The following is a 142,936-nucleotide window of genomic DNA, read 5'->3' on the forward strand; positions in this document are numbered from 1 at the left end:
AATTTTATCCCTTCTCTTCCTACCAGTCCAGGGCGTGTGTCAGCACTATATGTGACTTTTAGAAGGTTCTTCTTGTTGACTTTTCATTTCTGTTAATTGCTGAGGAATTTGAAGAGAGCATGCTTTAGAGGGCTGAGAACAAACACATGGAAGGATATAGCTGACAAACTGTTAATAGAACCAAACCTGGCATTTATGACAGCTCTAGAGACAACTGCTATTTGAATAATCAAAAGGTGCATATTTTTATCAACCAAGAAAAATTACTACAGATTTATCTTATCTTTTTTTTTTTTTTTTTAAGAAAGAAAACCCTCTAGCCTGTATTCTGGTTGTGGATGGTAATTTAGGATGCCACATTGAAAAATCTTAGCTTTTGGCCTTCTGATCAATTTCTCTGCCTATGGAATAGGATTGGTTATCCAGTATAGGGATGTTAAGAGATAGGAAACCATTCATTTAATAAAGTTTCCTTCTTTGGGCCTCAGACTTCTTGCCTGCAGAATGAAGAGGGTGAATTAATTGCGATTCTTTCTAGAGTTGATATTCTAATCCCTGCTTTTTGTATTTGCAGGGATAGCGTGTTAGATGAAAACCTGAATGTCTTTACTCGTCTTTGGGTAATTATTCTTCTCTTACTTCCTGAGGAACCAGGAAACCCAGACAAATGAGCAGTGCTTCTGGAATGCGGTGGTGACTCCACCCTGACACCTGGGAAAGGCCGGGTGTTTCCACTGAAAAGGAGAGTCCTTAGTTGGCAGAACTTCATCTCTTTTTCTTTAAACACAGGGTCTTATGTAGCCCAAGCCAGCTTTGAGTTCCTCACGCAGCTCAGCCTGGCCTCGAATTCCTGCTCCCCTTGTATCTGTCTCTTCAGTGCTAAGGTTACAGGTGTACATGACTGTGCCTGGCTCGGCTTCAATTGTAACATTCGAGTATGTGCCCTTAAAATTACTAATGCTCACCCTTTTGATATTTGAGTAGGCCTGGCTTCTTACTTGGCAGCTGAGTACAGCCTGTGGTTCACAGGCTGAAGTCAGGATAACTGTGAGTGTGGCCCAACACAAAACTGTAAACTTACTTAAGACACCATATATATATATATATATATATATATATATATATATATATATATATATATATATATATATATATATATATATTTGTAGTTATTTTTAAAAGCTTAATTGTGAGTCCTTGAAAGTTTTTTTTTTTTTTTTTGGACTGCAGATAATCAATGTTAGTTGTTTTTTCATTACTATGGCAAAATTCTTGGCATAAACCAATAAAAGGGAGCAATCATTTTGTTTAGATTATTAGTACATAGATGTTGGCCAATAGTTCTTTTTTTTTAAATAATTTTTTTTAAAGATTTATTTATTTTATTTGTATGAGTACACTGTAGCTGTCTTCAGACACACCAGAAGAGGAAATCGGACCCTATTACAGATGGTTGTGAGCCACCATGTGGTTGCTGGGAATTGAACTCAGGACCTCTCAAAGAGCAGTCAGTGCTCTTACCCACTGAGCCATCTCTCCAGCCCGGCCAACAGTTCTTGATTCTGTTGAATTGGTACATGTGGTGAGACAAAATATCATGTATTATTTTACAGAAACATCCAAATATATTTTAGAGTCAGCTATTTGTAGATACATAAAGCTATATACATTTTTTTTTGTTCTAAAATTCAGTCCTATCCTTACACTTTCCTTGCTGACATATTCTCTACCATAATTTTTATGGTATGAAAGAATGGACAAAGAAGAAATATGTTCTTGCTTAACCAGGGATCTGTTTTATAAATATTTTTTAAAATCCTGGTGTGGGATTCCTTCCCACCTTAGACCATCTATGTTCCCAGACAAAACACACACACACACACACACACACACACACACACACTATCTGTATATTTTAATATGCTTAACTTGCTCAATGGCTGGACACTTCCAAACCTCCCGAGGCTAGCACACGCTCCCCTTGGTGTTTCTGGATGAATCCTTTCTAAATATGTATTTTATCTTTGCTGCCCCTGCTTCCTTCTGGGCAGCCCTCCATGGGGCAGCTTTCCTTTCGCACCTACGTTCCACATCTCACCCTCCTGCTCCTTCACAGAGTGGTCCATTCAACACTCTCATGGCAGAATCCTTTCTTCTCTTTTCATCTCTTGCTCAGGAATCCTGAAAGTTCTGCCTCTTTCATTCTGGCCAACCACTGGCCACTAGCTCTTTACTGACCCTTCAAAAAACAACTGTTGGCAAGGACTTGCATCAGATGTGCGAATTCCCATATAAGCCCAAACCAAACCCTCAACAGTTCTGTGATGCTAATTGTACCATTACATCTTTACTTTTCCAGGATTGAAAAGTAGCCTAGATCACAGTAGTGGTGATCTTCATCGGTCTATAAAAAGGGGAACACTTTTTAAAAGAGGAAAAGAGAGCCACACTATTAGGAGACACTGGCATTCCAGTTTCTTAAAACTCGGTGTGTTTTTAATTCAATTAAAAATTTGTATGGATACCGAGTCGTGGAAAGGAACACCCACGTGGCCTACAATTCAAAATATCTCATGTATGAGAGTTCTTAATTTAAGCCTTTTCTGTTCCTGCCAGCTAACAGTGGGTGAGGAACGCCTTCAATGCATTTGGCATTTTCAGGGCCGTGTGTAGTAGGGTAAGATTCTTCACTCTGGCAGATATAGCAGCTCCAAGCTCTTCTTGCTAGAAAGCTCTCATTCTATTTGTCTAACACTAATTCTGGGAAACAGAATAGTATTACTGAACATAAAGAAACATTTCTTTTTGCTTTTACATTTATGACTAAGAGCCTCTCTACACAAACTAGAGATAACACATCTTGCTCTTCACAGTATGTGGAAGGCTGAGGAAATTCTGTTAGTAACAGTACTAAAACAACATTTTCAGGGAAACTACTGTTTTTCCAGACATCGTGGTTGGTACTTTTCCTTGAACTATTTTATTAAATAAGATTCTGGAAAATTATATATATTCCAAATGAGGAAACAGACTTAGAGAAGCTGAATAATTTACTATTGTGTTGGTAAATGGCAAAAATGTTTGATTCTGCAACTTTTTTTGTTATTACTTTGCTTTGAGCTTCTAGAAGGATAACAAAAATGTTCTAAAATCTGGTGCGCTGGTTATAAGTTCTCTGACTTTTGGCTTTTTTCCATTCATTCTTGCCCCGTATTCTCTAGGAATACAGTCCTCCTAATTTCTCAAAGTCTTGTCTTCTCAAATCTCTAGCTGTGACTTTCATTTTTTTCTAATCCTATTTTAATGACGGTTCTTAAATGCTTTAACCTCCCTTGTATTCCACCACCCACCAGAGATAGTGGGAAAGAAAGGATATGGGGGAAAGTGGATTTGTTTAGAAGGAGCTCTTTGGAGCAACTCCCATCTCGGCCTCAGTCTTGGCTTGAGTCAGCAGGAGGGACTAGCAGGAACACCAAGAAAAGTTCTCAGCTGTGCTTCTCTCAGGGAAGTGAACACCAGCAAAGACGTGAGACCCACAAGCATTGCATGGCTAGCTGTACCTGCAAGCCTGTCTCTGTTTCTGTTACCCTGTGGGGTTCTATTTATACTCTCCAAAGATCATGTGTCCTCCACATGCCTTGCCTCAGCACGTGCATCCAATCAGCCTGAGTCCCAGGAAGAAGGAAGAAACTGCAGCACACCATCAGAAATTTTGTTTTTGGTATGTTTCTCTCTATGGAGTCCTAACAAATTCAGCTCAACTATGCAATGTAAGGCAGATCAGTACATGCGTGTCATTGTCAAAGAATCCTTCATCATGTGTCCTTTCATGCACTTTCTTTAGCAGAACATCCTCTCTCCTGTGTCTGCTTCAGCAAAACGTCCCTTCATGAGTTTGCCTTAGCCTTTCACTTGTGTCCACTTGAGCTAAATGTTCCTTCACATGTTTGCCCAGCAAAACACATCCAACAGCCTTTCCAAAGACCTCTTAAGTTTCCATTTCATCTAGCCCTTTGTTCAGGATATTTTTTGGCTTTTCTATGTCTGCTCCAATTCTTGAATAATAACACAGGGCTTGTTTTTATTTACAATGCTTATGGCCTTCACTTAGGCTTGCTTCCCAACTACCTTTTAATTTAACATGTGTATACCGATCAAAGTTCTGCTATATGGTTGGTTACCTCTCCTTAGTTTCATATGTCTGACTTCCTCCCCGTATCTGTGGCACATCTTTCTGAGCCTGAGTTTTTCCCAGAGTTCCTCTCTCTTTGCTAGGTATACTGCCTTCCTATTTTTTCCTCTCCTGCTATAGGCCATTCAGCTCTTTATTGACAGGTGATGCTTTTACATAGTGCACAGAGATTATCCCTACAATCTCATTAGTACCATGTTAACTGACTTCTTCCAACATTTTTGGCTGTAGCTTTATTTTTTAGTGTGCTACTAGGGTGCACCTAAGGCCACGAAAATGCTTGGCCATTATGCTGTTTCTTTTTACACTGTTTTTTTTTTTATGCTCTTAATATTTTTTGAGTTATTCCAAATACTGCAGGGATCTTATTGTGTCTTCATCTAAACTGTAAGAAACTTGGATTCATTTTCTTTTTCCTCTTTCTTCACGTTTGAAATACCAGGTCATTTCACAGTTTCTTTCTCCCAGTGGGTAGTCAATTGAATGTTTGTTGAATGAATAAAAAATGCTTAAATAACTTTAAAATTCATGCACACAACTCATTAGAGATAGGCATGCTCTACCATATCTGGTTTTCTTTATTATTTTAAGGCTAAAAGTTATCAGAAGCAAAACATTTTTATTTTCTAATAATAAAACTTTCCTATGTATCCTTATTCTCTGGGTCAAAATGCCTGGGATACTGTAGTTATTCAATGTATTTGTTGAAATATTGAAGAACTGTAAAAAAGTGCGAAAGGTCTGGTCTTGGACATTCATATTACCATGGATTTAAGCTTTAAGCATGTGCCCACACACTCACATACACTCTAGCATGACTTTATAATACATTACTTATTGTGTCCAAATTCACTTTGTGCTGCTCCTACTTTATCCTCTAATAGTAACAGTGTGTTATTCTCATCCACGCATTAAGTGTTTACTTAGCCACTGTTCCAGGCACACAATTATTACTTTAAACAGCCCCATTTTACTGCTTACTATCCCTCTTTCTTACTATCCCTCTTCCTGGCTAAATTGTAAAGCATTCAGCAAATTCTGTATTTATTGTGGTCCTTCGACCTTCCTTCCTTCCATTTTTGTTACCTCTCCTAGGAGAATGTCCCCGACTCCCTTTAGAAGAGCTCCGAATTTACCTGAGTCATTACCTTATTTCGTTCTGTCAGTCTCAAACCCACCACACTGGTTATATAACCAGAGGGCAGAGACTAAGGCTGTGCTCATCCGTGTCCCCTGGACACAGCACAGTGTTACAGAAGCGATGGAATGAATTCTCTGTTAAACAATGTGGTTTGACACCAGGAAGCCTCTCTACAAGGGGATTGTGTATTGTCATTATGTTATAGAAGAGAAAAAGGGTCCTAAAGAAGTTTAAAGACATGTCCAACGTTTCACAGGGAAGTCTGTGGTCACAGGAATCTCAAGAATGAAGTCAACACTGATTTGAGAAGATTAAGATTCTCTACAGTCTTTTCCTAAGGTTTTCATTCAGCTCTGGCCACGTTTTTTTCTGTCTTTGGAACAATGACTCCTTACATACTGGTCTTTCTCCTCGAGATTCCCAGGCTTAACACATACTTCAGGATTGCTAGTTGGGTGATTTCCCGTATTTCCCCCATCTTTGGAAATGTGTTTTAAAACTTTCTGGTCTCAAGTAGGGTGTGGTAGTGCATGCCTTAATACCAGCACTCCGGACGCAGTGGCAGGTAGATTTCTGAGTTCTAGGCCAGCTACATAAAGAGCTTCTGGACAGCCAGAGGAGCCCTGTCTCTAACTCCACCGTCACCCCAACCCCCCACCCCCAACTTTCTGTTTTCACTACTTCCAGGTTAGAATCCTCCAAGGAGTTCTGAGGAAATATCGTCGCATCAGCAAAAAGGACAGGAATTTGGGATGGAATTCATAAGCACGGAAAATTTAGCAAAGGGAGGAAAGTCCTTCAGGTGTCATCAAATCTAGGGACTTGTGGAATTTGGTCATCTGTAGTGCAGTCGTGAGTGACTCAGTTGCCCACAGCTACGATGACTGCTAATGAGTCCTTTGCCTGGAACTACCCTGTTTACATGTTAGTATTTTCAGTGAGAACTACAGTATGTACATTTAGTACAAGTTGGTACTTTCTTACTTCTAAGTTGCCACTGTGTTTTCGTTTAGGGCAAGAGAAACTTTCAACCCCTCAAAGTTTCTCTTGCCCTTAACGAAAATGGTCATTAAGGTTATCCGGAGCTTTGAGGCTTCTGGCCCTTAACAAAGATGGCGCCGGGGGGGGGGGGGGGGTCATGTTAAAAATATGCTTGCCCTCTTCTCTGCCAGTGACAAACATGGCTTCCACGGCGTCGATCACATGACACCCCAGACTACGGTACGGGAGACGGCGGAGGAGGGCCCTTGAAAAAGGGTGCGCGTTCCCGTGGCGGTGCACCCGGTAGGTTTCAGTCAGAGTCACTATGGCGGCCAACGCTGGCAAGGTAAGCTGAGGCGGCGGCGGAGGTGGCGGTGACCGCAAGGGAGGCAGGACCCGCCGTTCCGTCCTGGCTCCGGAATCCCGTAGCTTGACCAAGGAGAGGTCGCCGGAGGTCGGAGCCAGCGGCCGGGGACTGGCGGGGGCTGGCTGAAGGGGGCGAGGGCTGAGGCGAGCGGGCGCCGGTCCCTGACTGCCGTTTGTTTTGGTGTTTCCCCCACTAGGTCGGAAAGTTTCCTGCCTCGTCCGCCACCGCCTGAGCTTGCCGCACTGGCTGCGAGTGGAGGAGGCTGCGGCGGACCCAGCCCCGGCCTCCAGGCCTCTCCCTCCACCTCCGGGCCAGCCTCCCTCCCCCACACCGTCGTCCTCCGGGAGCTGCCAGTCCCTGAGATGCGACCCTCGCGAGGACGCTCCTGAGGGGAGGTGGCCCTTGTGCTGAGCGGCGGAGCCCAGAGCTCCACGGCACCAACTTCCCGCCGGCCCGGGCGCCCGAGCCTCCCTGGGGTAGCTCCTCGCTCTGTCCGCACCGGCCTGCAGAGCCGGGTCCCCGCCCTGGTCGCGGGGACACCCACCAGGTGCCCGGGACTCGCGACCCAGAGGCCGCCCGTGCCACGGCAGCCCTCCCACGCCTCCAGCCCGGGATCGCAGCCTCGGCTCAGGCTGGGCCGGGGACCCCTGCCACTCCCGGGCGGCCTCGGCGCAGCAGGGCAATGCAGCCCGGCCCGCTGGCCCTCTAGCCCTCCTCGTCTGTCCCCGCGCCTCTTCTCACCCCCGAGGCCCCTGAGGACCGGCGGTGGCTGCCCGGAGGTCCTCCGCTCCTTTTCCTTGGGCCCCGAAGGACCTTCCTGGCTGCGCCGAGTCAACCTTCTACATGCTGCAGTGCCGCACCGTTTCCGCTACCGAAGGGGAGAAGCGACCGGGATCTCAAACAAAACACGAGAACTGGTGTGTGACTCATCTGCTCGGAGACCTCCCGTCCCCAAACTGTCTTCCAGGAGTTTTCTCGGCCGAAGCTGCCCAATGTTTGAGCCTTTTCTTCCTAGGGAAGATGGACTGAAAGCTGCTAGTTGGGGACTTTTTTTGGTCAAGGAGCCTCTGTATTTTAAAGGAGATGATGGGGCTTGCGCTGGCTTGTCTTCCTGCCCAATTGAAAAGTTGTTGATGCTCACTGGTTATGCTTAGACAATGCGCAGTTTGTTTTAATTTAAAAATTTTGGGGGGATAGGGGTGTAGGCTTGTGAAGAGCATTCCGAACCTGGAGGAGCTCCTCGTTGTCCCTGGTCCAGACACCCCCCACAGCCTGTCCTCGATGCCGTCAGCCTTGGCCATCTTCACTTGCCGCCCGAACTCGCACCCGTTTCAGGAGCGTCATGTCTACCTGGACGAGCCCATCAAGATCGGCCGCTCAGTGGCACGCTGTCGACCAGCGCAGAATAATGCCACTTTTGATTGCAAAGTGTTGTCCAGGAACCATGCTCTCGTCTGGTTTGATCACAAGACGAGCAAGGTAATGTCACTACAGTGTTTGACATTCTTCACTTTTCTTTCCCTTTGCCCTCTCTGAGAGGTATAATGCACGAACGGTCCCAGAATTTGTTCCCAGAGGACACTTTTCTGCGAGGCTTTGGACTCAGCCTTTTTGTGTGTCTGAATTTTAGTGGAAATTGAATCGAAGTGCTTGAATGAAAAACAGAGAAGGTATTGTTACTAAATAACTCGGTAGGGCGATGGCTTCTTGATAACTTGGTCATTCCCAGTGAAATCCCAAACCCTAATTCTTTTAGGAGAGGCAGATAGTGAAACGTGACCTCTTACTTTGAGTGCTTTTAGAAAGGTGAATCTGCAGTTCAGCGCTTGATTAAGCAAGCAGCAGTTCCCAAAGCAATGCTGGAATCTGTGGCCTCTGTTCCAGGGAGGCTCAAGTGTCTGTGGTGAAATGTAGTTAACACATAGCTTGTAGTTGAATTCAGTTCAGAACCTGTCTGGTAGGATAACTGGAGTGGAAGCTTAATGTTTTTGTAAGGTTTGATACTTTCTTGCTCCAATGAAATAATTTGTGAATATTAAAGGCAGTTTAATTAAGATAGAGTAACTAACTACATCTTTGGAGTTCTGTTTACAAGTTGGATGAACTGAAATCTGCTGCCCTTGAAAGTCACTTTTTAATTCTTTGATAATGTGTAGTTATATGATGATATGCAAAAATTAGTATTAATTATCTTATTCTTAGATTATATCCAATATTGTCAATTATAATTTTTTTTCCTTAAAAGACAGGGACCAGCTGGCCTGGAACTCATTCTCTAGATCAGTTTCACCCCAAACTCAGAGATTTACCTGCTTCTGCCTCCCAAGTGATAGAATTAAAGGTCACCGTGCTTGGCCTTGCTTTTAATTTTTAATCAAATTTAGCTTGTTTATCTTGGGACTGTACTTTGCTAGCTACTTATATTAAAAAAAAAAAGGAGCCTTTTAGTTTTTGAAGAATTTGTATGTATGGAAATATTTTAAAGACCTCATCTTTGGGCCTAAACCTAAGGTTTTGGTTGAACTACTGAATTACTTCCAACTCAAACTAAGTTACATAAGACTAATAGGACTGCCTCCAGTTTTGCCTTCTGACTTTTTGCCCCCTTTCTGAGTGACAGGATTAAGTCTTTTTTTTTTTAAGAGAAAAATTTGTCTTCAAGAGTGGTATTTTGAAATGAAATTTGAGCCTCTAGAGGAAGAAATACTAGTGCAGCTACTGAATTAAGGAATTACTAAATAAACGATTTTTTTTTTAAAGGAAGGAAAGATCCCCACGTGCTGTGTGCTTGCATAATGATTCTAACCTAGTCTGTGTGTAGGATGAGAACTGAAAAGTGTGTTAACTTTTTCCTGAGTTACACCAGATGCTCTTTAACCCATAAAACACACTTTTCTCCCCTCTGAAAGCCAACAGTTGGATGATTCATAAATGACTTGTGATTCTTTGTAAATGAGTATAGCATTCTTTATTTAATTCCAGCATTAGTTGACTACCAGTGTCTTAATACACTCAACTTTTACATTTTTACCTTTTTATGTCCTAGGCAAACAGGTCTAGCCTAATTAGATGACAGATTTGCTTACAGTACGTGCTTGGCCAACTGCATTTCTTGTTTGAAAAATAGTGGCTGGCATAGTGGCACACACGTGTAATCCTAGGTCTTGGAAGGCAGAAAGAAGCTTCATGTCTGGAGCTAGCCCAGGTCCCATAGTGAGCTTAAGACCACTGGCTCAGGCATGTCAGGAAGCCCTGCCTCAGACACTCGGGATGGAGAGGGGTCTGCAGAGTTCTTTGGTAGACTTAATTTATCTCTTCCCTGTTCACTTTCTTACCCTTTGTGTCATTGGATAAAACAGCATCGAGGGCTTGACTGTATGTTTTGTGTAATTATTATTATACCACCTAATTTAGTCCAGTCTCAGTCTGTTAGGTCTTCCTTTTGTGATCAACTCATTTTAGGAATTAATTTTAAAGTATTGGCATAGACAGTTTTTTGTTTTTTTTTTTTTTAAATTGAGCATGTATTCTGTGCCAGTCCCTAGGAACTAACAAAACCAAACCAGTTTGTTCAAATACTATTTATTGCTTTGTGTATGAAATTTCAAGAGCTCCCGTCTCAGGCTCATACCCCCCCCAATATATATTCCTTGAAGTTTGTGATGTATAAAAGTGCAAGAATCCATTCCTATAAATCATATCAGGAAAGATTGTTTTAAGTGGATAGTATTGGCTTCTTAACATTTTTATTTTTGTGATGGGAAAGAAACTTGGGGTTTGTGTGCACTAAACACCTGTTCTACCACTGAGCCATGCCCCCACCCCCACTTTGCTGTTTTAGGGATTCAGATTATTATGCAAATCATTTATTGCCCTACAATTGGCATCTATTAAAGCCTCAGAATTTAATAGCAAGGGTTTTTGTGGGGAAGCATGAGCCAAAATTAGTGCTCTTTGAGTTGCTGTTGTGCTGTGGAGTCATACAGGAGCTCATGAATGCTGAATTCACTTCAAACTCAGTACTTCAAAATGCCTAAGTGTGGGCATTCAATCTTTCCACTCTACATCCAGTTTTATTAGTGTTGAGGATTGAAGTCAGGATTTTGCACAAGCCAAGAAAGCACTCACCAATTGAGCTACATCACAAGTCCAGAAATTGTTTAATACAATGGCAGCAATAGAAATAATTTTAAAAATAGAAGGTAGTGAAGTTGGTAACTTTGTTCCAATAGTCATTTTGCCTTGGATATAGGAAATTGGAGACTTTGTTGGAGACCTGCTCTGTAGTTGCTGTTATGGAAGGCCTAGTAAAAGCTGGAAGGAGTCATAAACACTTGAAGCATGTGTTGGGATTTTGAGACATGGTCTTCTGTGTCCGTGACTCCTTGAGGCAGGACTCTTTCTTCAGCCCTCTCAGTGTTAGAATCACAAGCCTTGGCCACTCATTACTTGAAACTTTGAATATTCAGCTCATAGATGCAGTTTAGAAACTGGCCAAATGCAGGTAAGTGGAAATTTAGACAACACTTTTGTGAGTTTGCTGTTGAAGTAAATGTGGAGTTTATCTAGCAAAAGAAAGAAAACAGTCATGGATGGGCTTCGCTGTGGGAATTACCAGGGATACATAGGTGCTGCTTTTTAATGCTAAATTCATGGACAGTGAGTGATCCCCCCCCCCCCCCCACACACAGTGTGGTGTTGACTGGTTTTACAGGTCATCCTAGGAGTGTTAGCAACCATCTTGTCTGCCTTTGTGTGTCGTCCTTTACTCCTTTGTGGACTCTAAACTCTTAAGGTTTTTTATAGCCCATAGTAGTACTTCAGTTAACTCAGAAATGCCACTGCACAAGTAAATCTGTCTGTTTGGTAGGCATACAGAAGAGATTATGAGTGGACATAGTTGGATGGCCTTATTTTTTTGTGAGTTCCAGACAGTTTTGGTTAAAGATCACATAACAGCCAAAATCACCATTTAAGAAAAGTAATGCACTTTTGTATACAGCATGGGCCTGGAACAAAGAAAGTACAGCTTAACTCGTGTATTATGTCCAATGTTCTTCTAAATGGTTTGTATCAGTGGTTCTCAACCTGTGGGTCCCATTCTCTTTGGATCACATACCAGATATCCTCATATCAGATATTTACATTATGATTCATAACAGGAAGTAGCAACAAAATAATTTTATAGATGGGGGTCACCACAACATAACTGAATTAAAGGGTTGCAGCATTAGGAAGTTGAGAACCACTTCTTTACATGTTAACTTAATCCTCAACTCTTTGTTTTCCCTCATGAATTTGAGGAAATTGAGGGATAGAGAGATTAGTTAGGTTAACATTTGAGTTCATATTGCTAATGAAGAATAGAGCCATGATTTCAACACAGAGGTTTTGGTTCTGGACTTGATATCTACAGGGCCAACCTCATCAACACTGCCATCCCAAGACTGACATTTTAAACAGGATGTGATTTTGCAAACACCAGGTTGACAGTAGAAATGAAAATGATTAAATGTTCAAAAGCAAAACAACTAGGCAGGTTATTAAATTGAATTGTCTAGTAGGATTTCTATAACAAGTGAAGATTTTAGGAAGGTTGTACAGATAACATAGTTGCTGGATGGACTGCAATGCACCTAGACTGAAGAGCTTAGAAAGAGGCAGTGTGGGTAAGAGTGAATCAAGGAAAGGGGTGCTGGGTGGGAGGGCTTGTTCAGGAAAAGGCGTAGCAACAGGAGCATCAAAGGAAGCCATTGCTAAGGAGGAAAGCCAGATTGTCTCTTTCCTTGACATGTCTAAATGTGATTGAGATCCTGGACGCGGCCTTTGAGAGAACGGCAGATGATGTGCTCATTGCTCTTTATTTAGTTTGTATGTTTGTTTGAGCAGATTTCTAAGTTTTCCTTTTTTTAACAAAGTTCTTTGAGAAATGCTAGTTTTTGTATGAAAGTTGTTAATCTGTTAAGTTATATTTAAGGTACATTAATTTAAATATGTATAGGAAGCCAGATCGTATTACCAAACTGCATTTGTATTTCCTCTTATGTTACTTTTTATAATATTGGAAATTTGATGAAATATTTAATGTATTAAGTTTTTAAAAACATAGCTTAAACAGAGGGAGCTGGCCCTGTCTCTCTTCTGGGCAAAGTGGAAGAGTGGCCCTGTGTTGTGGGTGCAGGGGTGCTGGTAGGCTGGCTAACTCAGCTACCATCCAGGGCCAGATCCCGGGCTTTGAGTTGACCCACCCTAACATCTACCCCATCTGTGATCTGCTGAAGTACGTGAAGGGGCTGGTCCTGCAGAACCAAAGCTACAGGATCTTTATGACACAGAGGAACAATGGGATATCTGAGAGGAGTCTCGGTCATGATCCAGTATTGATAATGTACAGAAGCCACCTGATTGGCATCAAACCAGACCAATGACTCATTGCAGTGATCATTTGAAAGTAAAAGATATGTGGACAGAGGGGTATACTGTGGGACACACCGTGACACACCACAGCTTCCACAGTGAGAGGTTTTTTAAAAAAAAATTACTTTTTGTTTTCTTTTGTGAGGGAGGTTGTAAAGGTGAATGGTTGATATCGAGGGACAAGGAGATGAGTGGGATTGGGGTGCATGATGTGAGATTCTCAAAGAATCAGTAAAAAGTTAAAAAAACATATGGCTTAGGCCTGGAGAGATGATGGCTCAGAGAGAACCAGGTGTGATTCTCAGCATCTGCAGAGTGGCAGACCTAGGGGATCGACCTCTTCTGGTCTTTGTAGTCACTGCGTGCACACGAGATACACATAATACATGAGGGCAAAGCGCCTGAAACCTAATAGTTTCTATATTCTTAATCATCCCCTCCCATTTTATTATTTGACTTCACTCCTTAAATTCATTAATTTCTTCTTTTGAGACAGGGTCTTACTAAACATAGTGACCTACTATGGCTATTATGTCATGGAACTCATCTTATAGACCAGACTGGGCTGGAACTCAGAGATTTCCCCTACCTCTGCCTAGTGAATTCGGAGAATAAAGCAGTATTCTACCACGCCTGGCTTTAAATTTACTCCTTCCCTTCTTGGGCTTTTATTTATTTCTCTTAAATGGTATTTGTGTTGGTCTAAGATCCACTCTGAGTAAGTAGGGAGTGCAGTGTTCACCATTTTAGGGTTTAAGTAGGAAGATTGTGAGATTGGTTCTTTTTGGGGGGGAAATGGAGACTTTAGAGACAAGGTCTTGTTATATGTATAGCTCAGGCTAGCCAGAACTGGCTGTCTAGCCTAGTCTGGCACCTCTCTAGTCTAGTCTTAATCTCTATAGTCGAGTACTTAAAGTGTGTACTGCTCCATTTGCCATGAGATTGGTTCTTAGCGGCAGTTACTTTATATTTGAATCAAAAATAATATGGCTGTCTGGGATATAGCTCCATGGTAGAATGCGTGCCTTAAATACACAAGACCCTACCTGGTTCCATCCCCAGGATTTCCAAAGGAAAAGAGGGTGTGTGTTTGGGGGTGGGAAGGGTGACATTTATTCTAAGAACTTTCTGGGATTCATGCTTCTCTCTGGGTGCTACAGGCACACAAATATTATACACTTTTGTTCAAATTTTTGATTGTTGTTTCATTAATTATGTTTAGTATTAAATCTGTCTTCACCACACGTTTCATTTTTGTTTTCCCTTCATCTCGAACTTGCACCAGGGCCTATGACAGTGCTCACTGCTCCTTTTTAAAACAAGTGCCCTTTCTGCTTTTTTGTCTCCCAGAATGACCTTTCCCTTTTATTCCTGAGGCTTAGTTCCAGGGGGAAACTTTCCCTGACTCTGAAGAATGGAAGGCTAAATAAAGTTTCTAAAGAACTTTGTCTGTAACTTCATTATGGGACACAGACAACAAAATAAGTGTAATACAAATGCTCTGTGGCCCTGCCAGATGTGAGCTCTTGAGAACAAAGGACAGGCACTATATAAATGTTTGAATGACTGAAATGTGAACAATCCAGCAGTCTGTATTTCTACAAGCCCTTGGTGGGTTGAAGGGCAAAGGGTCATTCAAGTTAGTTTTCAGTGTGAAGTTATGGACTTAATTACCAACATGCACTCTTTGTACAAGTCATTACTCACTGAGAACTTGGAATAGGCAAGATATTTTGAGCTTTTATATAAACTTGGGTTTGGTGATATTAGTTTTGAGCTAGTATATTTATAGCCACACTTAGACAAAATAATACTTTCTTGGGAGTGTATTTTTAAATATTCATAATATAATCTGTATAACACATTTAGGAAGCAAGTGGAGCTGCCTTAGTCTGATGTTTTGTTTTCTTTTTAAACCCATGGAATAAAAAAACCCAAAGTATTAGGCATTTATTCTGTACTGCTTATGGACTTAACTACTACTCCTTTTTTTAGAATTTCATTTTGATTTTTATGAAGACAGGGTCTCACTATGTACCTCTGAGCTCACTTTGTAGACCAGGCTGACTTTGAACTCGCCTGCCTCCCAGGTGTTGGGACTAAAAGTGTGTACTACCACACTTGGCTAAGTCTTTTGCTATTAAAAGGTAATTTAAGCTTCCACTTTGTGGCTTTTAACTAAAAATTTATCCCATTACAGCTTTTAACAACTGAAGAAATCCAGTGATCATTTCTCTTAATTTGGCTGATGTTTTTCTAAACTTACCTCCTCTGTAACTAATGTTTTTTTCTGAGATACTATTTAGGTGCATGTTGCAGATGAATAACCCACTCTTCTTTTTTTTTTTGGGGGGGGGGTTTCTCTGTGTAGCCTTGGTTATCCTGGAACTCGTTTTGAAGACCAGGTTGGCCTTGAATTTGTAGAGATGCCCTGCCTCTGCCTCCCAAGTGCTGGGATTAAAGTGGTACCCCACCACTGTCCATCCCGCATCCCGGAAAGACTGTTTATGCAGTTCTGGAGGTGGGACCTAAGGCCATTCTCAGGAGGCGCTGTACCACTGACTAACTTAGTAACAGGTTTTAAAATTTATTTTTATTTTAGCATACAAAACAATGGACTTCAAATGACATTTTCATGTATGTATCTAATTATATTTTGCTTATATATACCCTCTACTGTCTACCCCCAAAGGTCTTCTTCTCCCATTTTTACCATACAGTTTTTATACTTGAAAGAGAGGGTGTGGTGTATGCACTCCAAACACTTGAGACAAGATTGCAAGTTAAGGCAAGCCTGGGCTACATGGCATTGGGACAGCGTTAAGCACCTAGTTCAGAGGAAGAGCATAGGGCCTTGGTACAATCTCCAGAGCATGCACACATGCGAGAGGAGAGAGAAGGAAGAAGGGAGAGGCAGACACAGGCATGTGCATGATAACACATGAAAGTAAGTTTTATGATGGTACTTGGAAACGTTAGGTTTTGGTGATTAGTATTGTATTCTTTGTCTAATCTATACTTGGTGGTAGGTTTTAAGTTTAAACATGAATAAGCTTCATATGATATTTTTATGCTTGTTGTTTTATTTGCATGTGTAACTAACTACTTGTTTGACCTGATCCAGCCAGACAAGAGTTTTCAATATGGAGGCTCAGGTCTTTCTGGAATATACTCTCATGAAAGCTGAAGCAATATGGAAGCATGTAGATTAAAAGAAACTTATCCTTCATCCCTTCAACCTTTGAAGTAGCTGTTGCTAGTTAGGTGTATAATTTTTTTTATTGCATTTGTCCACTTAGATGGATAGATCAGTAAACTAATTTTCTTAACAAGTGTTAGCATTTTTGTGTGTGTGTGTGTGTAGGCTGGAGAACCTTGGTTGTTGGTCGTTATCCTCAGGAATACCATCCGCCTCTCTTGAACCAGGGTCTCTCATTGGCCTGCAGCTCACCAATTAGGTTTGACTGGGTTACCTGTTAGCTCCAAGGAGCCTCTCTTTGTCTTTTAGTCCACAGTACTGAATTACAAATTCGTGCTACCATGTTCGTTATTTTTTGAGATCATGTGTTATAATTTCCAGGCTGGTCTCAAACTTGCAGCCTTGTGTTTTTCCCTCCCAAGTTTATAGGCAGCCTTGTGTTTTTCCCTCCCAAGTTTATAGGCTTGAGCTACCATTCCCAGCTTTGAATTCCAATGTAGTTGGCATTTTCTTGGTTTCCTTAGTGTGAATGTCTTAATCATGATTGAACTTTTAATAAGTTTAGTAAATGGAGAGGCTGTTTCTATTTTTGAAATATTTGTTATCGAGACCAATTCTGATATGATTGAGAAGTTGCAATGCAGGAGTTGAGAAATGGTAAAGACATAGCTTAAAAGCCTAATCTGAACCTGGGAAGTGTATAAAAATTCTGCTAACCCAGGATTTTGTGATGATTGCAGGCACAGGGAGAGGGTAAACACCAGTGCTTTGAGAACAAAGTATTAATTTAAATTACTGTTGATCTTAGGTTGGAACCATTATGTTTCAGGCCAATTAGTATCTAATGCTTGCAAGTGCAGTGCAAAGTCCTGTAGATAGCTTTATAAAAAATAATTAGGATTCCAAATAACCAGAAGTATCTGTGAATCATTGTTTCCAGGGAGCTGAGAAAGTCATATATTGCTTCCTCCAGGAATGGGGGCAGAGAATGTGGGAGGAATGGAGAAAGCTCCACAGAGAATGCTGTTTTTAAATCACTGTTTAAAGAGTGAGCAGGGTTCTGCAGGCTAGGTGAAAAAGAGCAGTGGATTCTAGCCTGCGGGAACAGGAAACATTTAAGGAGGAAAGGCCCGAAAGAGAACCGTGTTTTGTGGGAAATGCATCTCAGAAGTTAACCTAATTGGGACAGGAAAGGAAAATGCTGTCAATCTTGGAGGCTGTTGAACACCTGGCCCATCCCTGAGCTTGGTTCAGATAATGACTGTAAGGCTTTCCAGCTGTGCCACACTGGGTAGGCTCTGTGCTTTAGATTTCTTTACCTGTTAAGGAGTCTAGGGCTGAGAGCTTGCGATTCCCAGACTGCTAAACTGAACAAAATAAATGCAAAAAAAAAAAAAAATAATAATAATAATAATAAAATAAAAAAAATAAAAAAAAATAAAGGCAGGCTATAACAACAAAAGAGATTTCTTCATGTCAAACACTTTTGTAAGTACTCAGCTTGTGGCTATTAAGTTTTTCTTCTTGGTTTAGTTGGTGTGCTTATACAGTAATATCTTGTGTGCTGATTTTCAATAAGTGATTTTTTTTTTTTTTTTTTTTTTTTTTTTTTGGAGTCGGGATCTCTTGTAGTACAAGCTGGTGTAGAACTCACTATGTAGCTTAGGGTGATTTTGAATTCTTGATCTTTCTGCCACTATTAGTGCTGGGCATGTTCTACCATGCTTAATTTATATGTATGTGCTTTCATTGTTGAGAATTTTTCTCCCTTGAATAGTCTGTTTTTAGAGTTTGCTAAGCTTAGTAAATTGTTTTGAAATTGTGAACTTATGAATGTTGTAAAGTAATAATAGTTTGTTAATTAATCTCTAGTAAGTATGCTTTTCCTCAAAAAAGCAAGCAAAATTTTAAGATTAGAATCTAGTCAACCAACCAAGAAGGTAGTTTTTTTCCCCTCATGGCTAAGGTGCTGAACATCTTTAAAAAATTTATTGAACATTTGTGGGTTTTTTTTTTTTTTTTTTTTTTTTTTTGAGACTTGCCTGTTGGGCTCACTGTTGGCCCATCATTTTTACTGGAAGATTTGTAAATGTAAGGTTGGCAGAGTGTTTTTGACCAGTCTGTGGACTGTCTCTGTACTCTGTTGATTTTTGTCTTTTTTTTTCCTTAGCTGGCAGGGCCCTTTAGTTTCATGTAATCCCGTTTGTCAGCAGTCAGCTTACTTTGGCTGCTGCAGTACTTTGCAGAAGGTTCTTCTCTGATTGCCTTAAATGGGCTTTCCTATGTGTCCCCCAGCAGCTTTAACACTTAAGATCTGCGTTAAGGTTTTTGATCTATCTTGAGTTGCATTTTGTTCAGGGTGAGAAATACAGATCTAGTTTCAGTTTTCTATGAGTGGATATGGTATTTTCTCAGTATCATTTGTGGACCAGTCTGGCAGCTTTTCCATGAATGACTGGCATCTCACTATGTGAGTTTATTTCTGTGTCCTCTGTTCTAGTCCATTGGCCCACACATCTCTCTCATGTCAGTACCATGCTCCCTGTCTTGTTTGCTGCTTTTCTTGCTTTTTTTCTGTGTAGTATGATTTGAGTTTAGGTATTCTAACACTCCCAGCAGCTCCTTTCTGCTTAGGTTCGTTCTAACTGTTGTGGGGTCTTTCATGTGGAGTTTAGGTTATTTCTCTATAGCTGTGTAGATCATTAGTGGAATTTTGTAGGAGGTTGCATCTGTAGGCATCTTTCAGTAATACATCAATTTTTATAATACTCTGTTTTAGGAGCATGGAGGATAGGCCTTTCTATCATTTTCTGTTTTTAGTTTCTCCAGTCTTATTATTATTATTATTATGATTGATTGATTGATTTTTTTTTCTTTAATGTGCATTGGTGTTTTGCCTGCACATATGTTTGAATGAGAGTGTTGTTGGATCCTCTTGAGCTGGAGTTGTAGACAGTTGTGAGCTGCCATGTTGGTGCTAGAAGTGAAGCTGGGTCCTCTGGTAGGGAAACTCTGTAATGGCTATTCCTGGTTGTCAACTTGACTACATCTGGAGTGAACTATACAATCCAGAATTGGAGGGCTCACCTGTGATCCAGATCTTGAGGCTTGAAGACACACTTTTCTGAACTAGATCTTGGCATGGAGATCTTGAGGCATAGTGGCCATGAAAAGCTTAGACTCAGTCAAGGCAGTACAACCCTTTAATCCCAGGAAACCAAAGTAAGGAGATCTCTGAATTCAAGGGACAAAGCAAGTCCCAGATCCAGGTGTGGAGGCACACACCTTTAATCTGGCCACACCTTCTGCTGGAGACCTGTGTAAGGATGTAGGAAGAAGGAAGTTTCCCTCTTCTTTGCCTAATTGCATTTACTTGCTAGCACATCTGTTGGGACCTACTTCTTCAGAAGATCAGCTGAAACAACTAGCCTTGTGGGGCTGAGCAACTACTAGAACTTCCATTTCACAGCTGACCATTGTTGGGTTAGTTGGACTATAGACTTTAAGTGGTCAACAATAAATTCCTACAATATAGAGCAATATAGAGACACTCCATAAGTTCTGTGACTCTAGAGACCCTAATACAGAAGTTGGCACCAGGAGTCGTATATTGCTGAGATAGGCCTGACCATGCTTTTGTTGGAAGAATGTGGATTTGGGGCCTTTAGATTTGGAGAGCCATGGAATGTTATAAGTGGGACTTAATGAACCATCCTAGTAGGAATATGGAAGACTTTGTTTCTGTGTGTGAACTGTGCAGACCCAACCCAAGAGGTTTCAAAGGAAAAGAACTTCAGTATGTGGCCTAGAGACTGCTTTTGTAGTATTTTGGTGAAGAATGTGGCTGCTTTTTGCCCTTGTCTGAAGAGTGTTCATAAAACTAAGATGAAAAGATTCAGATTAATTGCATTGACAAAGTAAGTCTCAGAAACGCCCATCATAGATGCTTCTCTCTGGTTAAATCTCATTAAGAGTTTTTTGAATAAGCATAGCAAGCTTAGAGAGGAAAAATATAAAATATATGGTTCCAGTATTAAAGGGGCACCAGGAAGTGAAATGGAGCTGAAGCTGTGTTCAAGGATATTAAATTGAATCCAGGGAGTGGTAACCTCCGGCAAGATCCCACCCAGCTAAATTTAGGTATGGGCCTGGTAGTGTACACATTTAATCCCCACAGGCGGAGCCATGCAAATCTCTTGAGTTCAAGGTCAATCTACAGAGCGAGTTCCAGGACAGCCAAGCTAGGCAGTGTACAGGAGTTGGAAAACAGAAAGCTGGTGATGATGTAATAGAACAAAGTTGCCAAGTTCCAGCCCCAGGAAGCAGCAGAACTTTGGCAACTTCAGCCTGTGTCTCTGGCTTTATAGGCAAGAAGAGAAGGAGACTATTGGGATAATTGATGCTGGTTAGTTGGGGCTCTTAATTTCCTTGGTTAGGTTCTTTACTAGGTATTTACATATGTTTATATGCATTTTGAAGCTGTTGTGAGTAGGATTTAAAATTTTTTTCTTGTCAAGCTTATTGCTGGTGTATAGAAAAGCTACTGATTTTTGTGTTAATTTTATATTTTGTTACTTGGCTGGAGTATCTATCGTATCTAACAGTTTTCTGGTGGAGTCTTCAGAGTCTTTTAGTATTTGTTACCTGCAAATAGGGATGATTTGACTTAAGCCTTTGCTTATTTATATATTTTCTTTCTTTTTTAAAAAAATGTCTTTTCTTGCCTTATGACTATCAAGTAAGTCATAAGTACTGTTGAATAACAGTAGAGTCACTTTTGACTAGTTCCAAATTACAGACGAAATACTTTTTTTTTATATGATGTTGGATGTAGAACACACACACACACACACACACACACACACACACACACACACACACACACACAGTCTTTATCATGTTTAGATATACTTGTTTTATTCCTACCTAGTATGTTTAGGACTTCTGTCATGAAGGGATATTGAACTTTATCAAATAAATGATCATTCGAGTTCTGTCCTCTAGTGTATTTATATAGCATGATGTATTTATTAATTTGCATATACTGCCCCAAACTTATCCCTGGAAATAACCAGTTTGGTCACGATGTGTGGTCTTATTAATGCTTTACTGGGAGCTTTGCTTGGGGCTAGTCAAGGCATTTGGTCTGTAGTGCTTTTGAGTTGCATTCTCCTTTGGTTTGTGTGATCTTGGCTTCTTAGAATGAGATAGGCAGTGTTGCTTGCTGTTTGGTGGAACATTTTGATGAGTATTGGTGTTGGTTCTTTAGAGTTTGGCGGAAGTCAGTGGTGAGTCCTAGTCCTGAGTTTGTTTGATTTTTTTTTATTTTTTTTTTTTTGGAGTGTGTGTGTGTGTGTGTGTGTGTGTGTGTGTGTGTAGTTCTATGTTTTCCTTGCTGATGTTTTCCATGAATGGAGTGTGTGGTTGAGCATAGCTACTTATTTCATTGCCAGGGAACATAGAGGAGGTGACTGGTGTTTCCCATGTTTCCTTTAAGTATGTCCTACTGTATAGAGAAGTTCCTTTATTTCCCATTAGTGTTGTCTGTCATTTGGATTGAATCTTTAACACTTGGGCATCCAAACCATAGTGCTACTAGACTATGAAATAGAAAAATAATATAGGTGAGCTAATCATGCTGTCATTATCCTATTATTACATGTTTTGACCTCCATTTGTTATATATTATAATTATAATCTTATAGATTATCATCATATAGCCCATCTTCTACCATCTTCCCATAAAAATCTTTTAATGGATTAATTTCATATAGCTCAGGCTGGCTTTGGACTTACTGTGTATCCAAAGATAACTTCGAATTCCCGGTCTGCACCTATCTCCTGAGCACTGTGCCAACACACTTATCCAGTGCTGAAGACCAAACTCAGGCTTTGTGCATGTAAGGAAAGCATTCTACTAATAGAGCTACCACACTGCAGTCAGCCTAGCTCTACAGTATTTATGAGTGTGTTTACTTGGTTTGCTGATTCAATTGTTTTTAGCTTTGAGGCACCAAGATATGGTAAGAAAAGCTACTCTTTTTGCCTCAGGCCAACTAGGAAACAAGACATTAGAGGAAGAGGTTGTGGCCAAGATATACCCCTTAAAAGCTGACCTTCAGTAACTCACTTCATTCAGTGAGGCCCAGTTTCTACCATCTTCCCATAAAATTCTTTTAATTTAATTCTTTTGATTGTCAAAGCCCTCACATCTTGCTTTATCATTTTTTTCCAAATCTTACCTAGGAAGATGGTGTGAGACCAATTCTTTAACACGTGAGTGTGAGGTTTAATTCCACATCCATGTTATATCAGAGCTAGCTTCTCAGTGACTAAAGGAATGTTCAGAGTAGTAGATTCGGAGGCTTGGTGAGTTGGTGAGCGTGATTGCTCTGAAACGCACGGTTGTGGGATGGAGTATAATTAAGCGTTTTGCTTTGAAAGCCTTGTGCATTATACTTGTAGATAACTTGTTGGCTTTAACTGTTGCTACTTTGAAGCCTAGGTTGATGCCCATATGCACAGTGACTGGCATGAGGAAAGCTATGCAGTTCAGCTATTCCTTCGGAGGCTGTTAATTGAAATCCTGAGTTAAATACGTAGTGTGCAAATGGATTGTGAGTCACAGATGCCAACTGTATATTGGAATTTTGAGCTTTATGATACAGCATGAGTTAGAAATCTATAGCCATAGATGTTCTTGTATTTTCTGAGTTTTGAAAAGTTTGGAACTTTGCATTACTATTGAAAAAAAATTGTTTGAGAAGACTTTGAATATGAGTCTGTGTGTAACTACTGTGTCCAAAGTCTGTGGACGTAAGGCTTTCTGAGAGCTGATTTGTATGCTTTTATTCTGCATTTGGCCAATAATAAACGTTTTAGCTTAATCTTGAGTGTGTGAAATTTTCATTCAGCTTTCCCAGGGATTGGCTTACAGGTGTCACTTCCACGTCCAGCACCAGCTGTCACTTTGTTGAGCTTTAGTACTCTTTATTTGCACAATGTTTATCTATTGTAAACTGTGGATGTCAAAACCCACAATCTGCACTGTCACTTCCTTTGGACAGTAATTCTGCTAACATGGCTTCCACAAAACTGACTTTCTGAGTCTTGAAAATGTTTTGAGACTGCCCTCCAAAAGTTAAGGTATGATAAGTTTCCCGAATTATGACTACTTTTTGAAGTTTATTTTAGTATTTTCATATAACTTTCAAAAAACCTCTATTATTGTTAAAAGAAAACTCCAAACATTTCTTAAGCCTTTTGGCATGGCATTTAAATTGCTCAGATTATGTCCTTAGAAGATTATAGTTTTATTGCATAGCAGAGGTTTCATAATTTATATCTTCTGCTGAATTTAAAGCTGAAATTAATACGTCTAATTTCAAATTTTGCTTTATATGTTAGATTCAAATAATGTTTATGGAAGTATTCTGATAGGAGAAATACAAAGGGTATTTTGTGGTTTGCCCTTCTTGCTGTGTTCAAAATAGTTTTGCAACTTGAGATCCTTTAACTGCATTGCTTGCAGCAATCTTGTTTAAAAAGAAAGGTGAGGTAAACTAACTAGTGATGTTTATAGTTACTCTAGCAACAGCACTTGGCTTTAAAGAGCAAAAATTTATAATAAGTATGTTAATCAAATATTTAAACAGCACTCTTAGTGATGTTTACAAGTGTTTTGATTATGCTGGTTTCTTTATACTTTTCATATGTGTTAATGCTTCAGTGTAAAAATGTCATTTTCTTCTCTGTGAAAATTATGTAGTTGAGCTGAATCAGTGAGTCATCCTTAGTGTTTGCCTTTATGCTGTTTTCTTTTTGATTGGCTTGAACTTAAGATGGAAGTTTGTCTTGTTGGTATAGGTGTGTGTGTGTGTGTGTGTGTTTATGTATATATTAATTTTAAGTTTAGTTAATATTGAATAGATCATGACAGGTTATTGGTCTAAGTTTAGTTAATGCAAAGTATGTTTTTATAGTTAGATTTCCCATTTCTTCCTTAGATTCTTAGATAATTGTTGGATCTGTTCTGTTTTTCTTTTTTTTTTCTTTTTTAGTTACTTAAAAGAGCTGCATCTTTATTTTGCTTTCTGACTCTGTACTTGTACCTCTTGTACCTTCAACACTTTGACAATGATTTTCTGCTCTTCAATAAGGAAAGCCTGTTTGATCCTGTCATGGACACACTTGGCACATATGGAACAACCATAGGCCCTGCTGACCTGCATCTTTGTCTTAGACAATCTCATAAGGACTTTGGGTCTCACAGCTGAAACCTCTTGCAGTCTCCCTAGGCACACACCTCATGCAGATTTAGGTGATTTTCCAACCTTCTTGGTATAAAGGTAAATAATCCTGTTGCCAGGGGTTTGCGACAGCATAGTTTTGTTAGCTGTATTGTAGGAAAGCCTTCGACAGTATGTCAACCACTGGACCATTCTGAGTGCCTCTAAGCACAATCTCTGGAAGAGAAAAAAACCTGTTCTGTACTTCTTAAGTCATATTTTTTGTTTTATGTATTGTATATCCCTTGACTATGATGGAGGTGTCATGTATTGAACACAGGGTCTTACATATATACACGGCAAGTGCTCTGTCATTGATTATGTACTCAGCCTGGATACAGTGCATTGTGCATTTTCAGAAATATCCATTCTGAATGGATATTTTATAGTTATATCATGTAAAAAGCTAATTCTTTTAAAATGTGTGGAGTCATATTTTTTAAATATTTATTTATTAATTATATATAAACACACTGTAGCTGTCCTCAGACACACCAGAAGAGGGCATCAGATCTCATTATAGATGGTTGTGAACCACCATGTGGTTGCTGGGAATTGAACTCAGGACCTCTTGAAGAATAGTCAATGCTCTTAACCACTGAGCCATCTCTCCAGCCCCCATTTTTTTTTTTTTTTTAATATACTGACAGTATGCATAACAGAGGGCCAGAAATGTATGCCGGTGTAAGACTACTTGCTTAGGGGCTTCTGACTCTGGATTTGAGTTGTACTGTATTAAAAAGGAAACTTATTAATATGGCTAGACACATTTAGTAACACAATAAAGTTAGATGGACTTCTTATGGGTATTTTGAAGGAAATTCTTTTCTTCCCCTGATCTTTAGTTACAGACTTGAATTCTGCCTTTTATTTATTTTTTTCATTTGTGAAATTCCATTTCTAATTTCCTGAAGCATATGTAATAATTTCATAATTTAAAAGTGCAGCTCACTGAGCACTTCCTATGAGCTCATCACAGGTCTGGGCTAACAAGTCTCTGCCCAGTGGACTTGACTCTGTGTACAGTGTGCCTAGCTTCATCCCTCAGCTCATTTAGGACAAATGATTGCTAGGAAATTTAACACAGTTCACTTGACCTATACATTTATTGCACAAAAGTAATATTTTCTTGTTAAAGTTCAGTTTTGCATTTGATGAAGTCTTCATATTCCCCCTGATGTTATGCACTTTTTCCATTCCTTTCCCTTTTCCTATATAACTCATATAATCCTTCATGTAAATTATATTAAAAAGTCACGAGGGGGTGTTTAATATAGATAATTCAGGCATTTAAATTAGTTTAATTTTAGGGTATGGAGGGAAGGGAGCGGAAAGGTCTGGGATCCAACTCAGGGTCACAGGCATACTATCACACTATACTCCCTGTCCCCAGGATGCATTTTTAATGGAACTTTAAAAACTTTTCTGTGTGTAGCACTGTTCTTTCCTGGATCTTATTTTTTTTTTTTGACAGTTTTGACATCTCCATCTTTGTCTCTATTGTCTGTAGTTACCACAAAGTCCTCATTTTTATCCCTTGACTTTTAATATTCCCAGTTCTTTGTCAAAAGTCATATAATTACAGTTTTAACTACTTTTGAATGTTTTATTTCAAAGTTTATATCTTCTTGTATTTTTTTTGCTGTACGTTTAGTTTATTTTTAATTTTCTAGCATGTACATTGTAGTGTTTGGTATATCTACAGAGGTCCCCAACTGTGACCACTTTGTAGTTCCAGAAAATTTTGTCAGTCCACCTCCATGATAATTGTGGGCCTCGTGGTAGTATAGTAGTCACTCCCAGCCCCCTTCCCTGCCAGACCCTGCAGCCACTTGCATCTTGCTTTGTCTGCAGACACCCTATCTAGACATTGTTTAAATGGAATTACGTGACATGTCTTTCCATCTGCTTTTCACTTATGGTGTTTTCAGGGCCTCTCCAAGTTGTAGCATTTACCAGCACTTTGTTTCTTTTATTGCAGATAGTAACCCATTGTATGTATCCAGTCATCCATTCATGGCATTTACGTCGTTTTGATTTTCTCTATTTGGCTATTATGAATTTATGTATAAGTTTTGTGCTACATATATTTTAGTTTATTTGTGTATATACCTGGAAGTAAAATTGCTATATCACGTATAACTCTACGTATAGCATTTTGAGAAACTGCCAATCTGTTTCTCAAAGTGGATATATGGTTTTGTACTTTGACATTGTCTGAGTGTCTTTATCTCCTGATGAGTCTTTAAATTGTAGCTCTCAGGGGAGTCTGAGGTGATAGCTCAGATTTTAATTTATAGTTCTCTAGTGAGTACTAATGTTGACTGTTTCATATCTTCATTGGTGACTTAGTGCATTTTGTTTTCATTTTGAGATCCTCCTGCCTCATCCTATAGCTGTGCACTACCATACCTATGCTTGTATATCAGTATTTTGGAGAAATACCTATCCATTCAGTTTTCTTCAGACAGGGTCTCACTGTCTGCACACCAGGCTGGCACCAAACTCTTAGAGATCCTCCTATGTACTTCATCTCTCTTTCAAATCAAAGGCCTCTTTTTCATTTATTATTATTACATGCATATATGTATATTCATAATGCTTTCTTGCCTGCCTGTCTTCTTCTACCCACCCACTCCCACTGTTTTTCTTTCTTGCCTCTCCTTGTTCCTCATCTTCTCCTCTTTGTCTCCTAACATCTCTCTCTCTCTCTCTCTCTCTCTCTCTCTCTCTCTCTCTTTCTCTCTCTCTCTCTCTCTCTCCTTTCCTTTTTTTTTTTTTTTTTTGTTTGGACTGTGGAGTCCAATCATTATAGATGGCTGTGAATCCTGGCACTTCCTATCATCTTGGGCAAATCGTTGCTGTCACTTCCTGTGTCCTAGGACCCTTAGGAAACACTTGGAATATCTGTGCTGTAAAGAACACACCTTGGAACAAATGGACTTACTAGTTAGACTTTTCCTGTCACTGTGGTCAAAATACCTGACAAAAGGCAGCTAATGGGGGAGGGATTTATTGTGGCTCCTGGTTCTCGAGAGTAGACTCTTGTGGCAGAGAAGGTGTGGTGGAGTTCATGCAGCAGCATGTAGTTGGGTTCCTCCTGTCTTGGTGTAGCAAGAAGCCAAGAAGGGAAATTCCACCGAGCAGTCCTAGCTTTCCTCCAGCTCATGGATGGTACCACCCTCTTCAGGGTGAGTCTTCCTCCTCAGTCAGTACTCCTTGGAATACAAGATGTACTTTATTCTTTTCCAGGGTGTTTTTTATTCCAACGAAGTTAAAAAAAAATCAACATCAATTTGTAAAAACTCATATACAGGTTGGAATGTTGTGAAGTGCTTAGAAGAGTTTGGCTAATTTAGTAATCATATGTGTGACATCATTCCTAAGAACCTTATTAGAGGTTATGTTTAAAGAGGTATTATTAACAGCTTCAAAAACAATTGTGATGGCACACATCTGAAATCGTGGCTTTACAGAGGCTGCTGAGGCAGGAGGATCAAAGAATTCAAAGGGGCTTGGACATCATATTTCTGCTGTATAACAAAATAAAACACTATAAGGTGAAAGCAGGATAATTTTAACCTGGCTGATTACAAAAAATATTCTATATATTCAACAAACCTGGTAGGTCCAGATTAATGAGTTATGAAATATTACATAGTCATTAAATTATATTGTCAAAAGTATTTGCTTAATTTCAATTTATTACTATGTGTGCTTGCATATGTATGTGTATACAGGCAGTGTGTGCATGGTGCATGCATGGAGTTGTCAGGCTTGTGCTGCAAGTGATTTTACCCGATGTGTCATCTCATCAGCCCTGCCAAAAATTTAATGACACATAAAAATTAGGATGAAATAGTAAGTCCTGTGGAGTGATATAAGTGGAAGAGGCAAATATATTGTTATAATGAGTGTGTCTATAATTCTTTAAAGAGATAGTGCAAGAAATTAGACTGTTTATTGTGTACAGCATATAGATAAAATATTTTATGCTGTTGACAGCAGCTTATTCTTGAAAGCCTTAAGTATTTGTTTTGATTTTGTTCTATACTTAATTTTGTTACTCTGATTTCCATGGATAATTGGATTTTTTTTTCTTTTTAAAGTAGGTTTGGCCTGCAACTCTGTAAAAATCAGGCAGGCCTTGAACTCATATAGCTCTGCCTGTTTCTGTATCTGCAGTTCTGAGATATTAAAGACATATTTAATATACATTATTTTTGGAAGGGATCATAGGTGAAAAGCCCAACTCTCAGTACTGGTTCTTCTGTGGAAGACTTGTGGACTTTAAATTGACTTTTTGTCTTTTGTAACAAAACAATTTGTTCATCTATAGGATGAGAAATTAGATTTATAAAATTTAAAAAATTTTTAATTAATTGGTTTTATATGTATGACTATTTTTCTCTATCCATGTCTGTGTACATGTGTATGCCTGCCACTCACTGAAACCAGAGAGGGTGTCAGATCCCCGGGAACTGGGGTAGCAATTGTGGGCTGCTATATGGGTGCTGGGCTTGAATCCGAGTCCTTTGGAAGAGCAGCTAGTATCTTAACTGCTGAGCCATCTTTCCAGCATTGGACTTATCTTTTAGAAGGCACTACAGTAGAGTGATAAAGATCTGAGAAGTCAAGTGTGACAAGTTGGGGACTATAGCTGTGGAAATGACCAGCTATATATGTTTTCTTAATCCCTATAGGACATACTACCTCCTTTTGGCTGTGTGGCATTTGGTGAGCACTTAGCCTCTTTGTGCCTTAGTTTTCCTGTGGGAATAATAGCATTTTATAGGAATTAAGAAAATTAGGTGAATTACTATGTGTAATGGGAGTAATATTGGGTGTGGTACACAATTAGGGTTCAATAAATATTGACCTCTCACTATATAACCTCCCTTATGTAGTTACTTAGTGCCAGGGTTATTTTTACTCAAAATAGTGGTTGTTAAAATTTGTATCATTTAAAACTTTACTTAGTATTCTGTTTAGTTATGCTTGAAATTGTGGAGTTTGCCAGTTTGTGAAGTAGAGAAGTTCTGGTTTTGAATTCTTCTTCTGACTTCACACTGTGCTTTCTTATTTTGGGTTCTTGTATCTAGTTTCTTCAGGCCTTAATTTTATGAGGATTTTTGGAGAACTCAGCACTAAAATCTTACTTGATTTTGTTCTTTCTTTCTTTCTTTCTTTCTTTTTTTTTAAAGAGTTTGATCTAACTCTTTAGTTTGAAGCCATGGTATGTAGTTTAATCTGTTTGTAGTAACTTGCAGTATAGTATTCTTTAGTTGTACCTATTTTTCTTCAACTGGTATTTTAACTTTAGGACATAGCATAAGGGTCAAGATAATGTTATAGCAAATTGACTAGCCTGTTTATAGGAAAAGTTAGTATTATGGCCTTTTGAATCTCAGTTAGGAATTGGTAGAGCATACTTTTGCATTTAATTTAGTAGTTGCATAGGTGTTAATTTAATCCCAGAAAAGACTGTATCCAGCTGTTAATAGGAAATAAATCAACATATTAGTTACTCTTAGAATTAATTACCACATTGAAGTTCATTTTGTAACATTAAATGAAGGCTATGGAAATAAATTAGTTTTATATTACATTATTATCTGTCAGTGATTGTATGAGGTAATTAATTTCTTCAGTTTGTAATGACTCAGCTTTTGCACTGCTGTGGAAAGTTTTATCTGAGAATAGGTCACTCTGGTAGCAAAAGTTTATCAATGCAGTTATAATGAATGTAATTATATATTTGTTTTCTATAGGTATTTCAACACATGGTTTTTTAGTTTGTTTTTTATCTTTAGAAGTTTTCCCTTTTTGTGCAGGGTATCTGAAGTAAATGTTGCAGGGGTCATTATTTCTACAAATTACCAAGAAACAAGAAATTTTGCTTGTTTTTGTTTCTTCTGACTGTCCTATAGTTACCTTTTGTTATAGTGATGAAACACCATGACCAAGGCAACTTTGGGAAGAAAGTTTATTTTAGCTTATGGTTCCAGAGGGAGAGCCCATATTTAAGGCCCAGTATTACTGCTGGCTGCAGGCAGCAGGCAGCAGGATCAACTTGGGGGAGGTCATAGTTCTTTCCACATGCTGGAAGCAGAGAGTGGACCAGAAATGGGACACATCTGTAAACTCTCAAAGCCCACCCCAGTGGCTTATATCATTCAGGGAAGAATGTCATTGGCTGATTCAAAATATTTAAGGCAGACAGGGCAGCATATAAAACCAAAGGAAGAGGACTGAGAGCTCAAGGACAGCCCAGGCTACGTATTGAGTGGAGCAAGCTTTGGTTGCATAGTTAAGACTGTGTCTCAGAAACCTAAAATAATCAAGAAGCATGCAAGCAGGCAAACAAACAAAAAATAGAGCTCTGAGGTTCAGTGGTGAAGTGCTGGGTCCTGTTATTAGCAGTGGGGAAAAAGGGAAAATGCACATAGCAAAGTGCAAACTGGCTGCTGTAGTGCAGTTCTACAGCCACTGCTAGAACGTTTGTGAAAGTGACACCAACGTGTTTTTGGAGTTAGTGAGTCCATTTTAAGTTTTTGAATGTAATTTAAAAATTTAGTGGTAAATTTAAAAAAGAGGGATAAAACAAAAGATAAGCAACCAGCTTTAGATATTCCCAGGTGCTATACTGGTAGGTCTGGTCAGGCCTTTCTTTCAACTCTTTCTCAGAGAGTTGCTAGCCCAGCGTGGCTGTTTCTTTGTTGCTGAGAGAACTGTATGTTTGTTCTGTAGTCTGCATCCTGCTTTTTAGCTTTGACTAAATCCTGAAACTAGTTATTGTTACTTAGTGACTCACACCTCGGAACTCTACCCCACACCAGGACAAGGAGTTCTGTCCTATCCTTTCTCATCTACTGCTCTGTGGACTCATTTGAAAATTTGCTTCTGAGCTTTAAAAAAAAAATTTTTTTTTAAAATGGGGGGACCAAACAAACATCTTTGCATCATTTCCAACTGGTTTTAGTTCATAAGGATTATCTTATAAGTGACAAATTATCTACCAAAAATGATAAAGGAGCATTTTAAAGCGAGTAATGAAATTTATCCTTTATTTTCTTTCTAACAACAAAGATTGTTCCAATTTCTGATAAATTACTTGCATTAATCATATGTTGCATACTTACAACCACAGTTTTGTACATTACCCACGCTTGAGTATGTTTCTGTGTGGTTTTTATACTGTTGATAGTTAGGTTTACATGAAGTCAGAGGTGAGGAAATGATGTAAGACAGTCAAGAATGCAGGGAAGATGAGGAAAGCATCTTCTGTAGTTCCAGTGAGTACTCAGGAGAGGGGACTGAAGAGGATCTAGAGGCCGGCATGGGCTACACAGTGAGACTCTGATTCCAGAAAAGAAAATTAAACCTAGAAACAAAAAAGCATATAACCAATTTAATACAGTAATGATTTTCTTCATGTATACTGTCTTCTACTAGAATGGTAAGTGATCTTCATATAGGTAGTAGTAGATTTATTTGATCCCTTTAGTCTTTGCCATTCTGACTGGCTCAATTTCCTTAGGACCCCAAGAAGAAATACCCCTGTACATTCTAGCTTTTGGAATTAGGGATTCTGGGTTGTACTGTGTGTGACTTTGCTAGGTTTCTTCTGTTCTTTGGCAGTTTATTTGGGTCAGCATGACTTCTACATGTACACTGGTGGAAGTATTAGGCAGCTCTTGACTTTTTTTTGACCTTTTTAGGTTTTGTTTTTCCTGATTTTTTTCCCCCTTGTGTACTTCTAACCATTCTGTGAGAAATTATTTCAGACATTTTTCTTCCTAGTTTCTCCTTTAAGGAGTTTGAGTTATTGCTTTCTCAGTTACACCAGTATTATTTTATATAATTATTTTTTATTGTTTTAATTTATGTGCGTGTGTCTGTGTGCACATGACTGCAGGTACCCCCAGAGGGCAGTGGATTTTAAGGCGATGCAATTATTGGTGGTTGGTTGTGAGTAGTCTGATGTGTGCTGGGAATTACTTGGGTTTTCTGGAAGAACAGTTTGTGCTCTTAACCACTGAGCCATCTCTCCAGCCTCTTGTTCATGGAACACTACTGATCAGTTAATACTTGTGCTTTTTGTTCTTGTATATCTTATTTTCCTCTGTCCTCTGTCCCTTTCCCTTCCTTTGCATATTCTTACTCCTGGGGCTTGAGTCTGGGACCTTGTGCCTAGGAGGCAAGTGCTTTATCATGGAGCTGTATTTTTAGACTCTTTAAAAAATTTATTTCTGGACAAGGTCTTGAAAAGTTGTTCAGGCCAGCAGTCTTCATGCCTTAGTTTCCCTAGTATCTGGGATCCCACATATGGACACCATGCCCAGCTCATGTTCACAGTTCTATTTTTTCTGCTTACACTTACTCACTGTATGTGCTACAGAGAATCTAAAAGTGAAATGCTCACAACTCAAGAGGCTCACTCACTAGCCATACCCACTCCAGTATTTCCAAGCACAGACATTGGACTGCCCAAGTAGCCAAAGCTAGAAACTTGTGTCTTCAGGACTGAGCCCATAGACTCCATCAATAAGCTGTGTTGTTTTAATCCATGGATATTCAGGGTGTCCAGTCCTCCTCATCCTGACATTCTTTTGTTCATTCCTCCCTTAGACAGAGTACAGGATGACTTTATTAAGGAAACCTGTCTTCCTTTAGAACAGGGCAGGCGCTTCTCCTCTGTGGTGGGTCTCTGTCTCTCTATATAAACCATATAAAGCAGTGAGTGTGCTTTCTCTGGTTACATAACCTCTTCACAGTTGTGCATAGCAGTGCATGCCTGTAGTTCTAGCTGCTTTAGGATCTGAGGTGAGAGGACTGCTTGAGCCTAGAAATTTGAGGCTACTCTGGGCAGTATGACAAGACTATCATCTCTAAAAAAGGCTCTTGATGTCACCTTTCCTTCCCTGTAAAACAAAACCCATTAAAAGATTTGTCTGCATATGTGGGCTCTCACTCTTCTCTATTTTCTCTTGAATTATTCTCTTAAGTCATTTTGGCTTTTTATTTTCCAATACTGTACTTTTAATTTTATTTTGTCCCTTTCAGTTGTTGTTCTGACCAAGATCATTAATGGTGTCTAGATTGCTGTTCCCAGTGGTCTTTCTGTTTCTTACGTTACTCACTCTGATCAGCATCAGTCATCTCCGAATTCCTGAGAAGCACCTGTCAACACAGCTTCCAGGAGATAACCTCTCAAGGTGTTCTTCATACTTGTTCATTATTTTCCCAGTTTCTTACTTGATCTTCAGCTCTCTGACCCTTAAACTTTGAGTTGTTTCAAGGTTGGACCTCTTGTTCATCTGTACTTGGTCTCGTAGTGATCTCATACATTTTTGACTTTAAATTCTGCTTATGTTATGGTAACAGATTTCCTATGCTGTTGTGTAAAAGATCAATACTATACCTTTTCGGCTTTGTAACACTGCTTCAAGGGTAGGGATTCTACAGACCATAGGTATATCAGGGCTCTTGGTTTAAATTACTCCTAAGTTTAAAAAGTTCCAAACAAAACTGTCTGGTTGCTATTCTAGTCAGAACTTAGTTCAGTAATCTTAAAAGAGAAAAAACCAGTTGCTTTGAAAACTCTTTCTTATTTATTACTTTTTACTTATTCACTTTACTTGCCACTCACTTTACTACTGCTCCCCTCCCAGTCACCCCTTCCCACAGCCCTTCGTCCTTCCCCCCTCCTCTGAGCTGCACCCCTCTCTGACCCCCAGCATATCCCTGCGAGGCTAGGAACTTCCTTTCCCACTGAGGTCAGTCAAGGCAACCAAGCTAGTAAAACATATCCCATGTACATGTAACAGCTTTTGGGGTAGCCCTCACTCCAGTTGTTTAGGACCCGCATGATGGTCAAGCTACAAATCTGCTACATGTGTGCGGGAAGGCTTAGGTTCAGCCTGTTTGTGTTCTTTGATTGGTGGTTCAGTGTCTTGAGAGTCTCAAGTGTTCAGGTTAGTTGACTCTGTTGGTCTTCCTGTGGAGTTCCTATTCTCTTTGGGTCAGCAATCCTGCCTCCTGTTTTCAATTAAAGTCCCTAAGCTCCACCCACTGTATGGGTGTCTGTTTCTGTCTGAGGCAGCTGGTGGGTGGAGCCTCTTAGAGGACAGCCTTGTTAGACTCCTGTTTGTATTGTTCAGCATCCACAAGTCTCTGATGTAGGCGGGTGGAGAGATGGGAGGTAGGTTGGGGGAGAATGAAGTTGCCCCCACCCACCCCCTATAGCAGGCTGATCAGGGCAGCCTGGCTTGCCCCAGGGGACTCAGCTAGCAGGGAAGATCCTGTGAAAACTTAAATTTTAAAAGTCAGTGATATTATTCTTGAAGGAATTAACTTTACTTTTGAATTCTATTTTTGTGTGGAAGGTGATGGATGACAAGCTTACTGTTGCTAACTTTGTTTTCATTTTTTAAGGTTTTATTCATATGTACATATTTTATTTCATTTAATTAATTTATATATTCACTTTACGTCCTAATTGCAGCCCCTCCCTCATCTCCTACCAATTCAACCCTCACATCTTCCCCCATTCTTCCTTCCCCTTCTCCTTAGAGAAGGGGAGGCCTCCTCATGGGTACCAACTTGCTCTGGCATATCAAGGATATGTTTACACACCAGGAGTAAACATATCCTCTTCCACTGAGGCCAGGCAAGGCAGCCCAGATGGCTAAAGGGATCCAAAGTCAGGCAACAGAGTTAGAGATAGTAATGCTCCAGTTGTTAGGGGACCCACATGAAGACCAGTTGCATATCTGTTATATATGTGTAGAGGTGTAGTTCCAGCCCATGCATGTTCTTTGGTTGATGTTTCAGACTCAGAGCCTCTGTGGGTCCAGGTTAGTTTATTCTGCAGGTTGTCTTGTGGAGTCGCTTGACTCCTGGTTTCCTCAATCCCATTTTTCCTGAGCTCAGCCTATTGTTTGGCTGTGGGTCTCTGCATCTGTTTCCATCTGCTGCTGGATGAAGCCTCTAAGGAGACCGTTATGCTAGGCTCCTGTCTACATGCATTGCAGAGTATCATTACTAGTGTCAGGGGTTGGCTCTCTCCCTTGGGTCTTAAGTTGAGCCAGTCATTGGTTGGCCATTCCCTCATCTCTGCTCCATCTTTATCCCACACATCTTGTAGGCAGGACAGATTTTGGGTTGAAGGTTTTGTGGGTGGGTTGATGTCTCCCTTTTTCCACTGGAAGCTACAGGAGGTGGCTAGGAGTCTCAGCCAGGTTTCATCCCCATAGACTCCAAGAATCTCTCCTGTCCAAGGTCTGTACTTTGTCCCAGAGATGCTTCCCACCAAATTCTGTGTGTTGCTCCCCGTCTCTCCATCCCAGTCTATTCCTGCTTCCCTCGTAATCCCTTCTTCCATCCAGATCCCTCTACCCATCCAGTCTAATATCTATTTTATTTACCCTTCTGAATGAGATTCAAGCGTCCTACCTCGTGCCCTCTTTGTTACTTAGTTTCTTTGGGTCTGTGGATTATAGCATAGTTATTCTGTACATTATGGATAATAACTACTTATAAGTAAATATATACCATGTATGTGTTACCTCACTCAGGATGATATTTTCTAGTTCCATCCATTTTCCTGTCCTTGTTCTTAATAGCTGAGTAATATTCCATTGTATAAATGTACCACATTTTCTTGATCCACTCTTTGGCTAAGGGATATTTAGGTTGTTTCCAGTTTCTGGCTATTTTCAACTTACTGATTTTTTTCCTCCTTGATCATCCTGAAGTTTACCCCTTCTGTGTTTGGAAAATTCTTTTTTGTATGTTTTTCCTTTTATTTTGTGATAATACTTGTCTTTCTCTGTTATCTCTGCAACCGTTCCACCAATAGCATGTGTGTGTGTGCATATGCACATAGGTATAGGAATGTGGGGTAGATGTCAGGGCCTAGAGCTCACCTGTTGGACCAGGTCAGCACCAGCAGGCTTTCTCTGCCTTTTCAGTGCAGGTATTATAGTTGCATACCACATGGTGTTTAGTGGTGCTGGGGCTCTGAACTAAGTCCTCATGCTTGCTCACCACACACTTTATGACCAAACATCTCTTCAGCTGCTGTTATTTCCCTTCCTGTTTGCTTTTTTATCTTCTTTACATTATTTTTCACTAAATGGCCATGATGTGATTATTTAAGAGTTACTAGGGTTAGTGAATAAAGTTTTACATCATTAAGAGCTAATCAGATTTCTTTGTGCAGATAAGCACTGTAAACTATTATACATTCTCCTAGCTTTTTTTTTTTTGCTGCCTAATAGTGTAATCTGTATAATTGATTTTATAAAAATAAATAATATCTTCATTATATTTTAAAACTGGTACTGTATGGGCTGGCGAGATGGCTCAGCAGTTAAGAGCACTGGCTGCTGTTCTAGAGGTCCTGAGTTCAATTCCCAGCAACCACATGGTGGCTCACAACCATCTGTAATGGGATCTGATGCCCTCTTGTGGTGTGTCTAAATGCAGCTACAGTGTACTCATCAATCAATCCTTTAAAAACAAACAAACAAAAAACTGGAACTGTAGCCCTACCTTATTATTTATGAAATTGCATTATATTTCATCAGATGATTATAATATGGATTTTTTGTTGTTTTGTCTCAAATTTGCAGTGTGTCTCTTCCTTAGCTTCTTGAGTATTTGGGTTACAAGTGTGTTCAGCCAAACCATATTTATTGTACAGTTTGGCTGGACATAGAGTTGTTTTCGGTTTGTTTGAAACAAGGCCTCATTATGGAACTCTGACTGGCCTGGAACTTACTGTGTAGTCCAGGTTGACCTGGAACTCAGAGATCCTCCTGCCTCCTGAGTGCTGAGATTAAAGATGTGTGCCACCATGTCCATTTCCAGTTTGAAAAAATTAATTAAAAAATTGGTGATTACACTTCACTTTTACTATATTCTCATCCCTTCCCACTTCTCCAGACTTTTTTTCTAGTCAGTCTCCCCATTATATCTGTTCCCCATCCTTCCTCTCTTGGTGTCTGTCCTTCCCTCTCTCATTTTCTTCCTTGCTTCTCTTTTATTCAGGTTTCCCAGAACCTGTGTGTTCATGATTGGAGAAGTACCTTGCACTCAGAAGACAGCATCCACTACATTTCTCCTCATCCTTTACTTCCCATAGTCTTTCTACCCTCTCCTCTGTAATTTCTCTGGGTCTTGGATGGAGTGACATATGTCACATTCCTCTGCTTAACTATTGCCCACTGCTGTAAAAAGCTTTTGTAACCAAGTCTGAGCACTGCAGTAGTCTACAGGTATAAACATTCATATTTAGAAAGCAGTTTAGATAGGTGTTTATTTGACAGAACATCAGCATTAGATTTCCCAGTAGAGCATGTGACCTCCCCATGGGCTTTTGACCAGTTCTGTGGTGTCAGACCTTGTATTCTCATCCAGAGAGTTGCTTCAAATCTAAGCAGTTGGTCACCCTCAGAACATATCTTACCAGGCAGCTCAGCATAGAAGCAGGAAAAACTACAGGTATATATGATTGATCTAGCACTATGGTGGTGGGTATACAAGTGTTTTGGGAGCCTGAGAGATGACCTGGCCCATCAATCACAGGAGAGTATCCCACATCTAGCATTGGAATTTTGGTGTGAAAACCTCTGACTTCTGGGAGCGGGCTTACCCACCATGCAGAGCTTTTCCCTTCTTTAAATCTGTGAACTAGTAGGTTCCTATGAGTGACCCTCTCCCCCAACCCCACACTTCTTCTAATTCTCTATTCCCCTTTTCCTCTTTAAACCCCCCCCCATTCTCTTCTCTATTTTCATATAAATGTATTTTACTCTTCCTCTTCCCTTCAACTCCTCCTGTTCCACATCTGCTTTCTTACTGGCCCCTACTGATATTCACTGCAACTTAAACACAGCTATCTCAAAATTTGAGTCCAAAGTTCAGATATGAGAGAGAACTCCAAGTGTTTGTCTTTCTGGGTATGGCTTACCTCACTCAGTATACTAGCTTCCAGTTCCATTAGTTTTCCTGCAAATTTCCTTTTTCTCTAATGCAGTGTACAATTCCATGTGTAAGTGGTTTACGATAATCACATATTAACTTTATAATTGTGGTTACTGGCTGAATTCATGAGCAAAAATACTCAGGAAGTGGCAGGTAAACAATAGAAGTCTAGGCTATAAGTATTATATTACTATATGACTCAATTAAATATTTAAATTATTTATTTAATGCTTATTCTGTGCTTACCTATTTAGAGACAGGGTTTCTCTGTGTAGCCCTGGCTGTCCTGGAACTTGCTCTGCAGACCAGGCTGGCCTCAAACTCAGAGATCCACCTGCCTCTGCCTCCTCAGTGTTGGGATTAAAGTTATGTGCTACCACCACCTGGCAAGGGACTGGTGCATGGGCTGGGAAATGAACTCAGTAGGCATTTTATTAAGGTTCAGGACAGAATTGATTCTACTCTTTAAGGAACTTGTCATGAAAAGTAGTAGGAAGTAGTCATGAAAAGGTTTTATTTGATGTTCTTACTTTTTTGTAAAATCTTTGGGTATACCATTTAACTACTATCTTTGTTCAAATAATATACTGCTTAATCATGGTATGCATTAGTTTAGATGATGTAATGTGTATAGAGGAGCTAACATAGGATCTGTTATATGGACATAGAAACTAAAAAACCTAAATTCACTATGCCTGTGTGTCAGGTAGCTGGTATGTGCTAGTATGTGTATTTGAAAGCCTGCCATTTCTGGTGGTGTTGCAGTAGAAATATTGCCTTCGCCTGATGGTTTTATTTTCTCCATTATTTCTGTAGTTCTGTCACCTGGGCAAATTGTCAACCTTCTCTTACTCACTATGATATAACATCACTCCTATTTCATAGAGGCTTGAGAGAAACAGAAGAAGCAGTAAAATTGCCAAACAGTGATAATAGAGCAGAATGTTGAGGTTAAAACAGTTTAAAATCTCACACCTGTAGTCCCATCTCTTGGGAGCAGAAGGCAAGCGGAAGTTCAAGGCAATCCTGGGTGAAGTCTACACACTCTGCATTTGTAAGATTTTATTTAAAAAACAAACAATAAAACAAAATGTTTAAAATGCACCTTGCTCCCCATGGCTAGTTTGGGAACACTTTTAGCAAGTTACTTAATCTGTTTTAATTCTCAATTATTTATTTGTACTGGGAAGATAATGTAACAAGTGACTTACATGAGAAAAATGCATGCAAAATAGCTTGTCCAAGCACATAGTAGACACAACACAGATTGTGATGGTTGTGAATTATTTTGTCATTGGTGAGTGATGAATTCCTTGTTTGGCTTTGCTCTCTGTGTATAAAACTCATAATAGCTGAATTTTGGGGATAAATGGTATTGCTTCTCATGGAAGTGAAAGAAATCAATTCTCTTATTGAGTTTGTGTGTTGGTGTGTGTTTATGCATGTGTATGTGCACGCGTGCACACTCGCTATGGCTCATATGGAGGCTTTCCTTTTTCTGCTATGTGTTCCAGGGATCAAACTCTGGTTTCAGGCTAAATGGCAAGCACCTGCTGATCCAGCCCGCTGAATCATTTCAAAAGAAAAAAATTTCATGGTGGTACATACATTTTATTTGAACACCCCGGAGGCTGAAGCTGGTAGATCTCTGTGATCTGAAGCCAACCATGGGTTTGAAGTGAGACCTGTCTCACAACTTCTTCAGCTTGGGTCTCACATTTTCCCCAGGGGAAATGTTTAGGATGTGTGCCTAAGCCATAAGTGGGGTAGAAATTGAACACGATACTGTTACTGAATTTCAGTTCAAAAATGTAAAATAGCGAGTGGTTTTTGAATGCAGTGTTGCTTATTCTGCGAAGTAGGTGTCATGAAGGATGTTGGAAGTGCTCCTTATCTGAATGCCCAAGTCATGTGGTAACAGAAAATAAGGAGCCTCTGCCGTTAAATCATGTAAGGAGTTTATCTTTTTTAGCCCAAATAGTCATTTGCCAAGGGGGAAAAACATTTTTCAGATAAAAATCATTTTTTATGAATTGCATCGTTTTTATTTCCATTTATTCACCTGTAGTTAGTAAGCTTACCTTTTGTCAAAGAAATACCTATTTTCAAGGCTTTGACAATTTACATATTGACAGGAATTCTTTAAAGATTACAATTACCTGGAAAAAGAAATACATCTAAATTTTTAAGTGTGTTTTCTAAGGAAGGACTAAATTATTGGTGGCAAGAGTGAGCAAGTCATGATGTCAACGTTTCTGGTGACTGACTGCGGCTATGTCATCAGAGATGTTAGAATGATTTTTCTAAACCATTTTTTCTGAAAGTTACAGAAAAGTTAGCAACAAATACAATAGAAAGTCTCTTGTCACTATCATCTTTCCTGGCACCAGCAGATGGACCTAGGGACAGAACATAGCCCCCTTCGTTATTGGTGTCAAGACTTTGTATGCTGCAGTCTCCCATGCCTGAACCACTTTTATTAGGTTAAGTAAATACTCTATCCTCATGCTCTGAGTGGGCAGTGTCTACAGTTTCACTTTGTGTGGTGGTCTCACTGTCCACTCTCTGGCCATCTAGTGCCTACAAAACACCTGGAGGACAAGGAGGAGAGGTCAGGTAGCCTTCTACCACACAGGCTTCTGGAGCAGCCACAGATGGCTCTTCTACAGGAGGATGTGACTGGGGCTGATGGGATACTTTCAAAACTAGGCCAGAATAAAACCCCCTAAGGTGGAGCCTGTTTCTGCCTCTCTTCCTCTGAGGATACTTCCTAGCTCTGGTAGAGGACAACTCAGTGAGCCTGGTTTCAGCCAGGAGACCAAGAAGCTGTGAAAAGGAAGATGTGTTAAAAGCACCAGGGTTTGACAAGGACAGGAGCAGACCTCCCAAATGCCGGGAAAGGCTTTTAGTAGCCTCCGCTTGCAGTGTCAAAGACGAGGACACAGGCACCCACAGTCACTTTCAAATACAGGGTCCTAAAGCAATATTTTAATAATCGCTTAGTTGTGCCTTCTGTCATGAGAAACCTCAACTTTCTTGTCTAATGCCAAGATCCCCTTTTGCACCTTTTGCATTCCGTCTTGGATTTCTGCTCTTTTCTTTCTGGTTTTTGTTATTCTTTAGGGCTGGGTCATAACTATATATAAATGTACCTGTTCTTCCTCTTCCTCCTCCTCAGTCCAGTCACCACCCTCGTAAGTGTGACGTAGAAACAATTACGCCAACGTGCATTTCGAATCAGTCTTGTAGAATTTAGCTATTTGATTCATACCTTCTTGATTTATTTATAGTGTTCCTAAATACAAAATTTTTCTGTATAGTTGGGTGCTTAATAAGTATTGTAAACTAAAATGATTTGGCCTAACAGTGAATTTGTGATTTGTTTCAAGAAAATTTAATAATTTTATGAAAAGTTTTGAACTAAATATCAGAATGCTTAGTTTAAGGATAAGGCAGGTAAGCACTGTGCTGTTTTTGTTTTGGAATTGTAGTGTCAAGGCAGCAATAGCTGTGAGAGTGTTAAAATATTTTAATATGCCTGAGTTTTGGTGTTTTAATCTGTAAAATAGAGATGTTAATTTCTTCCTGATAGTCTTATTGTGAGGATTGGAAGTGATGCACATCAAATATCTGCACACCCCAGGGTCTGTAGGTGGTAGTTATTAATGTTCTAATCTTTCAATGATATCACATAGTCCTTAGTGTTCAAGTCTTTTACCTACTTGGCAAAATTTATTCATAGGCATTTTATTCTTTTATATTCTTTTAAATGGAAGTGCTTTATTAATTTCTATTTTGGGTTGCCCATTGCTAGCATGTAGAAACATAGCTGCTGGGCTTGTGGGGCAGCTGAATGGGAGAACAAGGGTCTAGGTTCCATCTCCAAACCAACAAGGGGGGATGGAAAGGGCTGTGATTTAGAAATACAATAGCTCTTTCTGAGCCAACTTTATATGCTGAAGTTTTGTTGAGTTTTTTTAGCTTGAATGGTGTTTGTTTGGTGTATTGTGTGGGGTTTCTAGATAGAAGATGATGTCATCTTTGAATGGATGTATTTTATCTTTTTTTAATTTTTATTTTGCAGTCTTCTTTGTCACTGGCTAAAACTTTAGTATAATGTGAGTAATAAAATAATGGTAGAACTAGGTGTCCTTATATTGTATCTTACCTAACGGGAAAGCTGCTGTTCTTTAAAAAATATTTTAATCTGACACTGTGTGTGTGTGTGTGTGTGTGTGTGTGTATGCATATATATATATATTTAAATTTCCTTTGCTCATATTTATCCCTTCCCCACCCACGGGTACTTTTCTTCCCTGCAGATAGTTTCTTTCTGCTTTATACATGCATTATACATGCGTTACACATGCATTCATTACACATGTGTTACACATGCATTACACATGTATTTTGTTCACTCTCCCTCTTTACTTTGGAGTAGTTGCTTAATTTTCTTGTTGCTGTGATAACATGCCCACAGAGAGCCTTAAAAAGGGAAGGGTTTATTTGTATTCACAGATTGGGAATATAGCCTGTCATCGAGGAGAGAGCATGACGGGGACAGGAAGCAGTTATTCACACTTATCCTTACTCAGCAACAGAGAAATGAACTCTGGTGCTCAGCTTGGTTTCTCCTTGTCTGATCTGAGACCCCAGCCCATGGAATAGTGTACCCACACTTAGGGTCAGTCTTTCTACACAATATTAAACTCCTTCACAGGCATTCCCAGAAGTCTGTTTCCAGGGTGATGCCTCCAAGTTGATAATCAAGAAACACTATTACAGGGCTGGAGAGATGGCTCAGTGGTTAAGAGCACTGACTGCTCTTCCAAAGGTCCCGAGTTCAATTCCCAGCAACCACATGGTTGTTCACAACCATCTGTAATGCGATCTGATACCCTCTTCTGGTGTGTCTGAAGACAGCGACAGTGAACTTATACATAATAAATAAATCTTAAAAAAAAAAAAAAGAAACACTATTACAGCTTCCTGTATAGTCTCCCTTTTAGTTGGATGTTTCCACACACAACTACAGATGAATCCTGGTGTTTATTTTATTTCTATTTCTTTTTCTTTTCAGTCCACTAGCCTGTGGGATGATTTGCCTACTTTCAGAGTGGGTCTTTTTTCATTTAAACCTTCCTGGAAACACATTCCCAGACATACCTGGAGATAAGTCTCACAGATGATTCAAAATCTTTTCAAGTTATCAGTGAATTAACCAGTACAGTGTGTGTGTGTGTGTGTGTGTGTGTGTGTGTGTGTGTGTGTGTGTGTGCGCGTGTGTGTGCGCGTGCGTGCGTGCGTGTGTGTGTGTGTGTGTGTGTGTGTGCGTGCGTGCGCGCATGTGTGCTCTGTATATGAAAGAAAACATGATATTTGTCTTTCTGCTCTAGCTTACTTGTTTACTATGATGATCTTCCAGTTCTTTTTTTTTTAAATTATATATGTCAGAGTTGATTCCTTTTTATGGTTGAATAATATGCCATTCTGTATATATACACCGTATTTTCATTGTCCATTCATTTCTTTATTTGTTTATGTGACTCAGTATTTTGCCTGCATGTATGCAAGTGCACCATGTGTGCACAGTGCCTACTGAATCCAGAAGAGGGCATTAGCTCCCTAAGAACTGAAGTTGCAGACAGTTACAAGATGCTATTATATGGGTACTGAGAACAAAACTTGAGTCTTCTCTAAGCAACCAGTATTCTTAACTGCTGAACAATCTCTTCAGCTGTCTGTTTATTTCTTGATTGGCATTTAGGTTGGCTGTGTATCTAAGTTGCAGAGGAAAACATAAGTAAACACTTCAAGGTGTAGGCACAGGCTAGGAATGAAAGGCCTCTAATAGTTCAAGTAAAGGCAAGGATTAATAATGGGCTGTCTGAAAAAAATGATAGGAGGCAAACCTTTATTTTGTGTCCCTCCCCTCTCCCCAGCAGCTTTAAAGTTTTAGTTGCCACATTAGGGTCATTGAGGTAAAATCTTAAAGGTATCAGGGTGAGAAGACAGGTATCTAGTTGTATTCTTGTGTAGATGGCGATCCAGTAATCCCAGCACCAAGTGCTGAAGAGACTGTCTTTACTCCAAAGTTTTCTTTTGACACCTTTGTTAAAATTTAGTTGGTTTATATGCATGTGACTATTCTGTTAGTCCATGTGACTGTCTTTTGCTAGTGTGGTGCTATTTTTATTATTGGGTCTTTGTAATATAATTGAGGTCAAGTATTGGGATACACGTAGCATTGCTTTCTTCATAGGATTGTTTTGTCTGTTCAGGAACATTTGTACTTAAATATGAGTTTCAGGGTTTTTTAATTTTCAAGTTCTATTTAGAATACCATTGATATTTTAGTCTGGATTGCACTGATCTATAGTTTTTTTTATGGATCTGAGTTTGAGAAGTATTTCCATCTTCCATTTTCTTCTTCAATTTCTTTAGTGTTTTAAAAAAGTTATTTTTAAAACTCATACACATACATGTGTCTAGTTATGTGTGGATTCGTGCCTTTTGTGTGGTGTCTTGAGAGGCCAGAAGAGAAAATTAGGTTCCCTAGAGCTAGAGTTGCAGGAGGTTGTGAACTGCCTGTTAGTTCTGGGTACCCAACTTGGATCCTCTGCAAGAGTGGTTTGCAGTTTTAACCACTGAGGCGTCTCTCCGGCCCCTCTTTTACTTCCGTGGTTAAGCTTATTCTTAGGTACTTTATTCTGTGGGACAGTGTTGTGTGGATTTTTTCCTCATTTCTTTCTCAGCATATTTGTTATGGGTACATAGAAAAGTGGCTGACTTTTGTGCTAATTTTGTATTATGTTACTTTCTGAAATTGTTTGAGATCTAAATTTTCTGTTAGAGTCTGGAGGGACTTTTAAGTTAGGATCATACTGTCTGCAAACGGGGATACCTCGCCGCCTTTCTTGACTCTGTTGAAGACTTTAAGAGCTGTTTTAACAAGTATAGAGTGAGTGGATGCCCTTATCTCATTGTTCATTTCAGGAAATGCTCTCAAGTTTCTCCTGCAACAGTGTTGGTTACATGGTTGGCAGATATGTTGAGATACAGTCTCCTGGTTCTGGGACTTTTATCATAAAGGGATGTTGAGCTTTGTCAAAAGTCTTGTGTGGATCTATTAAGTTAGGTGAGTTTTGTTTTTAAGATTTTGAGATGATGAACTAGATGAATATTGATTTGTGTGTGACCCATCCTGTCATCCCAGAAATAAAGCCCACTTGGTCTTGGTATGTGATCCAAAAGCATTGTTGAATTTTAGTTTGCAATTCTTTTACTGAGTATTTAAATTTTTATTTATTGTACATGTGTATGTGTGAGTACATGCCTGTCATGATGTGTTGTGTGAAGTCAGTTCTTTTCCACCTTTTTGTAGGTTCTGGGAATTAAACTCAGGTTTCAGGCTGGTGGAAGTATCCCCCCCCCCCTTAAAAATGTATTTTATGTGCATTGATGCTTGGACTGCATGTATTGCTTTCCACAGTTGTGAGCCACCATGTGGTTGCTGGAACTTGAACCCAGGACATCTGGAAGGACAGGCGGTGCCTTTAACTGCTGAGCCATCTCTCTATTTGCACTTTAACTTTTAAAAATGATTTTGTTTTTTAATGTGTATGGGTGTTTTGCCTGCATGTAAATCTGCACTTTGTACATACTTTGTGCCTGAGGAAGCTAGAAGAGTGTTTCAAATCTTCTGGAACTGGAGTAACAGGTGGTTGAAGGCTACAGTGTGGGTCCTGGAAATTAAACCCAGGTCCTCTAAAGAGCACCTAGTAATCTAATTGCTAAGCCATCTCTCTAACCCCTGGAAAGCACCTTTACCTATTCTTCTGCCTCTTTATTGAGAACTGCTACATCTGAGTTTCTGGGATTTGGTCTGTGGTTTTTGTTTTTTGGGTTTTTTTTTTTTTTGTTGTTGTTTTCTTTCTTTCTTTCTTTCTTTTCTCCCTTTCTCTCTCCTCCCTCCCTCTCTTCTTTTCTCCCTTTCTCCTTCCCTCCCTCCTTCCCTCCCTCTTTTCCTTTTTTTCTGTGAGTCTTTGCCTGTTTTTTTGGTATTGAGTTACTAATAGCTCTGTAGACTGAGTTGTAGTGTCCCTTCCCATTGTACTTCATGGAATAGGATAAAGAACACTGGTGTCAGTTCTTTGATGGCCCAGTGGGATCCAGCAGTGAATCTGTGCCATCCTGGACTTTTGTTGTTGGTGAAAGACTATTTCTTCAATCTGTTATTTGTTAGAGGTATATTTGGGCTATTTATTTCTTCTTGATTTAAGTTTTGGTAGGTCTTGCTTATAGAAATTTTCTCAAGTCTAGATTTTTTTTATCAGTTTAGGATATGTTTTTAATATTCTATATTGACTCTATTATTTATATATCTGCATGATATCTCTGTGCACATGGTGTCTGTGTGTACATGTGTGTGAGCAAGAACTAGTGCCTGTATATGGATATGCAGGTTAGAGGTTGATATTGGGGTCTTCCTCACTCTCTACCTTATTTTGAAAATATTTTAAAAGTATTTTGCCTACACACACACACACACACACACACACACACACACACACACACACGGTGTGCACCATGTGTGTACCTGGTATCCTTGGAGGCTAGAAGATTGCCTTGGAACTGGAGTTACAGGTAGTCAGGAGTTACTGTGTGGGTGTCCTAACCCTTTACCTTGTAGTCTTTACCATGTAGTCTTTGCTGGCCTGGAATTCACTGTAGAGACCAGGCTGGCCTTGAACTCAGACTATTTGCTTCTGCCTGAGTGCTGGGATTAAAAGCATGAGCCACTATGCCCAACATTATTTTTTGAGATATATCTTTTACTGAGCCTAAGCAAATTCCAGAATTCTCCTGTCTCTGTCTTCCCAACACTGAGATCACTTTGTGTGTGTGTGTTTGTGTGTCTGTGTCTGTGTCTCTGTGTGTGTTGGTTTCCTTTCTTTCCCTCATTGTGTTATTCTCCTTTACTTTTTCCCCTTTTGTTCATTTCCTATCCCTGCCTCCCCTCCCCACTGATACACATGTACACATGATGGGTGGTGGTATATTCGTATGTGTGCTGCTGCTATGCACTTGGAAGCCAGAGTAGGATGTTTTCTCTCACTTCTACCTTATTCATTTGAAATAGGCCTCTCCTTGAGCAAAGGGTAAGCTATCTATCTATCTATCTATCTATCTATCTATCTATCTATCTATCTATCTATCATCCATCCATTCATCCATCCATTCAGGCTGATGGCCAGCAAGTCCCAGTGACCCTCTGTCCTTTTCCTCCAGCCTGAGGTTGGAGAGCCAAAGTCATGTCCTCATGTTTGCTATATGTCAAGCATGTTAGTGATTGAGACATCTCCCTAGCTTTGATCCTGTGGCTTTTGTAGATTTCATTGGTATTCATCTTAAGATCCTTTTTTTCATCTTTAATTTTGTTAATTTTCTCTTTATCAATTTGGTTAGGGGATTTGTTAGTCTTATATAAGTAAGTAAATGTGTATGTGTGAGTGTGTGTGCATTGCCATCCGTTATCACTCATCCCATTTTATTTATTACTGTATGTGCACATGATGTGTGAAGTTTGGCTATGCCACAGCACATGTCCAGAAGTCAATTCAGTGTTGGCTCTTTTTCTATATCTTTCTACTTTTATTTAGCTTTATTTCTTTAATTTTCTTTTAACTTGGGTATTGGAGAGATGGCTCATCAATTAAGAGCACTTGTCTCAGAGGACCAGGTTCACAACCATCATAACTCCAGTTTCAGGGGATTTGATACTCTCTTCTGACTTCTGTGGGCACTAATACCCATGCAATTGATATACACATAAAATATAAAAATGATTTTTAAATTGCACTTTACTTTGTGTGTGTGTGTGTGTGTGTGTGTGTGTGTGTGTGTGTGTGTGTAGACAGAAGCTGTGAGATACATATGGAGATCAGAGGACAGTTTATTTATCTCTTACCATGTGGGCCTGGGAACAGACCTTCGGGATTGGTGGCAAGCACCTTTATTTACTGAGTTATCCTGCCAGTCCACTCAACCTTTGAGATGAGTTCTTTGACTGAACCAGGAGCTCACTGGTTGAACTAGACCAGGCTGCCTTTGGGATCTTTCTGTCTCTTTCCCTTGCTGGCTCTATGTGTGGTTGCTCAGGCTCCAAACTCTGGTCTGCCAGTGCTCTTAACCATTTTACGTTGGTTCTTTGTACACCAGTGGCCTCTGCTGGTCACAGTTAACATTACAGTCTGTGGGCTGTCAAGATTACTAGTTCATATTCCCCAAGTTAGTTTATGCTTCAGGAAGGGGTGGTGTGCCAAGTGCATTAGAAATCTGGGGAGCAAGAGCAACACTGAGATCTTTAAGACAGACTTGGAACTGTGCTTTAACAATCTGTTAGGTAGCTTCATAGGTATAGCTGCTCTGACATTTCTAGGAGATAGAATCTCACAGTAAACTCCAGGCTCGCCTGGGGTTTCTAGTCTTTACACTCTTTCTTCTACTATGATCCCTGAGCCTTAGGTGGAAGAATTATATTGTAGATGGAGCAGTTGGAACTGGGCACCACATCATCTCTTGCTCTCTGTACTTGAGGTTTTCTGGAATGGTTTCCATCTGCTACAAAGATTTTTTTGGACGAGGTTTGTAAACTACATTTATGGGTATAAGGATAAATATTTAGAGTTTTGTTGGGGGATTAGACTGGTTTAGTGAAGTGGCAATTGTAGGTTCTCTTCCAATATCTAAATCACTATCCTTGCCTGGGTAGTTGGCTTGGTTTCCAGTATCTGAATTGGGTTGAGCAGTTCTTAAGGGCATTTAGAGAGGTTTTAGTTATATCACCAATTGTTGGATACCACCAAGTGAGTAGCATGCTACTCTTGCAGCAGCTCTTAGGGTTATCATTTCATGTTGATCACTGTTGTGGTTCATAGGCGTCATAGTGGCTTCCCTGATCTGAGCAATAATGATACCACTAAACATGCTAACATGGAAGGGGACAGCTCAGGGGGCCTCAACTAGGCAAGAAACCATAGGCAAATAAGTAGTACTGAAAGCAGAAATAATCTTGCCTAGAGAAGAGATTCAGTTTGGTGATCCAGTATCTAAGTGGTCAGCTCTGAAATCATATACATGTAACATACAGATGGAACATGTATTTATATAGTAATGAATACACACACACCACCATGACCAATTAAAGAAAAAGGCCATACATTAGAGAGAGAAAGCAAAGGGGAATATAGATGGTTTTGGAGGGAGGAAGGGTAGGGTGAAATGATGTAAATATTTTACAAACTAAAACATTATACGAAAAATAAAAACAAGTCTTAATCCATCTGTTGAGCAGTGTGGGGTGTGGTGGCTCATGCATTTAATTTCAGCATTTGGGAGGCAGAGGCAGGTGGATCTCAATGAACTTGAGTCCAGCTAGAGCTATGTGGTGAGTCGTCTCAACAGCACAGCAATTAAATCTACTAGATGTAAGTTCTGTTTGAGGGACAAACCTGTGCATGTACAGTGGTCCACTGGAGTTTCAGAGTGTCTAGTGTCTGCTTCTTGGAGTTTTCCCACACCTGGTTCATTGCCACTTGAAAAATTTGTATGTGACCATGGGCATGTAAGCATCTAGAATCAATATGTAAATCAAGCATTTACTTGAAATAAATAATAAAGTTAACTTAAAATAAATGATATATACATATAAATAATTTTGATATTTATTGGGTGAGAACAAACTTATAAATAATAACATGGCTATGATTGTTTTTTATGTATTATGTCTGAATATTTTTATAATGTAATACTTACAAAAATCTTCTGGGTTTTACAGAATGGGTCAATATTTTGATTTTATAATCATCAGTAGAATATTACTTATAAATATATAGGACAAAATGGCAGAAATATGTTAAGGCTATTTTAGAAATCATTGAGAACGTTTTGTTCTAATCCAAAGGCAAAGTAACATTTTTGTGAAGTTGAAATCAGCAATACAAACAAGTTTAAAATCAAACTTTCTAACCTAATATAATCCAGAGATACACAAATTTGACACTTCCATGTTAAAAAATGCCATTAGTAAAATACTAATTAAAAGTCTTTGTTTTCTGTAGTTAAACAATGTGTTTTTCTGAGAGCGAGCTATTTGTATGTGCAACTCCCGCACAGGTCTTGAACTAAAGCCAAGGTTGTCTGGCAGTGTAATAGCTTTGATGGTGCACTGACATGTCATTACAAAGAGCCAGGGCTGCCATAAAGTCATGTGACCTGCTGCCAGAAACAGTCCAGATGCATACATAGTTCTTTCTAAATTAATTTAGTTTTGGTTGTTGCATTTTCAGAAAGCTTTTAACGTTGCCATGGGGATCACAACTCATAGTTTAAGGAGTGCTCTAAAGCAGAGAACCTCTTGGCAGATGGGTGGTTCCAGAGGTTGAGTCCCCTGGCTTCAGACAGAGATTGGAGGCATGGGAGGTGATTATAGTCAGTCTCTAGACATCTGGGACAGATCACTTCACCCTGCATGATCACTGCCTGAGCGGAGCCTTGGAACTGAACCCTGGTTTGCCTGAACTTCTTTTTCTGAAGGCGGGGCCTCCTCTCTGACTGCCACTGCCATTTGTGTTACCCTGGGGCTGTGGGTTGACTTCAGCCTTGCTAGTTTTGTTTTTCCAGTGCTTGTTCTCAGGCCATTCAGGGTAGGTAACTCAGCTTCAGATAATGGATTTTCTCAAGGTGGCACAGGCCAAACAGCCCAGGAGACACAGCCAGGGACACAGTTGGGCAACCTTGTAGTGACCCAAACCCTGGAATTGGGGTTTGTGAGAGCTGTAGGTCTGTTCTTTAGGGCGGATTATCAGTCTTTTCCCTCACCAGGGCTCTCTGGCTTACTTTTGCATGCCTTACTTAACCTCCTCCAACCCCCCCACCCCTGCCACTTCCCCTTTTCTTTGAGTCTCATCATTTCTGTTCCTTAGCTCCTTTCAGCTCCTTCCCTCCCTCTCTCCCTCCCTTTCTCCCTCCCTCCCTCCCTCCCTCTCTCCCTTCCCCCCCCCTCTCCATAATTTTCAGCGCTCTTTTCTTAATTGTGGTAGTGTTTGTTTTTATTAGACTGGCTCTCTTCATTCACCAAGTCACACAAATGGCTTCATCTGCAGTTTTAGCCTGAAGTTTGTTTGCTACTCTTCTGTGTATGAAGGAAGCTTTGGGGTTGAGTTTTCATGTTAGGAAACTGCCTGCTAATTCCATCTTCCTGAGTGTTGATAAGAGTGGATGCTGTGTTCTATCAAATGACTTTTCTGCATAAACTGAGATGACTGTGAGGTTCTCCCTATTAATGCATAGCACTGGTTGACATATGTCTTCTAAGGTGGCATGTGACATTGATTAATTTTCTTATGTGGCACTTCTTGTGATAGGTAAATTGCACTTTTTAAGCAGTATCAGTTACTTTTCTAGCTTGGGTGAGTTCTGCATTTGACCTTCATGTCACTTTTGGAGAGGTTAAAATACACAGTAATCTGATTACGTTCTGGTCTGATCCCTCTGGAGCCAGGCACCAAGCAAGGTTCCATTCTAGGAATGCAGGTTGGTGCTGTTCAGATTGCTGCTGTTCTGGAGAGTAGGCAGGCCAAGGGTGAGTGATAGCACAAATTTTCTTAATGTTTTTAAATGCCCTCTCCCTCCCTTTTTCCTTTCCTGTATATAATAAAATCTAGGTTCTGCATCAAAGGGAACATGAGGTGTTTTTCTTCCCATTATTTTCTCTTGTTCTCTAGTTACCCCTCTACTTTGACTACTCCCCCCCCCCCATGTTTGGGTTTTGTTAAGCTTCAATTCTTTTTGGTATTTGGATATTTACAAAGCCTTTCAGCATTGAAAAGTTTATAAAGAAGCAGTGTATCATTATAGTTCTGGCTTCAAGGAAATTCAGTCTGTACAAGTACAGATGAAGAGCTATGAGTGGGCATTGCTGTGCCATGGAACACACAAGAGAGGAGATAGTATCTCACAGGCCTGCCTCTCTGGGCTGTAGTAGAAAGCACTTTCTATTTTATTTTGGAAGCCATTAGATTAAAAACAAACAAAAAATGAGCAATTAATACAAATAATATGTTCCAATTAAGTGGAGACCAAAGATAGCATGGTCTATTTTGAAACGAACATGCATTAATACAACTTATTATTTCTTAATTAAAAGGCTGTTATTTTTAAATTATATGTAGAATCAATAAATAAGATGTTGGTCCATAATATATATATATATATATATATATATATATATATTTTTTTTTTTTTTAATTTGCTTTTCAACAAAATTTTAATAAATAGTACTAAGCCTTGTTCCATGAACTTTTATTTTTTTTTATTTTTTTTACTTTTCACATTAAAACCATAACAGGGCTGGAGCAATGGTTCAGTGTTCACAGCATGTGTTTCATTTGCAAAGCACTCAGAACTGATTCTCAGCATTCACATGGTAGTTTACAGGCATCCCTAGTTCCAGGGATTGGACGCCCTCTCTGGCCCCTGTGGGCATCCAGCATGCACAAAGTGCACATGTATATGTGCAGGCAAAACACTCTATCATATTTAAATAAAACTAATCTAAAATATTAAAAAGATAGAATTTTAATCCTGTAAATTACTGGCGAAAAGGTCATTATTTGAAGTTTGAAGTGACTCTAAATTTTGTATTAGCTATGTATGTCATTTCCAGACATAAATACTAAAAAATTAAACCAGAATCCCTTTGTTGCTATATTTCCTAGTGATATATTAAAAGTATCTCCCTCCATTTCTTTATCCAATAAGTTATAATGCTAAAAAAGTTTTGTGAATAACTGTTCTTTCCTGATAGGGTCTCCTGTCCTTTTCTTCCTGGTGTTAAGGGATGTAAATTTTGGATGGATTTGTAAAATATCAACAGAATGTAATTAAGTGTATGGATTGCTAGACAAAGTCAGTTTTCTGTTGAAATTTTAAACAGATGAAGTCATTTATAGATAGCATAATATTCTTTAAAATGTTATTTGGGAATAAATGAAATGAGATGTCATTTTTAGCAAATTATTGATGTAGTTAATTTTGGAAGCGTGCTTAGAAATGAGTGAAGGATACTAACATGAAAGTTATATTCTCTTGATCGTATTGAGTCCTTGTTTGTGCATATTACCTCTGTGATCTTTGGAAAGATAATTTAACTTTTTAACCATCACTTTTCTTATTTATATATGAATCTATTAGTATCTATATGTAGACTTTTCATTTTCCTCTTGTGGTTAGGTTTCATTGTATTACTTACTTAGTCTGGCATTGAGCTATCATGTTGTTCAGGCTGGTATCAAATTCAGACTCCTGAGTGCTGGATTGCAGATAAGGGCTACGGTTTCAGAATTAAACCTTTTTAAAGTGTTTATAGCTTAGTAGCTTTAGTGAATTCATGGTGTACAATCATATTTTTTTTCCACAATTTTTAAAAGAAACTATTAATGAGCCACTCGGCTGCTTTCGTTCCTTGTAATCATTGATGTACTTTTGTTATATGCATTTACACATTTGGCGTGCTTTGGGTAAATGAACCCTGGTACAATAGAATGGTGTTTGGAGACATATGGTGATCCCTGCAGCTGGTTCTTCCACTCTTTTACTGTCTGCTGGGCACTGAACCCAGGGCCTTGTGTCCGCTCCTCACTGCCTTCTCCTCTTCCTCTGAGACAGGGTCTCTGTCCTTGCAGGTCCTAACACATGCTGAGTTGCAGGCATGTGCTTCCACTCTCACCCCAACTGCCTTCTGTGCACTGTGTTCTGTAGGCTCATCATATGAAGGCATGCATGTGTCAGTACTTAATTCTTTCGTGTTGTCAAATAGTAACCTGCTGTGATGCTGCATTCCTTGTGTAGCCAGTTGATGGACATTTTCAATTGTTTCTGGTTTTTATTTTTTATGAACAATGCTATTATGGGTATTTTGTGAAGACTTGTGTTTTCCATTATTCTGGATAAATATCAAGGAAATCGTGGAACTGTTGGGTTTTATTCTATGTTTAACACGTTGAGGACATAACACAATCTGTTTTATGAGGTGGTTCTACCATATGTTAAGTTCTATTTTAAGCTATCCTGTTTTGAGTTTTTATTTTCATATATATTGAATATTAGCTGAAATGAGTGGTTTCAGTTGATGGGGGAATGTCAACTTGAAGTAGTTTGCAAAGTGACAGACAGTACTTTTTAAAAAGTCTTGAAATTATTACTTCTAATCATTTGCTTTTCATTTTCTTTTCAGTTTTACCTCCAAGACACTAAAAGTAGCAATGGTACCTTTATAAATAGCCAGAGACTGAGTCGAGGCTCTGAAGAAAGTCCACCGTGCGAAATTCTTTCTGGTGACATTATCCAGTTTGGGGTGGATGTGACAGAGAATACACGGAAAGGTATGGATGTGATCAGTTTTTTCCTTCACTTATCTTTATAAGCTTTAAAATTCTTTGTAGTGTTACAAGACATTACATTTTGTAAAAGCTATTTAAGGACATGTGAAGCAAAACATTTTAAAGTTGCCCACTTTTTGCTTTGTGTTTTAATTTAAAAATTACAAATTGTGTATTAGTGTGCTTCTACTCTCAGCCCAGCTGTCTTCGCATTGTGTTCTGTAGGCCCATTAGAATGGGTATTCTTCGTCATGTTATAAGATCATAGGGAGCGCTTGACATCATACCCAGCTAAGACGAATTCACTGCATAGGATGCTGTTTATTACCAATAGCAAGACTTACTGAGATTTTATGAGCAGGCTGGACACAGTTTGTTTGGTTGTCCTAATGACATAATGGAATTCAGTCATAGGAGCAGAAGGGAAATTAGCTAGTGGGCCATAGGATGGGTAATGGGCAAATATGCTCTAAGTGAGGCCGTTGATATACTTGTGCTCACACATATGTATATGTATAAAAAAAGATATAGTGAAACTTATTATTTTGTAGCCTAACTAAGAAATTATAAAAATAATGCAATGATTGACAAATGTTTTATCCTAAAAATAAATACTTGTGGCTTTAAGGTCCTCATTGTCCTTTTTTCTTCTCTTTAAAAAAAAAAATTATAAAATATTATAGCTCACAAATTTTGTTACATAATTTTTTCCTATCTTTAGCATGCTGTTAAAATGTTAGCATGTTCTTGCTCACGGTCAGGTTGGTGACAGAAAACCTATGCATTATTTTTCTCAAACCAGTACTCCATAAAAAAACATGTGGGGGTAAAATGCTCTCCTGTGCTCTTTTTTTGTGTGGAAAATTCAATTTTGCAGAAAGTGTTCGAAGTTTATATGTCACCGGCCTCATGAATGGATCATAACACATGGCTATCTGCAGTACTGAAGAAACCCGCAAATGACCAAAGAGAGCAAGATCAGTGCTTGATACAGATTAATTACGATTTGTCTCTTTAGGCTAAATGCAGCATAAGGTTTCCTATGATACAGTCCCTGAAACTGGAAATTCTCTAGCTAAATAATTGCTCTTTAAAATTCTTTTACAATTCTGAAGCTTCTTGGCTTTAACTATTTCACTGTCTGCTCTCTGATTATGAACTCTGTTTGTATAAAGCCTTCCCTAGTCCATGCTCAATACAAATTCCTATGTTGTTTTTCAGTTCTTAACAGCAGCTGTGGTTCCTCCTTTTTATATGCATGTCTGGTTTGTTTCCTTGTTGAGATCTTAAAGACTGGGATGCGGACATATTCACCTTTGTTTTTAACATTATTCCCAGCAGTACTGCTGTGTAACCAGCAAGTTCTCAGTGAATATTTATTAAGCAAGTAGGTAAACCCACAGAACCACATCTCATGGGGGAAAAATAAGGCAGCAGTAATTATTTGTGGTATGCCAAGAGAAATAAAGTAGGGGAATCTGCATATGGAGAAAAAGATTTAAAAACTACATAGAGTCAAGACTTGTTGGAGAAACAGTAGATTCTGAGTCAAGGTCAATGAATATATACATTGAGCCTGCAAGATTTTTGTCTTATCAGTAGAGGTATTTGTCTAAGATTACTGGCCTCCCATTAAAAGGACTTCTGGGACGTATAAGTGAGTCTCCACTGTGAAAGACAGGCATTTTGAACATCAAATTATACCAGCATTAGATTGAAGTATTTAATAGATTTAAGTTGATGGGCTTACAATAAAACTTAAAAGGGAAAAATGGATTTTATTACCTTCGGAGAACTTAGATGAAATATGCTTGTCATTGTGAAAACCAGGGGATAAAGAATAAAAACACTCCTAGCTCCTGTCCTGTAAGAAGAATGGTTTGGTTGGTTGGATGGTAATTGATAGAAGGTTTGCCAGGTATGGGTGAGATTCTAATTTATCTCCCAGTAGTTGGGAAACAACAACAAGAAGCCTCAGTTATACTTCAGTATATGAAGTAGTTGAAGAGGCTGGAGAGATGGCTGAGTGGTTAAGGGTGTGTGCTGCTCTTAAAGAGGACCAGAGTTTAGTTCCCAGTGCCCACAAAAGCATTCAAATTCAAAAGTATGTGTGTCCAGCTCCAGGATGTATGACACATAGATTCCTCAGGTATCTGCACGTGTGTATCCACACACAGAGACACCTATGCTCATAATTCAGACAGGAATCTTTTAAAAAGTAGTTGAAGGTTGAAAGCTTTGTGATGACTAAACTGCAGGTTTCAAGAGAAGACAGAATGATAGAATATTCATTTAATTTTAGAACAAAAGCACCATTGAATCACCTTTTTTCTCTGCACTTCTAAATCTTAAAGCCTAAGAACCAAAAGCCTTATAAAATAAAACTTAAAGGTAGAAAAATCGCAACAATTATTTTATTTTAAATGGTAAAAATTAATTAATGCAAGTTATTTCAGTCTGGAAATGCAAATCCCTGATTCAGATCTTCTTTTTAAAAATGTTTCTGGGTTTTTAAGGACTCCATTGTTGTTCATCCTGCTGTTCCCAATCTTCCTGAGGTCCTTCAGACAACCCTAAGTATAGAATGTCACTGGCTTCCCTACTCCACACAGGATTTGAGCCAGAGCCAGATAGAATAGACCTCTTTCCCATTCCATTCCCAGTTCAGCCAATCAAACTGAACATGGTCCCCTATGTGGCATATGTTTGAAGAGACAAAAAGAGCCTGAATGCAAACCACAAAGTAAATAGATCTGGAAACCAAAATAAATGGTCAGTGCAGATAACAGGAAAGAAACACAGTGGCAGTCAGCTCATGGTGTTACTTTGATTTTAGTAGTCTCTGTCCAGGGAGTCACTGTGAATGGTTCTTCCACACCTGTTCTGTTGTCTCCATTTGGACACACCTGTTTTTCCTATTTAACACGGATGAGATTTGTATGTGGTTTGGAATATCTGTAAATTTAATGTGGCAGTGTTCTGATTCTCCTTTCTGAACAAACTATGTAAATTACACACACACACACACACACACACACACACACACACACACACCTTACTATTTAGTCCTTCAGTATGAAATACAGAATCATTTTTGAGAACAAAATATTCTATAGACTTCTTTAGCACACTATTATTCTAAGTATTTCCCTCACAGTATCAGATTTTCTATAAGTGTTTTGGAAAGAGGAGCACGGGGTAGAGCTGATGGTCAGATACACTTGGAAAATGTATCTTCATGCTGTACAAGTACTCTTAAATTTTTTGGTTTTGTCCTGGGAATTGAAGCTAGGGCTTTGCATATTTGCAAGGCAATTGCTCTACCACTGAGCAATAAATATTCTCAGCTTTTTCTTTTTGTCCCCCTACCCGAAGAAAGCGTAGAAGTAATATGCATAAAACATTTTAAACTTTTGCTTATAAGACTGAGTTTTGGCAGATTTATACAGTCACTGTAAGCACTATAGTATACAATGTGTTTTTTTGTCTGCCTGAATCAGCTTTAAGTCAATTTAATAAACGACATTTGTTGAACCAATCAGTGATATGGTATTTTAAGAACAGAGAAATCAAAACTATCAGTCTTTGCATTGGAAGACATTTTTTTTTTCTATAAAAGGCACTTTGTCTATACAGTTGGCTGTAAGTGGGAGGTTTGTCTCTCTCTCAAAACCTTCAGTAGGAAAAGGGGTGAGAAACACTATTATGCATTATATACAGAGAGAACTGTTGTGACTTTACCAAAGGTATTGGAGATGGAAAGAACAACAACTGTATGAACGTTGCCCTGCAGTGGGCCTCTTGCATGTCAGAGCAACCAACCGTATAAAGGGAGAATCGGAGAGGCACTCTCAAGTGTCAGCAGCCTTGATTTTCTTGCCCGTAACATGGGAGAAGTATGTAACATGTTCTAAACTTTCAAGTTTCATGAGTTGTGGTTGGGAGACAGTTGGAGACAGAGGAATTAAGCAAAGGACTACTTCTTAAAAGGCAGTAGCCTAGGTGTGATGCCAGCAAACTGGGACAAAGATGTTTCATCTTCTCTCTTACTATTTCTATACACTGGGCAGTTTACTTTTCATTGCTATTAAGGAATTGAAAGTTTTTCAAAGGTAGTAAGTACATACTGTCATTAAAGCACACATTTACTTTTCTAGGAATTATTACTTTATGAATGAAATACAAATTTAGATATTGCATATTCTTAAACAGTCATTTTATTTGTTTTAACCAGTTACCCACGGGTGTATTGTTTCCACAATAAAACTTTTTCTACCAGATGGTATGGAAGCCCGACTCCGTTCAGAGTAAGTATGATTTAGTGCTGCGAAGTTTTGGATTAATTAATTTGGTTGGTAATATTTGGAGTGTTGACATACTGTTAATACTACAAGATTAATATATTTACAAATTAATATAGTACATTTTGACATATACTTCAGTTTTAATGACTTCTTATATTATTTGAAAATTTAGTAAATAATAATGTATCAGAGGTAAAGGTTGTTTTGTTTCCAAATTTAATTTTACAATGTATATTTGAATGGATAATTAGCTGCTTTTTGTAATATTTAGGATAGGTTAGTTACTGTGTTCCTTTTGATATACATTTAATATAGAAAATTTTACACTGTGATTGCTTGTGGAGTTAATGTAGGTGTTATTATGTTCCAGAACTCGAAGATGTCAATATAGTTAGTAGTTTTTAATGGGAGTTAAAAAAATAATCTGCCCCCAAAGTTGTATTTTATATTTTATGTGAAGCAATATTGAGTGCTACCATGAAATCTAGAGTGTAAAGTGTAAACATAAGTATGTCTTTGCTGTTTACAGATTGTCACTGTGAGGTATGGGAGTGGCTGGGAAGTGTTTGAATATTAGTGCTCATTTCTTTAATTTTAGAGAGGCCTTTACTATGCTAGATGCTTGTTTCCTTCCTTGAGTTATAACAGTTTATATTTTATTAGTGGGTTGTATGAATTTGATGATGCCAAGATGTCTGGAGTGTAAGGGAAGCTGAGTAGTGAGAGGAGGAGGGAAAGCAGAGCCCCTTCCCTTCCTTGGAATTACTGCAGTAGTCACTCCTATCAATAGTCACTGTCACTGTAGGACCTACTGTAGTTCTCTTCCTTCTGTACTTTTATGGACAGTTGATACATGGCAGAGATTGTAAAATTTACTTTAGCTTATTAAAATGTAATTACAGTGTATTAAGTTGAAGTAAAGTTCAAGACTTTAATATAGCAAAGCCTAATTTATGGGTCAAGCTTTCAGTCACAGAATAATTAAATCAATCCAACAGCGATACACAGCCTAGACTGTTGTTTGCTGTTGATATGAGATTATTTTCGATAGACCTAAAAGCTTGTGTTAGGTTCCATCTAGTAAAATATGTGGGTCTTATCCTTGTGTGTGTGAATGTGGGTGTACATGTGTGAGTATACCTGGGTGCCATGGCTGGTGTGGCAGTTGGAGGACAACCTTGGTGTTACTGCTTGTCTTTTGTCTTCTTTAAGGCATGGTTTTGTTTCCTTTAATAGTTAACTTTTTTAACTGTTTTTCATTTAGTGACTATATGTGTGAATGTTTATGTGCATGTGTATTACCTACATGAGGAGGGTTAGGGCAATCTCAGGTGTTGATCTTTAGGGGCTGTGTGTTTTGATTTGAGACAGAATCTCATTGGAATAGGGCCAGTGAGCCCCACAGATCTACCTGTCTTCACCTTCCAAGTGCTGGGGTTCCAGGCATGCTATAACACCTGACTTTCTACAGTGGTTCTAGGGATGCTTGAGCAGTGGGGGCTTCACCTACTAAAGAGTCTCCCTATCCCTTGTTTAAAGGGCTATTAATGGCTGAATACATGCCAAGTCTACTGTGTAAATAGTGTATAGTGTTTTTAAGATTTTCAGCAGATAGTTCTGATCTTTTCTTAGTTTTTGTTATATTTATAATTTTCTACAACAAAATCATAAAAACAAATGTATTTGTGGAATATGTTAAGTGATTTTTTTTTTTAGTCTTTTGAGGTTTTTTTTGCTTAGTGTTTTTTTTGGGGGGGGGCGGTTAGCCGGATTTTATGAGGAGAAAGAATTTTTTTCTTATGTCACTAAGAAAGCCAGATTTTAAAAAGATCTTTTTGTTTCATTTAGGGTTTTTGTGTTAGCGTTCCTATATATATAAATATTGACCGACAGAAAAAAGGGATGTATACAAAAAATGCTTATCTCTGGGTGCTAGGATTGAATAATTCTAGTTTAGTTTTTTTTTTTTTGTACTTTCCACATATTCCATATTTAACATATTGCCTGTGCAGTCAAGAAAAATTAACTATGTTTAAGACATTCATTTGAGTTTTATAGAATGAAGAATAATGGCAGTCACAACTTTTTAAAAACCATCACTAGGCAATAAGTTCCTTAGGGCCTTGTGATAGAGTCTGTGGATATAGGGTGAATTGATCATAATTCCCAAGACACAGACATTATCAAATAAATATAGTAAAAGATTTACGCTCGCTCAGTGAAGTGTCTGTAAGATATCCTGGTGTGCAGAAAATGGGTACTGGTGCTTACCTTCCGCTGCGTGTGCCAGGCCAGGCCAGTTTCTCGAACTCACACATGCTTTACCAGTTGAGAACGGGAACTTTCTCAATCAGCCTTTCAGATGTTTGCCACTCCATTGCTTTCTAAGATGCGAAGTATAGGGGGTGCAGGTGACATCCTTGCTCTGCATCCCTCTCTACCTGCCTTCATGACACACACAGTACCTTACAGGGCTTTGTAAAATGGGGCCCTGGTTCATTAGCCGCAGTTTTCTCATGAGAGCAGAAGGTAGCGATTGGTTGGTTACTGTGGCATTGTTTTAAGCCACTTGTTTACATCAACACACTTAATACTTAAGAATTGTGGAGGCCACTTCATGGGTACAGAATGTAAGACCTGTCTTGAAGAGTTACTTAGCATTTTAGCTGGTAAGCAGAGTCCCCGATGCTTAATTGCTGCTGCTTTTCTGTCAAGAGCCCTGTATCAGAATTAGTATCCAACAGGAGCTAGTGTCAGTTAACGATCCTGTTGTGTCAGACACACATGCAAACTTTCATTTAGTCTGTGATGACTAGGAGAGAATGCTTGTCACTGTCTTGACAGCTAAAGTTGTTCTTCACTAGAGCACTTTGCAAATTATAACCTTGTTTTCCAACTGAAATTTACTTATTAAAGATTTCTATGTAGAAGTATTTTTTAAATTTATACGTTATAAATTAAAGATACATGACTTAAAAGATACTTTAATGTGTTGAAATACTTAAAAAAGGTAGTCATCATTGCACTCAGTAAGTAGTGGTTCTCAAAAGATGCTTAACACATTTTATAATTGAATTTTATTTTAAGAAGAATGATGAGTAAAAAACATTATAGATAAATTAGTTGGTTTTTTAAAAATGTCTTAAGATAATTGCCAATCTTTTAATTACACAAGAGCAGATGCATGAATTGTGTGACAAGATACCCTGGTGCTCTGGTACCATTTCCTCTGTTTTCAGGAAATGAGATAAAAATTGTAAATTTTACTTTGCAGTGTCATCCATGCTCCATTGCCGAGTCCTGTGGACAAAGTAAGTTGTGAATGGTTGTTTTCCAAACTCTGGCATGTTTATGTTTAATATGTCTTACCTAAAATCCCTACTTCTGTTTCTGCAATGAAGCAAGTGTGGCTGTGTAGTTAATATAGCTGTCACTGTCTGGAGAATTTGGAATAAATGTGTCTTTGGAAAAAGCTTTTGTAGCCCAAGTACTACTAAACGTGCCTGGTTTTGTGCCTAGCTAGAGGTAAGTGGTGTTGACTTGTTTATGAGTAGTTTGGCATTGAAACTATAGGTATCAATGCTAAATAACAATGTGATCAAAGAACAAAACCATACGTCTTTTTTAATTTGAAAGTATGTTTTATATTTGACGTTGTCCTGTATTTTCCTTTTTAGTGAAGCAATTCTGTATTCAATGCTCTTGAAGCCCTGCTGGGGCTAATTCTAGTATATTTGGGTTCTAAAGCAGTTAGGCTGATTTGTAGGTTTTGAACATTATTATTTTCTATTTTCTTGTTGAAATTTATATATAAAATAATAAAATTTTTTCATTGTCTTTGGTTATCGAACAAAATGGTAGGATCTTTTTTTTTTTTGTTTAGTGAGTGAAGAGAGATTTCATGTTGTCCAACACATGCTTCCAAGTAATATTTTGAAGATTTTTATTTTTAAGTGAATTGTGATATTTATTTATTTGTTTATTTATTTAATGTGAGCACACTGTAGCCATCTTCAGACAAATCAGAAGTGGGCATCAGATCTCATTACAGATGATTGTGAGCCACCATGTGGTTGCTGGGATTGAACTGAGTACCTTTGGAAGAGTGGTCAGTGCTATTAACCACTGAGCCATCTCTCCAGCCCGAATTATAATATATTAATAATGAAGTAATTAATGATGAATTTTGAAGGAAAAACATACGACTTGACTTGATTTGGAATTATCATTTCTGGGTTATGAACAGATTCAATACCTTTTTGCTATAAGTTTGTGATTTGACTTACAAAGTTTCATGATTGGCGCTTGCTTCATCATCTTGCTTTTAAAGCTGGTGTGAGCTGTGTAATGCTATTGTATATTCTGGACATATAGCAGACATATTTTTGAGGACTAATTTACACAGTAATTGAGAATTATGAGACTAGGTCAATTAAAATCTGCTATCTGCATATTAAGGAAAATTGATGTTTTATGGAATTGGTTTGTTTTTAATTCTTTAAGTGCATTTTATTTTTTGTGCATCCTCACTGTGCAAGTGGAGATGAGAACAGCTTGCAGGAGTTGGTTCTCTCTTTTACCATGTGGATATTGGGGATTGTTCTAGTTAGGGTTCCTATTGCTGTGATAAACACCAGGACCAAAAGCAACTTGGGGAGGAAAGGGTCTTTTTATTTGGTTTTACTTCCACACGCTGTTTGTTCATCATGAAAGGAGGTCAGGACAGGAGCTCAAACAAGGTAGGGACCTAGAGTAGCAGCTGATTCAGAGGGATGCTGCTTATTGGCATGCTACCTATAGGTTGCTTGGTTTGCTTTCTTATGCAACCCAGGACCACTAACCCAGGGATGGCACCAACCACAACTGGCCGAGTCCTTCCACATCAATCACTAATTAAGAAAATAATTAAGGTTCTTTCCTCTCAGATGCCTTAACCTGTTCATGTTGACATAAAAATTTCTAGCACAAGGGTCAAAGTGAAGTTTTCAGACTTGATAGCAGGCAGCTTTCCCCACCGAGCCGTCTTGTTGGCCCTAGATGGCCTTTTTAATATACCATTTTCTGTGATCAGTGACATTGTGTTTTATTTTTAGGTTGCTGCTAACACTCCAAGTATGTACTCTCAGGAACTATTCCAACTTTCTCAGTATCTACAGGTAAAAGTAAATCTTGAAAATTCCTAACCTTTAAGAGTAATGTAGATTTTATTTTGCCAGTATACAAATACAGAATAAAAAATATTAGCTGTAAACATGTACACAGGACATATCTTTTTAAGGAAGAATGAAGGTTTAAAAATAGATCTTATAAAGAAAAAGGAGTCAGGATTGCTGAGTCTAGAGAAGATAAACTTATGTGCAAGAGAACGTTTTTTTTCTTCTAGTACGAGGGGATTCAGAAATGATTTTTGAGTAAAATTAAATGTCCAAGTTTTAGCTGCAGGATGGGAGTGCACAGTGGTGTAACCTTGATTCTCTGTCGTCCTCCAGTAACACTTCCCTTCTGTTGGTTCATTTGGTCTGTAATAGTCTGACTGCTATGCAGAGAGTGTAGATATCTGGTTCTCGTTTTTCCATGTGGAGTAACTAAGGGACAGAGAAATTGAAGAATTTACACAGCATCACACATGCAGTGTGATTTGACCCTACTCTGAGTTTAGAGTAGTTTGACAGTTAGACTCCAGAACCCCATCTGAACTGTGTTTCAGGATCCAGAGCACAGAACAACTACAAGAGTACTTAATTCTTTATTTAAAGAGACACAATTATAAAAACAGAGAAGTGATTTTTTAGTTTTGTTTTATTTATCTGTGCAGGCTTTGAGTGGTGGGTTACAGTGTGGGTAGTTTGAAGGAAATTTGGTATGGAAGTTTAGGGATTGGAGCTTTTATCTTGATTTTGTTTTTTCCTGCTAGTTAGTGACCTTCAGTGAATAGTTTTGTTTTTGTAGGCTTTTATTTGTCTTCTCTTTAAAACCATGGAGTCAATACCAATGACCCTCTGTCCTTTTGTTAGTTGGGCAGTTAAGACATGTGCATCTATGTAAAAGTACAGAAATAACTAAAATATTAATTAGATCTTATTTTCCACCAAGCATCATGGAGTGCCACATAGAAAATGATTTTACACATTTGCTCATTAGTTAAGTAGTTAAGAGCAAAGGCTCTCCCAACCAGAAGCCTCACTAGATTTGATCCCTGTCTTTTAACATCTGATCTTCTAAGAATTTAAAAACAAACAAGCAAACCAACAACCTTGGACTTCATTTTCCTCATGTAGGCAACTGATAAACAGTAACGCACCTCTTCACATTATAAAGGATATATGATTTAGTATTAGTAAAGCACTTACAATAGTACCCACAACATAAAACCCATGATGTGAAGGTCATTAATCATTTCTTATTAAATGGGAGGATATGTTAGTTTCTTTTGGGGTTTCTCTTGAGAGGTAAGAGAAATGTTGAGATACGTTTACACTTCATTTTTCACACGGGAAATACATAGATTAAATGGTTGGTGACATCCTGCGTGCTGTGGGTGCTTTTCATCCTGATGAGACCCTCATGCTTAACTTCTTAACCTTTCTCACCTTTTCTCTCAGTTCTTTGAGTATCCACTAACCTTTGCTGACTCTTTGGGAGGAACTGTCTTACCTCCTCTTTTTCTTGTATTGATGAGACTTACTGAATTGATGTGACTCCAGTGTAAAATGTGAAACCTTTCAAAAAAGCTGAGATAGGTCCCTTTTATACCTTGGATCTAAAAGACCATTTACACAAGTACTATATACTTGACATTTGGTTCAGAATTAAGAAACTAATGGATGGAATTTCTAAAAAGATGTAATGACACCATCTAGTGGAGGTAGATTAAAAACCGTGGTTGACTGGCAGCTTTGTTCATAAGTAAAACATTTTGTATCTGCTACTTCCTGAATATTAGGAATGTTTCAGGAGCTTAAAATAAAATATGGTAAAAAGCCATTTTAATGTGGCTTCTCAGGTGATGGTGTTTTTATTGGATTACTCAGTCTACATTAAATCAAAGTATATTTAAGTATATATTAGGCTAGAATTTCCCTAGTCATTGTTTGTCCAGGATGTGGAAAGCAATAAATTAATGTTTTAAACTTAAGTGCTCTATTTAAAGTAAAGGTGGCTCCAAGATAGAGCATCAGTGAGTGTCCTTGGGTTCTGGCAAGAGCAGCAGAGGATGAAGGTGTGCCACTGAGGAGCAAGTCACACTGAGGGATTGAGCTCGCTTCCTCCGCCTGTGAGGGATGCTGCTGACGGCTCTCAGCTGTGAGCCACTCCATTCCCTCCACCATAGTCAGATTCCTTTAGGCCCCTTCTTACATCAAGCTAATATTTAGTTCAGGGTCTCACTGTTTGAATATTAACTACTGCTCTGTGAGGTAATCAGGGAGAGAGTCAGAGCACTTGAAAAATGCCATAAGCCATGAAGTTCCCTTTTAAAGACATGTGGGTATATTCAAATAATATTTAAAGAAGGAAACTGAAAGCTGTTCCTATTTTCCATGCCATTTCTTGATAGCCGCTGTTTTCTGATGTTGACCAGATTGTTTTGCTTTCGTTTGAAATACATTTGTTCTGAGATGTATAAATATCTTACAGACACATCTATGCATTTATTAAATACTGGCAGAAACAAAAACATTTGTTAACTTTTCTCATCTAAGTTGCTTGCTGTGTGGGGAAAAGTTAGCATCTAGATGGCTCCTTTCATCCTTTGTGCTGTCCATATGGGCTAAGATACTGAGATACACCCAGGGTGCAATATAGGAATATATTCAAACCACACTGAATGCTATTCTTTAGAGGAATCATGCTGCTGAGTTCATTAGAATTTCTTTTGTGCTTTATGTTAGGAGGCCTTACATCGGGAACAGATGTTGGAACAGAAGTTAGCCACACTTCAGCGGCTACTAGCCATCACCCAAGAGGCTTCAGATACTAGTTGGCAGGTACTCCATTTACTTAATTAATATTTAAGAAATATGTAAGCCATTTAATAGGATGGTTTTGGTTTTTTGACTTTTGTTTTTTGGGTTTTTTTTTTTTGTTTTTTTGTGTGTGTTGAATGAATTAAAACTAAGATTTTTCTGGCAAACAAAAGTAAAGCTATTCCTTAAAGAACAACAGTCAAAACATTTTATCACCTATCTCATTTGATTTTTTTCATTTTCTTTTTTTTGGCAATAAAATCTGTTCTACATGATATTATTTTGCTGTTGTTGTGACTCTGGGTTTTTATTTATATCTAATTTTTTCCAACAGGCTTTAATAGATGAAGATAGACTCTTATCACGGTTAGAAGTTATGGGAAACCAGTTGCAGGCATGCTCCAAAGTAGGTATTTATTATCAGGTACACAAGGAAGAATTCATGGTGTTTTCTGTAGTTTCAGGTCTGTTATTTGAGTTTATGCTAAAACATTTATATAGTTCCACAATTCTTTCATATCTTTGTTGTGAAAAAAATTCAAGCCTACCTATAAGTAGGAAGAATTGTGTGATATCTACCTTTGTGCAACTCTGATTCCTTTTTCTGTTTCAGTTGATACCCATTTGAAGAGGTGATTTATCTTCTGGAATGTGGCTTGGTTTATACTGTGATTGAAATATTTTTCTGGTTCTTTAAGGCATGAAATAAATAATGGTTCTGGGTTAGATGTTACGATACTTGTTTTACTTGCCCCCCACCCCTTCATGGATGGTGGTGGCTTTTGTTTTAAGATCTTACCATTCATTAATGATTCTACACTAGGTTCATTATTTCATTAAAGATATTTACCATAGGGCTGGAGAGATGGCTCAGTGGTTAAGAGCACTGGCTGCTCTTCCAGAGATCCTGAGTTCAATTCCCAGCAACCACATGGTGGCTCACAACCATCTGTAATGAGATCTGATGCCCTCTTATGGTGTGTCTGAAGACAGTGACAGTGTACTTATATATATAATAAATAAATAATAAATAAATCTTTTAAATAAAAAAAGGATATTTAACAGTAGTAATGTAATTCTGTCATTTCATTTACTTCTTCAAAGAGAATTCTTCCTTCATGAACTATTTTATTACTCTGAAGTATATCTTCTACAGGAAAAAAACAGAATAAAAGATTCTCCCCCAATTATTTACTAGATTAAAACAGAATAAATTGATTAATTTTTATCCAGCAGCAAATGACAATGAAGTGCTTTCACCCTTGTTTAGATCAAAATACACTTGGTGTGCTTCAGTCTATACTAGTATTTACCCTTGTTGATGATCAACTTATTCCATGTTTTCTGTGAGTAAATGCTTTGAGGCTGGCTCTCTGGCTCACTCGTCTACTTTGGTGGCTTCGGTCGCCGTGCAAGCTATTGAGGAGGCTCTGCTCATCTTGCAAAGTTTTTGTTCTAGACCTAGAGTCTCCTTTTTCCTCATGAAGCTCTTACTATCTATCATCTTAGCTATAATTCCAAAATGTTTGGGGCCTTTGATAGCAATGACTTTTGCTCACAAATAAAATTATGATGGCTTCTACAGAATACAAGTAATTAATCTTAATAATTGTGAGAAACTATTTGCCTTTAACTCATTTTTGTTGAAATTAGTATAATTTCTGAAGGCATAATTTATTGATACAACTTTGAAATACAAATCTCGAATTTGTATTTGTGGGTACCTTAACATATAATTGTGAGTATTATAATGTGTTTCTTTCAAAGGATAAAGAGTTTTGAAAGAAAGGTGACTTGGTGTAATGTGAGGGCCTTTTATTCTAGACTCAGACAGAGGACAGCCTGCGGAAGGAGCTGATAGCGCTGCAGGAGGATAAACATAACTATGAAACGACAGCCAAAGAGTCCCTGAGGCGGGTTCTTCAGGAGAAAATCGAAGTGCTTAGAAAACTTTCAGAAGTTGAGGTATTTCACTTTTATTGTTGTTAGCTTAAAGATTTGTTTTACTTTTAAAATTATGTTGTCTGTGTGTAGTGTGTGTGAGTGGAAGTGCCCGCAGAAGTCCAAGGCCCTCGGATCCACTGGACCTGGAATTATAGACAGTTTGAGCTGTCTGATGTGGATGCTGGGAACTGAATTATCTTTGCCTGGTCTGGAATTTGCTTCTTAGACCAGGTTGGCCCCTGAACTGCTTTTGCCTCCCAAGTGGTGGGATTAAACACATGCTGATACCATGTCTGGTGGGAATTTATCTTTTGTCATAAAAGGTTGCTGACTTTTAGTGGAGGGTGGTTACACAAGGCTGAGAACCTTACTACTTTACCCATCCTGTAGAGCCTTCCTAGTGCTGAGACCCTTTAATACAGTTATTCTCATATTGTGGTGACCCCTAACCATAATAGTATTTTTGTTGCTACTCCATAACTGTAATTTTGCTGCTGTTAATTATAATGTGAATATATTTTTGGATGGTCTTCAGTACCCTATGAGAAGAGGGTCATTCTACCCATAAAAGTTAAAACATTGCTCTAGAGTGACATTGTATCTTAGGCTTTAGAAGTTTAATATCTTCTAGGTCCTATGAAAAATTAAAATGTGATTCTTGGGACTGAGGATTTAGCTCAGTGGGCATGTGCTTTAGCATGTGTGAGGACATGGATAGTTTGTATTATGGTTTCATTCTATAATATGTGCTTTATGTTCATTGATGTTTGATTAATCTGACATACACATAAAGTTTCAAGCATCTTTGTTTTCATATTAGATGAATTGTTATGTGGTTTTATTCTTTCTTTAAGGATTGTTGACTTAGAGGTGAGTGTGATAGAGTGTACTTATTATAATCATCACACTTGGGAGTCAGAGGCAGGAGATTCACAGAAGATTAGCCTAGCCAGTACTCCATAGTGAACTTGAAGCTGGCTTTAGTAACAGTGTTGTTTCAAAAGCAAATAGAAAAGGAGTTGGTGGTTTTAAAATAATTCAAGGCTAAAAGTTATGCTTGTTGAACTGTTTAATAATAATAGGTAAAATTCTCTGCTCATTTCCCAACAATCAAAAAAGTAACTCTTAATTTCTTTCTCAGCCTGTTTATCCTTTGAGTAGAGGAAGGTTACTGATTTGAGTTAATTTTATATCCAGCCACTTTTTGAAGTTGTTTATCAGGTTTAGGAGTTCTCTGGAATTTTGGGGGTCACTTAAGTATACTTTCATCTGCAAATCTGCAAATAGTGATCTTTTGACTTCTTCCTTTCCAATTTGTATCCCTTTGACCTTCTTTTGCTGTTTAATTGCTCTGGCCAGAACTTCTAGTGCTATATTGAATAGGTATGGAGAGAATGGGCAACTTTTTCTAGTCCCTGATTTTAGTGGGATTGCCAAAAGAATGCTGCAACCTGGGTATAAATATTATGCCTTTATTTTTGGCTAGAAAAGAGTTATTTTTAGCCTAGACCTAACCATTTTTATACTCTTACCAGAAAGATTCACAGAAATATCAAGTGCTATGCATTGAAACTTGTTTTTTAAATGTTACCTGACTGTGTATATTAATGTAAAACAATGTTAATTTACTTATATTTTCAGTTTGTACTGCCTGGTATGTCTGTGTAAGAAGCCAATTTTTGTGTATTTGTTACAGTTTTAGTTTATTTATATTTGATGCTTTGTAAACTCAAACAAGTATACTGTACCTATAGATCAGATTTTTTAAAAAGCAACTCTTAGTTGTGTTTTAGTATATATGTTCCTGACATTATTTTGTCTTTTAACTCAGCTTCTTATACATTTAGTCCAAATGTTGATGTAGACTAGTACAAAGCTACACTTTTTACAAATTAAATTTACACTACATTTTAAATAAGTAGCCATTTACTCTAAGTGAATTAATTGCCTGTGAACTTGAATTGCAGCGAAGTCTGAGTAACACTGAAGATGAATGTACCCACCTGAAAGAGATGAATGAACGGACTCAGGAAGAATTAAGAGAATTAGCCAATAAATATAATGGAGCAGTTAATGAAATTAAAGATTTATCTGATAAATTAAAGGTATGTATATTAGTTACTTTTGTATTGCTATGACAGAACACCATGAGCAAGATACCTTATAGAAGGAAGAGGTTACTTGGGCTTAGGGTTGCAGAGGAGTAGGAATCTATCATTGTGGTAAGGAGGTATAGCAGCAGGCAGCTATAACAGCTGGGGCTGGAGGCTGAGAGCTCTCTGGGAATGGCTTGAGGCTTTGAACATCAAAGCCTATTCCCTGTGACATAATTCATCCAACAAAGGCACACCTCTTAGACCTACCCAGATAGTGTTAGCAACTGATGACCAAGTATTGAAACATGTGACCTGTTAGGGACATTCTTTGTCCAGGCATCACAGCTATATTTAAACTGCCTGAAGTATGTAAAGCTAGTCACTAACATGTTAACAGCTTAGAAGTTTAGGGATCACTCAATAGCTGTTGATGTGAGATTGGTAAAGTTAAATAGTTGAAACTGATAGTGAAAATAGGAAATGTATTCTATTTACTCTACCTTCTATTACTGTTGAAAATGAAAAGCCTTTAAAGTAGACATACTTCTCTGGATGGAAATGTAGTCAGCACTTCATAACAGCAGGTGTAATGTTTGCTTCAGCATCACATAGACTAAGAAAAGAACGGCATTTTCTAATATATACTTAGAAGTAGATGAATATCAGTATGATCTGAATTAGTGAGATGGCTCAGTGTGGGCACTGCCATGCAAACCGGAAGACCTAAGTTTGGTTATAGAATTCATGGTGGAAGGAAGGAAAGTCCCAGAGTTGTCCTCTGATCTCCATTTGAGGGCCATGGAACCCATGCAGTAGAACTTAGCCATGTGTAACATTCATGCGCACATGCGCACATGTAGACACAGACATACAGGCACACACACAAAATAATAGTAATAGTAGTAGTAGTAGTAGTAGTAGTAATAATAATAATAATAATAATAATAATAATAATAATAATAATAATAAATGTGAGAGGGAGCGGAGGGAGGGAGAGGGAGAAAGATTATGAAAAGAGAGAATCAGAAGCCATAGTGAGATGTCTCATGGGATAACACAAGCCTGATATCCTGAGTTCACTCCCAGGAGCCCATGTAAAGGTGGAAGGAATCGACTTCACAGAGTTCTGCTCTGATCTCCACATGCACCTACCCCACGCATCATGTACACACACGTGTACATATTATAATGATAAAGTTTTTAAAAAGAATTAGCAAAATCTAATATAATCAGATGCTTTAAAAACCTCCTCATTTTTAGGTTATCTCAGAGTTAGGGACCAGTTGTTTAGTACTGCAGTAAATCCAAAGGGAGCTTGGGATAACGGGTGTGCTGTGGTTGGTCTCAGCCTTCAGCTATGCCATTCATTCTGTTTCAGCTGATTCCTCTGAACAGTTTTAATAAGGGACCAGACCATAAGCTAATGTCTAGTTGGTCCTTAAAAGTCTTGTGAGTGATTTATTAAAAATCCATCCCAGTATTAGTCATATCTGTTGGCAGGTTATGAGAGGGAAGGAAGAGATTGTGGGGGACTGGAGAGAAAATAGAACGTATGTGACATGAAAGCAGAAAGGGCTGTGTGGGAAGAGAGACGGAGGCAGCCAGAGAGGCAGCGGTCATCCGGATGGGTGGTGTAAATAGGATGAATTAAAGTAATGTATAGACACATGTATAAAGAATGCCATTATAAAACAGTACTTTGTGATAGTAATTTGAAAAGTAATTAAACAAAAGGAAAATGATCCTGACCTCAGTTGCATGCCTACAAGATACGGTATTTATCAGAGAAGGCAGAGCATAGTTCACAGATGGTCTCAGAGAGGTCTTGTCAAGAGAAAAGTTTTTGAAAAGGGTTTGGGCTGTCACCTTTTAGTTAGTAATTTTAAATTAGTGTCACATTTTAGATCTATCAAGCAAGTTGTAATAATAGTAAATTTGGGACTATATTTCCCACATAACCAACATGGAGGATTTAACTTGGCCTGTAGCACTTGTTTATCTCTGTGTCTCCTTCTCGATGCTGTGTAGTAGTGAGCTTGGTGCAGGTCACTCGCTTTCCACGTCAGGTCTGTCTTTGTTTTCTATAGAAAATTATTTTTATAAATATGTTCTGTAATTCTGAATATATTTCTCAGAAGTGTAAGTGAATGAAGTCAGACCTGGCTTTAGGCTAGTTAAAACAAGGTGAAGTTTTATGAATTTACTGAAGTTTCCTTCTCAATAGGTAGCAGAAGGAAAGCAAGAGGAAATCCAGCAGAAGGGACAAGCCGAGAAGAAAGAATTACAGACTAAAATTGATGAAATGGAAGAAAAAGAACAAGAGCTCCAGGCAAAAATAGAAGCTTTGCAAGCTGATAATGACTTCACCAATGAGAGGCTAACAGCTTTACAAGGTAAGCTGGCTGAGACATAAATTGGTTTTATTTGGTTTTTGTTCTCTTTGTCTGTGAAATACCTTTTTCTTGGACTATTTTTTACAGTACGGTTAGAACACCTGCAGGAGAAAACTCTTAAAGAATGCAGCAGCTTAGGTAGGTGTCACCTTAATTAAAGATGTTGTCACTAGCTGTTAACCTTGTTCCCAGCTCACATGGTTCACTTCTCACGCTGTTTACTTTCATTTGATATTTTACTTGTCAAGTACTAAAGGTTATATATTTAGTAATCTCCTTTTACAATGCTCATGATTGCCACCAGTGGGCGCCGTTGCTCAGACTTTGAGACAGTTTTGCCTTTGAGATCTTAAGTAGCAGGATTACCACCCCCCGCCCCCACACACACCCATCCATCCACCAGGTTCTTTGGAAGTTCTCTAAGCCTGAATTAGTAGAGACTGGCAGCTGAAACTCTTCTTATAAGTAGTGTTCTATACAAAGTCAGTGTGAGTAGAAATATTAAATGCTGTTGTTACACATGAAGCCAGTTTTAAAGTTAACATTTTCTTTGATCAGGCAATGATATCCTGTCTTAATCCTAGGGATACAAGTTGATGACTTCTTACCTAAAATAAATGGAAGCACAGAAAAAGGTAGCGTAAAAAACTTAACTATTTTTTCATGATATCCTTCTATCATTTATGTAGGACATAGAGCTAATGCTTGATGAGTTTTAGTACTTGAAGTAACACACACATACAGCTGTTCACATACCATTGGAATTCGTCGTTTAAAATCCAGCTTCTCTTAATAGTTTAAGATACAGAGGTGATCTGTACGTAGCTATCCCTTTGTGAAAACGGCAGTGGCTCAGGTGAGAAAATGCTGCACATTGTTAGCCGTGGCTTGTTTTGTATGGCTCTTACCGTCTGAGGAGTTTGTACCACAGTGGTTTTGTTCCATTATGCTCGGCTTCCAGGTCTCCATTTGCAGTGTATGAACTTACTTAATGTCCCGTCGAACATTTACTTCATCTAAAAATTTTTTTAGTTTTTGTTTTTTTGGCCCTTTTTTTCTGGGTAGCAGGAGTTCTCAATCGACCAAACTTAGAGCCAGTGCATTACTTTTTGTTGTTCTCTGTTGCCCTTCCTCCCGCTCTCCCTCTCTCTTATGTCTTACCGTACCACCATGGCTGCTTAGAACTATTTAAATCATGCTGGCCATGAGCTCACCGAGGTCTGCTTGCCTCTGTCCCGCAAGAACTGAGATCAAAGACTTGAGCCACCCTCCCAGCACACGGATGCTTTTATAGTCCTTGTTCACTTTAGCCACTTGCCCCTTTGCTCTAAGAGTCACGGAGAACCAACTCCAGCTATGTGCTTAATCTTACACAGGATTTGTGGAATACTTAAGGATTAAAATTAAGTTCAGTGAATACTGATTTGCTTATCAGCTGATTTTGATATACAGAATTGAGAAGACGGTATTAAGTTCAGAACTAGAACTTCTGATGAAACTATATTCCACTTACCAGGGTATATCCTTATCAGAGGTCAGAGTTAAGAAGTAGTTACTTTTGATTTGTTTGAAATAAAAAATGGATGAGCAGGAGATGTAGCTTCATGTGTTATCCAAGTTTATGCCTTGGATTCAAATCCAAAAAGGGGGGGGGGGGGCTGCCTAAGCTGGCCCAGCTAATCTAAGTGTGAGCTCTGCAGTCCAAGTCTAATATTGCATGTACTGTGCATTTCAGCGTTCCTGAGAAAAAGTATCCGTTTGACTTCTTTGTGTATTTTATAAAACGCCTTAAGTTTTTCAGACTTGAATTTTTGAGTTCCAATTTGAGAATTTTTAAAGGTGTAGTTTATATTCATTTTACTAAAACTTTTACTTGCTGTATATTAAAAATATTTAGCAAATTTTTGTTAAATGAGTTAATCTTTGTCTTCTAAGTACTCTTTTTCTTAAATAATTTTATGTGTTTCATTATTATTTTGCTTGCTTTTCTGATTGTATACTTTTTAGTTAAATTCATATTTTCTTGAATATGTGTCAAGTGTTACATTAAATAATACAAGCTATGGACTTCTATTTTTTCAGTTAAGTATCTTTATATACATACCAAACCATCTTTTTACTAGAGTTGTCAGATAGACTAGTAGTGTGCTTTCCTGTTAGAAAGTAGTTACAGACTCGGTAATTTAATATTAAATGAATAAAACTTTCTATTGTTATGGGGTGCTCCTTGCTGGGATTACCCCACTGGTAAAGCATCTGGCTTGCTGACTGTGTTAAGACCATGAGAAGGAGCAGCACAAACATCTCATTACTGCATTCTATTGCAGAGTGGACTTTAAGTAAGATAATTTACCTCTTAAAACATCACCAAAGTTCACAGTCACAGTTTTCCTGAATTCTCAAGTTAGCACTACGCTTTAAGTAGTAGAGAAAATACCAAGTATAGATGCAAGAGAAAGTGTCATTAGTGTCTAGAGATATTGTAGTCTTATTTCTTTCAATGAACTCTTTTGAAATGACTTAAGTTTCTAAAAGCACAGATTTTTATATTGTAAGTTTTTGTCTCTTTTAAAATAATGCTTATTTAAATATATATTGAAGTATAGCATAGTTCTGTCTAAAAGCAACATGTGAGAAATTTAAAAAGTTCTAGTAACTACGAAGTTGAAAAAGAAGCAAGGAGAACACATTTAAGTAGTAAATTTTATTTAACCAGCAATTTTTAAAATGTTATTTAAATATCTGACCAATATTTAAAGGTTAATAATGAGCCATTCATATTAATTTTCCCTAGTGAGTGTTTGAAGTCATCATGTATTTTATGCTGCACGTAGCTTGGTTAGAAGCTCTGTTTAAATGGCTTAGTGGCATATGCATTTAATGTCCAGTAGCACAGGTACAACATGGGTATAAAGAAAACTGTAATACATAGGAAACCCATTTGTGTAAACTATGCCTTCTAAATAGAATAGTTCTTTATGTTTCCATCTGTTTGCTTTATTTTTTCCATTTCTTTTACTTTTACTTTCACCAGTATCACAGAGACTTGTTTTCCTTCCCGTGAGCACCTGACTCCTTGTGGATTACCAGTGATGGTTATGTGCTCTGTAGTTGTGTCAACTTCATTCTTAAGTGTCACATTTGAAATGCTTTACATAGACTTCGAGAATGTTGTCTTATGTGTAAGAAGTGCTTTTGTAGCATGCCACATCTGTATTTGCCTTTTTATTTAGATAGTAGACTTTATCTAAGCTACTCTACTAAATATTTTAGGGTCAGATTCAGATATTAAAAATAGAGTACACAGGGAACTGGAGAGATGGCTCAGTGGTTCAGATCACTCTCTGCTCTGCAAGAGGACCCAGGTTTGATTCCCAGAAACCACATGGCAGCTCACAACCACCAGTAACTCTAGGTGCAGGGGATCCAACATCCTTTTCTGACCTCTGTGGGTTCCTGCATGCAAAACTAGAATAACTGATCTTTAGTTTAGTAACAGTGGAGGTCATGGTTACTGTTCTGTTGCTGTGAAGAGACACCATAACCAAAGCAACTTAGAGAAGAAAACATTTAATTGGAGCTTTAGAGTGTAAGAGGGTGAGTCTCTATCATCATGGCAGGAAGCATGGCACAGGCTGGCAGACATGGTGCTGAAGGAGTAGCAGAGAGCCCACATTAGTGAGACAGGGCCTGGCTTGGGTTTTTAAACCCCAATGTCACACCTCCTTCAACAAGACCACACCTCCTAAATATACCAATTCTACCAACAGAGGACCAGCCATTCAAATATATCAGTCTATGGAGGCTGTTCTCATTCAGACCACCACAGTGGGTTTCCCTGTTTTTAATAAGAGTCACCAGGAATTGATTAATACTGGTTTGACATATTATATATCTGTCATAAAGTCCTTTGTTTGTGCTCTTCCTTATCACCCCTCTCCACCGACTCTCTTCCTTTCCCTTTGTATCCAGTAAGTGGATTTAAGCTAGATCACATGTAAGAGATGTATTTGTCTTTTTCCTCTCCTTATCCTTTCTTCTTCTCCCTCCTTTTAGGCCACTTCCTCCCTATCCATAATCTCTTCCTACTTACCCCATCACATACGCTATATATGCATTTAAATCTAGATTTTATATGTGAGAGAAGCTTGGGAAAGAGTCTGGCTGCTCTTGTTTAACATTTGATCATCAGTTCTACCCGTTTTCTTGCAGATGAACATTAAACCTCTGTTCTGTTGTGTATATATACTGCATGTTCTTCATTGTCCAAACAAATTTTTATACTTAACATAATATTGTATAGTTTGAATTTTGAAAGTGTTTAGTTTAGAGATTATATAAAATGACTTTTTAATTTGACATGTTTTAATCTACTGAGGGTTTCTGTTTTTCCTGAGGTAGCTCCAGTTGGCAAATTCTATTTGTCAAAATTAGTGATTTCATTCCAAATTTCTGCTCCAGTTAATTTTTAATTTTTTATTTAGGGCTGTATTGTACTTCTCATTGATCTTTCTAAAACAAAAAGTTGTATTAATCTCAACCCCCCACCCCTGTCTTCATTTTATAACTATAGCGTGGGCCCTTTGGGCACTGGGTAACTAGATTAAAAGAATGAACACTTGAAAGGCTAAGAAGGCAGTTAACAGGGAAGGTGTCACAGAGGAGAGGTGGGCAGTGGGAGGTGGAGAGTGGGGTGGAAGGTGAGCATGGGTGGTGTTGCCCAGGGCGTGCATTCCAGGGCGGAGTGCCTCTAGACCTTCCAGTAGTCACAGCTTCTGAACCTCTTGTGTAGTTTTGAAAGATACACATACATTACTGAGGAATGTCTTCTGGATTCAGAAGTTAGTCCTTGACCTTTCAGTTGAGTTAATACTATTGTAAGAAAAGGGCCGAAACTCTAACTACTATTTTAATTTTCTCTTTTTAAACTCTACTTTTTACAAAACTAGATTATTTAAGTAAGCAAACCATTTATGAAGCTCTTGTTTTTGACTGTATAGAACATGAAATTTGAGTTGAGATAATGTATTATAGTGATTATGTATGCTATAGATTAAGGAAACCAGTTGTAAAAATGAGTGTATACAAATATCTCATCGATTTCTTTAAAGTTTACAGAAATTGTTGTCTGTAACTTCCTCTCCAGCTTCTTTTTGAAAAGATAAGATTTATTTATTTATTATATGTAAGTCCACTGTAGCTATCTTCAGACACGCTGGAAGAGGACATCAGATCTCATTATAGATGGTTGTCAGCCACCTATAATGTGGTTGCTGGGATTTGAACTCAGGACCTCTGAGCAAACTCTCCAGCCCCCTTCCCAGCTTCTTAAATGGGACTTACATCATAGTCCCAAGTTTCCTTGAAGCTCAGTATGTATGTAGCCCATGTTGGTGTCAAACTCATGGCAGTCCTCCTGCCTCATCCTCCTAAATGTTGGGAATTTCAGTGCATGCTACCATGCCTGGCTGATTTTTTTTTTAACATTCTAAAGTTTTTACATCTTAGTTGAGAGAGAGAGAGAGAGAGAGAGAGAGAGAGAGACAGAGACAGAGAGAGAGAGAGAGAGAGAGAGAGAGAGAGAGAGAGAGAGAGAGACTGTTAGTATACACACCTGATGTTAATTCAGTAATTAAAAACACAAAAATCACTTCAGAGTATTTGCAACCCTATTATGGAGAAAGGTACATATGAAAAGTGGGAAAAGCTTTTTAAAGCAATATATTTGTTTTTGTTTATTTTTTTAGCTTTTTTGATAAAAACTGCACCTTTAAAAGCTACCCATTCAGAGTAAACTAGTCATTATATAAATTGCAGCTTTCAATATTGAAAATGTGTTAAAATATACTCTATTAGTTCTTTTCAATTGCCTATGTTAAAATAATTTAAAAAATATTTTTTACTTTTGCTGTTGTTTATTTCAAGACAGCAACAAACTATCTCCTTAAAGGTCTTTCTTTCTTTATTAGAGCACTTGTTTTCAAAGAGTGGCGGGGACTGCACTTTTATCCACCAGTTCATAGAATGCCAGAGTGAGTATTTCTCACATTGATTTTAATGAAATCAGGGGCTGAAGTTAGGAGGGCTGTGAGGAGGATCTCAGTGTACCTGTAGTAGAAGTTTGCAAATATCTTCAGGTATCAGCAAACCTGTTTTATTTCTCACTTTTGAGAAAAATATTCTTACTGCGTTTGCCTACATGTACAGAGCATCTACATTTCATTTTGGTGGCCCCTACACATACACACACAGAAACACACAGGAGGAAATTTCAAACCTGCTAACTATAAAAGTCATCCATCAGAGAATAAAATGGCCTGTCTGGGTTGTGAAGTACCTAAACTTTCTCATTTTAAAATATTTACTTATTTGATTTTATGTGTGTATTTTGTCTGCTTGTTTTGCATGAATGTATGTCTGTGCACAGTGTCTGTCTATGCGTTTTCTTCAGAGGCCAGGGGGAGGCCTCGGATCTCTGAAACCATAGTTTGATGTAGGTGCTGGGAACCAAACCCAGGCTCTGCAAGAGCGGCCAGTGCTCTAACTGCTGAGCCATCTCTCCTGTGCGTAGAGTACCCATGCATACCTAAAAGTACCTGTGTGGATACTTGATGAAGAAATATTGACAGTGGCTTCTACTCAAGTTCTAGTTCTAGCACAGATTGAATTTTGGGAGTTTTAAATACATTTCTCAGAGTAAATGAAGTTATTAAGTAAGTAGTGTTTTTGGGCACTCAGCTCCAAAGATGGCTTTTGGCACAGTGAAACCTTTTTATTTTAGGGAAAAGGTAGCAGTAAGTTGTCTTACACTATGGTGTTACCTACTATTGGCAACTTCCAAAAGGATTTCTTTAGAAATATTAAAGGTAGGCTGGCTCTTGGTGATTTAGACCTCGTTTGAGTTCTAAACAAAGTGTTGTGAATTCTTTTTATTTGAAGGTCATATAGCAGCTTAAATCTCTTCTTAGAAAGTTATGGCGTGTTTTAAGTGTTGTTAGTGACCAGTATAGTCACCATGTATAGTAGAGTTCTTGTTTCTGTGCATTTCTTTTCTTGTCACGCAGATACTCAAGCATTTTTCCTTTCTTCCCCTCCTGAAAAGAATGTTTTTTATCCATATCTCATGCATATATGTTTGCCTCATGCTTAACCCCAGGATCATTTATGGCTAAAAGGGTCATACCTGGATTTAGATCATAGTTTCAAAATGTTTTGCTGAATTGTAATTTTTAAAAGTCCTTGTTAGTAACAAATAAAGGTCATAGACCTTTATTATCACTTGCCTATTCTAAAAACAACCCCCTTAAATGTCTAATCTATATTATACATTTAATTTAAAGTGATATAAAATATAATTGTAGTCTAATATTTAAGTGAAGAAAATCTACATAGAGAGTTTTATTACATCATACTTGTGTGGTAAAATGAGCCAGATAATCATATTAAGAGAACAGAAGTCACAACAAACACCCTTAGTGAGAAAGTAACCAACTGTGTGATTGTAACATAAAATATTAAACCTGAGGGACACAGAAGGAAAGTCAGAAGAAACAAAGCAAAACAAAAGGGCTCCTATAATTTGATCTTTTGAGTTTTTGTGCAAATAGTGAGAGGCTCGACTCTATTTGAGTGACTCAGAGAAGCATATTGTAAGAATTTGGTTTCTTAATTTTAAGTAGCAACAGTTTGCTTTTGATGCTTCCAGATGGTATGTTGAATTTTCCAAATTAAATTGGTTCCTTAAATAAGGATTGCTGAAAAGAGGGTTACCTCTGGCCTTGTGTGTTGTTAGAAGGGGCATTAAGTCTAAAGAGTTATCACAAGAAAGGGAACTGGGCAAACTTTTTTTTTTTTTTTTTTTTTTGTGGTTGCTTTTGTTTTGTTTAATGGCTAGGCATCTTAAGTTGATTGGTCTTGATTACAAAATTTTTAGGATTGTATGTGCAATAGTACTTCAAATTTTTTTCCAGTCTTTAAAAAAGCAATGTCAATACTTTGTTTATTATTTATTTGGCTTAGAGAAAAGAAAAATTTTCCTTAATTCTAGGAAAAAGTGAGTTTTAAACATGCTTAAGTATAAACTTTTACACAATTCCCAATCTGTAAATAATCTATATAAAATTACATAAAGTCTATAATTAGCAGGTAACTTTATTAGAACATTAGCAAAAAGTTATCTTCAGGATACCAGGATTTAGGAAGGACTGAGTTCCTTCCATCTTCACTGTAAAGTTTAGTTACTTGAGCTACTTGAGGTTTACTTCATAAACTTAGTAGATAATTCAGAACTCTTGTGTTTTGTTTGGGTCTGTGAACGCTCAGTTGATGAACTTGCTTGAGCTGAGTGAAGTTCGGGACGTGGAGCCCTAAGACCTTGAGTACAGGGAGCATGGTTCTCTGGAAAGCTGCCTGCAGCAAGCTGTCAGGGCTGTGTCCTCGCAAGCAGAGAGAGTTTGCAGCTGGATGCCAGAAAAAACCTCTCAGGTCTGCTTTGTAGAGACAAGTTGTTCGTTTTCCAGGAGTCAGCTCACTCTGGACGGCATTACCAAGTGCCCCAAAGGGAAATTAATACCTGTGTTCTTAATCCATGGTTTTTTTCAGTATGTTTTTTTTTTTTTTAATCTTACTGGTTTGCAAAATATTTTTTCCCTTGCCCTCCTCATTTTGAATTTATAGTCACTGTTTCTGAAGGCTTCTTCCAGGACCTCCTTTCTGCTAGGGCTTGCTCACTTTTACTGAAACTGAACCCTCAGTTAGAGGATCCACTGGCTAGGTGTTGCTGGGTGACTCAGTGTTTACACCGTGTCACTCTGTGAGGTCAGCTTCAGAACAGTCTCGGGGATCTTGGTGCCAACTCTACTTCAAATACTTTTTTTTTAACTTTGGTTTTTATGATTTTTTTATTTCTTTAAACCATATCAGTTTATTAACCATAAAAAAATCAAGTAATTGTGGTTTTGTACTGAAAGTAGTTATACTCCTCATCATGGGAAAACCTCTCAGATGTTGCTAATATTTGATCTCCTCATTCTTAGTTTGCCTGCTCAAGACATGTTGAAGGTTGTTTGCAGCTCTTCTAGCACTTAAATAGCAGGAAGAGGACGATGGTAAATTCATGCCAACACTGTCTTTTCTGTTCTTGAAATTGGTCTGTTTTTACTGTGTCTGAATTCTGAACCCCTCTCTCCTCCTTATTCCTCCTTCCTCTTGCTTAAAAAGACAAAACAAACACAAACAAACAAACAAACAAACAAACAAAAACAGCTCCCAGAATGTCTTCTATAGCAAGAATTGCTTTAGCTAATTTTAGTTCACCAGAAATGGGTCCCCATGTACATATCTGAATTATTAAAATGCACTGTGCAGCCCTTTCTAGGAAATTATAAAACCTTATTTCTGCTAGTGACTTGCCAGTCTCCGAGGAAGATTAGTCGCTAACTTAATGTTGAACGTTAATTATAATTTTATTTAATTATATCTTCATGTTAATTTTAATAAGTTTATTTTGGCGTTTGCTTTTTCAGAATCAACCAACCCTTCAGGTGACTTTCTCTTGTTTCCATTTATAATGTTATTAGAGGAATTTTGGTAGGATTTTTTTCACCGACCATAGGATTCCTGGCAAATTCGACCCCCTTTTACCCTTCCTTCCTTCATTTGCCTGGTGCTTTCTGCTCTTGGCACACAGAAGTATTTGTGAACTGGGAGAGAAAAGTGACACCTTGTCTGAAACTCTGGAGGGGGGGGGGCAGCCGAAGTTTTCCCTGAAGTAGTATGTTCTTCTTTCTCCATCCCAGGCGAGTCAGCTGAGCTAGCTTTGTTTTTTATGTTGCTGTAATATTTTCTCAGAATCTAGAATTTCACTTTTTAATTAATAGTATGCATGCCATTTACAAAATTTGAATTGGTGTTATGTTTGCAATTTACAGAATTTAGGGTCAAGTACATTATCATAACAATATTTCATGATGCAGCTGTTTTGAGATTTAGAAAGGTTTTTTTGGATTGGTAGTTGCAGAGCAGGTAGCCTAGTTGTCTAACCTTTGGCTTACCCAGGACTTACAGTTGTACTCATACCTTAGCATCATGGTAGTTGTCCTATCAGGTAAGGAGATGTGTCTTTGGTGTTAAGAACCTAATGTTTGCACACCTGGGATCCCTTTAGTTTTCTTGTGAGAACGTTATTTTGTTCTTTATTTCTATTTTGAACCACATAGTAACATACATAATTTATTTCTGTGAACCAGGAAATAAGCTTAGTTCATCTAGAAGGGTTTTGGCAGATTGAATAGCTTTTACAATTTTATCATCTTATACTTTATGACTAAACTAAACGTTTAGATGATAGTTCCTGGAATAGTTAAGATGATTATGTTGCTTGTTTTGTTCCCCAGAATAAGCTTCAAATACAAGTGCCCAAGGAGATGTATCAGATTAAAATGTTCATAGCAGTGGTCTTTATAATAGTCCAAAACTGGAAACAACCCAGAAGACTCTCAGTATTAATAAATGCACTGTGGTCTGTTGGGTGACAGAAGCCTAGCATGTAATAATATGCACTGAAGTATTTTATTAAGAAGTTAGACCATTAAAGTTATATGTAGTCAGATATGCTTGGGTAGTGTGACTAAAGAAATGTGAAAGAGTGCACAGGGAGATAAAGTGCTTGTTGCACATGCATAAAGGCCAGAGGGATGTCAAGTAGCAGTAGGAAATGCTGGACATAGTGGCACATTCTGGCAGTCCCAGATAAGGTAAGGCAAAGACAGGAAGAGGTGTTGGCCAGCTGGGATACCTGAATGGTGAGAACCAGGTTCAGTGAGAAATCCTCTCAAAAATTATGAAAGCAACTGAGGAATGAACCCGAGTGTAATCTTTGGTCTTCACATGCATGTGCAAACATGTACCCACATACCCACACATGAACATAAACACATATACACACCAAGAAATGGAGGAAGTAATCAATATGAAAGAGTACATATTATAAAGTTAGTTAGTCTTTGCAATTGTGGGAAGAGAATAGAGTGTGGAGGGCCTTGGAGGTTGATAGAAAGGGTCTGTTCTTTAATTGGGCTCATAGAAATTCACTTTATAAATACCTATACCTTTTAAAACCTCATGTGTGGTGTGTGTGTGTATGTGTGTGTGTGTGTGTGTATTTATGCTAGGATTATGCTTTAATCCTAGCAGTGAGCAGGCTGGGCTAAGAGGGCTGCTAGAGATGGACAACACAGCCCACATGGTAAGACCCTGCCTCAAATAGATGAGGAGGAACAAGAACATGATAATAATCCCCGTTCTCCAGTAACACTTATCACACCAACCAACCATGCTTTCTTTTGTTTTTGTTTTTTAAAGAAAGCCTTCTATTGTATCTCTTTCAATTGTGTCAAGTCAGATAGCTCCTTCAAACTCTAAAGGATCTTTTTTATGTTACATGAAGTTCTTTTTTCCAATATCTGATGAGAGATGGGGAAGTCGATGGGCCTTTAAGCAGACGCTGTTTCTTACCTCTGTAGATTATAGGTGTTGCAGTAGAGCATCTGTGTTGTTGGACGTTTTATGTTTTGTTTGCTTTGTTTTTCACTTTCTCAAAATGAAAGGGAGAGTTTTGAGCAATATATTTTAATATGACCTCTCTCCCTCTCTCCCTCCCCTTATTTATGATTTTCAAGATAATTTTTCTGTGTAGCCCTGGCTTCTTGTAACTTGCTCTGTAGATCAGGCTGGCTTAGAGATGGCCTGCCTCTGCCTGAGTGTTGGCATTAAAGGTGTACCCTACCATTTCCTGGCTGAGTTTTTGATGCTTAAAACAATCATGGTAGTTGAGAAAAACAAGAAGAGTTACATTTATGTATTCAGGCAGATATGAGATCTAGGTCAGATTTGGGTTGGGACACCTCCCCATTCTCCTTAAGCCAATTTCCTTGTTTTATCACATCTTTGTTATCCTGGTGCATAGCAATATTTGAAGGAATCCTTATGTTCTCACAAGTAGTTTAAATCAAATTGAAGAGAGTAGAGATAATGGAAAGTTTCAGCATCCTGTCAAAGAGATTTGAATAAAGAATAGTGGAACAAGAGAGGGGGGGACACCAGCATCATTTAGGAGAAAGGAAGAAAATAGAAATTCAGCTTTAACCACAATGAGATTAAGTCCCTGTGGGATTCTGGATGAAGATATCTAGAAAGCAGTTAGAGAAAAATAGAGTTCTGGAAACTAAAAGAGAATATTACTTGCTATCAGCATTATAAATAGTTCAGTTTCAGGTAGTTAATACAATAAATAGATGAATTTTATTGCCATTAGCAAAAACCTTGAATACTAAATGCATGTGTTTAAATTATATCCTCATGGGGGAAAACGGCAATGAAAGGCTGATAAAGGAGTGGGCAGGCATAGGAAATGAATGGGCAGTTCCAGAAGTAAAAGACATAGTTTTTAAAAGGCAGTTGAAAGCTTTTGATTAAATACAGTTAGTGAATCCATTTATAACAAAAGATTTATGTCATGAGGAAAATGGGAGAAAAGACTTTAGCAAGTCATGGGTGTTTACAAAAATTTGGAATATTCCAAACAAATTATTCAGGTGTGAGAGATTTGGAATTCTATTCTGTTTCTTACTCACAGGGAGTAGAGGGGCAAGTTTTAACTCTACAGCTCAGATACCAAAGGTGCTAGGCAGGAGGAGTCCATGTAGTGCTTTAAGCAGGATGTGGGCTTACCTAAAGAATAGTCTGTGCTTTATTTTCTTTACCCTGGTTCATTCAGGAACTGCTACTTCCATGTCTCCTGAACTGCCATGTGTCCCATATTGCGTTTAGAACTTTGCCAGGTTTAAATATAATAAAAACAGGACATTGTGAACCAGGGAAGAAACGGGAAAAATATATAAAGCATAAGAAAGCTTTTAAGAAATGTAATTAATTTTTTCAGAAAGTTGTACTTGATAAATAAAACAAGAAATAGATTGTATTGTCTCTTAAAGGAAGCAGCACAAATAAAAAATTATTGACAGATCAGAGTATGATGCTGGAGTTTTTCAAATCAGTACAAGGGTTTTTAAAAAAGTAAATTTTCTAGAAAATAAAAATGGTAAGAATTTTGAGTAAATTTTTTTCTAAGTAAATGTTTTAAAGTAAGGAATTATCATGAGAATAAAAAGTTTAGCTGTGAGAAGTGAGAAAATGATGTGTGGAAGGACACACACACACACACACAAAGAGACAGAGATGGGGTGGGGGAGAGAATATACTTACCAATAAAGCAGAATGTAATTCCCTAGTGAAAGGTATTGGAATTCTACACTGTAAGCTAAGAAGACACACTGAATGTTCATCTAGACACCAAGGCACACAGCATACACTGTATTGTTTCTGTGATCCATCCAGGGTAAATCAATCAAGCGATAGGAAACAGATCAGAACCATCAGAGAGCGAGGTTTGGGGAATAAATGCTTAATGTTTATTTGGCTTTTTGGGGGGTAGACATGTTTGGATGTTATGATTGTACTAAATATTACAGAACTGTTCCTTTAAAATGGACGGTCTTTGTGAATTTTAGTTGAGAGGGTGGGTGGAGGGGAGTACAAAAATAATGGGGCTGGACATCCTGCCCCGTGGTACAGTACCTGCACTCTCTCCAGTATGGGTCTTTGGGGGGGGCAGGGAAATTCAGTAGCTCCAAGGGCAAGAGATTCATAGTAAGCAAAATTATAAAATGGCAGTCACTTTTTAAAATCTCTCCTTTCCAATTTCTGTATTCCTGTACTTTTATCTTTAGATTAAATTTATTATTTTGTATATATGACTATCTTTTCTATATGTATGTATTTGTACTATGTATGTTACCTATGGAGACCCGAAGAGTGTGTTAGATCCTCTAAAACTGAAATTACACCCCCATGTTGATGTTGGAAATGGAAGCTCAGCTCATCTGTAAGAACAGTTGTTGCTCTTAACACTGAGCTACCTCTGGATTCTTATGGGCTTAGTCTGTCAAGCATTTATTTCCCATTCATGCTACTTGTCTGTCATGAGGAGAGCACATTGTGCCACATCATCACTCAGGGTTTGTAAGGGTGTGATGTTGCCATCTCAAAGGATGATGCTTGAGTTCCTGTAGTGTGGGGTGTGTGAACCTCTCTAACTTCTCTTACTAGCTTTGGCCTTGGCTTGGTGCTATGGAGTTGGGTGTGTTACCCCAGGTACTCAGGAAGGAGAGGCAGATCAGTTATTGTAAGCTCTAGAAAGCCTTACCACCTATGAGGAATCTCCATTGGGCTCACATAGTTCCAAAGACAGGAAACAGCAGAGCACTTTGCTTGTAAACTTTGAAGGAGAATTATTTCCTGTAGAATTGTGGGCCTAGTTAAACTATCAGATAAAATTGTTAGTAGAACACCAGCATGTTCAGAGGAGAGAATGACAAGTCTTTTACCCTCTGGCCATTCCTTCTCATGAGATTACCACAAGTTATGTTACAATAACAAAAATAGAGGATAAAGTAAGAGAAAGATTTAGAATCCGCAGTCAGGGGCACAGTGCAGGGTACAGTTGAGACTAAGGCAGTAAAATTAAAAGGCTGAGAAAAGTCAGATGTGGCAAAGTGAAGTAAGTACTGACACTTGGGAGGTCGAGGCAGGAGGATCTGAAATTGAAGGCCAGCCTGGGCTACATATGAGATCCCATCTTTAAACAGATAGACAGACAAAAGATGAGGAAAGGGAGAGATGGAGATTTGTGTGACAATATCAGGAATTTCGTTTTTGTAAGAACTTAGACTGAAAAAAAATTAGTAAATAAAAAGGTTTTATAAAGTCCCAAAATACTGAATGATTTCAAATAAATTGTAAAAATATATTAACTGCTAAAAGCAGATAATTTCTTTTAAATTGCTAGCTCTTCTAAAATCATCCATTTTCTTGATATATATTATATGACTCTTCTGAGTTATCAGGATGGCATTGTTTCTCTTCTTTAAGAAAACTGCCTTCTCAGAATTCTTTATTTTAACTTCATACCCAGGACTTAATGATTTCCCATTGTTTGTTTCTTTCATTGCTTCATATAAAAGTCTAGACTTTACAATAGGATGATGTCTAATGAAAAGAAGGCATATTCTTTTCCTTCTCCCAGTTTTCTGAAGTAATTTGACTGTTCTAGTAAGTTTAGTTCTCTAGGTCCTCTTCAAGGTTCAAGCTTTTTGTTGAAGCGTAGTCATGGGGTGATGCTATCGTCTTTAAATTTGGTCATGGAATGTGTTACACTGCTCCTCTCGGGGAGTGCAGCTGTTTGAGCTTCGGTAGTAACGCTTATTTTCTTTGGCAGAGAAGCTGATGGTCCAGGGGCATCTAACCAAAGTGGTAGAAGAATCAAAGCTTTCAAAAGGTTAGTTTTCTGTCTCCTCTCCCCTGTAGTTTTACAGGTATTTGGATAATGAAAGTTAGTTTAGAATTTCAAGGTTGTTGTATTTTACCCATGAGCTTATTTCTTACAGCTTACAAAATGTCAATCTGGTAACAGGACCAGATATTAACAAGAGGAAGATTAGAGTCCATAGTCATATATAAATATTTGGATGTCTGTTTTAAGAAAAAAATAGGGAAGTTTCTTTTAATGTAGGCATTTGTGTGTAGCTTTAAGGTACTTGTGTGTGGTAGGTTTGTGGCAACCCTTCAGTCTCCCTGCTACATTATCTTCAGTTTTCATCTCAGTCTCAGCCAACGCAGTGCCAACCTTTTAGGAGTGAAAAATACTTAAAATTTAATTAAGTCTAGTAATTCATCAAAACAGATTTATTATTATTATAATTGTTATTATTACAGTGATTAAACTCAGGGAAGAAAATTAGGTTTAAAGCATCATACATACTGCTGCTTTTAAGCATAGGAAAACTAGGTAAATAAATCTGGTGGGATGTGTTCATTGTTAGAGTGGAACTTGCATCAGACTTTGCCAGAATAAAATTTAAAACTAGCTTCATAATCCTAGTCAGTTAAAACAACAAATGCTAAGAGTTTGTAACAGTTTGTTTTAGTACATTTTGTATTATTAGAGTAATTGGTTCACTTGGCTTTTGAAAATGCTTTTAAACAAATTTTGTTATTTCAGATATCTGGTGGCTTTCATTTTGAGTTTGTGCACAGTAGATGCCATATTAGGAGAAAGAACGCATAGACATGCAATGCTGAGATTGTTCTGGCAGATGGGCATTGGGTCTCAGAATAGTGAACTATTTTTAGTACCTATGCAATTTATTTTGTCTCATTAAACAGATGAGAACAGATTTTAAAATAGCCTTTACTTCACCATCTAAGTTCCTATTCTAATCTGTTAATTGAGTAAGCAACACTTTGTACTTGAAGCAAAGCAGAGGGTGAGGGTGATTGGTGTTTCTTTTTAAAAGTTGTCTTGCTGCTTAAGGATGCCAATGTATTCTGGAATAGATTTGCTTAAACCAGGTGGCTTTTTTGAAGAAGATGTGAGCAACTTTATGGATTAAAACAATGAGTAAAAAGCTTTGAAGGACCTGTTTTGATTCAGCAGTTCCTCTTTTGGGTCTCTTGGTTTGTTTTTTGAGATAGGTTCTTACTATGTTGCCTTGTTTAGCCTTGAGCTCCTGTCTTAGCTTCCTGAATGCTGAGATTACAAATGGGAGGGACCACATTTGGCTGGGTTTTATTTTAAGAAACAAGCTGGACAAATATTCAAGGTTCTTTGCTTTAGTCCGACATTTATTAAACCTATTATGGCAAATAGTTTAATTCCAATGAGGTTAATTATTTTCCAAGAATGATAATATATATATATATATATATTTCATTAATCAGCGTTTGTTAGTACTTTTCATACTGCCAAACCAGGTGGCCATAAAAGTTACATTTTAAATGTTTTCAGTCTGGCTATAAAATATTTCTTTGGAATTTGACTCAGTTACTTGTCTGTAAAAATGCATTAGTGATTTTATGGTGAACTTTTTCTTTTTTCCAATGAAAATGACAGTTGCTAGGAATTAAATTATCAGCTCCTCCTCAGGCTTTGCTTCACATGTCTTGTGTGTTCTTTCTGATTTAGGAATAACTCAGGACATATCTCTAGGCTTAGAAGTAGAAAGGAATGCAGCAGCATCATCCTGTCTATTGTATGTCCTCAGGCAACTCACTGAAACCTCAACCTCAGTTTTCCCACTCACGGTGTGTTAGGCTGGTTGCTTTGGTTTTAAGACTGGTTCTCAGGAAAGAAAAAGGGGGGAAGGGTAAACGAAGCAGTCTCTAATTAGCTTTAACTAAATATACAAATTATTTTAATCTATGTATTTTATACTTACTGTCTTTAGGTTTTAGTCAATAATATTCAATGTATATTGAATATATTTAATACACATTTCATTTTCCTGAAATGATGGTGCTGTAGTGAGCACCCTTATGTAATATTTCACATATTCAACTACTTCCTTAAGAGAAAGTAAAAGTGGGCTTATAAATTCATTTATTTGTTAGATTTATTAATTTTACAAATATTACTCTGCATGAATGTATATGGACTGTATACGCATTGGTTCCCACAGAGGCCAGAAGTAGTGCTGGATCCCCAGGGCCTGGAGTTGGAGTGAGTGTGAGCCACTCTGTGCTCTGGAACCATGCTAGGGTTCCCTGCAATAGGAAATGTTCTTGACTGCATCACTCCAGGCCATGGTTTTGCACACTTTAAATTTTGATGTATATTGTTACAAATGATACAGTCAGATAAATGCCATGATTATTTACAATCATGAAGATAATAATCCCCTTAAAGAATATGATTTTTCTCAATAGAGAAATAGCATCTGTATGTACTCAGAAAGTATACCCTCAGAAAGTAGAGTATGATTAACAGAGGAAAAAGAAAAACAGTAACAGAAAAAAAATATATAATAAAAAAAGAATAAAAGACTAGGGAAATAATTGTCTCCTTAGCAGCAATGAGGCAAAAGTAATACTTTGCAGCATAAATAGGCCAGATAGAGAAAATGGTTGTTGAGGTGAGGGGAATGTAGACTCAAGCAAAGACTTGCAGTCTGCGGTGAGCTCCTGTACATAATCCTCCAAAGAAGCCTGCATAACTGAACTTCCGTGGGAATCAACACAGGAAAAAGACGGTGGCTAAACTCTTCTGTATGAAGCTTAGCTGAAGCCTAGATGTGATTCCATAGGGTTTTGCTGGGAGAATGACCTTCTCTGTAAACCCTGTCCCAAAGAATGCCATAGACTACCTAGGTGTGCTGTTATAGATACTGGCTGGGACTTAGTCACCCATCATCTTTAAAAAACTGTTGCTCTGCCATTGGGTCTTTGAGAGTAATCGCCTAGAATGTCCGATGTGGCAGAGTAGCTCTCAAAAACAACTCCTTTAAAACAGGTCCCCTTCTTGTTGTAATTTGGGTTTGCTGAGTTTTCTTTAGAAGGGGGCTTTTCATCATAACTGAACTTTTATAATTGTGAGTTTTCAAGTGATTTTTCTGACTCTGCACTAGAGCAAGCTTCAGGTTATAATGTGTAATGTGCCTTTTCCTTTGATTGTCTTCAGGCAGCGGCAGCGTTGCTCTGGGAGTTGGTTGCATTTGCTGTGCCTCCCTGATTACTGTAACAAAGCTCGCTGTAGTTCTGTTCCCAGTTGATAGGTGGACAGACTTGAATAAGAGCCACAGCCCTCTGCACAGCAGGCAGGATCCACATTTTGATTTTCTGTGAGCTGTGACAAATAACCAGTGTTGCGTCGGGTGTTGAAGAACAAAGAGATTCAGTGATCTCAGTTGATTTGTAACACTATTTTGCACAGATTTAGATTTGAGCTTTTAAAGTGGTTTTCTTGATAGAAGGTATTGAATTATAATAACATTTTGACTTTTGTGTTTTTCCTAATAGAAAACCAGGCAAAAGCAAAGGAATCTGACTTATCAGATACTCTGAGTCCAAGCAAGGAAAAAAGCAGTGACGACACTACAGGTAAGTGCTGACCTAGAGTTTACAGATCTGAGCAATTTGGGTAATTTAGGTTTGTTGGTTAATGTGGATGAAAACCTCAGAGTTGGTGTTTAATGAAAAAGCAGTGTTTTGACTTCTCAGATCTCCCTATAAAATCTTGGATATTTTGTTAAAACTATTTTCAACTATCCAAGTATAGGTGAAATTTTATTACAAAAATAATTTGCTGATAGATTTAAAAACTTTGTAATTCTTTCTCCCCCTTATAGACGCCCAGATGGATGAGCAAGACCTAAATGAACCCCTTGCTAAGGTGTCACTATTAAAAGGTATTTTAACATGTTTCCACAACAGTTTAAACTAGGATATTATTCTTGCCTTTTACCACAGAAACTGTTTGTATATGTGAAGTTTTCTATTTCGTTCACTGATTTAAAGTTAGGAAGAATGCAAATTTAAAGTGTTGGTACCCTGTGCTTGCTAAAAAAAATAATCGTGCACACATAAATTACAGAGTAACTTGATTCAGTGAAGATAAAGTAGCAGGTGGTCTAACCTGAAATGCATTTGTTCTTCCTTGTTTCCCCAATAATTACTTCGTTCTTAAGGCTCTTTGAGAAAATTGGGGCCAAGATTTTTTTTTTTTTTTTTTTTTTTTTTTTTTTTTTTTTTTTAGTTACATCTTTTTTCCTTCTACCTCTTTCCATGCTCCATACATTCCCTCTCAGATGCATGGCCACTTTTTCTTCTTCTTCTTGTTATTATGTGCATGTACATAAACACATGAATACAAATATAAACTGCAGGATCTGTTGAAACCTGTATGCGTGTGGTTTCAGGGCTGAGGGCTTAGTAGTTGGATAACCAATTAGGGCCTCATCCACGGGAAGACTAAGTCTCCCTGTCTACTAAGCTGAGAAATTTTGTGATAAACTTCTTTTCTTGTCTCACCCCTAACATGGAAGTGCATTTATTTCTTGATAGTTACTCATTTAGAATACAGTGGAGAGGAAGTACCAATAATTTACAAAAGTATTTTACAGTGAAGTGTCTTGGGGAAGACTTATTGATAAATCTTTGATTCTCAGCATTTACTATTTCTCATTGCCTCGCTTTACACAAGGAAGTTTCAGTCCAGTGAGTTAACACAGCAGAAAGCTCTCTGGGGTGGAACAACAATGGGAAGGGATATCAGCCTTTTTTGAGTTTTGAGATAGGAAGTAGGAGTAGGCTTGGTTCACCCTGCCTGACCCTGCTGCCGGCCTAGCTGTGTAACTGTGGCAAGCGTGAGTTTTCTCAGCTTCTCTGTGTTCTGGACATCCTTAATCTCATTTTCTTTCTCCATGAACACTGAAAGTCACATGACTTCTGAAAGCAGATTTGACTGAATTTCACAACCCAGGGAAGTTTCTAAAGATTGTTGACCTAAGCAGTCAATGTGTCCTTCAGTCTGATCCTGGTTTCTTTTATTTACTAATCTGTACTGCTTTTAGCGACTCTTGGTGTTGAGAAGGCCTGAATTCTTTCATGTCATAGTGACTAAAGTAAATTAATGTTTGCACAGTTTAGAAATCTTCATAGAAATGCAAAACCATTATTATAAGGGATGATGCAGATACTGGAAAATAGGGATGAGGATGTAAGTCACTGTAAAGCCCTGGGCTTGATTCCCAGCATTGCAAAACAAAAGAACAAGCTGGACAAAAGAACAAACGGACAGGCTGATGATACTGGGGAAGGGAACACGGTTAAACAGACAAGAGCTGGTACAGGAGAGGGGGACCAGAATCTCAGTGCAGTATGGGAAAGTTAAGTAATAAACACTCATAAAAGTAGCTTTTATGGTCTTTTGTGCTGCATAAAATCTGTCAGATTTTTTTTTTTTTTGTTAGCTAACTTCTGATTAATTTTTATGTAGCATTATGATTGTATTATATTTAACTGGTAATAATGCTTTTTTATTTAAATTTATTCTTTATTGTATAGGAATATATACAGACACCTAACATTGTCCCCTAGCCTCTATACTCCCAAGTACATGTGTGCATACACACATCCACACATGTGTATATATATGTATGGACAGAAATATATCCATGGACAATGCACATTTATGTACACATATACTCTTTCTCTCTGTCTCTGTGTCTTTCTCCCTTCATTTTTCCATTTCTCCCTTCCTCCTTATACTTAGTGTGATAGCTAACTTTTGTTAATGAATAGTGTTGTTTTCCTTGTTAAAGATTTATTTATTTGTCTACAGTTTATTATTTATTATGTCTGTTATGCCTTATATATATAGTAGTAGCATATATATGGCTGCAGTCCAGAAGATCTCATAGATGGTTGTGAGCCACCTTATGGTGCTGGAAAGTGAACTCCAGATCTCTGAAAGAGCAGCCTGTGCTCTTAACCTCTGAGTCATCTTTTCAGCCCCTAAAGAATAGTATTCTTCACATCAGCTGTTCCAAGATTTTGAAGCTGGGTGTGGTGGCATATGCCTATAATATCAACATTTGGGAGGGGAGGAGAAAAACGAGTTCAGAACAGGCAAAGTTAGAGGCCCATCTACCTCAGTGAAATAAAAAGATTTTACAACTTGATTTTTTAAAAGTTATTTTTAGATTTATTTTTCATTAACTGTGTGTTAATTGTGGAGGTATGTGCATATAAGAGAAGGTACCTTTGGGAGCTAGGCCAGAAGAGGTTACCTGATTCCCTGGAGTAGAGGGAGTAGAGTTATAGGAATTGAGAGCTGCCTGTTGTGGAGTGCTGGTATTGCAGGGCTTTCATGGATGGTGCTTGAAGTTTAGTAATTAGGACATGAAGACATCTGTATAGTTCAAGGCATTGGCCTTTTGCTGAGGCAGTCTCTCAGGTAGCCTCTAATGTAACCCAACTTCCTTACCATTTTGTCTGCATGTGGTTCTCAGTGCCTGCTTCCCAGTTCCCTCACCTTTCTCAGAGTCTCTTAGTTTCTGCTGCCAGGACAGACATTTTGCCTGTACTTCTTGCAGCATCTCAGGCTGCCAACTCTTTAGTATGCTGAAGCCTTATTCTTTATTTAAACAGTTGGCTTTGGGATCTACATGAGGAAGGTCACCTTACCCATGGCTGTTTGCCTTTCTTTTAAAAGCCAGTGAAGTAGTAACATTTACATATCCTGCTAGCCTGGTGCTGCTGGCTCCAAATAGCAGTTGAGAACACAAGGACACACTTTCATGGCCAGAAAGCACAGTATTTGTGGATCACCTCAACACTGCTGGACCAGAGCTGCAGTACTGTCTGAGCAGAGTACACGCGTAGCTACTTTTCTTTCTCTTCATCCTTTTGTCTTGTTTTGAATTTTGAAACAGTTTCATGTAGCTCTGGCTGGCTTTGGACTTACTAAGTGTCTTTAACTCCTTGCTGCTTCTACTTCCTCACTGCTAGGATTTCAGGTTTGCTACTACGCCTGCTTGTGGTTATAGTCTTAGGGAAGGGAGAGGTATGCCACGGTAATGAGTGTGATGGGAACTTTGGAAAGGACGCTTAACTTCCTGGTCAGGAACAGAGGTGGGGCAGTAGTCTGCATGGGATTCCCAAAGAAGATGGTTAAAAATAAATGTGGGTATGCCAAGAAGAGAAAGGGAGGTATGCATTTCTCAAAGATATGGCTGATATGTAATAGTAGGAGTAACATCTGTCAGTCGTCCATGTCGGAACACAGGTATGGTGAAACATAGGCCCTGGAGGCTAAATGTGGTGAAAGATAAGACTTGAGAAAGATAAGGCTGGAGCGATGACTTAGTGGTTTAAGAGCACTGCCTACTCTTCCAGAGGTCCTGAGTTCAATTCCCAGCAACCACATGGTGCCTCACAACCATTTGCAGTGAGATCTGATGTCCTCTTCTGGTGTGTCTGAGGACAGCTACAGTGTACTTATGTATAATAAATGAATAAATCTTAAAAAAAAAAAAAGACTTGGGTCTGGCAGAAGTTTAGGAATTTTCTACATGTATGGATGCTGGTGATAGAAGAAATGACTAGACAAAACCAAACCAAAACAATATGGGAATGACCAAAGAGCTGGCAAAGGAACCAACTGTCAAGAGGGACTCTGGCTGATCAGGAGAGGCAAGGGGGTGAAAATTCAGCTCTAAGGGGCCATTGCCAAAGCTAAATTTGTAGTCAGGCAGCCACTTGAGGCTGTCCTACACGTGAACATAGGTATGAGAGACTAAGCCTACCACTGCCCATAAAACTGTCGGAAAGGGGAAACTGATGGTGGTGGAAAGAGGATGTGCCCCTCCAAAGAGCTGCCTCAGCTGACATAATAGTGTCTGCCGTAGACCGATGTGTCGGTCGATGAAGCACAGACAAAGCTCTGTTGGCCCTTTCCAAAGTGGTTCAGAATTTTCAACCAGGTATATATTAAAAGGGTCTGAGTCTCTGTTCCAAACATACTCTGGTAAAACCAAATTTAATTCAGGATATATGTAGTTTTTCTATAGGCCAATGCTTGTGAACTTAGTTGCCCATACATAATACAGTCTATGGAATTTAGCCTTGGGCTAAGAACCTAGGTTCTGGCCTACTTCTCTCAGACACAGTGTTATAGTTTGGGCTTCTGTGCACATGTAGGATGCCAGTGTTTCTAAGGTCCATACTGTATATAATTTTGTTTTATTTCGTAACACAGTCACAGGCAGCTCTAAAGATACACAAGTAGTGTTAAGAGTAAAATGCGTTTTTTAAGGTCTCAGTCTCTTAGCTTCCTACCTTCGTCTTTCATATGCTAAAAAGGCATAATTCCTCAATAATCTTTATTTCCATTTGACTTCTATAGCTAAATAAAATGGGTTTAAGTGTTGTGGCAAATGCTTTTAATCCTAGCACTTGGAAAGTTGAGACAATACAGCAAGTTCATTTGAGGCCAGCCTAAACTAGGTAAGACTCAGCCACAAAAGAAAAGAAAAGGAAAATGAATTAGGCTGGGAAGGCTTGCTACCCTTGTCTAAACATTTCCTTAATACTCAGCACCAGACTCTTCCAAGGCTGTGAAGCAGATTGATTAAAAAAAACATTTTTAGGACACCATCAGAGTAGACTTAAGCTACAATAAATTAAACTAATAAAGTACTTTCCCACCAAACCTTGTGAAAAACAATGCTTAATCAACCTTAGCAGAAAAAGATTTCTCATTAGTCTTTGATAAAAATCGGCTCTTGGTTGTTTGGAAGGATGATCTGCACACTAACGATGTAACTAGTTTGAATATGGTCATTTGTGTTTATTACACCAACTTAATTTGCCAGGAGTTTTAGTCAGTAGAAGTACTATTCTGTGACCAAATATTCTAGAGTTTGTGTTTATATGATTTGATGCATGCCATCTCTTTTCTTTCTGTAATTAAATTTGTTGGTCTTTTATGGTTCAAAGAACTAATTTACAAATAGTGCTTCTTTGTATGTCATTGCGGCATTGATTATGTTTTCTCCTTTAAAATGTGACTACTTGGCATAAGCCCACTCCCTTGTTATCTCGCTGGACAGTGGAGTGCTGTGCTAGTTTTGTTTCACAGCATGACCTATCCCGGGGAAGTGAGGCTGGATGGGATAAACTGTCTGTGTATAAGCTTTCGAGGTGGGTTCCTCATTGATGAGGGGCCCTAAAGAAAGAGCCTTCCTTTAGCCCTTGCAGGAATCTGTTTGCTCTTACTGTGCACACAGAAGGCAAAATAAGCTGATGGAATTCAGTCAGAAAGAATTGGACTTGTCCTAAGATAGTGGCATTAGGATTGATTACTTTAAGAGAGTTTTTTAATTATTTAAAATTACAAACATGGTAAAAGTTGAAGAAAACCAGAAACACCAATATGTGCCTACTTCCTAGATTCAGTAAGTGTTATTCAATATTCTACCATATTTCCTGTATTTAAAAAATGTAGACAATTTCTTCTAATTTTTTACATAATTTTTACATAATTCCTGACCTATAGAAAAGTTGCAGCATTAGGATTGAGTCCTATCTGTTCATTCAGATTCTCCAAATGTGAGCACCGCACCTGCATTCCTTCACTTTATCGATTTTTCATCCTTAAGCTTCCTCTTCTTCATCCTGTCTCTCACCTTTTACCCATGGATCATTCAGAACCGCAGACATGATAACCTTTGTCCCTAAATACGTTGCCCCATATATCCAGCTTCTCCTACATGACTCCTATACCATCTCAGAATTAAGAAATTAGCCTGATACATTATTGCTGTGCTTGAGTCTGCTGACTTTATTCTCATTTTCCATTTGTCTCAGAAATGTGCTATGACAAAATAGTCCTGGATCATGCACTACCTTTGTCTTGGTTCTTTAGTCTCTTTAAGTCTCATGTCATTAACAGTTTTGAACAGTATGGAACAATTAAAATGTCTCTCAGTTTGGATATGACAAATGCCTCCTCATGACTAGGTTTGAACTGTACATATTTTACAGAAATACCATTGCAGAAGGTGCCTTATTCTGCATTGCTCTATTGGTGACACTAACTTTGACTAATTCAGGTGTTACCTCACAGGTTTCTCTTTGCCTAGTAACTAATTTTCTTTTTGTAAGTAATAAGTACCCTGTGGAGAGTTGTTCATGACTACACGCATGTTCCATTAAGCCTCAGACTTGTTACTATTTCTGTTTTAGCATATGCTGATTATTTTCTCCCAATTAGGTATTGCTACAATAAGGGTCAAGAATGATTTCATAACTATTATTTTTATATATTTGTTGTCTTGGCTCCTATTGTAGTAAGAATCTTTATTTTTTTCTTTTTGTTACAAAAATCTCACCCTATAGCCCAGGCTATCCTAGTACTCCCTGGTAAGCAAAAAAAAAAAAAAAAAAAATTCAAAATGCAATATAAAATAGGACTTTCTGGATGATGTTAGTCAGTGTTCAATAGCCAAAATATTTTTAAAGATTTGTTTGATTTTGTGTGTGCATGTGTGTGTGCCCATGTGTGCTGACATTTGTATATGGGTATGTTTTGGAAGTGTGTATGTGGGCCTGTGTGCATTTGGAAGTCACCCACATAGTTAGAGTCTGAATTCAAGCCCTCCTGACAAGTACTCTTAGCCACTGCGTCGTCTTTCTAGGCTGCTAGAAGTTTAACACCGCACAGGGTGAGCCGCAGAGCACTGCAAGGAAAGAGGCTAGGGAAGTGGGTAGTGCTGGACTAAATTATTCCAGTTAAATTGATACGGTGACTTCAGTTGATGATTCAGTATGTATATTTATCTGCTGTGCATGTGATATTGGGTACAAATTAGGTATGATGGAACATCCAGTCTAGTTTTTATTGTATTTTTATAGTTGACAGTATTTTTTGAATTTTTAAAATTTAAACTATAACTGCATTGTTTCTCCATTTCTCTCCAGTTCTCTCCAGCTGCTATGCCACCCTCAAATGATCTCTCTTTTTTAATGTTTATCACACACACACATTTTTATTTTGTACTCTACAAGTAATGTTACTGTAAGATTTTAAAACTGTTTTTGAAGGGGCAGTGATTTGCTGGTCCACACCTTTAATCTTAGCATTCAGGAGACACAGAGAGATCTCATAACACCCTAGTTTGTATACTGAGGTCAGAATAGACAGGACTACATAGTGAGACTCTGTCTCAAAACAAATACAAACGTACACACATGCACAACAAAAGCAACCAAACCAAACCCAAAAACCAGTTTTTGTAAATTGACTCTTAAGGAGTCAGGGTGGAACACAGATCCTACAGGTGGGCTTGGTAATATCTCCTCTTCCTGCTGAGCCTTGCTGTCCTCACTTTCTTTCTTGAAGATGGAATTTCTTTTGTTTTTCCATTTTTATTTAAGTTCCAGGCAAAGTTTTCCTATCTTATTCTTAAATTTCAAAATCGATGGAAAAGAAGCTGGAAAGAGTTAATGTGGTAAATTAGGCATTTGCTGCCAACCCTGAAAAACCTGAGTTCAGTCCTTGGAACCCCTGTGTTGGAGAGAAAGAGACAAAAGTTGTCTTCTGACTTACATATGCACTATGGTGTGTGTGTCACACTCACACCAATAACCGTAGTGATAATGAACATAATTTGAAAATTGATGGAAAATAGCTGTGTGCCTATCTCACTGAATTTCAAGTTTACAGGAGCTGTGCGTCAATAATATGTATGTTAATTTCTGTATTTTATAGTAGTGCTAGTGTCTGTATTAACTCTTTGTTGTTCAAGGTAAAAATAACTAATATGCTTACTCTAATTTGCTTCTAAGTTTTATTTAACTCAGTTGTGCCATGTTGTAAGCTATTTATGTTTAAACATGAAAAAAAAAAAAACTATGTCAGGTATTAGTTACAAAGATGATAGTGCAGTGCTAACACTTGCTTTTAAAATAAACATGTTTTTGTCAGATGACTTACAGGGTACCCAGTCAGAAACTGAGGCCAAACAAGACATTCAGCATCTTCGGAAAGAACTGGTGGAAGCCCAGGAGCTAGCTAGAGCAAGTAAACAAAAATGCTTTGACCTGCAAGGTGAGATGAAGATCCCTGCAGCTCCCTGGGGTCCTGTGGAGGCAGCACTGTGATGTGATGACACAGAGCTCAGAGCCCAGAGGCCTGGCAGGATCCAGAGCTAGGGCTGGGCTAGGCTTGTTCTCACATACCTACTTCAGATGGTGAGAGGAAGGAAGCTCCTCGCCTTCCTTCTTTGTGAATGTGAAGAACATAAGAGCTCTACCAACAAAAGATCCCACCGTTAATTGTTAGTTAGTGCTGGTTGCAGGCTGAATGTCCCTTATCTGAAATGGTTGCTGTCAAAAGTTTCAGATTTCAGAGCATTTCATATTGCAGATGTGTTTGTATGTGAGAGGCTCCATCAACCAGTGTAACACAAGCCTTGTGTGAGGGAGAGGACCTGTAAATGGAGTTATTCCTAGAGTTAGTGCTCACTTTTCAGGGGTGGTTATTTAACAGGAAGGTTGCAGGCAAGGTTCAAGATATGGAATCTTCTAACAGAGCAAAGAAGTATATGTAGAGAGAAAAAGAATGTAGGTTTGAGGCCAGCCTGGATAGTTAGATGTCCTCAAAAAAAATTTTTTTTTCCATCTTGGCCACTTCTGTTCCTTGTGGCTCATAATCGTCTGCTGTGGGGACCATACCTATGCTCCCACGGCATTCTAGTATCTGCCTCTCGGAGAGTCCCAAGGTACAGCTCATGGATTCTTATGGCATCCTTAGGTTTTATAAGATGCCCTTCCTGTGCAGAACATTCACATGCCAAGGTGAAGCTGTGAATTCTTGTGACTATGCTGAAGAGCTGTTAGCACTGTGCTTATCTTAAGGTCTACAACTCCATCGAAGGCCAGCCTAGCTCATGTGGTCCCCTGGCTTTCAGCCCCAGAACTGCAGAAAATTTTAAAAAGGCATTTGTTTTTCTTGAATCTATTTTAGGATACAGGCCAATGGTTAATTACAATGAAAAAATATTTAGCAGTCAGCCCTTGATTTGCTTTTTGTTTGTGGTTAGGGAGTAGGTTCTTTTGTTGCCTTTTTTTTTTTTTTTTTTTTTTTTGAGATAGGGTCTCACTATATAGCCTTTGCTGGCAAGAGACTCAGTACATAGACAACTTGTTTGAACTCACAGAGATCTTCCTGCCTCTGTTACCTCTGTTTGAGTTAGATTAAGTATTCAATATGATGCTCAATCCTTAATATGCTAATTTTAATGGTACTAGGTATTGTACCTAGGCCTTTGTGTAAGCACTCCTCAGAGGTATATCCCAACCCTCTAACACAGCCTAGGCTGGCCTTGAACTTGTGAGATTCCTTGTCTTAGCCTTCCCAATGTTTGGGATTGTAAGCATGTGCTATCGCATTGCTCAAATGATGACTAACAATTGTTTGGACGTTTCCTGTATAAGAAAGGTCTACTGGCGAATCAGTGTATGGAAACTATGGAACTGGATTTTATAGATTTCTTACTATTGTTTTGTGTTCTAAAATCTTAATGGCTAATACTGATAATACTTATCACCTAACCTTGTGTCTTTCTATAAACTTTAAAAGACAAATTTTATAAATTTCTAGTTTCACAATTGTAAATGTTTTTTATTAACGCATAAAATTAGATACACTGTGTTTTTGCTTCTTAGCTCTTTTAGAAGAAGAACGAAAAGCCTATCGAAATCAAGTTGAGGAATCAGCTAAACAAATACAGGTTCTTCAAGGTATGGGGCACCCAAGACTGTTTTAGACAACTGTGGTTATAGTTGTGTTCAGTGAGTGCAGAAGAATGGAAAGTAAGATTGCAAAGGGCCTCAGCTGTCATGACTTTGGTTCTTTTCTAGAGACTGTCATACCAGACCCTTAAAACAGACAACAGGGAGGGATTGTGCCAGTGGTCCATCCTAAAACACTGGAATTAAAAAGGCAGGGATCATGCTTGCTGTAATGGTGCATGCCTATAAGCCCAGCATGCAAGAAGCAGGAAGGTCATGAGTTTAAGACACACTTCAGCTACATAATGAATCTGAATCCAGCCAGAGCTAAAACTCTGTCTCACTACCTCCCCCCAAAATATTTGTATCAACAAGAGGACAGAAAAATATATATTATATACATAGATATATGTAAATCTCTTTCTACTCAGTGTTTGTTATTTTATATATGCATGAAGGCATTAGAAAAAAAGGAAAATAAATGCCAAAATATTAAAATAAAATCTATTTTAGCTCTTTGGTTTTTTTCCTTTTACATCTGTGTTCTGGTATTTTCTGTATCAAACATGGATTGCTTCGTGAAGTTTAATCAAAAGAAACAGCTGTGATAGCAAGGCTGCACGGTAATTGTCATTGTCACTCCTAATCCCTCTGACTTAAGAGAATGATTGATAAATACATGTTTGCAGTCCAGCTGCAGAGGTTACACATGGATATGGAGACTCTGCAGGAGGAAAAGGACAACGAGATCTCCAGCACTCGAGAGAAGTTGCTTAGCGCCCAGGATGAGATTCTGCTCCTTCATCAAGCAGCAGCCAAGGCTGTATCTGAGCGGGACACTGACTGTGTTTCTTTGCAAGAAGAGCTTAAGAAGGTGAGAGCGGAACTTGAGGGCTGGAGGAAAGCAGCATCTGAATATGAGAATGAAATCAAAAGTCTGCAGAGCACTTTCCAGCTTAGATGTCAGCAGTGTGAAGTCCAGCAAAGAGAGGAGGCAACAAGGTTGCAAGGTAAATGCATTCTGAAGCGGAAAGCTCCTACCTCTTACTTTTCAGGGAATAGGAGGGGTGGCCTTAGTCTCACTGTGCTGTCCCAGCCCACACCTGCTAGCTCTGAATTTATGGCAGCAGAAATTTTCTCTTTAATAGATAGTAACTACATAAACCAGGGCTTCTATACAAGGGCTGTAGCTACATTTTGCTAGTCTACAGGCTGTATAATCAGTTGCAGTTTTATAGGCATGCACTATTCTGTATAATGCCATTGAAGAGTATGCATCCTTACAATGGCTTATGCCCATCATCCCAGCACCAAGGAGGTAGAGACCAGATGATTATGATATTAAGGCATGCCTGGATTATATCGTGAGAGCCTGTGCCAAAAACAAGCAAACTGTTAACATTGTTTTAAAACAGAGAAGTAGCCATGCATAGTGGGACATGTCCTAAATGCCAGCACTCAGGAGACAGAGGCTATTCTCTGAAATGGTACTCTTGTCTCCTTTGAATATAATGGATTTGGGTTTCTGTGTTAACAAATATGTTTTGTGACTATTTTAGGTGAACTAGAGAAGTTGAGAAAGGAATGGAATGTATTAGAAACTGAATGCCATTCACTAAAAAAGGAGAACGTGCTGTTGTCATCAGAACTGCAGCGGCAAGAGAAAGAATTGCACAAGTATGTGAGAATTTCCCTTTTAATTTCAGAATATTTGTCTTTAAGTGTCCTGTAAATTAAAATTTGATACATTTTGGAGCAAAATGTTCAGCCAAACTGGTTATATATAACAAGATACACACAGATAGTTATATTATATCATCTCATTTCTTTTACCACTGTATCCTGTAAGCTTGCTTTTTATGGAATTCCCTAGAACTCAGATCTGCTTGGATGCCCCTGCTATACCATTTCCCACTGCTGAAAACAGAGCAGAGGTCCAGAACCGAAAGTACCTTGTTAACAGAATAACAGTGCATTGCACATATAAAGTTATTGGTCTTTCACCCAACTCATCTCTTAGTAAGAGTGCTGATCTAAGTCTGCAACAAAGAATTTACCACAAGAGGCATAAATTTTGCCTCTTAATCACACAGGAAGAGGCTAGGAATATAGCAACCTATGGAGGACTATGGGTTCTATTCCTAGTGTGAGGGAGAGGATGATAGAGAGATTTTGAGAGATTGAAATTGGACTTGTGGCTTGTTCCATCCTGTTTAGCCAGAACAGAAAGCTCCAGGTTCAGTAAGACCTTGTCTCTAGAGAAAGACAGCTGACATTGATTTTGGCTTTCCCTTATTCAGAATAGATGCACACACCTGTATATGTACAGATACAGATACAGTACATATGTTGATATACACACACAGAGGAACTAATCTGTATGGTGGGTGGCATGCCACTTAAGAGGGGGCAGGAGGACCAGGAATTCAAAGTCCTTTTTAGGGGCTGGAGAAATGGCCCAGTGGTTAAGAGCACTGACTGTTCTTCCAGAGGTCCCGAGTTCAATTCCCAGCAACCACATGGTGGCTCACAACCATCTGTAATGGGATCTGATGCCCTCTTCTGGTGTGTCTGAAGACAGAGACTGTGTACTCATATATAATAAATAAATAAAATCTTTTTTCAAAAAAGTTTTTTTTAGCTCTACAGTCTGGGTAGCCTTATCTCAACCCCACACCCCTCATAAACTCAGAAAGAAAAGACCTGAAGGACAGATCTGTTGATTTATTCTCTGAGGCCCCTCATTGTATTACCATGAAATCTCACAAAGTACTTTGTTTTTCTCTCTCTTTTTTAAGGATTTATGAACTTTTCTTTTCTATGTATGTGCTTTGCTTGCACACAGTGAGAGTGGTGTCATATGTCACCCTGTATATGCAGCGGACGTTGGATTCTGTAGGACTAGAGTTAGAGAGAGTTGTGAGGTGTTGGGAACCCAACCTGGGTCCTCTGGAACACCAAACCAGTGCTCCTAACCACTGAGCCATCTTTCTAGCCCCTAATTTTTCTCTTCTAATGCCATGGCTTTGCTCAGTCTTATCATGTATTTTATGTATATTGTGTTTTTTGAATATGTGGTGATAATTAATAAAACAAATGTTTCCTTGTAACATGAAACAGTAAAAGCAAGGCTTAAAATAGGAAGAGGCCAAAATAAAGACCCATAATGCATACACATATGCATCTATGTGTATATATTGATTACTTGTGTGGCAGCACATGTAAACAGATTGATTTTGCTTATTTGTTAGTACTTTGAACTAGGGTCTCATGTAATCCAAGCTGGCCTTGAATTTGTTATGGAGCCAAGGGCTGGCCCTGAACTCCTAACCCTACAGGCTTAGTCTTTGAAGCACTGTGAATATAGGCAGTAACTACTCCACCTACATTCTGAACCTTCTGATCTCTCACTTTTGAGATGTGATTAATTAAAATCTAACAGAGTTAAAGTACTATTCTGTTTAAATTATGTCAATTTTGCTGAACTGTTTAAAATCTTATTTATAGATTCCATGTGAGTAGAAGCATGTAGCTTAAAATGTTGGGCTTCAGTTGGTTATTTGCTGCTTGCCTGATGGACAGCTGTGTGGGATGCTAAGGCTGGGAAAACCCATCTCACACCTGAAATAATAGGTACCAGAAAGTCATGCTGTGTCACCTATCATTAGTCCCCTGTCTAACTTCATACATAACATTAATTCAGTTTCTTGAACATTTCTGCCTGAGCACTATAAATTTACTTGCTAAGCTTCTCTACGCAGGGTATAAAGGCCCTTCAGTGCCTAGGTATACTGGCTTGATGCCATCAGACTCATCCCTAAGAGTCTGCCTGTTGTACAATCAGAGTGAGATATGTGTTCTGGAGTTCTTTGTTTATAGTATTGAATCTAATTAAGTTCCACTCAAGGACAGAATGTTGTCAGTTTGAAAATCATGTATTAAAAAAAATGTTTTATATGTATGGGTGCTTTGTTGTCTGTGTACATGTATACCATGTGCATACATTGCAGACAACATATCCCTTGAAACTGGTGTCCTGGAAGAGCAACTACTGCTCTTAACCACTGAGCCACCTCTCCAATGCGAAAACTCTTACATTCTTTTAACTGCTTGTGGGAGCTCATTTTTCTGTAAGCCAAATAAGTCCTTTTTTAACTGTTATCAAAGACTTGAACAAGGAATGATTATTTTTTATACTGATATTAAACTTAGTGTCTTGGTCATGTTAGCCACATGGTCACATGTTCCACCACTGAGGGACATCCCCAGTCTCTGGAAAAGGTAATAAAGTTCATTCATATCAGTTATTTTCCTCATGTGTAAATTTTTATAGGACTTATTTATTTATCTTATTATATGAGTACACTGTTGCTGTCTTCAGACACACCAGAACAGGACATCAGATCCCATTACAGATGGTTGTGAGCTACTATGTAGTTGCTGGGAATTGAACTCCGGAGCCTCTGGAAGAACAGTCAGTGTTCTTTACCACTGAGCCATCACTCCAGCCCAATGAAAAAATTATTTTAATAGCAAATTACAAAAATAATCATTTAATTAAAGCTGGAGAATAACTTCAGATAATGTATTGCTATAATAAAACACCATGACCAAAACAACCTGGATAGAAAAGAGTTTATTATTATCGCACAACTTACCAGGTCACAGACAGGAAGTCAAGGCAGGAACCTGGAGGCAGGAACTGAAGCAGATGCTGTGGAAGAATGCTGCTTATTGGCTTGCTCCTCGTGGCTTATTCAGCTTGCTTTCTTATACAACTCAGAACCACGTGTTGAAGGGATCACACCACTCACACTAGACTAGAGGCTTGCACCCCAGTCATCCATCAAGAAACCACCTCATAAGCTTGCCCATCAGCTAGTCAATAAGGGGCATTTTCTCAAGTGAGCTTCTCTCTTCCCAGTTGATTCTAGAATGTGTTGAGTAGACATTAAACTAGCCAGACCAGAAGTGAATGTATGGCAGAAGAGGACACTGAGAAACCCCCTGCTATTAGTAGTGTGGTGCCTGTATACATCTAAGAGTGCAGAAAATGTTTATTCAGAGAATAAGGCAAAGCAGTTAAGTGGTTTGCTCCATATTCCACCATTAATTCGTGGTAAGGCCAGGATCTACCTCCCAGTCTAGTCCTTGTTCTTTGCTTTCTTCCCCACGTGATGGAGCTTAGGTTTCTGACCCCTATTCTTTTTTCAAGTACTTAATCTTGTAACATAGTTGAAATATATATTTCGATATATTCATGATACAACTAGTAAAGATAATTTGATCTAAAGTATACAATTAGGGCCCAGCATGGGGATGCATATCTTTAATGTCAGCATTTGGAAAGCAAGGGTGGGCAGATCTCTGTGAGTGCAAGACTAGCCTAGTCTACAAAGGGAGTTCCAGGCCAGCCAGAACTACATAGTTTGACCCTATCTCAAATCAAGAAAATAATAAAAGCAAAGAAAATGTTCAACATACAATTAGTCATTTCCTTCTATTTATAAAAGTTCTACTTTTCTATTTAAAAGGATACAGCTTTAAACTTAAAGGGATTTTTAATGCCTTTCCCATACTAAAAGTATCTTACTTTTTTTATGCCTTTTTTTTTCTTCTTGCTGTGAAACCCACTCTTACCTGATGAAATGCTGTGGATTCCAGGCTTCCTCTGTGTCCAGTGTCTACTGTGATGACTGTCAGTGTTTATGTTGCAGTTCTCAGAAGCAGAGCTTGGAGCTCACAAGTGACCTCAGCATCCTTCAGATGACTAGGAAAGAGCTCGAGAACCAAGTGGGATCCTTGAAAGAACAACACCTTCGGGATGCAGCTGACTTAAAAACTCTTCTCAGTAAGGCTGAAAACCAAGCCAAGGATGTACAGAAAGAGGTAAAGCGAAAAGACATGCTGAGTCCAGTTACGGTTGGATTCAAAGCCAAAGGCAAATCAGACATCCATGCTACTTAGAAATAAAGAAAAGCAGAAACCATATTACCTGTCAGTTGACACTTGGAACACTCCAGCCTGGTCATTTTAGGTGTGCGTCATGGTTCATACCGACAAAATTTATCAAGTGTTTGTTTTCAAACCTACAGAAGTAAGAGTTAGTTTTCAATTTACCTTTAACAGTTGACTGACATGAGAGAGTCTCTGTAGCAGAAGTTTGGTCTGTTATTTAGCTATCATAAGAGTGTCATATTTAATGAATGGTTCTTCCAGAAGGGAACCACTAGGGCAACACTAGTGCTGGAGTTATACACTCCTAGGAGAGTGACTAAAAAGTCACTCACCCTGATGTGGTGGCTCATGCTTGTCATTCCAGTACCTGAGAGGTTGAGGCAGGATGATTGTAGTGAGTTCAAGGCTAGGCTGGGTTACATAATGAACCTTAGCTCAAAACACTAAAGTAAAACTTGCAACCACAACCCTGGAACTTGGGAGGTAGAGCAGGAGAAGCCTCTGCAACATAATGAATTTGAGGTCAGCTTAAACTACATGAGATCCTGTATTAGAAAACAAACAGGAAAAATGTTACTTAAAATTCACCTATATGCAGGCAGGCAAATGTCTGTTCTGGGAAACTGTATTTTCTCTCTCTGATTTCTTTTCATCTTCACAAACACACACACTTATATTTTCATGTGATTTTGCTTAAACCTTGATTTCATTAGCTTTTTAAATGATTGTATTAAGGAGGGTGAGAGATTGACTTTGGAAAGGACCTACTCATGGTCTTTCTGAGCAGGATAGGTACATTTCCTTAAAGCTGACAACAGGGTGGTACACATTGTGTTCGCTCCAGCTGGCCTTCCTGCACCAATTCCTGGCCAGCTCAGGATGCAGGTTAATAGTCTGCTCATACGGAAACACAAGCTGCAGGCATAAGCAAGATTCCTCCTAAGTTAGAGGATGGAGAAGACAGCTTTAGTCTTTAGAAATGAATTTTCTGAAAGTTGTTTTTAGAAAATTTGGTTAATGCAAGTTTCTCTTTGCACTTTGCCTGGAGTGTCCTGAATTTGGAAATGATTATTGTTCTTCTGTCTTTGCACTTATTTTTAATGGGAAAAAAACTGCAACAGTTTTTATATTTGTGTAGATACATTGATTTTGAAATGTTCTGCTTTACCTGTTTAAGGATGTGTATTTTAGGAAAATCTTCATTTGGTTGAAACACAAATTTTGTGCCAAAGTAAATATCTTAATATTTAATACTGTAAGCACTTTGTGTCCTTCCAGACCATGTGCCATAATTCTTTCAGTAACTGGGGAGAATATGTGGTTGGAAGATGATCTGTCCTGTTATTATGAATACATTAGGCATTTTGTTGCATTATTTGTTTGTCTGCTTCCAGTCACTGAATAATCAGTGCCAAATGCTTTCACTGTTTCTACAAATGGCCGAGGCATGTTGTCACAGCATCTAAACTGTTGCTGGTCTTTGGATTGCATTAAATGCAGCATATTTAAAAATATGTCTGAACTTGTCAGTATGTTTCTTTCCTATTTTCTTGTTCACTGTTTTTCCTTGTGAAATAATCTATGGTCATCATATTCCTTTGTAATGTGAAATTGTTCTGTTTGTCTTCTGTCAATGTATTAGATACTAGTCTGTAAGTAAAATAGTTTTAATAAGGTTTTTTATCTCTGTGTAATCCACTACAAATACACTATTACTTTTTAGTAATGTATATGCACTTCTTTTCAACATTTCCCTTTGCTCTTTCATGGTATCATGCTTAATGTGCTAAAAAAAAGTTCTGATTGTGTGCCTTCAGTACTGAAAAAGGTTAAACAGTTGCAAACTGAGCAACCCCAGATATGATTTTTTTTTTAATGGAGAAGAGCTACAGGTGTTGGTAATATTAAGCAATATTTCTATCTTAAGATCTAAAGTCACTGGTTACTTCCAAGTTAAAAAGCAAGAGGGAGCAGAAGTGAAATCCCAGCGCAGTGTAGAGCTAAGGCTGTGGAGGATGACCTTTGTTCTGCTTGAAGCATTATCTATGACAATTGCTATGTAAACAACTCCAAGGAAAAAGTAAGAGAAATAAGTTTTATTGTTCAATAGTAAGACTTGTGTATCATCTTTATATTTGATTTTATAAAGCATTTATTTATTTTAATTTAGTGAGACTATCTATGATCCAAGAGTTCAACCAGTTTGTGGCATACACTGGCACTCTCCACACTTAGGAAGCTGAGAGAGCTCTTGAGTTGGTACCAACCTAGGCTACACAGCTCCTGTCTCAATCCTGAGTCAGGATTGATGTGAGGTTTCCCTGTCTTCCCCAAGCACTCCTGTGCTGGAGCTGTGCTACAGAACTCCCACCGCGATGCTCTCTTGTGGTTCCGCTTTACAGCCCCTGGAGTGGAGAACTGATTAAGGGTGCTGAAGAAGAAGGCAGACTGGATGTAAAAATGGTGGACAAGGGAAGGAGAGGAAAAGTTGGGTCAACAAAGCCATTTTGGCTTGTCCTTTACTCATACTATTAGATCACTGAGAACTGATTGTGTTCTAAGAAAACACAGACTATTGTGAAAACTAGACTATTATCACTGGACTTTTTCTTGGTAGCCTCCTAATAGCCTTCTGCCCTCTGGGAGAAACTCACAAACCATCACATCAAATGAAAAAAAATGCTGTCACAAAACCATGGGTTCTAGACTGTAGTTCTTTTCCTAGAGTACTGTCCAGGGCTGTCTTGGGAATGTTCTCAGGTGACAAAATTTTTACATTTTTCTTTACCTTCCTGGTGACCTCTTCCCTATCCCCTTCTCTTCTAATGTTTTTTACACTTTCACCTTTCTTTATATTTGTCATTATTGAGTATTGATGAGGGTCTCTCCACTCCACCTGTTTTTATTTCAAGAGCACTTTATAAAGGTATCCTTTGTGAAGTTTAGGATATAGGTCAAGAAGAACTAAAAATCTTCCATTCTCTTAAGACATGTTAGAGAAGAGAAGAAGTTTATGTGACAGACTGCATCATGGGATATTTGTTTTCTATTCAGTCCTTGGCTTCCTTCCCTCTGAAACACTCAGATAGCAGAATGGGGCAGCTGAAGTAGAGACAGAGACACCCAGCAGCAGAACAGCATCCCTTTGGGAGCCTAGACTTCAGTAAGTGGCAGTATCTAGAAACAGAACCAGTCTAGAATTCCAGCTTCCTGGAAACATTAAAGATCAAACCATATCCATGTGTATCACATTGGTTTGTTCGAGGACTAGTTTGTATGAAAGTTGTGCTGTTTATATATATATTTATATTACATCTATATATTACACACACACACACACACACACACACACAGTTTTCAAGAGTAGAAAATAGTAGAAAATGGCTTGTTCCTTTATGGAACCTTTCCTGTTAGAAACAGATTTTTTTTAAGGTTTTTAAAATTGGTGCTGATAGGCTTTAAATGTCAAACCTCTAGCTTTAGTGGAAAATCAGATGCATTTCTCTGCCTTGTTTGCTTAGAAAACTCTGATAGCTCACTTATGATATCCACTAGTGCTGAGGAATGGAAGACCTATAAAAGTTTTAATTTTATTTTATTTTAAGCAACTTGGCTAACAAGACTTACTTTTAATTACCAGGAAATACACTTAGACCTAACGTTGTCATTTAGTTAGTCTATAGGATTTGTATCTATCTGGTTTTCTTTTGCTCAAAGGGAAATTTTTTCAGTTTTCCCGCTTCTCACCTGATGGAAGACATGACCCTTTATATTATAAATGTGGCGACACAGTATGTTCTATTCTTGGATTTTAACACCAGGGCAAGAAAGTAATTACACAAGTCAACACTAAAGATTTCTTACTGTGAGAGCCAGGGACTCTTATCCTTCTCTACAGAGAAAGACTTAACTTTGGTGTTGAAAGTTATTAGCAGGGCCTCGGTACATATACCTGTCTAGAACCATAACTGCATACTCGTTTTATGTCAAGTCTGCACACTCTTTTTTTTCTTTGCCTTTAGTATGAAAAGACACAGACTGTACTCTCAGAACTGAAGTTGAAGTTTGAAGTGACTGAGCAGGAAAAGCAATCAATCACAGATGAGCTCAAACAGTGTAAAGACAACCTGAAGCTGCTTCGAGAAAAAGGAAATAATGTAAGTGTCTACCCCACTCGGCTTACGGCTTACGTTCCTTTGTGAGGAATGTCAGAAGCTCAAGAATGTCTTTCAGAAGACTTTATTATGCTGTGGGAAACTAACAGCCTAGGTACTGAAGAAGTAAGTTTTTATTATGAATATCTGTGGTAGAACCATTGTGCTATAGGATTTCTTTCTTTCTTTCTTTTTAAGAATTTGCCTCTTTTCTATAGGTGATAGAAAAGCTTGACAACAGCCTGGAGGAAGGCAGCTGTCAGTAAAACAACTTAGAAGAAAGATCTGGTTTGTGCAGTTGAGTCAGGTTCTGTCACAAAGTCTTCGTAGGGCTTATTTCTTTTCTTTTGGGAAATGAAGCCTGTGCCACGGGGGAGGTCATTTAGGAGTTGTGGGACATGCTGGTCCTTAGCATCAGGTTGTCCTGGAAAGCAAAGCTTTAGTATGGTTTTGTTTTTGTGCTAGTAATGTACATTCCCAAAAGCCATCTGTTTATCTGCCGTGTCAGCATTTAGCAAACTGACACAGAGCTTTCTAGTGTATGTTTGAGAGAGAGGAAGAAAGAGAGATGGTTGCAGGCACAAAGATGAAAAAACATTTGGCTGTAAATGTAGTTTGATTGATTCTCACTTGTTAGAAAGAGAAGTTTATTAAGACGATGTTGTACTAAATAAATGTCCGTGTTGTTTGTTTTGGTGACCATTGCCTTTGTGGGCCCTAACTGATGGATGTTCAGTGTGGTTGGTTGTGCTCTGAGACTTACTTCAGACTCTGTCACAGCTTGGACACTGCAGTGGGTGTGAGCCACACGCTTCCTGAGGCTGCTTGACTTGCAGCACAAGCGTAGATGAGTGATGTTGCATGGCCACCTGGTTGTGTAGTCTCCACAGAATGCTCATGAGTTGTGTCCAGCTGTCCCTCGCTTCCTAAAGTTACAGGCTTTAGGCATTAAAGGATCGCTCGCTGCTTAGGGAGGAGCCCTTTAGAAATCGAAAGGTTGACGGCTTTATGCCAAACAAAAGTGGATTGTATTTTTTATTGCATAATTATAGAAATCTTCTAAAATCAGATCATAATAGTTTGTTACCTTTTCTTTTGGGTTAATTCATATCTGATTATAGAATTTCAGTTCACTTCCTGCTAAATTAACCTGTAAAGACATCTTGCATGATCAGAATGACCCTTCCCATGCTGTTACTACTTATAGGTGTATCAAATGATTCACCTTGCAGACAAATTTCCCTTTTTTCCCCACATAGCTTTATAGTTCTAAATAATTCCCTTTTCTTTAGAGAAAAACGGATACATTTAGAATAAAGGAAAGTTGTGAGCTTCAGCTGCCTGTTTAGTATACATTGTGCTATGTCTCTTGCTTAATCAAGTTCACATTAAAAGATAAATTCTTAAACTTTAAAGCAATAAATACTATCTCAAAAGTGAGAATTTCAGTTAGAAGGAAAATGGGTTTTGATGGTAGAACAGAATATACCCTACCCATTGCCATGGAAACATATTTATCAACTAGTGGACTTCAGATATTAAACAAAAAGTAACATATTACCAGAATAGACCATCACTTGATAAACTGTCATTGCTCTGTCTGGACTTGTTTCATTTCATTAGACTATTTGGGAACAAGCACACTGACTACTGTCTCCAACTGTTCCTTTAAAGCAGTAGTTTCTTAGTGTACAGAGCACAGCCCATCATTCTGAAACACGTTAGATGTCTTTAAAATGTTTGAATTGGTTCAAAACCTGATGGTATACTTCTGTTACCTCAGTCTTCCTTTCCTTCTTCTCCAACCACCCCCTGGGGTCTAAATCATCTTATCTGATTTTTTTTTCATAGCATAAAATGATTTTAATATCCCTTCCCTTCTTCAGCCCTCCATATTACAACCTGTCCCAGCCGTTTTCATCGGCCTATTCCTGGCTTTCCTGTTTTGGTGTTTCGGTCCATTGTGGTAGAGAAAGGTACAAGCACTACTGTTGAGTCCTTGTCTGTTTGTCCCTGTCACCTGTTTGTGCCATATTTGTAATAGACTGCATGGCAAAACTACACAGGTATTTTGTTACCTGAAGCAAACCCTTCATTTAGTATGCTGTGTGTGTGTCACACTAATGAGCAATCTGCTAACCACATAACATTGTGTCTTGTTTCTTTCGTAGTAATGCTAACCATGAATTAACCGTAAGCTAACCTGTTGTTAATATACCTCCTTTAACTGAGTTTTTATCTTTAGCAAACTGGATAAAGCAGTGAATCACCAGCCATGTCCCAGTTATGTGTTCAGGCAGATTTGAATAAGAAATGAAGAGTTTGCATCTTTGAAGTTTGCAGCTAGTTATGTTTCCTCCCTCCCTCCTTTTCTTTCCTTTCCTTCCTTCCTTTCCATGGTATAGAGTTGTTCTTTCTTTTATTTTTTTCCCTTTAATACTTTGCCTGTTTTCTGTGAAGATGAAAGAAAATGAGATTAATGTAAGGAACTATTGGCTCACAATTTCAACACCAATGAGAATTTACTTGTGAGAATATAAGTAGGTTCTAAAAGAATCCTTCTGAGCTCTGATCTGCAAATCGATAGTTCTCAAGAATACTTTGAGAATACCACTAAGAATAAAGGTAGCAACCAAAAATAAATAGACTTTTTATAAACCTGACCCGAGAGCTGACCGGAAAGGCTGTCTGCTCTTCACCTTTAACTGTCAGTAGAGTGTGCTCTTCAGAGGGCTCTACAGGCAGGGTTCTGGTGCCTCTTGAACTTTCTCTGATTTGCATCTTCTTTGCTTTTGAGTTACAGGATCAAGCCTGAACCATTTTCTTTCTATCCCCATCTTGAAACTCTGGTTTTCATAAAAACAAACCAACTTTTCAGCAGCAGTGCACTGTAGGCCTCAGTTTTCCTGAGCTCTGTGGACAGCAGAGTAAATGCAGCAGGCAGCGCCCAGAGACACATTTAGAAGTGACTACTAAGTTTCAGCTCTAACAGAGTTGGAAGCTGTTCGGGCCTTTCCTGTAGTGTGCCCTCCCTTAGAGTCTTTCTTTTTGACACTTACCTTTACAGTGCAAACACAGGAGTTTCCTATGGTCTTTTAAGTATATGGGGCACAGGTCACTGAAAGGTTAAATATGTATGAAAAGAGAGGGGAGAGTGTGATACTGACTCTTGGTTTCTTTCCACACAGAAACCCTGGCCCTGGATGCCCATGTTGGCGGCCCTGGTTGCGGTGACAGCTATGGTGCTGTATGTGCCAGGTCTGGCCAGAGCTTCTCCATGACAGTGTGTCTTGAGTCTGTACACCGTCCTCCCTCTAGAAGCTGGTACCACACTCATGCTGGGGACAAGCAGAACCATTTTCTTCCTTTTTACCTCTTAAAACAGCAAAGTGCAAGCATACAGCTGTAGGGTCATTGCTTTAACTTATATAAAATATATCTGTCTATAGAGAGGATATAAAGTTGTGAATTTATTCGGTTTTACATATAATTTTTAAACTAGTACATTGAGATTCTGAATATTATGGTGGCCTAAAGTAGGCTTCTTAGTGCACCAAATTATTTATACCATAAATTTATAGATATTTTACTCTGAATTCTAATGGTCACACAATTCATTTTTCTGATTCGATAACTACTCAAACCGAACAACCAATACATACATGGGAAGAGAGGCCCTGTGTGCTCAGTGCCTATCAGTTTGAATATATACACACACATATATATATTTTTTTTACATATTTACGCCATTTTTACTTGTTATAAAACCACTGAGCTATTGGGAACAAGACTTAGACAATTATTTGTGTGGATTTTTTTTTTTTAAGAAAAAACACATTTGGAAAATATTCTCTTATAATGATAATTTGGGGAATACATACATGTTTGTTCAGCCTTAATGTGACTTGAAGATGTGAAGGACATCAGCTTTGAAAACTTTCCATGAGAGTTTGTATTTTCTTGAGCAAACTGAAATATTACTGGGAGCAAAATCATAACTGCATAATTTCAGTGCAACCAACCAAACTGTTGGCTGAATTGGAATGTAACTTACTAAACCTCATGTATTTAAGAAATGTTTTCTTTGAAAGCCAAGTTACCTTCTCATATACAGCAGTCTAGAGAGCATGATTTTTTTTTCTATCATCTGTTCCTCCAAGCATGTTTAATTGAAGGAAGAATTATATGTTTAGATAAGCTTTTATTGACTTAATTTGGTTTTGATGTGGAGCTAATTCACATTCAGGGTGAACTGATGTTCCCTGCTAACAGATTTCTTGGTTGGGTATACAAATGGTTATTCTCTTTTTGTTGTTAATTGGAACAGCCTGTCAATTAGTAGCACTATTCCCAAGATTGGTAGTGTTCCCTGCACAGTGACACACCTAAGCACTGCTTGGCATTATACATTAAACACAGAGGTTAAAGTTTAGCTGTGGTTTTGTGCAGCACCATAGTGATGTCCATATCCTAAAGTATCATCACACAGTTCAGTTTTCCTCAGTCAGTGAAGACTGGAAGGGAACGTCAGGGAATTGGCTTGAATGTTGTATGAGAATACCCAGAGTTAGGCAGATATTAAAAACAAGGCGGTTAGGATATAATTTGCCTCGTGATGTTTGACAGTCATTGTTTTTACTTTAAAGGTTGTATTTAAAGCTATTTGGGATTGTTGCCAGGAGAATTACTAGGTTTATGGAGGAATTAGCCACAAATGACTTGTAGAAAATACTGTCATATAGTTCATTTTACCATTCTCTGTTGCAGGAAGCCACTCTACCACAGAATGCTAATACGCCAGTGGTACCCAGTACCTCTTGTATATAGTTATTGCAAATACTGTTCTGAAATGCATAACTTCAAAATTACCTTTTTTAAAGTAAATAATTGTTTGAAATCTATTTTGTAAAGATAAAACGTACAATAGAATTTCTGGAGTACAGATTAAACTATTTGCACTAACACACGTGATGTGCATGATTTAATAAAATAACTTTAATCTCCCTTTGCATGTTTTGAGTTTTACATCATTGAAGTTCTTAGTGCTGGTTCTGCCTTCAGTCGTCCTCAGCCTTGAAGTGACTTGGTATTAAATATGTGTTAGATGTTCTTTGGGTTTAAAAGAAGTTCTCCTAACTTAGTGTTATTCCTTTCCACCTTTTAGTATTATTGTTGTTAAAATGTGACTCATTGCCAGACTCCTGGCAGTAAGTGTAAGGACTAGTGTCAGTATTTACTTTATCCAAATCAAATACATGGGATTTTGTAGTTATTTCCAGTTTTAAAATAAGCCTGTTCATAAACAGTCCCTCCAGTTTGTTTCAGTTTCCTTCCAGGCTAAATAAAGCAGGATTGTTATAAGCTAGTGATACTCATTAAATTTTAAACATAGCAGTCAGAATCTGCATGTGGGTTTAAGGTCACCCTGGACTACAAAGTAAGACCATGTCTAAAAAATGAAAACGAAACAGAGGACTATGGTGCTCAGTATGGCAAGACACCCAGAGCACTCCTATCTCTAGGTTTCATCATCTTTGTTTTCTTTGAGTTTTATTTCCTCCTCTGGAAACTGAGAAAAACGAAGTCTACATTTTTGGTGGTAGTGTAAAAATGAAAGAGCTAACATATAAAAGTATGATTTAAGTGATATGTTTGTGGAATGTCATAATGAGCATTTATTGCAAATAGTATGGTTTTAGGTGAAAGAGTACATCTCATTTTAAATGAGTTGATGAACCCCTGAGACAGCACTGCTCCTTTATCTTGGTCTCTTTGAGCAGTGCTGGCTTGACTTATTAATGAGCTAACTGCTGTTTTGAGATTTGTTGTCTCTAATTCAACTTTGAATCACATTCTCTGTGAACTAAGAGATTTTTCTGACCAAACAATAGTATACTTTTCTATCTTATGTCCATCATCAGACTTGCCTCAGCTTCCCTTCCCAGACTATGAGCTTGTCTTCTTCCAGTGATTATGGTTTTTCTGCTACAAAAAGAAAAAAAGATAAATCTGCATATGGGTAAACAGAGGTAAAACTGTAGGCTTGCTTTTAAAATGTACTTATAAAAGTTTGTTTTCCACACACGCTTATGTGCACAAAATTTCAGATACTAGGACTGTTAGTGTGGATCTAATGTAAGGTAAGTGATCAGAATGTTCGGGAGTAGGCCACTGCAACAGTTCATGTCGCCACACTAGAGATCATCCTCTATGTGTGGAACATGTGTGGGAAGGAAATGCTTGCTTTAGTAGAAAAGCCAAACACCAAACAAACAGGAAAAATAGTGTCACCAGTGTCCAATTGTTCTGGTTCCACAAAGGAAAACAGTGGAGACCTACAGTAGGATTTCTACCTAAACCATAACAGTAGTTGTCCCCCCACCCCCGTGTGTGTGTGTGTGTGTGTGTGTGTGTGTGTGTGTGTGTGTGTGTGTGTGTGTTTGTGTGTGTGTCTGTGTGTAAGAGAGAGAAAGAGAATTATTCTTTGTGACTTCTGATTTATTTTTAGTAATATAATTTTCTTTGAGACAAGGTTTTGCTATTTATCCCAGACTAGCCTAGAAATCACTCAGTAAGTAACCCAGGTTACCTTTGGATTTACAATCTTCCTGTTTCTGCCTCCCATGTTCTGGGATTATAGGCATAGCTTCTGTGAAATTTTAGAACTGCATTATATTAGAAACAAACTGATTATAAGTTGTCCTAGAATTTCATAAGTAACTTGGCAAAGTGCCTGTCTTTAAAAAGACTAATGTTTGTATTTATGAATTCTGGTTGTCACTTAATAGTCAGTGTCCTAATTTTAAATTCTATACATGTGCACATAGGGCTGTAATTCTTACAGGAGTCTTATATAATAGTAATATAATAGAATTCCTTCCTATGCTATGCTTGTCTTCAGGTTTCTGTGGTTTTCCATTAACTTTTTTTTTTTTTTTAAACAAATGCTTGATGTTAGCTATGGGACACTGAAGGGATTTCAGCTAGCCTGGACCTGGCACAACCCATGCCTGGCAAATATGGCCTTGCCCCTCTCCCCCATTCTCTCTGCCTTGCTAAAACCCATTAAGATTACTTTCCTAATGCTAGCCCTCAAGGTGTGTTCCCTTATTTAGCCACAATTAGGTTCAACCATTTCCCCCTCCCCTTATATATTTTTAGAAACGAATACATAAAACATATAGTTTTATGTGTCTGTTTTTAAAAGTAATAAATATGGACATTCTAAAACAAAAACAGCAGACATGAGTGAATTTAGCATCTAATCGTTTGGTATAGTAAGCACATGGATGATTCAGGCTGCCATCCTCTGTACTCAGTGTTCCCATTGCATCTGGAAGCAGACTGGTCCTAAGCCTCACTGCTGAGTTGACCCATGCTTTGTAACCAGTAGCAAAGCAGGCAAGTTCTTGTTATCTTTATGTTGCCTTTACTGTGCCTTTTCCTTTTAGATCCTAGAAACATAGTAACACCAACTTCTGCAGCTGAATTTCCTCCACACACTGAAGTCCTTGTGGACAAAGAAGCACATTCGAGCCTCAGATATTTAGTGACAGTATTCCTGGTGCTTACAGCTAAGTGAGTAGGAATTTCCACCCAGGTAGTACTCTTACCCTCCTAGCTGTTTCTCTGCTGTGATTCTGTTTCTGGGCAGGTCTGCCTGCCAAGAGCAGTGGACTCCGGGTAACTAGTGAAGCCTTTGTTTCTCTTAAGCTTGGGAAAAATATTTAGCTTCTTTGAAAGAAACCTGTTCGTGATGGAGTAGGACAGAGATTGTATGAACCCATTAAACTGGAAGCATGTGTTTACTGTATGTATATATGCTTTTGTTTTGTGTTCGGTACAGTGCTGCTTGTGCAGTAGATTAAACAGCTACATATTTTTTCTTCAAGATGAAGCGTATCTTAGACCAGATCTCGCATAAGATTTGCTATCCTGCCATGCCAAGGGCATCCCCAGATGATTAGAAGGCTGAGGGCAGTGGTAGAGAGCCAAGTTACAGACTACTAGTTTATGTCTTGACTTCAGGAAACTTCTGAACTGTTGAAACTGTATTTTTATGAAGTATATCAAAAGAAGCTTCTGTAAGAATTGCACCCTTTCTGTGTGTTCTCATCAGTATGGTTTCTGAAGTTACAGGATGTCCAAAATGAGAGAGCCTGAGAAACACATTTCTCTGGATAGTGATTGATCAAGGCTGCTGGTGCTTCCCAAGAAAACTGTTGTACCTACAATTTAAACTTAGAAAGGGTTATCAGTAGTTCTCAAAGTTCTCCATGGTCTTCAAACTCATGTCCCTTACCCACAGCCACTATCTGAAACAGTCGAATTTAATAACAAAATATAGTCAACAACAACAACAAACAGGTTATCTAGGCATGTGTCTAGAACCAAAGTGGATTCATACTCTTGGTCATCTGCATGATTTGAGCAGAGAGATTTTGTGTCATGCTGTACTGCAGGAGGTTTCTGGCCCTGTCCCTCTGTCTCCCAGTCTCTTCAGAAATGACCACAGCAAGCCATAAGTTGTATAATTATAAATGCTGCAATTCCAGCACCTAAGAGACCTAGAGACTAGGAGATCAGAGTCAGCCTGGGCTACATAACAAGAACTTAAATGATTAAAGCAAAGGAAACAAAACCAGAGCCACCTCTCCTGCAAATTTAGTATTACTCTTTTGATTCACAGGGTTATATAAGGTCATTTTCCTTTAAGTATGTGATGTACTTTAAGCAGGTCCTTCCCCTGTCTCCTGTTGTCCTTTCTCTTCATGCCTGTCCCCCTCCCTGCAACTTTTATCTCTCAAGGTTGGCCTCAGATTTGCAGAGATCCTTCTAACTCCCCTCCCTACTGCTGAAGGGAAACAAAACCAAACCAGATTGGAATGTCTATATAGTTATTCTCAATAAAATTGCAGTTCTGAAAGAAAAAAAGTGGGAACATCTTCCTGCTTATTTCTAGATGAAGTATGAGCATTGTTCTACCCTCAAGGCCAAACAGGATTTAGGGAAGGTGGCCACAATTAAATCTAATCACAGTTCTTGAAACATTTTTACTGTCTACAACTGCAGAACTTGGAAAGGAGAGGGTACACAGTTGCTCAACAGAGAGGCCTTTTTGCTCTCAGCCTGGATGCCTATGGTAACCCTTGCATTAGGAGTGTCTCCTGCATGTGCCTGAAATCTCCTGTCCATCACTATGTTCCCAAAGACTCTGAAGTGCCAGGGCTCCCAAAAGAGCCATGGCGACTTCTCTTACAGGTGGATTTCCCAGTTTTAAAAATTGATGTATGGTAGACAGACTGGCAAATAAAAAGAATCATCTTTTATGACTATAAAGTTAGTATAAGCTTTGGCAGGCATAATGGTGCACAATTGTAATCTCTACATAGGAGGACAAAGCAGGTTTTTTTAGTTCAAGGTAAGCCTGGACTATTTATGGAGACCCTGTCTCAAAACAAACAAAATGTTGGGGCCGGAGAGATGGCCCAGTAGTTAAGAGCTCTGGATGTTCTTCCAAAGGGCCTATATTTGATTCCCAGGATCCACATGGTGGATCATAACTATCTGTAACTTCAGTTCTGGGGATCCAGTTCCTTCTCTGGCCTTCAAAGACACCAGGCATACACGTGGTACACAGAACAGGCAAGCAAAACACCCATATGCAGAAAATAAGCCCCTCCCAATCAGAACAAACAAAATCCACCCAGTTTTGTCACGTATATAAACAGGATAGTTTTTGCCTAAAGCAACCCTAGGTAGAAGGAAGATATCTTAACGTCTGGTTTCACAACAAACTACAGAATGATAATAACAGAAGCAGCTGTACTGGTACAAAGAGACATTTAGGCCAAAAGAATAGACGGCCTAGAAATAAACTACAGATAGAAGCATTGGAGAGAAGACAACCTCAGCAATTGTTGAGGGTAGCCAGCAATATCTATATAGGTAGGAAATGCAACATGATCCCTATCTCTTATTTTGTATCAAAATATAGGCATAGACAGGGACTTCATGAAAAGGCCTCCAAATAGGAATAATTTGTAGAATCAACAATGTGATTCCCTGAAGTCAAAAGCTTCAGGGAGACTCCAGGGTGCAGAGCCCTGCGGAGAGGAAGGCCAGGGAATATCAGGGGAAACTCTCTTAAAACCAACTCTCTCAGAAGTCCACAATCACTATTTTGTGTTCCACTGAAATACCACACATCCAAGAAGATCTGGGCAGCACAAATTGGTCTTAAAAAGCTTTTTTTTTTTTTTTTTTTTTTTTTTTAAGTAATGGAGGGTTGTTTAGGTAGGGAAGGTAGGGTGGATCTGGGAAGAGTTGAGAAGTGATGAAGACCAGAGCATGTACAGAGCTCTCAAAGCTAATGAAGAAAACAAATGCTGACAAGAATTGAAGAGGCACCCCTTAAACAGTGTCACTAGAAATGTGAACAGATGTGGCCTTTATGAAACCACCCTGAAAGTTCTTTAGAAAATTAAAATTAGGCAGCTGGAGAGGTGGCTTAGGCAGTAAAGTAAGAAATGCTTGTCATGCAAGCATAAGGACCTGGAGTTAGATCCAAGCACTGTGTAAAAAAGCCAGTTGCACATGTATAACCCTGGCCAGGGAGGCAGAGACAAGAGGATCTCTGTGGTCTGCTAGCCAGGCAGTTTATCTAAATTTTTGAACTCCAGGTTCAGTTAAAAAAAAAAAGAAACCCCTCTCTCAAAATATAAGGTGGATCAAAGGAGGCATCAGACACTGGCCTCTGGTCCCCACATTCATGATGCACAAATATGTACACATAACAAGAATCTAAAAATAAGAGCTGTAGGATCCAGCTGCACTATTCTGGGATCTTTCTGAAGGAGATTAGGAAGTTACAACACCACAGGTGTAATTGCACAATCTTTTTTATTTTTTAAAGATTTATGTATGAGAACAGTGTTACTGTCTTCAGACACACCAAAAGAGGGCATCAGATCCTATTACAGATGGTTGTGAGCAACCATGTGGTTGCTAGGAATTGAAGTCAGGACCTCTGAAAGAGCAGTCAATGCTCTTAACCGCTGACCCATCTCTCCAGCCCCTTGCACATCTTCTTAATTAGGACATTATCACAATAGCGGAAGCAAAGAACCAGCCTCTATGTCAACGAACAGATAGAAATGTGATATATGTGTACAAAGGAGTTTTATTTAGCTATAAAGAATAAAAGCCTGGGAAGAGGCTCTTATGAGAGGCTGAATCTACAGATGCCTTGACCTTAAATTTTTTTTTTATAAATCACCCAGTCTACCTTGTTGATGTTCAGACTGACAAGGTAGAAAGCACAAGTCCCCTCACCCCACACACACATACCCAGTATTATTTTTGGTAAGGGCTTATGGAGGACTGTCTTGCTGAGCCCTCCCAAAGTAGAAAGACTCCCAAGCTCCAGTGAGTCTTTTTACTCCATGAGGGTTCCATCACCAGGACCCAGTCACCTCTGCAGAGGTTCAAATACCAGCTCATGGGGGTTAGGATTGAAACATGCGGATATAAACTTTCAGATGATTCCTGTTAAATGATAGGGTGGGGACTCCCAAGATGCTCTGCTCCTACCTTGGCTAAACCGACATTTGGGACAGCCCAGATGTTTACACCCTTCCTAGACTTCTTGTCACCACATTCTTGGCTAAATCCCCACCTAAGGCACCACTAATGAATCCTCAATCTGCATTATGTGATATTCTTAATATCACAGTTGTTTATTATTTTCATGTTTCTAGGTGTAACTTAGTGCTAATTTAAATTTAAGAACAGGATAAGAGGGTTCTGAGAGTGACTGAGTGGGAACACAATTACGGGTCATTTGCCTTCACAAAGGAAACCAGTTGCTTACAGTTGTGTTCGGACATTTCTATGGGTGAAAGTGGAGTTGCAAACAAAATGCTTTTAAGATGTTGCTGTTCAACTGTGGTATTATTGTGCTGTATGTGACGAAGCCATAATCCCCAAAATTAGCTCTTGAGCCTAAGTTACTGATGCTTAAATGTTAAATAATTTCTTCCTTGTAGGCTGCTACCCAATAGCGCTTTCTGTAACAAAGTAAAAAGAAGAGAAGTGTGTCGTTTGCAGGAAAATGGATAGTGTTGGGTATCATGTCAGGCAGCAAAATAAACAGACTCAGGGTGACAAATAGCACATTTTCTCTAATAGAACCTACATGTTACTTAAATGTTTTCTTAATTCCTTCTGTCTGATTCTTCCACCTCGTTCCCACATCCTTGTGTGCCCTTTGACCCCCAGGGTACCTCTTTCTATTCTGTTTTACACTCTTGCCCATCCCTCTGCCTTAGAGCCTCTTCTCCAACCTCACTGGTTTCTTTGTCTGTTTTTATTTTTTCTAGTTTCCGAGCATGTACTCATCTTCCCCTTGGATACACATATTTAACAGAAGCTAGGATCCACTAAATGTTTTTGAGGTTTCTATTTTCTTGCAAATTTTACTTTATTTTCTTGGTGAATTAAAATTCCACTGTATGTGCACCACATTTTCATTATCTATTTATTGATGAGCAAATGGATTGATTCTTTCTCCTTGTTCTTGTGAAACATGTTGGAGAAATGCCAGCATGACCCACTGTCTTAGTCAGGGTTTCTATTCCTGCACAAACATCATGACCAAGAAGCAAGTTGATAGGAAGAGGTTTATTCAGCTTACACTTCCATGTCGCTGTTCATCACCAGAGGAAGTCAGGACTGGAATTCAAGCAGGTCAGGAAGCAGGAGCTGACACAGAGGCCATGGAGGGGTGTTACTTACTGACTTGCTTCCCTTGGCTTGCTCAGCTTGCTTTCTTATAGAACCCAGGGCTACCAGCCCAGGGATGGCACCACCCACAATGGGCTGGACCCTCCCCCCTTGATCACTAGTAGAGAAAATGCCTTACTGCTGGATCTCATGGAGGCATTTCCCCAACTGAGGCTCCTTTCTCTGTGATAACTCCAGCTTGTGTCAAGTTGACATAAAACCAGCCAGTACACCCGGTAACCAGATTACATAACTCCCTGGGCTTCTAAAATGAAGCATGGTGCACTGTTCCTGAGGGCACAGTATAGAATTCTGAGGTAGCTAGCCTGATGAGGAGTCTGCACTCTCCGTGTCTCCTTTAACGAGCCTCTTCTGCCTAGAGTAGTGGCATGAGGTAAAGTGTCGACCAATCACAGTCGACAGGCTTCCACTATGTAAGTGATTGCTCACGTGCAAGTAGACGCTGTTCCCTCAAAGTGTCTCCAGAGTGATTTGTCTCTGTGTCCTTTATTGGCACATGGATATTGCTGTCTTACCAGTGGATATCCCAGTAATGACAGCAGAAAGAGCGACTTACTGTTTTTTACATGGGTGTGTAAGTATCTCTGCCCTTTGGGTATATGCCAAGGAGTTTAGTATAGCTGGGTCATGTTGTATTTTTAGTTTTTGAGAGGCCTCTTCACTAATTTTTAAAATAGCTGCACTAGCTTATATTTCTTCCAACAGTGGATAAGAGTCCCACTTTCCCTGTATCCACACCAGCCCTTGTTATCGTTTGTTTTCCAGAGTCTAAATTTAACTATGGGGCCTGTGAAATGGCTCAGCAGGTAAAGGAGCTTGTAGCTAAGCTGGACCTTCTACCCTTGGGACCTGCAAAGTGGAAGGAGAGAACTGACTCCTACAAGTTGTCTTCTGACTTCCACATATGTGCTGTATCTCAGAAGTAACTAATCTCTCATAAATTCAAAAATAAATTTAAATATATACCCATATATAATGCATATAGATAGATGTATATAAGTACATATAAGGCATAAAAGCAGGAAAGTAATGATGCAGAGGGAGGAAAGGGTACAAACCAGAAAGATTGGGGACATAATGTGGCATTTTTTTCCAGTCATGAGTAATAATATATAGACACACGTGTATTTACACACACACATGCATGACAGAAGGAGACGACATGGAGGGATGAAGGGGACTGGGGAAGTGTCAGTTGTAAATACGTGCAGGGTTCATTATTTGGTCATTCTGTACTCTGATTTTGTAAATTAAAACTTCTCTGAAGTGGGGGCTGTCACTGATTGGTAGAGTTGGTCTACTGTTCATGCACTCCTGGGTTCAAACTCAGGAGTGTGTAAACTGGGTGCATTCTCAACACTGAGGGACAGAGGCAGGAGGATCAGAAGGTCAAGGTTATCTTTGGGTCTGAAAAAGGGCAGTCATTATATACAGTGTATAGCCTTAGCAAAATACGAAAACTATGACAAGAATAAAAAGAATCACTAACCATAAACCAAAACAAACCTCCCTCAAAAACAAACAAAAACCCCAAAGCAATCAAACACAAGCCAAAATCCAGGCCAAAAAGCTATTTAGTTTCTCTCCCTGCAGACTTATGAGACAGTGACCTACACCCTATAGCTTGGGCACACAGGCAGGCAGTCACAGATTGTAATATTCCTATCAAGACAACTGTGGCCATGCCTCTTTGGGCTTGGTAGCTGTCCCAAGGCCAAGAATGTTACAGGCTTTTGTGCAAAGTGTTTGGATTCTCTTTACTTGTCTTCACTGAAGTATCCTCTATGGTCCATTAGGACAGTGTTAATTTATACTCTCAGAGATGCCAGCAGCTCTCTGAAGCCCTCCTTGGTGCATGCTCAGCAAGAGGAGAATCCCAGTCTCTGTGGGGAAGAATCTCCAGCAACACCTGAGCCACACTATTCCCTCTGCTCAAACTTTTCCACAGGAGATAAATGTCTGAAAGTTCATCTGCTTGATATTGAACATCTGCCTGCCCAACAACATTGAAGGCGACTCGGACATTCTCTAAACATCCTTTCTCAAAACTGGTGGTCACTTTGGTCCAGGCTGTGAAACTATAAAATCCACATTAATAGTAAATTTTATGGGGGCTTTCTGCCTCACTCTATCCCATTCAGATCCCGAATAAAAGACATGGAGACTTAGTATTTTTATTAACAAGCTGCAAGCCTACACTGGGCAGGTTCTAAGACTATTATAACCGCCTTGTCTATTAATACTCAGATGAATGCCCCATCACTTGACAACTGAGTCTTGCTCTATTGCATGGATATTCTCAGGGCAAGCTTCTCTTGGCCATGTGCTCATGGTTCAAACACTTGGTCTGTCTCGCCTTACGGTGATCTCCACCTTTCCCTTCCCTTGTCCATTCTCCTCATGGTCCCTATCTGAGACCCCCTGCTTGATCCCAAGCCCCACCTTCCTCTCTCCACTGCCCAGTCACAGGTCCTAGCCTTTTGTTACCCAATTAGAGATTATCGGGGAACATTCCATACAGCACGTAGGTCAACACAGTGCCCATGTCCAGGCTGCCACCTGATCTTGGGGCACAGGAAGCAGCATCTGAATACACACTACACAAAATCAGCAGCAACATCCACATTTTATTATCATTATTATTATCAAGTGACTGCCTTGAGAGACGGACATCCTCACTGCAGGGCACTCTCCTCGGTAACTCTTGTGTGTGACACAAAGCCAGCTTCAGCACTGACTGGGAGAGGACCCTGTGCTCTGGGTGTGGGTGACACTGATTCACTATTAAGTTCTCAGCTACAAGGAGGTGCCTTTTTTGAGGAGGCCTTGATCCTAGATTGAAGACTGTCATGAATTCAAGGTGTACGTGTTTTCCCTCATCCTCCTCAGGTCTCTCATGAGGTGCTGTAAGACAAGGAAAGGCAATCAGACTCAGAAGCATCCTGGCTGACTATTCTCATAAAGGAAACCAATGCCAAGGGAGAAAACCCACCCTATGAACGCCATGGTTGCTAAGAATGGGCTCTAAGATGGTTCACTTACCCGGTAAACTCATTGATCTTGCTGAGGCAGCTCCATCTTCAGGAGGCTCTGGTCCTCCTGGTCTGTGGCCTGTCTGAGTTCTTGCTGGACTTCTTCACACCTGGAGGAGGAAGGTAGCTGGAACACAGGCCATGGGGACCTGCCATGTCAGCTATTCAGCCTCCACCACCTCTACTCAGCTGCACAATGCACCATGACCTTTCAGAGGTCATTCTGGGTATTCCCAGGGGTGCCTGCAAGGTCCCTTGTCCACAGACAGCCTCAGACCAGAGTCCACAGTAACTATGCCAGCATCACCTAGAGGCAGGCCAAATCCAAAGAGCAGCCAAATCCCAGAAAGATTCAAAGGACTTCTGAAAACCCTGACACCAAAAGGGATCCATGTACCTCCCAGAACAGGGAGTGACCTGACCTATGCTTACTGGCATTGTATTGGAAAACATAAGCAGGGAGGTCACACACCTTCTGAGAGAGCATAGGAGACCCATCAAGAATACAATCCATCTACATGTCTCATGGAAACCAACAGTAAAAATCTCCAGCCAGATCCCCAGAAACCCAGGGCTGATTGACATCCCCCCATGGCACAAACATTTTTTCTATCTAGATGCTCCCCAGATTATAGTACTATGCTTGGAGGGGCTGACAGACTCTTCACACTTAGCAAAACTGAGTCCAAGAGGCACAAGTTGAAGAGCCACAGGCAATCTGGTTGCTAAGACACAGACAGGAGAGAACCAGAGCCTCCATTTTGGTTTGAAGACAAGAAGGGCAGAAGCAGCCCCTGCCAAGTGCTGGGGTCCCAGGCAAGTCAGTCTCTCACCAGCAGGAGACAGTTTCCTCGGTCAACTTGTCCAAGGCCACACTTACCTCCTTGAGCAATTTCTTCATGTCTGACCTCACCTGCTCATGCTCCCTCCTCTGCATCTCAAGCTCAAAATTCAGCCTGTGGGAGGGCCTGGTGCCAGGAGCAAAGAACACTATGAACAGAAAGGCCATAGGCAATAAGGATAATTTCCCAGACTGCTTCAGCAGAACACATTCCACCCATCATGATGTTAACAAAGGTGCAACCAACTACTGACAGGACAGCCTGGAGATAGTAAGGACTAGGGAGGGCTCTGTGAGGCTCATGGCCAGGTCACCTAGAAACAAGTTACCCCCCTCCCTGGGACTTTCCAAAACACCCAAGAATGTGAGGCTCTTGGCCAGGTTAAGTTGCTCCTGCTCTGAGACTTTCAAAATACCCAATTCTGAGAAACAAAGCAAGGATGAAAACCCACAGAATTTACTGGCTGACAGCCACAAGGTCTCATGGAAAAGTCCCAAATATGCATCATCATCAGGCTGAGATCCTCATCCAATGAATCCAAGGGTCACTGTAACCCACCACCCCATGCTGTTGCTGAAATCTGCCCTCAGAACTGTATAAAAAATGTGTACTTTGAAACATCAGGGTCACCTCTGCCTCTCTTACAGAACTGCCCCACTACACTGGAACCATTAAACCTCTTACTTATTGCATCGATCTCAGCCTCTGTGTCTCTGTGGGAGTGGACACCCCGGTTGTTGGGCTACACAAGTCCAACAGCTCTCCAGGTCAGCCCTCAGACACTAAGAGCAAACACTCACAGGAGGAGCCATGACCCATTCCTGAACACAAATTTGAGGAGAGATGACTGGCTAGTGAAAAGTCAGATATAGCTATGTAAGGGCATTCTCCGTGGGAAAATCTAACATGTCCCTGTCATGGAGAATATGTGGAATGTCACTGCTACTTTACCCAGAGCTACACAAAGCCAAATTCCTTGATAATGTGCTTCCTGTGATAATACACATTCCCTTATGATAAGAAGTTAAATCAGCCAAAACCATGCTGACTCCACAACTGAAGTTTAGGAGACAAGGCTTAAGTTCTGTTTCCTAAAACTGAAAAAGTCCAAAGCAAGTCAAGTCCAGGAAAAGCTATCCCTGACAGACTGTCAATCAGGAAGCTGTCCCATCACCTAGCCTGAGCCAACCTCAAGGGCAACAAATCAGGAGCAGTAGAAGCTGCCCCACCTCCTAGCTAGAGCCAAATATAATCAGCAAAAGTGGCCCAAATCTCACAGAGCCTTGACAAATCACAAAGGTACCCATATACCTTGAAATAGAGTGACCCAATCAAGGGGGAAAAGGTAAAAGTCACCACTCCTCTCCTAACAGGCTTTAAAGTTCACACCTGTCTTCCATTCTGATGTATGGTGGACCCCTGCATGCAGGTTCTCTGCAGAATAAACACTCTTTGCTGTTGCATACTGTTTGAGCCTGGGATGTCATTCTTTCTGAATCACAGAGCCTTACAAGGAAAGGAGATTAAGCCAGCTTTATATACAATATCCAATGAAACACAAGAGGAGAGATTATTAAGGTGACTTTCCCCAGAGCATTACTGGCACCCCACTTCACCCTTTTAAATGTACTGATAGCCCTGGAGAGAAGACTAGGGTCACGTTAAGCCCTGATTACCAATACTCCACAGAGCTAATATACTCCATCCTATATGTGCCTCCTGTGCCCTTCCTGAACCCTATAATCTACGAGGGGTGGTTGAAGATGTTGAAATCGCAATCCATAAAGGAGAATGTGAACCTGGTTTGGAAAGATCTTTTAGAGGCCAGGATTGAGACCACAATGTGATTTGTTGACCTTCCCTGTGACCACCCAGGCTGACTCTATCAAAGGACATTCTAAAGACCCATGTGAGATAGTAGGGAACTCAAGGCTTTTGAGATCAAGACTAATGAAAACAAACACGTCTCATTTTTATCCCTTACGTAGCCTGTGAGGGCAAGTCTTGGTTGTCTAGTTGCCTACTTCTTAAATTTACTGCAAGACAAATGCTGGGCACACCTCTATTGGATGTTTTCTTAATTAAATCATGAAAAGTGGAGCAATCCTATTCTAAAGTGGATCTTTGAGGTGGGAAGATAAACCTTTAATCTTGATCTTTACTGAAAAGAAGAGCCAACTTTAATCTGGGCCACACCTTGTGCTGGCAGCTTCCATAAAGGGCACTTTTCAAAGAAGAAAGCTCTCTTTCCTTGCCTGCTTGCCATTGTGTTCCTTAATTTCTTCACTACTATTAGAGCCATCTTCCTCAATGTTCTGAATTACAGACAAGTACTGAAGACCAGATGAGACATCCAGCCACTTCGGAACCTGAACTACAATAGATTCTTGGATCTTCCTTCCATAGGCAACCATTGTTTGGCTATACACCTATCTAACAAATTTTTGTCTTTGGTTTTGAACTTAGCCATCAGAGGCTGAGCCATCTCACCAACTGTAAAGTGTATAGTCTAGGCTGGGATTGTCATATGTTTTATTTAAATACTTATGAATACATACATACACACACACACACACACACACACACACAGAGAGAGAGAGAGAGAGAGAGAGAGAGAGAGAGAGAGAGAGAGAGAGAGAGAGAGAGAGAGCGCAAGGAAGGAAATGTGATATTCTCTATGCTGTTACTCTAGAGAACCTTCACTAATACACAGCACAACGAGATGAATCTAGCTACCTTAATCATATTCAAATACAGTGAAGGAATATTCAAGGCTTATGTTTTAACTTATTTGGTTATGTAAGAAAACTGAAAAATGTTCCTCCCAGGTCTCTATCTTTCCCACAGAGATAAACACAATCACATTTCATGTCCTTGCTTTCCAATACATTCATTATCATGGTTTTTTGCAACTCTTTCAAGAAGGCCATCTATTGGGAAGAACATGCTGGCACTGACCCATCCAGGATTTACAGCTTGCTTACACAGGCTCCCACAGGCTCCCACAGGCTCCCACAGGAGTTTAGTAGCAAGGTGTCCATAAACGGGCATAAAAATGAAATAGCAAGTGTGGGTGGGATGAAGTTCTCAGACAGAGGAAAAAGTGTTCCTGTCACTTTGATTGTCTGTGCTGTGAGTTAAGTTTCTTCATGAGTCCAGTAAATTTGTGAAACACACACACACACACACACACACACGAGCCTGCACACATGCACAGAAACAATACAAGGGAGATATGAATGAAAACAGAATAGTGAATAGAGAAGGCAAAGTGTAGAGGATGCCTGCAAATGTCAGAACTAGAGGGAGGCTTGCAAACAGTTGTGTCCTGGTGCTTTTAAGGGAACATGCCAATGTGAACAATAAAGTGTGAGACAACACAACTCCGTACTGAGGCCAGCTGAAAATCAAAGAATCGATTGAATGTGATTGCTGCTCAACTCTTTGACCTGTCACGGAAGACTTCAGGTGTCTTCCACAGACACTGAGAGGCAGCAGCTGAGGGACAGCTCCTTCTCCACACATCACTTCTTCACAGTCCAGCCTGAGCACAGTGAGGTATGATCAGGAGTGACCTGACAGGTGAGACCTACCCTGGCTGCTTCTGAAGACTCAAGCTGTAGAAGTCAACTTTAATATAGGTTTGTAGAGAGGTGGCTACTGGTTTCCTTTGTCTCCCTCAGCTCATGCTTCAAGAGACTCAAGTCCACAGCCTCTTCAGACATATTCACAGCTGCACAGGATGCAACTTGGCTTCAAAACACTGAAGAATGTTTTCAGAAGCTGGAAGTAAAGTAGCAAAGTCCACATGTGATCACATGCTGTAGATGCCCAAATTCCTGTCTAGGTCACACTGCACACAGCTGTGGACAGAGAAGCCATGAAGGGGTAAAACATGGTTACTAGACTCAGAGTCACCCCCCCTTACAGTCCAGAACACCCAGAACTAGCATCTAAGAGCAGATCTTTGTGCTGGTCCGCTGGCTCACACAGTGCTTGCTGCACTGGGGAACTGCCTGCCACCCACACCTCCTGAGTAAGAACTACAGTGATCAGAGTAGTTCTGCGGTAAAGCCTTAGATCCTGAGTCTTGGACAGAACACTTTACTTGTCCTGATGGCAACTACTCCTGAAGGAATCTACTGGGGATGAAGTACAGTGATTTCCTGCCCTGAGCTGTTGCCATGTCACTAGTCTGTCTCTTTTTCTTCAAGCTTCTTCCCAAACATCAAGAGTAAAATCCAGGAGCTCTCAAGAAACAGCTGCACCCTTCTTCCTTAGTGAGGGAGGGTGTAAATGCTGTGAAAAGACACCATGACCAAGGCAACTCTTATAAAGGACAACAATTAATTGGGGCTGATTTCCAGGCAGCTAGGATGAGGGTTTTAAAGCCCAAGCCCATGGTGGCACATGTACTCCAACAAGGCCACATCTCCAAATAGTGTCACTCCTCAAGTTCACCATAATCAACCACCATATTATACTCCCTGGCCCCCATAGGCTTTTTTAAAATACATGAGTCTATGGGGTGCCATACCTAAACATAGCATAATGCAAAATATATTTTGTCCAACTTTAATGTTGCCCACCTGTAGTCTATATCAGTCACAACAATGTGAAAAGTGCAAAGTTCAAAATCTCTTTTGAGATTCAGCCATTCACTTAACTCTAATTCTCAAAGGAAGACAGGAAAACAGCTGTGCATACTCCAAATCTGCAGCTCCACATATGATGTAAAAAAAAAGTCTTCAGATCTCCAACTCCTATTTAACTATGCTGACTGCAACAAACTTTTTTCTCCTGGGCTGGTTCCACTCCCTGCCAGCAGCTTTCCTTGGCAGATCTACCATGGCTCTGACATCTCTATTATCTTGAGGAGTCCAAGGCAACTTCAACGTTACAGCTTTTGGTTCCAATGTCTGTGTCCTACACAAGATTGGGACTTCTCAAAAGGACTTGGGTCACTTCACTTATCCCTCTGTAGCACTCTGGTCTCTGGTTGATTCCATTGCATTGTAGCTGCTGTTCCTGGTGATCATCCCCTGGTGCCTGAAACTCTAACATGCTGGGGTTTCTCACTACAACTAGGCTTCACCAATAGCTTTTCATAGGTTCCTTTTATGATGCCAAGCCTCATCTTCTTTTCATGGCCCCTTCATTCCTGGAACTTCAACTGCAATTGAGGCTGAACCATCACCAGTGTCCTACCACAGCTTTCACAGTGCCAAGCTTCAGTTGCTCTTCATGACCCCTTCATACCTTCAAAACCAGAACCACCTAGATTTTGTACATTACCAAGTCCAGCTGCAGCATGAGGCACAAGCTTGTCTCTCTATGGAACACAGCTTCTTTGTGCTCTTAGAAAACACTTCTCAGAAGATTTCACCTCAGTGATGCTGGTCTCTTCTTAATCACTGCTAACTACTTAGCTACAGATAGCCAGCATCAATTGTCCCAGTAGTCTCCTCTCCTCTAGGACTTTGGACTTTTAACATTGTTGAGATTGCTACAGACTGTGGGGTGGGCAACACTGAAGTTGGATAAAATATATTTTCTTGATCTCCCCCTTGTCCCTCCTTGTTCTAGGTTTGGACTACCATGCATGGACCTAAACTTAACTGGGTGGGATCTTACGCCAAAGTCACCACTCCCTTGTTTCAATTTAAATCCTCAAACAGAGGATTCAGTTCCATTTCACTTCCTGGTGCCCCTTTAGTGCTCGAACCACATGATTTATATTTTCCCTTTCTTAGTTTGCTATGCTTGTTCAAGAAACTTTTCTGAGACTTAGCCAGAGAACAAGCCTCTGCATAGGCCAAATCACTCAGTGCAACAGTCTCCCATAGTCCTACAAGGATGGCTCATTAAGCCCCACTTAAAACATCAGATGGCTCTCCAAATACAAAGTCTGCAAATCCACGTTCTTCCAAACAAAAGCATGGTCAGGCCTATCACAGCAACCAGAGCTTATGGCACCATCTTCTGTCTTAGTTAGAGTTTTACTGCTATAAACAGACACCACGACCAAGGCAACTCTTATTAAAAAACAAAACAAAAAAAAAAAAAAAAAAAAAAACAAAAAAAAACAGCATTTAATTGGGACTGGCTTCCAGGCAGCTAGGATTTTAAAGGGTTTTAAAGCTCAAGCCCACAGTGGCACACCTACTCCAACAAGGCCACACATCCAAATAGAGCTACTCCCTGGGTTAATCATACTCAAACCACCACACCTTCTAAGCTCTTGACTTTTGAGATAATAAACCCATGTTCTGGAAAACTTGACTTTTAGGAATGATGAAAAGTAGAAAGTCCAGTTTCTCCCCAGAGGATCCAGCTCCTAATTCCCACTTCTGGAAAGCCCAGCTCCAGCCCACCTCCTCCAGGAAGCTCCCAATTTTTGCCCAGAAATCACTGAACATCCCCAGGATCACTTATTTCTCGCTGTTTTACCATGAATCTGAAGGACAGCATCCTCCTGTTCCTCACTGGTGTCTCTTTGCTCTCTGTTGTCGCTTCCAAGCGACCTGCTCAGTGTTGCTAACATGTCCATGGCACTGAACAAATACACCAAGAGCAGTTGACACCACTACACTGTGACATCACAGATTACGACAGGGCTCCATAGGATACAATAGAATCATCAGGAGTTCACATTACAGGGTGCTTTGCCAGTAATGGTTGAGGTAGGTTTTCTTGGTTCTACAGCTTCTGGTTTCAAATGTAAAATAACAACAAACACGAACAGCCTCTCAAACTGAATAAAGAACTAACAGCAATGTATTTCCATGACTACATCAGTGGAGAGTTCAGCATAAAGGAGCAATGGGAAACCAGGATGGTGTCCTGGCCTCTGTGGGTCTAGACCTGTCTCACAGGCTGGTGTTGGCACACCTTAGGGTCCTCTGTAGAAATGCAGTGAGGTGGATTATGGGCTGAGGAGCCCGAGCAGCACTGTTGAAGCCCCTCAGTGCAGGTAATAACAGATTCTAACTTCCCCATCCAAGTAGCTCCTGCTGAGTGAGGCCATGGGTCTTGTCTGACTGTGGAATCAGCCAGGTCCTGCAGGCGTCATTCTAAGGGACAAAGACTCATACCACTTAGCACAGACGGGACAGGAAGACAAGGTCAGGAATGCTGTCCTCCTGCAGTAAACTATGTGACAAAGGCCATATGGAATACATATGTGTTGAAACCAGGGTCCCCTTGGGTGATGGGTTCCTGATGGCCCTTTGAAACATCATGAAGAGCTCAATTTCTATCTTCCCTGGCATTCCCATGATAATGACCTGGGACACACCTGGAACCAACCAGACCTAGGTCAAAGAGCTGGATTCACAGAGTGGAGGGAACACTACTGATTCAGGATTGCAGCCTTGAGACCTGAGACCCAGGTCTACCATGTGTCACCTGGATGAATTTCTTTCATCACTTTCCTTCCATGCATACTAAGTTGATGGCTGAAGAGCCATGTTTCTGAAAGGGCAATGTCTGTATCAGCTCAGCTGGTCACTGGAGGCAAGTTCGTCACAGTTCTCTCCCACGGGTCACTGTCAAAAGCAGAGACAGATTCTGTCTTTGAGAAACTGCTTAGGCAGGAGGAAGCCTGCCTGTGATCAGAAGAAACTGTCCTTAGCTTATTGCCTAGAAGAAGAGAAAACACACAGGCTGGAAGTGCAGGGTCAGGGATACTAATATCCCCTATCAGGACGCTCAGAGACAGGCTTCTACCCCTTAAAAGGGATGTGTGCAAATCCCCTCTCCTGACTTCTGTTCAACTCCTAGACAAATCTAAGTATTGGTTCTGCTAGAGCTTTGAATGTCTAGGAAGCAACCAAAAGACCACTACATTCGGGCTGGAGAGATGGCTCAGTGGTTAAGAGCACTGACTGCTCTTCCAGAGGTCCTGAGTTCAATTCCCAGCAACCACATGGTGGCTAACAACCATCTGTAATGAGGTCTGGTGTGTCTGAAGACAGCTACAGTGTGCTCATATACATAAAATAAATAAATCTTAAAAAAAAATACCACTACATTCTAAGTAAGGGGCACAGTCATCAATGGACCCAGAGAGGCAAAGGCCAAATAATGTCAGTGTTCAGTGAGAGCTCATGGTGGCCCCTTGTGCTTCAGGCCTAGATACTGAGGACATTCCAGTTGAGTAGGGGAAAAGGTATGCCAAGGCTGTAAAGGTGTCAGTGGTAGAGAAGTGTGGAGATGTGGGTGTGGCAGAGCTTGAGCAAGGACCTGGTGTCCTGTACCAGAGGTGGGTGTTGGTCTCAGTCCTAGACCAACAGATCTGCTGTGGCTTGTGTCAGGGCTTCTCCCATGCTAAGCCTCCTCACCCAAGTTTCTGCTCACCTTCCTTTAACTTCACCTGGATGTAATTTGCAGGTTTTGTTGTGGTAGTGGTAGAGGTTGTGTTGTCAAGACAGGGTCCCACTCTGTAGCCTTGGGTGTCCTGGCACTTGCTGTGTAGAACAGCCTTGAATGCACAGAGATCTGCCTGCCTCTGCCTCCCGAGTGCTGGGATTAAAGGTGTGCACTGTAAATCAGGCTTCCCTCCATCTCTTTACCTCTCCATTGCACATGTGTTCCCACATTTTCTTGGTACTCCTAACCTTCTTCTAAGTATCTTACCATGTGGCAGGACAATAGGCCACCCTGCTGTCACCTGGTAGCTTCTCTTGTAAACCTTAGTGTTAGTCTATGTAGCCAAGTGCAGCTTCCTGGGCTACAGAGGTTCCCATTGACTCTGCATCCACCTTCCTGTTTCGACACAACATGTCTATTTTGAAAATAACAACAGAGAGGGGAGGGCAGGGGGCCTTAGAGCTTTGGAGACAGAAAGATTCATTGGTCCTTTAAGCTATAGGCCTTTGACACTGCAAACCTACAGCATCAGAAGTCTTTCAACTCAATCAGACCATAGCAAACAAACCCAGCCAAGCAGGTCTGCGTGGTACCACTAAAGGATTTGGTTATCAGTGCAGCCTTGGAGCCTATGAGGCAGTGGGGATACAAAGGTCACGGAGCCTTTCACTTGTATCAAGATTCTGTGCCACAAAGAATTAGAAATCTGGGTGTTAAGAAGAAGAGTGTTTCTCCTTTACTGTGCTCTAGAAGGGAATATAGAAATAGTTTAGGTCCTTCCAGCCAAGGAAGTATCATGTCGGACCTGCACCAGACCCACGCAGACCAGTTCTGTCAGTATCTTATCATGTGAGGGATGGAATCCTGCAGCATCACCCTCTGAGAGGCTAATGGCTGATGGGAGCAGGGACAGACCTTTTCTTCAATGGTACAAACACTGGTAAGGCACCCCTGCTCCTGTAAACAACCCCTCCCTCACCCTGTCGCCCTAATGACAGTCAAACAAGAAAACAGAGAGACATGGTGTCATATGAGAATTACAAGAATGTGGCTCTTGAGTGTTGCTTTCAGGAGTTTCCCAAGCCTGAGGTAGGTTAACTAGCCACAGGCTAGAGGGAGGTGACAGTTAGTGAGGTCTGCAAGCCCTGCCCACCTCAGTTGATCCCTATAAAGGATGTTGTAGTCTTCCTCCACAACTAGAAGGCCTTACCACACAGTCAAGGGCTGTGCTGAGGACCCACAGGTGAGTGAACAGAGCTGCCACAGGCTCCTCCCACAGGACCTGAAGATAGACAGAGAGATCAACTATCCTAACACCCTGTGGTGATAAACAGAGGATCTCACTGAGTCTCAAATAGTTTCTCCAGCATCTTCAGATGGCCCTGTCTTGTTTGTATCTGGGACAACTCAGAAGGAGGCGACAATTCACCAATAACACCTGCTGCTCTGGCTGCTGATATTTAAACTCCCTAGTTTCGCGCATGCAGGGAAAACTCCTATACATATAAAATGAGTAAATACAATTTTAAAAATAAAGTTTTGTGGGTTTTTTTTTCACATTTTCAGTAGATTAACACAAGGATCACTCTTGCATGCTTTCTTTTGTCTCTCCTTCCTTCCCTCTTTTCCCTCTCTTCTATTTCCTCCTCTCCTCTCTCTGTCTCATTGTCCTTCCTCTTGATCTTTTCTCTGCCCTCTTCTCTCTAACTTTCATCTCCGTTCCTTCTTCCTTCCTTTTTCCTTCATTCCTTCTTTCTTTCCTTTCTTCTTTACTTCCTTCCTTACTTCATGTCTGTCTGTCTGTCTTTCTATTTTTCTTCTGTCTCTTTCTATCCTGTCTGTCCCTCCTCCATCTCTCTTTCCTTTTACCTCCTCATCCTCCTTTTCTTTCCTTCCTATTTTTGTTTGTTTGTTTACAGAGAAGACAGAATTATATTTTTATATATATATATATAGCATATGTATGTTGGTCAGTCTCAAAGACAAGAGTCTCCCTGCTTCAGTCTCCCAAGAACTGGGACTGAATTTGCATGCCATACTCCACTACCAGACACAATGAGGGTTCACCAGGCCGCAGAGACTGCTTGATTTTTCAGCACAGGTCACTTCTAGGCAATCAGAGGCAGACAATAAAAATGGTTAGCCAGGTGTGATGGCGATTTTTGACTGACAACTTGATTATAGTATATTTTTGGTTGGAGAAAGGATAGATAAATCATGTTAGGTCATAATTATGACCTGCTAGTTGTTTTCATTTGTAAATTAATAATCACATAGGAGATACGATTGTGTGTCAAGTTGACATAGGATGAATTTGGGATGGCTATTCTTGGTTGTTTACTTGATTACATCTGGAATTACGTAAACCCAGGAATGGAAAGGCACACCTGGGAGGAAATTTGGTGCTAATTTAAAGTGGGAAGACCTACATCTACTCCAGGTCTTAAAGGTTGAAAGGCAGACCTTCAAACAAGATCTTTTGGGTTGGAAAACCCCACCTCGAATTCGGGCCATTTCTGCTGAAAGCCTATATTAGGACCCGGAGGAGGGAAGTGTTTGGTTTTTGCCTGCTTGCTCTCACCTTGCTAGCCAGTCCATTGCTCCATTGGCATTAGAGCCTGGTTCTTCAGGATTTCAGCATATACTGAAGACCAGCTGAAGCATCCAGCCTTGTGGAATGAGTAATCTATCGTTGGACTAGCCACTCACAGCCAGACATTGTTGGATTAGCTGCACCATAGCCTGTAAGTCATTCTGACAAATGCCCTTCCTATATATGAAGATACTCATTTTATAAGTTCCTTAACACTAGAGAACACTAGAGAACTCGGACTACTGCACCAGACATGTAGAGAAGACCTTGTGGAGCAGTTTGGGTCTCATAACTGTCTCAGCTCAACTACAGATTCCCTTCCTTTCCCCTGTTTCTCTGGTGATGCATTGATGATGGCAGTCTTGGTTTCTCTAAATTCTCTACAAGTTAAATTTACAAAGTCTAAATCTTTCGAATGGAACACTGTAATATAATTATACCAGAGTACCAGATGGAGACATTCCACTTCTATGGGGAATGGGAAATCCAATGCTCTGCTTCTGTGGAAAAGGGCCTGGCAGCTCCATCCACATGAAGAACACAGGACAGCTGTGATGATTTGTATACGGCCCAGGGATTGGCACTATTTGGAGGTGTGGCCTTGTTGGAGTAGTTGTATCACTGTGGGTGTGGGCTGTAAGACCCTAATCACAGCAGCCATTATATACAGCCTTACCAAAACAGCAACTCAATGACAAGACCCTGGCTTCTCTAGTCCCTACCAAGGAATTGCCACTTGTGTGACCACCCCAGGAGAAAGGGCTACCTGTGCCAGTGTCCTCCTGGGTAGAGAGGGCTGACCTGGGACACTACCACTAATTCCTGTGGAGGGAACACCTGCCAGCAGGAGCACCTGCCATAAAGACCCAGGCACCCTATCTGTCTCTGCCCTGCTGGATATACTGGAAGGTTCTGTGAGACAGATGACAATGAATGTGCTTCCGGCCTTTGCCACAATGGGGCTGTGTGCCAGGATAGAATTAGTGGCCACTCTTGATTCTATGTTTCTGGATACCAAAGCAAGCACTGTGACCTGGAAGTGGTGGTGTTTCTGGTCCCTGCATGGTTGAGTCTGTATGCCTCAGTAAGAAAGGAAGATACGTGTGTCCATCCTCAAGAGTATTCTGATGGGAGCTGTGAGTTGAATATTGATGAATATGGATTCCAGCCGTGTCTACTCGGTGCCATGTGTTAGGACACTCTTGGGCTTCTGTGACTGTGTACCTGGATTCCATGGAGACCATTGTGAACTCAACTGAAGAATGTGCCAGTCAGCCAGGTCTCCATGGAGGAAACAACCGCTGTGTCTGCATGGGTTATGGATTCCCAGGGACACACTGTGAGACTCTGACACCTCTTTGTTGGTCTAAGCCTTGCCACAATGATACAACATGGAAAGATGCTGTTGACAGCTATATTTGTCATTACTGGCCTGATTACACAGGTGCCTGGTGTGAGATAGACAAAAATAAATACAGTAGTGCAGTGGCTATTCCTGGTTGTCAACTTGACTATATCTGGAATGAACCACAATCCAGATTGGAAGTCTCCCCTGTGATTCTGATCTTGAGGCTGGGAGATACGAGTTTCTGATCTGCATCTTGGCATGGAGATCTTGAGGCATAGTGGCTATAAATCTCAGGAGACTAAGGCAAGGAAATCTCTGAGTTCAAGGTCATCTGGGACGAAGCAAGTCCCAGGTCCATGCATAGTGGCACACACCTTTTGCTGGAGACCTACATAAGGACATTGGAAGAAGGAAGACTCTTCTTTGCTTGCCTACCTTGTGGGGTTGAGCTACTGCTAGATCCTTGAACTTCCATTCACTTCTGCTGCTGACCATTGTTGGGGAGTTGGACTATAGACTGTAAGTCATCAACAAATTCCCTTACTATATAGAGACTACCCATAAGTTCTGTGACTCTAGAGAACCCTGACTAATACAAGTAGCAACACCTGCCAATCTGGGAGTAGGTGGGGGGTCCTCACAGGATCAACAGGACACATTGCAGACCTGCCTTCTCCCTCAACTACCGAGAGCCTTAGGTTATGTTTGTATCCATCAGCCTACATTAAAACACAGGAGCCAAGCAGAACTGCCCTCCTAGAGGCTTCATCAGGCAGCCGACTGAAACAGATGCAGACACCCACAGCCAAACATTAGAACTAGCTCCGGAAGCCCCGTGAAAGAATTGTGGGAAGGATCGAGGAACATGGAAGGAAGAGGGACTCCACAAGAAGACCAACAGAGTCAAGTAACCTGTACCCTTGGGGGC

The 142,936-nt window shown here is 39.3% G+C and overlaps 1 protein-coding gene and 1 pseudogene across 29 annotated transcripts; one reads left to right on the forward strand and one right to left on the reverse strand.

Annotated features, from left to right (window-relative positions):
- The first annotated feature begins 7,518 nt into the window (after positions 1-7,518).
- On the forward strand, positions 7,519-118,037 carry SLMAP (sarcolemma associated protein). Of its 28 annotated transcripts, none has more exons than XM_080926512.1 (24): positions 7,519-8,160; positions 54,875-55,022; positions 59,254-59,326; positions 62,598-62,634; positions 64,417-64,485; positions 67,213-67,308; positions 67,622-67,693; positions 69,112-69,252; positions 71,199-71,336; positions 73,552-73,720; positions 73,808-73,858; positions 74,305-74,355; positions 79,690-79,752; positions 89,055-89,114; positions 92,630-92,710; positions 92,959-93,018; positions 101,100-101,222; positions 102,842-102,916; positions 103,597-103,917; positions 104,467-104,584; positions 108,625-108,796; positions 112,888-113,022; positions 114,906-114,995; positions 116,208-118,037. In XM_080926512.1, exons 1-23 carry the CDS (start codon positions 7,963-7,965, stop codon positions 114,987-114,989), a joined length of 2,535 nt encoding a protein of 844 aa, XP_080782638.1. In that variant the 5' UTR covers positions 7,519-7,962; the 3' UTR covers positions 114,990-114,995; positions 116,208-118,037. The 28 variants fall into 28 exon arrangements, with proteins under 28 accessions (XP_080782638.1, XP_080782639.1, XP_080782617.1 ...); XM_080926513.1 differs by having other exon boundaries at positions 64,417-64,479; positions 116,208-118,036; XM_080926491.1 differs by lacking the exon at positions 114,906-114,995 and having other exon boundaries at positions 116,208-118,036.
- LOC308428215 (large ribosomal subunit protein eL34-like) lies at positions 24,379-24,738 on the reverse strand (annotated as a pseudogene). Its single transcript has one exon. The product of its transcript is annotated as a large ribosomal subunit protein eL34-like (transcript).
- Positions 118,038-142,936: the final 24,899 nt, after the last annotated feature.

The sequence above is a fragment of the Micromys minutus genome (assembly GCF_963924665.1).
Source record: "Micromys minutus genome assembly, chromosome: 12".
In the NCBI taxonomy this organism is placed as follows: domain Eukaryota; kingdom Metazoa; phylum Chordata; class Mammalia; order Rodentia; family Muridae; genus Micromys; species Micromys minutus.

Excerpts from the sequence above, each read along its gene's own strand:
- SLMAP (XM_080926491.1), top strand. The coding sequence starts at position 7,963 with ATGCCGTCAGCCTTGGCCATCTTCACTTGCCGCCCGAACTCGCACCCG. Across the intron at positions 108,797-112,887 it reads CCAAGGATGTACAGAAAGAG|TATGAAAAGACACAGACTGT; the intron begins GTAAAGCGAAAA and ends CTTTGCCTTTAG. Across the intron at positions 113,023-116,207 it reads TTCGAGAAAAAGGAAATAAT|AAACCCTGGCCCTGGATGCC; the intron begins GTAAGTGTCTAC and ends CTTTCCACACAG.